The following is a 143,682-nucleotide window of genomic DNA, read 5'->3' on the forward strand; positions in this document are numbered from 1 at the left end:
CGGGGGGGCGCTGCCAGCGGCCGCTGACCGGCACGGCACGATTCCCGCCCCTGCCAAATCCCCGGCACCAGATAATTCAGCAGCCTGTGGGGGCGGGATTAAGCCACCCGCCAGTGATTCTCCGACCCGGCGGGGGGGGTCAGAGAATCCCGCCCGTGGATTTGAAGTTCAGCCTTAAGTTACATTCGGGAACTCTAGAGTTGCCTCCATAAATCCATCTAGCTCTCTCTCCTCCTTAAAGCCTAACACTTTGAGCAAGAATTTAATGAACCATCCTAACCGTCTCCACCTCTGGCAATGCGACCGCATTGCGTCCGGTGAAGTGCTTCCGTTAAAGGTGTTTAATACATGCAAGCTGTTGTTGTTATTATTGAGATGTTCCCCTACTTTGTCGATCATTGCAGGTGTTTGTAAACTTTGCAAAGAAGCAGAGTGACAACCTGGAGCAGCAGGAAACTGTCAGTACGGGGGGTGTACAGTCACCCATCAAGCGCATCCTCACCCTGCTGAGGCCACGAGGCACCACGACAGAACTGCAGGCTCTGACTGTCGAAGAGCCCGAAGAGTTGGAGAGCGACGACGAAGGGCTAATTAGCTTTGAGGAGGAGCGTGTAAGTACTGCATGCAGTTGTGATAAAAGGACTCAACATATTATTCAGCCAAAAGTCCAGCCGAACCATCTATGGTAAAATGGGAACAATACTCCAAAGCTTCTCTTCATCAAACCCTCTTGTTAGGTTCGCTGCCGTCACAAATACATTCTCTATATGTTTGTTCCCATTTCAACCAGATGGTTTATCTCGGATGTTGGCCCTCCGCTCTATTGCAGTCATTTGGCAGTCCTTTCAACTGTAGCTTTGATTCCAATCACTAATTATAAATCCCTTGACCGCCTCCACCCCTATTGCTCAACCCTATATCTATCCAGCAGGAGCCAAGGCATGCACTGGTCTAGTGAAGCTGAAGATGGTTTCCACCATCCTTTAGAAAACTACCTGACAAGGAAGGAACCCTAAAAAAAGGATAAGGACTTGGTGGAGTGTGGATCATGTAGGCCAATATCTCTGCTGAATGTGGGTGCCAAGATTTTGGCTCAGGTACTGGCACTTAGGTTGGAGGAGTGACTCCCGAAGGTGATTGGGGAGAATCAGATGAGGTTTGTAAAGAGGAGGCAGTCGTCGCTGAACATGCGGCGTCTGCTTTCTCTGGCAGCAAGGAGGGAGCCGAAGGTGATAGTGGATGCAGAGGAGGTGTTTGAACAGGTGGAGTGGAGCTGTTTATTTATTTTTCATAAATTTAGAGTACCCAATTAATTTTTTTCCAATTAAGAGGCAATTTAGCGTGGCCAATCCACCAAGCCTGCACATCTTTGGGTTGTGGGGGCGAAACCCACGCAAACACGGGCAGAATGTGCAAACACCCAGTGACCCAGAGCCGGGACCGAACCTGGGACCTCAACACCATGAGGCAACAATGCTAACCACTGTGCCTGTGCTGCCCCTAAGTGGAGCTATTTATTTATTAGAGAGGTTTGGGATTAGGCCCAAGTTTGTGCCATGGGTTAAATTGCTGAATAAGGAATCAAAGGCGAGTATGCGCACAAATGAGATGAATCCCTGGTACTTTCCGTTACACAGGGGAACGAGGTGGGATGGCCTATATACCCCCTCCTGTTTACACTGGCGATAGAGCCCTTGGCCATAATGCTGAGGGGCTCGGATAAATAGAGGGGGATAGTGAGTGGGAGGTGGTGGGGGGGGGGGGGCAATGGTGGGGAGCACCGGGCATCTCTATATGCTGATGTTCTGTTGTTGAATATCGCCAAACTGGGTTCTTCTGTAAGGGCTATAATGGGACTGTTTAGGAGATTTGGGCTTTTACAGGTGATAAATTCAATTTAGAAAAGAGCGAGTGTTTGTGGTGTATTTTCTGGGGGCAGGTGTAGGGTTGGGGGGGTTGCCATTTCGGGTGGCAACTACTCACTTTAGGTACTTGGGAGTGCAGGTGGCTCAAGATTAGGCCCGGCTCCATAAGTTGAATTTTACGAACCTGGTGGGTGGGGTCAAGGTGGATTTATTGAGATGAGACAGTCATCCTCTATCATTGGCAAGCAGGGTGCAGGTGGTTAAGATGAACATTTTGCTGTGGTTTTATTTTTAATTAAGTGTCAGCCTAACTTTTTGCTGAAAGCGTTTTTATGGGACAGGAACAGTTGACTTTGTCATTTGTTTGGGGAGGTACAATAGCAAGGATTAAGAGAACGATGCTTCAGAGAGGGCGTCAGTCAGCGGTGGCCTGGCCCTTCCAAGCCTCATGTATTATTATTGGGCAGCGAATAGCGAGAAAGTATAAGATTTGGGTAGGGAGCTGGAGGCTTTGTGGGCGAGGATGGAGGCAGGCTCATGTAAAGGGTCGGGGTTGAGGACGCTGGCAGTGGCACTGCTCCCATTTGCCCCAGAGAAATATTTGGGGTGTCGGGTGGTGGTGGCCATGTTGAAAATATGGAGGCGATTTTGGCAGCGAAGTTGATGCCAATCCGAGGAAACCATGGGTTTGAGCCAGCGAGGATGGATGCTAGGTTTCGGGAATGAGAGGAGCAAGGGGTAATGGAAATGAGAGACCTATTACAAGTAGGGCGGTTTGTGAGTTTGGAGGAGTTGGGGGAGAGGTTTGGGACGGCGGGGGGGGGGGGGGGGGGGGGGGTTTCGGGTACTTACAGGAGCAGGATTTTGTGAAAAAGTTTCCCCGACTTTTCCAGTGGCACCACCCTCCTCATTGTTGGATCTTTGGGAGGATTTTGACAGAGAAAATGGCAAGTCTGGAGGGGGTTCAGGCCAAGTGGGAAGAGGAGCTGGGAATGGCGCTGGAGGAGGGGTTGTGGCGTGAGGTGGGGGGTGAATGTCTCAACCTCATGTGTGAAGCTGGGCCTGCAGCTAAAGGTAGTACATAGAGCGTACCTGATAAAGTCGAGGATGAGCCGACTGTTTGAGGGGGTGGAGAATACTTGTGACCGGTGAGGGAGGGGCCGGGCCAAACAGATACACATGTTCTGATCCTGCCCGGATTTGGAGAAATTTGAAAGACGTGTACTGTTCTGTTCTATGTTCTTCAGCTCCATGTCTGTGATCTTGCACGTGGATGGGCCCAGTTCCCTAGGGGGCATATTTGGGGTGTCAGACTTGCCTGAGTGCAGACGGGAGCAGGTTGCAGATGTTTTAGCTTTGCTTTGTTGATCGCTCGCAAAAGGTCTTTTGGGTTGGAGGTCAGTTTCTCCTTGTGCCTGGGTCTGGCTGAGGATCTAACGGAGCTTTTCTATTTGGAAAAGGTGAAATTTGCTTTGAGGGGGTAGGGGGGGCGAGTGAAGGGTTCCACAAGAGATGGGGTTTGTTTGTACTACATTTTAAGGAGCTGGTAACTGTCAGCTGTTAAGGGGGAGGTGGTGGTGGGGGGGGGGGGGGGGGGGGGGGGGGGGCGGCAAAGTGGGATGTTTGGTTGAGGTTCCTGAGGGGGGGAAAGATTTGTGTTATTTTCTATTTATCATGTTGTGTGTTTAAAATGTTAAAATATCAAAATATGAATGAAAATATTTTTTTAAAAAGACGAGGAAGGAACCCAAAAGAAGGGACACCCCATGTATAAGCTGATAGCCATCAACCTTTCACTCCAAAGAGGGGTACAAATATCTATTTTTCTATTCTAGTTTCAGGCTAGTATTCTATGCGACGGGACCATTAAAATTGTTGTTTACTTTGGCGAGACTGTAGCCGGACAGGAGAGTCCCGAAAATCCTGGCCCCAGTTTCAGTTGTTGATCATTGTGAGACCGTGGTGATTTTAGTTCTTGGATTGGAACAAAGCTTTTTATTGCTCAGAAGTCTGTGTGGTTGGCGACCCATGGCCAGATTCCTCTAAAATCACCTCCTTTGTTCCAGGTTTGTCTCGGAAAGCACCTTTATTTTTCTCGTGGCAAATCTGAGCCAGGTGACGAAAACATATTTTGCCAATTTGGCTGCTACTTACGGCTCGTGGAAGTTTTAAGTGAAACACCGGTGGTTTCCACAGATTGACGGGCAGAGGTTGCTTAAATCCACTGTCTCAAATTGCGATTGGGAAAAGCAAATCGGAGGTGGCCAAGGAACGTGCCTGTCACCAGCTCAGCTGTTTTCTACCCTCCATCACTGTGACCACAACTAAAGCAGTTTTTTTAACATACATTCCACCTTGTGATATGCCTGCTGCCTGCTTATAGCTGGAGAAAGCGGCCTCAGTTCAATTCCAAACTCTTTTATTCGGCAGGATTGCTGAAGCAAACTGTGCACGTCCAAGCTTGCAACCTTGAAATGTCAGTTTTCCTTTGACATAAGCACCTTCGACGTAGAAAATAGGAGCAGGAGGAGGCCATTCGGCCCTTCGAGCCTGCTGCGTCATTCATTATGATCATGGTTGATCAACCAAATCCTGCTCCCCCCCCCCCCCCCCCCCCCCCAAGGAGGAGGGTATTTTCCAATTAATTGTGGCACTCACTGCATTGAGCAACTCCCTTCAAAAGGGTGCCACACACACGTCAGCTACCTTTCCGTCAGCCCACCTTTCTTGCTGAGGGAACATGTAATGTCATGACCCGATTTTCCCGTCTTGTGAGGAAACCTTCCGACAAGGGTAAAAGTGAGGTAATACTTGCATTTATTGTGTCAGAATGCCTGCGTTTCGCACAATGCCAAATTTTATTTATTTATTTAAAATATTTTTAATTCAACTTTTTTCAGTTTTATACATAACAGCAAAACAGTAACAAACTACCCAGATTCCTTCCCCGCCAAACTAAAAGAACCCACCCCAAACAACTAACGGTGACCAGCTCTTTAAAGTACACAGTAAATGGCTGCCATCTTGGGTGGAACCCTTCAATTTGCCGGTGAGCTATTTTAGGCAGCGACATTTAACGTGACCGTGGTTCTGTACCAATAACTAAGAATTTGCCAGTCAGTGTCTTCTTCCTCGCGTGACTGTTGACTTGCAGTAAATTGTCCAAACTGAAGAGTACATCCATTGATGGGTAATATGGTGTAATGTATAATTAGCCAAATAATTGGGCCCCTTTAAGTGAAAGAGAGGCTTCACAGAATTATACTGTTTGGTACGTTAAGCAGTGGATGCCAGAAGCACATTAGTCATCTTCCCCACCCATCTCTCTCTTGTTGAAAGGCTCTTGTGACGTGGTTAAAGCCTCACAATTCTACTGTTGCCTTGAATTCCTTTAAACCAATGCCCAGAATCACAATTTAACTCTTGACTGAAGGATTCCGGTGTAAAACTTCAAATTTCCAGACAACAAAACCTGTTTGGAAATCTTTCTACCCTCGCCCTTGCCCTGGGCCCGAAGAATTCGACGGCCCCTTGATCTCAGCTTCAGAATGGAAACCCCATTTGCCTCAGATATCAGAAAAAGGGTGCTGTGGTGAGTGGCTCCCTCCACTGAGACAAACACATACTAACCCACCGCCAGACACAAGATACCTGCATTCAGACCTCTTGGTTGACTTCCTTACTGAAACTGTTATTTTGTTGTGAAGTCATTCTCCGAATTGTGAGGAATTCTCGCCCATCCAAACCGACCAATTGCAGCCAGTGTACAATTGATCAAACAAATTCCACCAAACGGGCAAGCAAAAGGCGGAAAGGCAGAAGTGATAACTTGACCGTCTTCCCATTAGCTTTAAAAGACCTGGCATGCCTCCCCCCCCCCTTAGATAAATGAGATGAAGGTCAAAAGGGCTTACAGCTATAAATGCTGGTACACTGACCAGACCACCAAGATATACTGACTGTCAATACCAAATGGTATGTACGGAAAGGAAGAGGCAAGTGTATATCCCAGTGAACTGGATTAGGGGACCACGTGCTGAATCACTGTGTTCTCACAGAGTTATCAGAGCTTGGAGATATGCTGCTGTCCACAGAAAGAAAGCAGTGTCTGGTAATAGTGCTACAGCCATCCTGGTGTGGGACAGACTTGCTGGACCAGCTGGTCTTTGTTTGCCCGTCAAGTTTGTCTGTTTGCATGTATAGTTTTATTACGTGGTTCTTGATGGATGTAATCAGATTTTTGTCGTTCTTCTTTTTCTCTCCTTCAGGCGCAGCTTTCGTTCAACACGGACACACTGTGCTGAGTGTTTGAAATCCGGTCAAGATTTCCAACTCTGAAGACTGTGTACAGGACATTTGAGAACTTTGCATTATCCCAGTGCAAGACTAACGGCAGTGCTCGGAAGGGGGTGAGGTTTGAGGGGGGGGGGGGGGGGGTGGATTGACGGTGGCAGCAGTGGTGGAAATGGCCATCTGTATGGTCAGTAGTTGCTTCGCGGTGAAGCAATTCGGAGGAGGCGTTGAACCCGTTAACTAGCAGCGCACGCTACTTCGATGGTGCGAGCGGTTTTGGTACCCATGCATTGCTTCTGGGTCATTTTGGCAAAGTAGATCTTCAATGAACACGAGTGTTGCATTTTATTTAATGCAGAGCTGTTTTATTTTGATGCATTGTCGGAAACATAGTGTATAATACATGTCTGCTTTGTATTGGAATATTTAAAAATTATTTTTAAGAAAAGTGTAGAAATGAAAAGCAAATAATTAGGATCCTTATTTTCAATTACAAAAGCATTGTAAACACTCAGATATTTAATCTTTGTCATTGCAACAAATGCATGAAACTATTCAATGTATCCTGGGTCTATCAATGGCCGAAAACCTGTACAATGAAATCCAGGTTACAAATTAGGCCTAACCTTGCAAAATCTGAAGTGCCACACCATTTAATGTACACATAACAGTAACTCAAATTTAGCATGCTTCGAGCAAGCTTAAATTGCTATTTGTGTTTGTTGTACAGTAAATTGGGGCATTATAGGGAAGAATCTATAGTTTGTTCAACAATGACAGTCCAGCTTTCAATAAATGTTTGGGTTTACAGTTTCGAATTAGAAGAGACATGATCTTTTGAATTACTATCCAATGTGCAGTGTTCTTGGAATTCAAATTTGCTTGTATTTTTTCAAACGCTATTTCTAGAAAAGTACATACATACGTAAGCACATTCTTACACCTTTGAGCCAACCGCAATGTGACTACTTACAAATAAGACACATAATGAGCATTTCTTTTAACTTACCCACGTGCTATGACTTCGAATTTCCAGACCAAACAAGGGCAAACTAAAATCTTTCACCACCACCCTGGCACTGACATTGTCCTTACTTTTCCTCAACCTGTCGCCTTTCATAGCAACCACAGTGTGTCCTTCAGGTCTCTACTTAACGTATTTGGCCATCCTCTACATTAACACATTATTAAAATCAAATCAACCTGATTTATTCCACCTCGCAATGGTCACTCACACCAAAAGAGCACTGAATAAAAAGGTTCAATTCTGACAGTACAAACTATATGGTACAGGATAATGTATGACGCTAGTTACTATTTTCCGAGGCTGCCTTCGGTTGGCTCACTCTTCTTTGTCCTGAAGCAGCGATTTGCAAAATGGTACTGGCATACTTATATTGATTTTAATTTGTGGTCATTTATTCTTGATCTTGTAAATGTTCCAACGGGTATGTGTTTGCCCATGCACAGTACCTGCTAGGCCGCAGTAAAACGCAGAGGTGTAACAGAAAACTAATAAAGATCCTTTTGGCTATAAAATAAAACCCAATTGAAGTATTTTAAATTTCATTGCCCTCAAATTTCAATGCATCCCTCAGCAGCTAAAATGGATATAAATTTGTTTTTTTAAACGAAACGAAGCCATAACGTCAGGCACAAAATCAAAGGACAGGCTGAGCCAAGTGATCGCACAGCCAAAGGAGAGCCAATCTTTCCAATTAAAGCAATGCTTCCCACCCATGAAGCGTGCATGTTGAAAAATCTGAGTGTTTACAATGCGCTGCAGTACCGGACTGTGACTTCCTTTGATGATGCTTTATTTAAAATAAGCATAGGCAACACAACAAAGGTTGTAATTGTTACCCTGAACTGCTGTTATTAGAGGTGGATAGTCAGTACTTAATGCCCCTGGTTATTACAATTTATCAAAAACAGAAAAGCATCAAGATTTAACTCGCATTTTGAATGGATGCCTCATCACCTTTTTATCCACCCTCATAGTCCCGAAGCATTTCCCATGCCGATCCTAATATCAAAGTGACATTCACGTTGGCCACCAATTCTGATGAAATGCTGAGATGTAGTGACCTGAGGTGAATGTCAGCGTCCGCCTTGGATGCTTGACGGCCTGTCAGCCAGGTGGATGTGACTATATGGCTGAGCCTCCAATACGGTGCTGACCCTCAGGCACTGCCCACACCCAAGTACCTGGAAGACAATTGAAACAGTCCAGAAACCCAAATGAGCCTCAGATTACTGCATCCCAGTCATTCCGTGGAACTGAGGAGTGACTTTTTTCTTTTCAAAGGTTGATTCTTTTCATCAGTCAGAGCTTTGCAACTAAATGATGAAATTGCCGCCTGGGAGGAAAGGCGGCACTTTAAGTTATCTTTCGGTGCATCTCCATGTCAAGCTGTGCAGTGAAAATAAAGAATAATCAGTGAGGGATTTTTTTTTTTGTATTAATAGAACTTAATCTGCATTTTTAATTCTGACCTTAGAAGGCAGACTTTTAAAAGGTTAATTGAAAGTGACCTGAAATTTTGCTTTTCTCTATTCGTTCCTTTTTTTCCTCCAACTCCCGCATTTTCATTTTCATTCGTTTGACAATTTCTTCGTTAAGTGTGAACAAATTCGGGCAGCACGGTGGCCTAGTGGTTAGCGCAACCGCCTCACGGCGCTGAGGTCCCAGGTTCGATCCCGGCTCTGGGTCACTGTCCGTGTGGAGTTTGCACATTCTCCCCGTGTCTGCGTGGGTTTCGCCCCCACAACCCAAAAATGTGCAGAGTAGGTGGATTGGCCACGTTAAATTGCCCCTTAATTGGAAAAAATAATTGGGTAATCTAAATTTAAAAAAAAAAAGTGTGAACAAATTACGTTGCGTTGTTTTATTTTTTTAAAGTTGAACTGCTTGAACTCTGACATTGTATTGTGCCTTGCAGCCTTGTAATGTCAAATCTCATGCCATGCACTTAAACACAAGGGACCTGAATGTTTGGAAGCCTGCAACTTGCCTGAGAAAAAGGTTCTTAAGAAAAACTTGGCAAAAATAAAAACACCAAGTCTGAGGAACATGGATTTCTGTATGGTGCAAAGAAAAGAAAATCCAGTATAAAACGAGGTGAAGAGGGGTGAATATTCCCATCGAGACACTTCGGCAGGAACAAGATCCAATAGTCACCCAAACTGAATTGTTGACCTCCGTGTCCTCACAGTTATCCCTTGTAACATTCCCTTCTTTGTTCCATTGTGAAATATTGATTAACAGGAGATGATGATGCGAGTTATTGAGGGGGACAGGGTAGAATCACTGAACCCAGCAGTGTGATACAGAAGAATTAAATTTATAGCTTGCTAAAGTATCCCGAGGCAGAACTGGCTACTACATTTCCACTGATACTCCAACACACATCCCACTTAAGGAAATAAAGTAGTTCAATTTTAATCTTAGAAATGGGCACAGTGGCATTAATAGACACAACCATGAGGGACAGCTGGACTGTTCACTATAAACCCTTCACACAATTTTTAACTGAACTTTTAAGTTCAGTTGCCAATTGAATGATTTTATTTAACAAAGGAAACTGAAGGATTTCCCTTTTGTTTGTTCTCTATACTTGACCCTTTAACATGGGTCTTCCTGCATCATCTCCAAAGTAGCAAAGCCATATAACTAACAAGCCACTCCAAAATGCGTGCCAATATATTTTTTTAATAAAGGATTGACACCAGTTGGTCTGTTTGGTCCCAGTCAGAAGATGGTGATGATACAAGCCTAGTACCGTGAGCATCGCAAGGTAAAGTAATAATAGCACACAAACAATGCAATGGAATTAACAGTAGCGCTTAATGACTTTAACCCCCCCACATTGCTGGTCTGAGCAAATGCCCAATTCAAACTTTGGTACCATTCATATTGTGTCTCACCCCTCTTAATCTTTCAACAGTGGCAGCCCCCCCCCCCCCCCACCCCCAGGACGTTTCCCGAAATACAGCTCCCAGCTTCCCAAATAAAATTATTTTCAAAAGCTTTTCATCAATTTGGCCCAGTGTCTCCCTCTTCTTCAGAATCTTGTGCATTCTTGTATGTTTTTGCAAAGTTTCCTGTGTCTGGCCTGCTGAGATGCGCTTTCCGACCATCGATTTATTTGTGTGTCAGTGGAATTGTCGACGTGCCTGTTGGTGAGAGCAGTGGACGTGTTAAGTAGTGTCATTTTTGCACATTCCTGTGTGTGTCTCTTGTCTTTTATGGGGTATTTCTGACTGTTGGGCTAGAAGCGCCTGCATTACTGTAATTTCTTCAGTTTGGGGCAATGACAGAATGGCCTGTATATTGCTAGCAAGAACAAAATAAATATTTGTTTTGTTGTATAAAACGTTTTCAGAGAGGCTTTGCCTTTTCATTTGGATTGTGAATATAAATTGGGAATGAGAAAAGGCCGATCACCTCATCAAATTCATGCCATCCATTACACAATAGTGAACTTCCCCGGATATTCGACCAAGCTCTGTTGATCGCACAGTTTAAGGATTCATAAGCTTCTTAAAAACAGCATTGAGCAGTACTGTATCTACCACTGTGCGAAAACCGAAGAACCGATAAGCAGCCCGAACTGGGCATTCATGAGGTTCTGTGCACCATCACCTGAAGCGGTAGAATAATATACTGTCACCATCTGTTATCTCATGGTACAGCACATCCATCACTCCTTGATTACCATCAAACCAAGCCAAGTGTCATTGCACAGAGTGTAGGAGACTTTGCCAGGATCATCATCAATCATACCTTGGTATGGGGTGTGAATCAGTGCATCAATTACATGGAGCTACTGCAACAGCAAAAGCAACTGGCTACAGACTGACCCAAGCTGTCCACAATAAATGGATCAGTACAATGCACTGTGGTCCTACCACAGAGGTCGAGAATGGACAGCGAGGCAATTGATGGAAGAAGAAGTTTCCTTGAACATCCCCCGTCTTCAGCTACGACGGGACTCAGTAGGTGAGTTTCAGAAAAATAGCTGAAGCCCTTTGAAGTATCCAAAGGCAAAACTGCAACTTGGATTAGTGTCTTTCCAAAATTCCCACCATCCTAGATACCAGTACCCTGCTCTTCCTCTTCCTCAGCAGCCTCTCTTTGGTTAGCTCATGCAATGATTGTCCTTTTATTCTTTTTAAAGTATTTTCATTGGTTTTACAATTATTTACAGCAGCATTTGCCATGGATAACACATAATAAACAAGGAAAATAAGAATATACCAGGAAAAAGAAAAAGAGGAAACTGTAAAATGGGTATAAAAGGAAATAATGAAGTACAGGCTGACATTTTCACATTCAAGGCAATGTACAGGTATGGGGGGGGGGGCGGGGGGGTCACTATCCTTGAGCCCCCAGTAGGTTTATGCCGCAGCCGTACTGTTCTAATTATGTTCCTGCTGCTTCCTGGAACTAGAACATAACAGGGGAACGTGGTTGCTGTCGGCCGAACGTTTTTTGGCATTGCTGCTGTGGTCGCACCCATGTGTGCCTTTCCACCTTTATCCTTTCTGACTCTGCTGGCCTGTGTTTCCCTTGTCATCTTCTCCCCTCCTTTCTTTTCTCCCTCCGTTGTCTGATTCAACCCTCCCTCCTTCCTCTCCTCACAGGGCAGCACGGTAGCACAGTGGTTAGCATAGTTGCTTCACAGCTCCAGGGTCCCAGGTTCGATTCCCGGCTTGGGTCACTGTCTGTGTGGAGTCTGCACATCCTCCCAGTGTCTGCGTGGGTTTCCTCCGGGTGCTCCGGTTTCCTCCCACAGTCCAAAGTTGTGCAGGTTAGGTGGATTGGCCATGCTAAATTGCCCTTAGTGTCCAAAAAGGTTAAGTGGGATTACTGGGTTACGGGTGTGGGCTTTAGTGGGGTGCTAATTCCAAGGGCTGGTGCAGACTCGATGGGCCGAATGGCCTGCTTCTGCACTGTAAATTCTATGATATTGGTTGTTGGTCACGAACAGGCCTCAGAACAGGCAGGTGCACTTCCACGTGTTGTGGAAGCCTTCCTCCGATCACGTAATGTTGCATTTTACTTTTTCCAATTTTGGAAACTCTGCCAAGTCGGAGAGCCAATCTGCGGCCTAGGGTGGTGCTGCTAATCACCAGCTGAGCAGAAGTCTTCAGCAGGCAATAAGGAGGCCCATAAAGAGCTCTGGCTGCTCTGATACCCCGAAGAATGTCACTAGTGAGCATGGTTCCACCCTCACCCCCACAACCTTGGACATGGCCTCAACAAACCAATGAGTCTGGGCAAGACCAGAACATGCGAGTGTGGTTGGCTGGACTTCCCTGGAACCATTCACATTTGTCCCCCCCCCCCCCCCCCCCCTCCGGGAAGAACCTGCTCATGCATGTCCTGGTTAAGTGTATCCTGTGCCCCACCATTAGCTGCGTTAGGCAAAGCCCTGCACATGAGGAGGTGGAATTTGCCCTGCGCAATGCGTCGATCCAGAGTTCCCCCCCCCCCCCCCATATCTCTATGGCTAACTCTTCCTCCCACTTCTCCCGCGACTCATCCAGTGGTGACCGTACCACCTCTAACAGTCGTTCGTACATGTCTGCCCAGCTACCGTTCCCTTGCTCGCTCAAGGTCAGAGGTCTGTCCAGTAGGGAGTGTCCTGGTAGCTGGGGGACCATTCCTGTTTCCTTTTAGAAGAAGTTTCTTATTTGCATATACCGTACCTCATTCCCTTTTCAGAAGCTGGAATTTGCTTGTGAGGTCCTCTAGGTTTGCTATTCTGACGTCCACGTATAAGTCCCCTCCGTTAATACCCCTTTGTCTTGTCTCCTTTTAGAGGAGACGTCCATAGTTATGGGGGGGGGGGGGGGGGACATTTTTTTTCAAATGGAGGCATGGTGGACAGTGTGGTCAGACCGAAGTGGTGTCTCAGTTGGTTCCACGTTCTCAGTGTGACCACTACAACGGGCTTCTTGAGTATCTGGCTGGTGGGGATGGGAGTGGGGCTGTTGCCAGTACTCAGAGGGATGTCCCCATGGAGGAACTCACCTCCATTTTAATCCATTCCTCTGCTGGCTCCTTGACCCATCCCCGTACTCTTTCTGCGATAGCTGCCCACTGGTAGAATAGGAGGTTTGGGAGGGCCAGGCCACCCCATGTTGCTCCTCCTTTGCAGTACATTCTTTCTGAACCTTGGGGTGCCCGCCTCCTCCCTACACACAATTAGTTTCAGTAAGTTTGTAACCTGAGAAGGCTCTGAACTCCCTTAGGAATTCCATTATTCCTTCCATGCTGGCTAGGCAGTTTGAGAGATAGAGGAGCAGGTCATCCCTATAGAGTGAGACTCTGTGCTCCCTGTCTCGCCTTTGGATGCCTCTCCACCTCTTCCCTGATCTATGAGCGAAGGCCAGTGGCTCAATTGCCAGGGCATACAACAGCAGGGACAAAGGGCATCCCTGCTTCGTGCCTCTGTGTAGCCAGAAGTATTCAGAGCTGGTGGTGTTCATTTGTACGCTCGCCATGGGAGCACTGTACAGTAGTTTCACCAGAGCGGTAAACCCCCACCCAAACCCAAAACTTTCCTCCATTCAACTCTGTGAAAGACCTTCTCTGTGTCCAGGGAGATGATCACTTCTGGTGTGTCTCTTCTCCCCCGGGTAGGGGGTCATGATTACGTTCAGCAGGCGCCTAATGCTCACAGTTAGTTGTCTGCCTCTGACAAAGCCCATCTGATTCTCTGCGACTATCTCTGGTAGGCAACACTCTGCAGTTGCCTCGCCAGGGCAGGGCTTTGACCTTCATGTTTCAGAGTGAGATTGGGCTGTAGGAGCACAATCTGGCCACCCCAATGTCCTGGTATATTCGGGTTGTATGCTCTTCATCATTTGCATGACTGCGTGTTCCTTGTCCAATTCAGCTCTTTGTCCTGGAATCGATGGAGCTTGCCGTTAATTGCCCGCAATGGTTCTCCTGCCGGAGTGACCTGTGGGCCCTGCCCACCTCTGTGGGATTGGGAGATTTTCTCCCCCAATCAGATTTCCGAGCATCTGTGCCACATAGTCCATTGGGTTCCCAGCCTCTGTGCAGTGTGTCTGGGGGCTGGTTTAGCTCAGTTGACTGGATAGCTTGTTCGTGATGCAGAGCAAGGCCGGCAGCGCTAGTTTTAATCCTCGTACCGGCTGAGGTTATTCCCTGTGTGGGGACTATACGTACTTACCCAAGTCAAGGAGCAGCTGTATGTTCAGGCGCCTTTGAAGTTGATCAAATTTCCTGCTGCACTACTTTCTATAGACTTGGCAACGTTAAGCAGCTATAAAAAGCACCAAACACTTGCAGAATTAAAACAACATCCAGAAGAAATCAACCTGCATCTCGTCTGTCTATAGTTGATGCCTTGAAACAGCACTGGTGGAGAGGTGGCTGCACTTTTATTTTGCTGAGAACATAATCAGATCAAGGGTGGCATGAACTGGAACACTGAGCTCCAAACTGGAGCCAGTGACATCAAATCATCCTCACCTACTGTTGTGATACTGCAGCATGGTTAGCACTGCTGTCTCATAGCGCCAGGAGCCCGGGTTCAATTTCAACCTTGGGTGACTGACTGTGTGGAGTTTGTACTTTCTCCCTGTGCCCGCGTGTGTTTCTTCCAGGTGCTCCAGTTTCCTCTTATAGTCCAATGATGTGCAGGTTAGGAGGATTGGCCAAGCTGAATTGTCCCTTGGTGTTGTAAAGATTAGGTGGGGTTCCTGTGCCTTCAAAAAGTGCTGGTCCTGAGACCTCCCAAAGTGCTGGTCCATCTGGTCTACATTTCTGGGGACCAGCACTGAATAACACGCCCATGTGGTCTCCAAGGTGAAGGGGTTAGGTCCCAGGACCTCCGCTGATCAGGTGCCCACAATGGTGGTATTCAGATCGCGAAGACTCATGAGATCCCATTAAATCTCGTGAGCCATGGCAAGCCGGGTAGATCCTGGGAGAGGGATCTTCCAGCATCTACCGGCCATGTCCCACCCCCATTTGGGCACAACTCAGCCGGTAGAGCACGCCCTCTGTCTCAACAAAGAGATGGTGAAGCACTTGTGCCACTTCCTTGTGGATTTGGCATACTGTGGACATGGAGGATACCCGCTCCTGGTGGCGTGAAGGTCACCGCAGTCTTGAACGTTTATGCATTGAATACACTCTGGGGCTCGAGTGGGGACTTGTGCGGCATTTCACAAGCTACAGTCCACAAGTGAATCCATGATGTCAGGGATGTCCTGTACGCCTGGGCAGCTGACTATCTAAACTTTGAGGTGGACCAAGCCCATCAAGATGCCTGGACAACAGGATTCTCTGTTAACGCCGGGCAGCCCCAGGCCCAGGGGTAATTGATGGCACGCATGTCGCCTTGCACGCACCGGAGGGGTTCCACTCCCTGAATGTTCACCTCGCGTGCGGCCACCATCTCCAGGTCAAGCAGGTGTGTGCACACTTCCCAGGGAGCTTGCATGACAGCTACATCCTGGGACACTCTGAGACCCTCGACGCCTTTGAGGACCACACCAGGATGAAAGGTTGGTTCTTGGGGGATAAGGGGTGCCCGCTGAAGCTCTGGCTGATGACACCAGTACGGAGGCCGGGAACCGAGGTGGAGACCTGTGATAACGAGACTCATGTTGCGATCTGTGAGCGGTGCATTGGACTGATCAGAATGCAGTTCCGATGCCTGGACCGCTCTGGTGGTGCCCTGCAGTATACCCCCACAGAGGGTCTCCTGCTTTGTGGTGATCTGCTGTGCCCTCCAAAACCTGGCACAAAGCAGGCGATGTGTTGGAGGAGGAGGAGGGACAGGTGGCCTTGTCTGAGAAGGAGGAGGAGTGCCGGATCAGGAAGGGATGGTCGATGAGCCTGGGCAGACGCACAGGAGCAGCTGGGGAAAGGAGGACAGGCGGCGGTCCAGGAAGGCCATAATTGTCACCCGCTTCTCATAAGATGGGGCTTTGTCCATCTCACCCCATCCCCCCCCCCCCCCCCTCCCCCGGTACCTCTTTTCCCCACCCCCACCCCCAACCTCCTACCTTGATCCACCCTCCCAGGATCTGTGCAATATCACTGCAGGGTGATCGGCCTTTTTTTTTTAGAATATTAGAACATTACAGCGCAGTACGGGCCCTTCGGCCCTCAAAGTTGCGCCGACCTGTGAAACCATCTAAAGCCTATCTGACCTACACTATTCCATTTTCATCCATATGTCTATCCAGTGACCACTCAAATGCCCTTAAAGTTGGCGAGTCTACTACTGTTGCAGGCAGGGCGTTCCACACCCCTACTACTCTCTGAGTAAAGAAACTGCCTCTGACATCTGTCCTATATCTACCACCCCTCAATTTAAAGCTATGTCCCCTCGATTTGGTCATCACCATCCGAGGAAAGAGACTCTCACTGTCCACCCTATCTAACCCTCTGACTATCTTATATGTCTCTATTAAGTCACCTCTCAGCCTTCTCCTCTCTAATGAAAACAACCTCAAGTCCCTGAGCCTTTCCTCGTAAGACCTTCCCTCCATACCAGGCAACATCCTAGTAAATCTCCTCTGAACCCTTTCCAAAGCTTCCACATCCTTCTTATAATGTGGTGACCAGAACTGCACGCAGTACTCCAGGAGTGGCCGCACCAGAGTTATGTACAGCTGCAGCATGACCTTGTGGCTCCGAAACTCAATCCCCCTACTGATAAAGGCTAGCACACCATATGCCTTCTTAACAGCCCGATTAACCTGGGTGGCAACTTTCAGGGATTTATGTACCTGGATGCCGAGATCTCTCTGTTCATCTACACTACCAAGAATCTTGCCATTAGCCCAGTACTCTGCATTCCTGTTACTCCTTCCAAAGTGAACCACCTCACACTTTTCCGCATTGAACTCCATCTGCCACCTCCCAGCCCAGCTCTGCAGCTTATCTATGTCCCTCTGTATCCTATAACATCCTTCAGCACTATCCACAACTCCACCGAGCTTCGTGTCATCTACAAATTTACTAACCCATCCTTCTACACCCTCTTCCAGGTCATTTATAAAAATGACAAACAGCAGTGCCCCCAAAACAGATCCTTGCGGTACACCACTAGTAACTGAACTCCAGGATGAACATTTGCCATCAACCACCACCCTCTGTCTTCTTTCAGCTAGCCAATTACTGATCCAAACCGCTAAATCACCTTCAATCCCATACTTCCTTATTTTCTGCAATAGCCTATCGCGGGGAACCTTATCAAACGCCTTACTGAAATCCATCTACACCACATCAACCGCTTTACCCTTATCCACCTGTTTGGTCACCTTCTCAAAAAACTCAATAAGGTTTGTGAGGCATGACCTACCCTTCACAAAACCGTGTTGACTATCGCTAATAAACTTGTTCTTTTCAAGATGATTATAAACCCTATCTCTTATAACCTTTTCCAACATTTTACCCACAACCGAAGTAAGGCTCATAGGTCTATAATTACTAGGGTTGTCTCTACTCCCCTTCTTGAACAAGGGGACAACATTTGCTATCCTACAGTCTTCCGGCACTATTCCTGTCGACAAAGACGACATAAAGATCAAGGACAAAGGCTCTGCAATCTCCTCCCTGGCTTCCCAGAGAATCCTAGGATAAATCCCATTGGCCCAGGGGACTTATCTATTTTTACACTTTCCAAAATTGCTAACACCTCCTCCTTGTGAACCTCAATTCCATCTAGCCTGGTCGACTGAACCTGAGTATTCTCCTCGACAACATTGTCTTTCTCCAGTGTAAACACTGACCAAAAATATCCATTTAACGCTTCCCCTATCTCCTCTGATTCCACACACAACTTTCCACTACTATCCTTGATTGGCCCTAATCTTATTCTAGTCATTCTTTTGTTCCTGATATACCTATAGAAAACCTTAGGGTTTTCCTTGATCCTATCCGCCAACGACTTTTTGTGTCCACTCCTCGCTCTTCTTAACTCTCCCTTTGGGTCCTTCCTGGCTAACTTGTAACTCTCAAGTGCCCTAACTGAGCCTTCATGTCTCATCCTAACATAAGCCTTCTTCTTCCTCTTGACAAGTGCTTCAACTTCCTTAGTAAACCACGGTTCCCTTGCTCGACAACTTCCTCCCTGCCTGACAGGTACATACTTATCAAGGACACGCAGTAGCTGTTCCTTGAAAAAGCTCCACATTTCAATTGTACCCATCCCCTGCAGGTTCCTTCCCCATCCTATACATCCTAAATCTTGCCGAATAGCATCATAATTGCCTTTCCCCCAGCTATAATTCTTGCCTTGCGGTATATACCTATCCCTGCCATTGCTAAAGTAAACATAACCAAATTGTGATCACTATCACCAAAGTGCCCACCTACATCTAAATCTAACACCTGGCCGGGTTCATTACCCAGTACCAAATTCAATGTGGCCTCGTCCCTTGTTGGCCTGTCTACATACTGTGTCAGAAAACCCTCCTGCACGCACTGCACAAAAACTGATCCATCTATAGTACTCGTACTATAGTATTTCCAGTCAATATTTGGAAAGTTAAAGTCCCCCATAACAACTACCCTGTTACTCTCGCTCCTGTCGAGAATCATCTTTGCAATCCTTTCCTCTACATCTCTGGAACTATTCGGAGGTCTATAGACAACTGCCAACAGGGTGACCTCTCCTCTCCTGTTCCTAACCTCGGCCCATACTACCTCAGTAGATGAGTCCTCAAACGTCCTTTCTACCGCCATAATACTTCCCTTGTTTAATAATGCCACACACCCCCCCCCCCCCCCCCCCACCTCTTTTACCATCGTCTCTGTTCTTACAGAAACATCTAAATCCTGGAACCTGCAACAACCATTCCTGTCCCTGCTCTACCCATGTCTCCGAAATCGCCACAACATCGAGATCCCAGGTACCAACCCATGCTGCAAGCTCACCCACCTTATTCCGTATGCTCCTAGCGTTGAAGTAGACACACTTCAAACCAGCGTCTTGCTTGCCGGTGCCCTCTTTCGAGCTTTTAACCCTATCCCTGACCTCACTACTCTCAACATCCTGTACACTGGGACTACAATTTAGGTTCCCATCCCCCTTCTGAATTAGTTTAAACCCCCCCCCCCCCCGAAGAGCACTAGCAAATCTCCCCCCCAGGATGTTGGTACCCCTCTGGTTTAGGTGAAGACCATCCTGTTTGTAGAGGTCCCACCTACCCCAGAATGAGCCCCAATTATCCAGGAAACCAAAACCCTCCCTCCTGCACCATCCCTGTAGCCACGTGTTCAACTCCTCTCTTTCCTTATTTCTCACTTCGCTAGCACGTGGCACGGGTAACAACCCAGAGATAACAACTCTGTTTGTTCTAGCTCTCAGCTTCCACCCTAGATCCCTGAATTTCTGTCTCAAATCCCCATCTCTCTTCCTACCTATGTCGTTGGTACCTATGTGGACCACGACTTGGGGCTGCTCCCTCTCCCCCTTAAGGATCCCAAAAACATGATCAGAGACATCATGAACCCTGGCACCTGGGAGGCAGCACACAGTCTGCCACGTTGACATCTCAAAGGCACAGCTAACTGAAGCAATATCTCATCTAAATGATTATATGTTCCTATCTGGAAAGCATTTTGAACTTCCAGCCTTCTAACTCCGAGGCAAAGGTGCTCTCAATGGTGACACTGGAATCACACCGGTACACCATGACATTTTCTATTTGTGTCGATTAAACCTCTCCCTGAAAGACCACTCAGCTGCGCAGCCAAACTAGAATGTTTCTATTTTGAAGGTATTGGGCCCGATTGACCAAATGAAGACAGTGCATTGCTGAGCAATCCAGGTGTCATCTGTGTAAGCAACTGGAAGGCATGTTGGCAGTTAGTGCAATAGGATTGGAGCACATGAATAAAGAAGTCTTGCTGTAGTTGTACAGGGTTTTGCTGACACCGCACCTGGAGTACTGTGTACAGTTTTGCACTGCACATTTAAGAAAGGATTTACTTGCATTGGAGGTGGTACAGCAAAGGTTCACTTAATTGGCCCCTGGCATGAGACGGGTTGTCCTATGGTGAGAGGCTGAGTAAATTGCGCTTGTATTCTCTGGAGTTTAAACAAATTTATGTAATAATAATCTTTATTGTCACAAGTAGGCTTACATTAACACTGCAATGAAGTTACTGTGAAAAGCCTCGAGTCGCCACATTCTGGCGCCTGTTTGGGTACACAGAGGGAGAATTCAGAATGTCCAAATTACCTAACAGCACGTCTTTAGGGATTTGGTGGGAGGAAAACGGAGCATCCGGAATAAACCCACGCAGACACAGGAAGAATGTGCAGACTCCATACAGACAGTGACCCAAGCCAGGACTCGAACCTGGGACCCTGGCGCTGTGAAGCAACAATGCTAACCACTTTGCTACCGTGCCCTGGGGTAATCACATTGAAACCTATAGAATTCTGAAGCAACTTGATAGGGAAGATGCTGAGAGATTGTTTCCATTGGTCGGAGAATCTAAAGCATGGTGGCACAGTTTCAGGAGATGGTGCTGATCATGTAGAACTGAGATGAGGAGAAATTATTTCACTCAAAGGCTTGTGAATTCTCTCCCCCAGATGTGGATTTTCCATTGCTGACTATATTTAAGAGCGGGATAGAGAGGTTGTCAGGGAATGAAGGGATATGGGGGTTTGCTGGGAAAGTGGAGCTAAAGCCCAAGATCGGCCATGATCATATTGAATGTAAGAGGAGGCTCAATGGACCCTCTAGTCTAATCCAGCTGCTATTTCTTATGTTCTTAGCAGCATTACTGTACTTTTGAAATATAGTCATGGTCGGAGTATAGGGATGCAGAAGCCAATTTGAACAAAGTAAGGACCTACAAACAGCAGTGTGACAAGATTGTTCCGAGATGAGCCTTTTATCTGTGGGCTGTAGACATAGCTATCTACTATCTACTGGCTGTAGCAGACAGAGTGCAGTCATACTCTGCTATCTGCTTATTAGTATTAAACCTAAACAGTTACATATCACTGTAAAAGACATGATGATCCTACCTCTCTCGATAAAGACAGAGTCTAACACATGACTGACCTACATCAGTGATACATCATCATCTATGTCATACATTAGCATATCCCATTTGTTAATCGTTTATAGCACACAAGTGGTTTGATTTTAGATGTTGTTTGAGGGATAGATATTGACCAGGAAAAATAGAGCTATGGAACCTTTCATATCTACCTGTCGCAGTCAATGGGGCAACTTTTTAAAATCTCATCCCTGAGACCAGCTGCAACAGTGAAAAACCAAGGGCGTAATCTCTGGCCCCCCAGCCATGTGTGTCTCGACAGGGCCAGGGCGCCGTTCGCTGATGGCGGGATTCTCTGTTCCCGCAGCTGTCAATAGGAATTCCCATTGAAGCCACACCACACCGCCCGGAAACCCACGGGCGGGGGATGCGCTGCAACAGGACCAGAGAATCCCACCGCAGGGAACGGAAAGAGAATTCCGGTCTATGTTGCTATTTTTCCTTCACTTTTCTAAAGCTCTGATGCTTCCTTCTGTTCTCTGTTAAACAAGATGGAGCTAAAATAACTCAATATGTTAGACCAGAAGAGTGGTTAGCAGTGCTGCCTCATGGCGCCGAGGTCAAAGGTTCGATCCCGGCTCTGGCTCACTGTCCGTGTGGAGTTTGAGCATTTTCCCTGTGGATTTTGCCCCCACAACCTAAAGATGTGCAGGGTAGGTAGATTGTCCATGCTAAAATTGCCCCTTAATTGGAAAAAATTAATTGGGCACTCTAAATTTTTTTTTTTTTTTTAAATGTTACACCAGAAGGAGGAACAGGGTAAATAAATGAGGTGACAGTTGGCAATAATCTATGGGCAATTGTGAAATTCAGGATATCAGATCCGTAGCATCATAGGTTTCAACACAGGAGGAGGCCCTTGACCCATGAGTGTCGATGCTGGCTCTCACTCCCTTGCCTTTCCTTACAACCCTACAAAATATTTACTCTTCTGATAATTATCCAAATCTTTCTTGCGAATTTCAATAGCACCTGCCTCCACCACACTCGCAGACAATGCATTCCAGATCCAAGCCACTCACTGCATTAAAAACTTTTTCCTCACGTCACCCGTGCTTCTTTTGCCAATCACTTTAAGTCCGTTCCTTCTTGTTCTCTATATTTCTGCAGATGGAAATAGTTTCCAACTATTATATCCAGACCCCTCAAGATTTTGAACTTCTCCATCTAACCTCTTAATCTTCCCTTCTCCAAGGAGAACAACACTGTTCCTGCAAAGCATCCATGAAGTTCCTCATCCCTGTAACCTTTCTGCACCCTCTCCTATGCCTTCACATCCTTCATAAAGTGCAGTGTCCAGCAATTGGATACAATACCCCCATTGAGGCTGAGACAGAGTTTTATATGGATTTAACGTAACTCCGGGCTTTTGCAATATATATATTTTTTAATTCATTTACAGGATGTGGGCGTCGCTGGTTAGGCCAGCATTTATTGCCACTCTCTAATTGCCCTCAGAAGGCGCTGGTGAGTTGCCTTCTTGAACCGCTGCAGTCCTTCAGTTGTAGGTACACCCACTGTGCTGTTAGGGAGGGAGTTCCAGGATGTTGCCCCAGCGACAGTAAAGGAGCAGCGATATATTTCCAAGTCAGGGTGGTGAGTGACTTGGAGGGAAACCTCCAGGTGGCAGGTTTCCCAGGTATCTTGTCCTTCTAGATGGTTACGGTTGTGGGTTCAGAAGGTGTTGTATAAGGAACCTTGGTGAGTTACTGCAGTTCATCTTGTAGATGGTACACACTGCTGCCACTGTTTGCCGGTGATGGAGAGTTTGAATGTTTGTGGAAGGAGGAGCAATCAAGCGGGCTGCTTTGTCCTAGATGGTGTCAAGCTTCTTGAGTGTTGTTGGAGCTGCACTCATTCAGGCAAGTGAAGAGTATTCTATGACACTCCTGACTTGTGCCTTGTAGATGGCTTTGCGGGGTCAGGAGGTGAGTTACTCACCATGGGATTCCTAATCTTTGAAATATGGGTCAACATATTTCTGCCATTTCTGACCGGGTTTTTGGAACTCAATATTTCGATGGGCACCCTTAGCTCTCAACAGCTGGTCATGTATCATGAAAAGTGATGACAACTTTGGTGGGGGAGTGTGGAATGGGACTGAGGACAAAGAAGAGCTTCGTTATCATCCTCAGTATTGGGAAATGGTCATTATTTTCATGTAGTGATGGGCATGCGGCTCATCTGGATTCTGAGTGTGGCCCATGAGACATTTTGTTGATCATTGCCCACTTTCTGCTGATTTCCATCTGTGTCGATTTTTCTCGACTGGTATACGCACGTAAAGTTAAGGACAAGTGAAGTGAAATGCGTGTTGATTCCTCACAACATTGACTGTGAGACCAATGCACTCCCTCTGCATCCAAAGTGTAAATATTTCTTTTGTTTTACCATTTGAAGTTGATGACAGTCCGATAAGTATATAAATGATGAAGCATTTTCTATAACTCGTTATGAAATATTCAGTGCGTATAAAATTCCACACAGTCACCCGAGGCCGGAATTGAACCTGGGACCCTGGAGCTGTGAGGCAACAGCACTAACCACTGTGCCACCGTGCCGCCTTTGTCTCTGTACTTCCAGGAGTAAAACTGAGCTCTTTGGGACTCTGAAAATCATTCCACTGGGACAGGGCGCAATCACCTTATTCTCAAATGTCTTTATTTGGGCGAAAGTCTTTTGAAGAAGTTCAATATATATCTCACCAGCCAATGAAATGACAGATTCATTTCCACATGCACACACATCATTGTGACAATATGAATAGGCGTATTTATATAGGAGCTGTAGTGGCTGAGTGGGTCAGACCCCAACATCTGTGCCATTGGGATCAAATCCCACTCCAGCACTTGTTGACCGCCGAAGGAGCCCTCCTGACTTGGTTTAACATCATCCGGCTAATCCTTCCAACACTTCCCAAAAGGGAAAAAGATGTGTGCTGCAATGTAAAACAGACAAACAAGCCCATTTGTTTTAAGTTTATTTGTTGGTTCTCTCATACCAGAGTAATTGCATGTTAAAAGATGACTATTATGCAAATTACAGGCAACTATTTTTAAATTAGAACTTACACGACATAGAATGCTCTGCACATCAAGTGCAAGCTGGTGTTTACGTTCCACTTGCTTCTCCTCCCCTCCGACATCTCGTCCCACCTTTCGATGCCTCATAACTGGCTCCCTCTTAATTTACAGACTGCTTAATGCACACTTATAAGAATATCAATGCAGATGATTATTGTGTATCATGATCCAGTGGGGGCTCAGAAAAAAAATTGCTCTTTGGAAGCAAACCTTCTTTATTTAAATATACCCAATGTATACTGTTGCAAAATTAGGATGTGTCAATCCTCGCGCTGCTGATGAATTCCTGATTGGGACAAACTGGTTCCTCTACATTGCTTGCAGCTTAGAAGAATGCCTGAAGTGGAATTGTCTGCTCTCCTCCCTCATTTGTTTCTTCTGGCTTTGGCATGGCTTCACACTGACTGAGAGGGTTCTGCCTGTCTCAGGAGGATTAATGCATGGGGCACAGGTCCCTTGAGCAGGGAGAGAACTGGCTGTTATATTTTTGGATGGGTAAAAGCAAGATAGACTTCCCTCATTCAGCAACCTCTCTTGATCCTGTTTCGGAAGTCTTCCCTTCCTGCTACAATCAGTAGAAAAAGGGAGACCATTCAGCCCATCTAGCCTGCTGCCAGCTCTTTGAAAGAGCTCTCTCAATCACTCTCAACTCCCTGCTATTCCCATATAGCTCTGTAACTTTCATGCTTCCAGAACAGGTCAATTCCCTTTTGGAAGTTACTGTACAATCTGTTTCCATCACTCTCTAGATCATCATAACACACTGTGTAAACGTGATTTCTTCCCATCTCACCTCCAGTTCTTTTGTCAAGTACCTGTGACAGGATTCTCCGTCCAGTGTCACCGGAATCATGCAGCTCGATTGGGTCGAGTCTCGAGCGCCAGCCAAAACTCGAGGCCAGCGCCATATGGAATGTCAGGCTCCGATGCCTCAACAGCGGTGTGAATGCGTTCCAAGTCAATTGTACAGTAAATACCATTGGCATATCATTAACGGGCCCGGCCCAGCATTCTCCAGGCTTCCTGCGATTCTCCACCAGGAGGAATAACCGGTGGTGAGGTTCACTTGTGGTATTTATAATGGGACTGTACGTGCCGTGGCTGATGAGGAAGAGAGAGGAGGTAAAACATGTTCCCAAAGACGCAACTGTGGGCTGCCCATAGTGACGCTGGCCGGGGGGGGGGGGGGCACCGCCAGGGCCGGGGAGAGTAGCGGGGAGCAGTCTGGGTGACTCCCAGGACTGGGGTGTCCAGGCAAGGACCGTCATTTCCACGGACTGCAAGGCAGTCATCTCGCACCATACCCCACTGACCACCCACCATGGTCCGTAGTAGCGCAGAGCGCCACCAGCGTATGAGTGCTCCCCTTTGAAGGCCACCCCACCCTAAGAGCCAACAGACCCCCACCCCACCCCATAATCAGGCACCACAATGCTGGCGGGGCACCATGTGGCCCACCGGAAGAGGGTGCCCACAGTGGATCCCACGGGAGGGCACATGACGAAGGCCACAGAGTGGAGCATTGGCATGGATAGTGCCAGCCACGGGTACCCCTGGCGGCAGGGATGGGTGCTGGGGTCAGAGGACCTCCCCCCTCCGACGGGGCCAGTGGTGCAGTGTGTCTGGTGCAGTGTGCTTTCATCCTGGTGCACTCAACGGTTCCCGACACATTCGAGGCGCACTGCCGGGTGAGGGTATGGCTCCTGGGCGACTGGGGTTATCCATTGCCATTGTGGCTGATGACACCTAATCGGGGGCCACAGACCAATGTGGAGAACTGCTACAATGACTCCCATGCTGTGACCAGGAGTGTAATCGAGCGTTACATAGAATTTACAATGCAGAAGGAGGCCATTCGGCCCATCGAGTCTGCACCGACTCTTGGAAAGAGCACCCTACCTAAGTCCACACCACACCCTATCCCCATAACCCAGTAACCCCACCCAATACTAAGGCAATTTTGAACACTAAGGGTAATTTAGCATGGCCAATCCACCTAACCCACACATCTTTGAACTGTGGGAGGAAACCGGAGCACCCGGAGGAAACCCACGCGCACACGGGGAGAACGTGCAGACTCCGCAGAGACAGTGACCCAAGCCGGGAATCAAAGCTGGGACCCTGGAGCTGTGAAGGAATTGTGCTAACCACTACGCTACATCGGGATCCTGAAGAAGCAATTCCAGGGCCCTCCAGTATAGTGCTATGAGGGTCTCCAAAATCATGCTGATGGCCTGCTGCATCCTTGAAAATATTGCGCAGAAAAGGAGTGATGTGCTGGAGGCACCCACCTCCCACTGGCACCTGCAGCCCCTGATGAGACCATCAATTCACGCGATACGTGGTTAGAAGTGAACAGTGGTTTTAATCGTCTTTCAACAGAGCCTCCCTGTGACACGATGAACTCCAGATGAACTGGCAGGCAGGCTCTCAGCATCAAGATTTATACTTCTGGTTAGGGGGAGGAGTCGTGGGTGGAACCCAGTACAAACTCCCGTACACTCCCAGTGCATCTCCCCCTAGTGGCAGAGCAGCGCAACTGCTCGTGTGCCGAGCTTACAGAGACATAGTGCAACATGCGTAATACAGTGTGAATTACGCTACTGTGATTCACCACATTCACCCCCTGTAAAAAATCAGGTCGGGCAGGGGTGGCTTACACATTGAGTCTGTCCGGTGGCCGAGTTGTCCGCTGTGATCGGCGGAGCACCAGGGTTGCAGCCCCTTCTGGTGGCTGGATGAGCACCGTCGGTTGGGGTATAACCGTCGGTTGTGGGTGGAGCCAAGGGTGGAGCCCAGTACAAACTCCCGTACACTCCCAGTGCATCTCCCCCTAGTGGCAGAGCAGCGCAACTGCTCGTGTGCCGAGCTTACAGAGACATAGTACAACATGTGTAATACAGTGTGAATTAAGCTACTGTAATTCACCACAGCCCCCTCCATGATTCCTGCCTGCCTCACTGCTGGGTGTGGGTCCTGGGTTGGCAGTATCAGTGCGCCTGGTCCATGGGATGGACGATGATGACGACCCGCTCCGCGATGAGCCCTGATGCTCCACATTGTTGGACATAGTCTCACTCGTGCCCTTGGTAGCACTCTCCACCGTTCACACAGATGATCCCTGCATGCGTGCAACCAGTCCATCTCATAGTCCAATCGAAACCCTGGGGAGGCAGAGATGGGATCTGGGGAGGGTGGGGATGGGGGTTGTGGAAGGGGGGGCTGGGCCAGGTAATAGGGTGGTATGCGGTTGCCTCCCTGGGGGCTTCGGTTCGTGCCCACCTCTAACGCCCGTGCCCCACACCAGCGGACTCAGCACCCCCCCCCCCCAACCCGGCACACCCTCTGCTCCCAGCCCATCCCTCACACCCTTCTGACAGAGCACAGAGGCAGATAGAATATTGGTGATCAGATGTTTATTGTGCTCTTTACAGGCATTGTGCCCAGGCGTGGTTCAGGTCAGCCGATGCCAGGCCAATACCGTTGTTGCCTGCAGCCATGGCCAATTGTGACTCGGCCAAACTCTGGAGTGTTGCAGCTATGTCCAGGCGGCCCTGTTACAAGGCTGTCTGTGACAGAGCTGACCCGTCCTAGGCCTCGGCCACCACCCGCACAGAGTGCTCCAGGCCGAGAACATCTTTTAAAAAAAATGTTTTAAAGTGTCCAATTCTTTTTCTTCCAATTAAGGGGCAATTTAGCGTGGCCAATCCACCTGCACATCTTTAGGGTTGTGGGGGTGAGACCCACGCAGACACGGGGAGAATGTGCAAACACCACACGGATAGTGACCTGGGGCCTGGATTAAACGCAGTACCTCGGCGCCGTAAGATAACAATGCTAACCACTGAGCCACTGTGCCGCCCTGCCTTGTACATCTTGACCCATGGCTGATACCATCACACCCAAGGCCTCCACCGCGGATGTCAACCCTGCCGTGTTGGCCTAGGTGGCACGTATTCCTTCCCCTGCAGGCAGCTGAACTCCCACTGCACCTACAGGCACTGGATGTTCCCGACACCCGTTGTGTAGTCCCTGGCTCTGAGACTGCATCTCCAACATTGATGGGACTGCCCTTTCCCGAATCCCGTGACCCGTCTGGATGGCAGCTAGTCCCTGGGGTCAGGCTGCCCTCTAACCATCGTCCCCCCTCGGAGTTCCGATCTCCACCTGATGTACCGGAGCATGTGTGTGGTGTGCAGCAGATAGTGCCCCAGGAGCCTCTTTACTAACTTGCCCAACCGAGGTGAGTGTATCTGGGGTGGTGGAGGGTGCCGATGACAGCAGTGCCGTGAAGTCGGTGACGTCTCTGGGGTATTGCGGGGTTGTGGCTGAGGGGTCGCGTTGCCAGTAGGTCCCGCCTCATCACCAGATGCGTCTTGAGGTGCAACCGGGAGCGGGGGGTTGCCAGATGGCACTGCCTTGTCGCCGGATGTTCGTGCAAGACAAAGACAAAGTCCACGGTTAGGTTGAAGGTGGGGGTGTGGGGTGATGGTGGTATTGGGGGGTGGTGGTGTGACATGTGCCATAGGGTCAGCGCAATCCATCGGGGGCTCACCTGCTTCCCCGATGCTGAGCTCCGCCTCGCCCACTGCCTGCTCTCTGGGCCCGCTGACCAGATCCACTGCCCTCTTGCCTGTGAGGGGCCATAGGTCTCGCAGGCCCCCTTCAGTCTTCTTCTCTCCCTGCAGTGGGCTGCCTTCTCCTGGAGGGAGGACAGAAAATGTACAGTGTGAGACTCTCGGGCGCGGGCAGCACTGGTGGCCTGCAGCTGGTGGCCTGTGTGTGCAGGCCATCCGGCCATGGCGGGCGAAATGGGTGTTGGCATGTGGTGCAGGGTGGGGTGCATGTGGATGGCCAATGAGTTCGATCATTCTAGGGGGGAGGGTGGGGGCCCAACAGGTGTGTGTGATGGGGCTTAATATTGGTTCTTGATTCCTCTGGTTTGTTTTCCAGTCCTCACAGTGCCCAGCAGGATGCCACTTGGCCCCTCACACAGTTTCCTTAACTTTAATCAGCTTGGACATTCTGAATTCTCCCTCAGTGTACCGGAACAGGTGCCGGAGTGTGGCGACTAGGGGCTTTTCACAATAACTTCATTGCAGTGTTGATGTAAGCCTACTTGTGACAATAATAAAGATTATTATTATTATTATAAATAGGCGGCCCTCAAACAACAATTCTACCCATGGCCCTTTTAACAAGAGGTAACTTTTCAGGGTTTGCTGGTGAACCCTGTGAAGGAGCCAGGGCACACTGGCAGCGACTCCTGTACATCCATGCTTAACCGCGTGTGCGTGGAAACCAGTCACTGCTGTCAGCCTCACCGTTGTGATGATGGCGAACGCTGACAGTTCCATCATCAGTACAATCGCACAATCCTTACCTGTTTTTGATAACGCAAGGAGTTGAAATGTTTTCAAGTTTGGAAACTGTGGCTGGGATTTTCCAATGCCGGTTGTTTCTCCCACAGCGGAGGCAGTTCGCCATTGGCCCCCGCTGGGAATTTCCGGTCCCGTCGACGTATATAGCACCTGCTGCTGGAGAAGTCGTCGCGGAGGGGGGGGGGGGGGGGGGGGCATTTCCTCAAAGATCCCACCAGCGAGAAAGGGCCGGCGCAAAACAAAATAGTCAGAATTTAACCTGGTTCCGAGCGTGTAATGAAGAGATAAATGGTAATAGAAATGCAGAAGCACCAATATTTTCTTTCTTGTAATTGTAACCCAAAAGTACAAACACACAAATGCTGAGAACTTTGCTGAGTTCTGTCTCCCTCTTCCCCATTTTCTGCCTTGCTTATTTTAATCTTCATTTGATTCAAACTTTCTTTCCTATTTGAATTGATTAAAAACATTTTCTTTTCCAATTAAGGGGCAATTATGCATGGTCAATCCACCTACCCTGCACATCTTTGGGTTGTGGAGGTTGATGTGTTGGGTGCTCTGGATCTGTGGAGACTGCGCTTACCTTAGCAGTAACACATACAGGCTACCAAGGCTTGAAATAGTACAACACTATTTTATTAGGCTAGGAAATGTTGAACATACTTTCACTGTGGGTCGACACTATGTTAGATTAAACTGAAGACCTATGCCTATCCTGACCAGTCTAGACTATCAGTACATGGTAAAGATCTGTGCTACAAGCTGTGAGTTCTGTCCTTCTCAGAGGCTGCATCCCGAATGAGCGGGAAAACTAGTGCCCTCTGTCTTTATAGTGAGCGAGCTCTGACTGGTGATTGGCTGCTGTGTTGTGTGTGTTCATTGGTCTTGCAGTGTGTCAGTCAGTGTGTGTCTGCATCATTACATACTGATGTGTATATTATGGCAGGGGTGAGACTCGTGCAGACACAGGAAGAATGTGCAAACTCCACACGGACAGTGACCCGGGACCGGGATCGAAACTGGGTCCTCGGCGCCGTGAGGCAGCAGTGCTAACCACCGCGCCACCCTGCCTTGGTCATCTTGACCCATGACTGCAATCGAACCCTGGTGCCACCCTGAACTGATTTTCAATCATATTCTTTACTTACTCTCACATTGTGGCAAATCACCCTGTGCGCAAGAAAGGGAATATCAGAACACTCGTAGTAAGGGTCGTCTCAGACACTTTTCTGTCCCGCTGCACGCACTTGTACAGCCCTCAGGTTCAACCCCACAGACAGCAGCTAGGGAATTTAAATTCCATGACTCATAAAGATGATGACATATAAGTCGGCCTCTGAAGCCTCAAACAATGCCTCCAAAAACGGGGGCCAAATTATACGTCAAGCATACAAGTGAACTGCTTGATGTGGCTGGTCACCATTTTGAAATGCCATCAACATTTGATGCATCTCTAGCGCAACCCCGCAACATAGACCGCACCACCTTCTTGATCTCTTGTGTACAGATATAAGTAAAGATATTGCGCCTGGTAGTTAAAAAATGCATCCGTGAAGTGAAAAATTGAGGTTCACTACTAATGTGAGTACAACACGTCATGGCTGAAAAGGAGGAGGTGGGAGTCGACCTATAGGCCGGGTATATGCAACGTATAACTTTTGGGGTGGGAAAATTGGAATGACTTATATGCTGCGATATTTGATAATAAATGAATCTTCAATTACAAGCTGGTGTCAGTAATGATGACCATGACCGGATGTTGTGAAAGCCCATCCAGTGCGTGACTGCCCTTCAGAGAAGGAAATTTGTTGTCCTTACTTGGTCTGGCCTATATGTGACTCCAGACCCATAGCAATGTGCCCGACTCTTAACTGCACTCTGCAATGGTTCATCAAGTTATATTGATATATCGACTTCCGGTGGCAGTTATGCAGCAATAAGCCACACGGGAGCTCCCGTTTTAAAGAGATTTTTCGGCTCTTTTGAGAGCCCAAAACGGAAATGTTTCGACGTCTCCCGGTGGGGGAAGGTGTGCTGAACGACTTTCCCTGCAGTCCATGACTCGAACTCGGAGTGGAAAGGTGGAAAAACAGCAGCAGCTCCTCAGAAAAAACGGGGGAAGGGATCCAAGATGGCCACCGACAAAGCTCCAGGGGAGTGGAGACTCTGGACCCAGAAACAACAAACTGATCTCCTGCGCTGCTTTAAAGAATTCAAGGATGAAGTACTGAGCTCTCTGCAGGAAACAAACAGAAGGCTGTCAGAGATTCAGTCCACCCAGGGTGCTGCCATCAAGAAGTTGCAGACGCAGGCCATTGAACGAGAGGAGGAGGCCGTGGTCCTCGTGAGTAAGGTGGAGGGGCACGAAGCACTCCACAAGAAGTGGCAGGAATGCTTCGAGGAGCTGGATCACCGCATGAGGCGGAAAAACCTGCGGATCTTGGGCCTTGCGGAGGGGCTGGAGGGATCGGACCTGACAGCCTATGTGGCTGTAATGCTGGGTTCGCTAGTGGGGGCCAGGTCTCTCCATCTGCCCCTGGAGCTGGAGGGAGCACACAGAGTACTGGCCAGGAGGCCTAAGGAGAATGAACCCCCGCGTGCGGTGCTGCTGAGGTTCCACCGGTTCAGTGATCGGGACTGCGTGCTGCGCTGGGCCAAGAAGGTGAAGAGCAGTAATTGGGAGAATGGGGTAGTGCGGATCTACCAGGACTGGAGTGCGGAGGTGGCTAAGCGGCGGTCCGGATTTAATCGGACGAAAGAGGTGCTTTATAGAAAAAAGATAAAGTTCGGAATGTTGCCGCCCACGCGCCTGTGGGTAACTTATTCGGACCGGAACCATTATTTCGATTCCCCGGAGGAGGCGTGGGCCTTCGTGCGGACGGAGAAACTGGACTTGAACTAGGGGTTGGGGGTTGCGAGGTCGGCTGTAAGATATTAGTGCTGGATTCGGCTGTTGCTGTGTTCTCTTTTTCTTCTGTTTTTTTCTTCTTGTTTTAGTACTTTTGCAATTTTGATATGGTTATTTACGGGGGGGTTGTTCTGCTATGTTTTTGTTTTTGTGCTTGGGGCATTGTTTGGGCTGTGTATCTTGCGGGGAGGGTCGGGGGGGTATGTTGTATTCTATGTCGGAGTGGGGGTATGGAGGGGGGCTGATATTTGGGAGCTGCGTCAGAAGGGTGTGGTGGGGCAGGGCAAAAACGCGGGCTTTCCTCTGGTTTCCCGCGCTGCGGGGCTGGGGGGGCGGAGATGGTGACGGGGGAGGTGGGGCCTTAACTGGTTCTTCCCCACGCTGGAGCGGTGCCAGGAGGAGGGATAGATTGGGGGATGATCCCACTTCGGGAGGGGTCGGGCTATTGGCGGGAGTTTCCGGGGTCAGCAGAAGTTAGCTGACCCACGGAAGTACAATGGAGGACGGTTCGCGGCTGGGAGGGTTCCTAGCCTGGGGGGGAAGGGAGGGGGGGAAAGGGGAATACCGGGTTGCTGCTGGTAGGGTCAAGAAGGAGCTGGTGGGGGCTGGGGGGACAGAGGTGAGGGGTTGTCGCTATGGGGACGGGGTCGAGCAGGGGACGCTGCCCTGTGGCGGGCAGTCGACGGGCTATGGCTAGCCGACGGGGGGGGGGGGGGGCGGGACGCCCTCTGATCCGGTTGGTCACCTGGAATGTGAGAGGGTTGAATGGGCCGGTGAAGCGGTCAAGGGTACTGGCTCACCTGAAGGGGCTAAAGGCGGATGTGGCAATGCTTCAGGAGACCCACCTGAGGGTGGCGGACCAGGTCCGCCTGAGGAAGGGATGGGTGGGGCAGGTATTCCACTCGGGGTTGGATGTGAGGAACCGGGGAGTGGCGATTCTGGTGGGGAAAAATGTGTTGTTTGAGGCATCGGAGGTGGTGGCGGATAAGGGAGGTAGGTATGTGATGGTTAGGGGCAGGCTACAAGGAGAGAAGGTGGTACTGGCTAGTGTGTATGCCCCAAATTGGGACGATGCGGGCTTTATGAGGCGTATGTTGGGACGGATCCCGGATCTGGAGGCGGGAGGTCTGATCATAGGGGGGGACTTTAATACGGTGTTGGATCCTTCACTGGATCGGTCCAGCTCTAGGACGGGTAGGAGGCCGGCGGCGGCCAAGGGACTGAGAGGGTTTATGGATCAGATGGGTGGAGTGGATCCATGGAGGTTTGTGAGGCCGAGGGCACGTGAGTACTCTTTCTTCTCCCACGTACATAGGGTCTACTCTCGGATAGATTTCTTCGTGGTGAGTAGGGGACTGATTCCGAGAGTGGAGGAGGCCGAGTATTCGGCCATTGCAATCTCTGACCACGCTCCGCATTGGATAGAGTTGGAAATGGGGGAGGTGCGAGACCAACGTCCGTTGTGGCGGTTGGATGTGGGGTTGTTGGCGGAGGAGGAGGTGTGTAGGAGGGTCCGGGCAAGTATTGAGGGGTACCTTGAGGTGAATAATACGGGGGAGGTTCAGGTGGGGATGGTCTGGGAAGCCCTGAAGGCAGTCATTCGTGGGGAGCTGATATCCATCCGGGCACACAGGGAGAGGAGCGAGAGGAGTGAGAGGGATAGACTGGTGGGAAAGATGCTGGAGGTGGACAGGAGGTATGCAGAGGCACCAGAGGAGGGACTGTTGGGGGAGAGGCGCAGCCTGCAGGCTAAATTTGATTTGCTGACCACTAGAAAGGCTGAGGCACAGTGGAGGAAGGCACAAGGGGCAGTGTACGAACATGGTGAAAAGGCGAGTAGGATGCTGGCTCATCAGCTCCGTAAGCGGGATGCGGCTAAGGAGATTGCTGGAGTGAGAGACAAGAGTGGGAATGTGGTGCGGAAGGGGGTAGAGGTGAATGAGGTCTTCAAGGACTTTTACGGGGAACTGTACCAGTCGGAGCCAACGGGGGAGAGGAGGGGAATGGAGAGGTTCCTTGACAGGCTTTCTTTCCCGAAGGTGCAGGAGGAGAAGGTGGAGGGGCTGGGTGCGCCGATTGAGCTGGAGGAGCTAGTTAAGGGGATCGGGCAGATGCAGTCAGGGAAGGCACCGGGGCCGGATGGGTTCCCGGTGGAATTTTATAAAAAGTTCGTGGACCTAGTGGGCCCCTTGCTGGTGCGGACACTCAACGAAGCGTGGGAAGGGGGGACTTTGCCCCCGACGATGTCACGGGCGCTGATCTCGTTAATTTTAAAGAAGGACAAGGACCCCCAGCAGTGTGGTTCATACAGGCCCATATCTCTCCTCAACGTGGATGCTAAGGTGCTGGCAAAAATCCTGGCCACCAGGATAGAGGACTGTGTGCCAGGGGTTGTACATGAGGACCAGACAGGTTTTGTGAAGGGAAGGCAGCTGAACACGAATGTGTGGAGATTGCTGAATGTCATTATAATGCCGGCGATTGAGGGGGAGGCAGAGATAGTGGTGGCGCTGGATGCGGAGAAGGCCTTCGATAGAGTGGAGTGGGGGTACCTATGGGAGGTGTTGGGGAGGTTTGAATTTGGTGAAGGGTTCATTAGATGGGTAAGGCTGCTATATGAGGCCCCGATGGCGTGCGTGGCCACAAATAGGAGGAGGTCGGAGTACTTCCGGCTTTACCGAGGGACCAGGCAGGTTTGTCCCTTGTCCCCCTTGTTGTTTGCACTGGCAATCGAGCCGCTGGCGATGGCATTGAGAGATTCAGAGAGGTGGAGAGGCTTGGTGCGAGGTGGAGAGGAACATAGGGTGTCGTTGTATGCCGACGACCTGTTACTGTATGTGGCGGACCCGGTGGGAGGGATGCCGGGAGTGATGGAGTTACTAGCCGAGTTTGGGACCTTCTCAGGTTATAAATTAAACTTAGGCAAGAGCGAGGTGTTTGTGGTGCACCCTGGAGACCAGGAGGAAGGAATTGGTAGGCTCCCACTTAGGTGGGCAGGGGAGAGCTTTAGGTACCTGTGGGTGCAAGTGGCCAGGGACTGGGGGACTCTCCACAAGCATAACTTTACCAGACTGGTAGATCAGATGGAGGAGGAGTTCAGGAGGTGGGACATGCTGCCATTGTCGTTGGCGGGGAGGGTGCAGTCCGTCAAAATGACAGTGCTTCCGAGGTTCTTGTTCCATTTTCAGTGCCTGCCCATATTTATCCCCAGGGCCTTCTTTAGGAGAGTGACCGGCAGTATTCTGAGCTTTGTGTGGGCACATGGGACTCCGAGAGTGAGGAGGGTATTCCTGGAGCGAGGAAGGGATAGAGGCGGGCTGGCGCTGCCCAACCTTCTGGGGTACTATTGGGCAGCCAATGTGTCAATGGTGCGTAAATGGGTGATGGAGGGGGGAGGGGCGGCGTGGAAAAGAATGGAGATGGCGTCATGTAGAGGTACAAGCCTGGGTGCCATGGTAACGGCACCGTTGCCGCTCTCCCCCAAGAGGGTTACCACGAGCCCGGTGGTGGCGGCGACCCTAAGAATCTAGGGACAGTGGAGACGGCATCGGGGGGAAACAGGGGGCTCGATGGAGGCTCCACTGGGTGGCAACCATCGGTTCATCCCGGGGAACACGGATGGGGGATTCAGGGGATGGAAAAGGGCGGGCATCAGCAAATTGAGGGACCTGTTTATTGGCGGGAGGTTTGCGGGCCTGGGGGAACTGGAAGATAAATTTGGCCTTCCCCAGGGGAACATGTTCAGATACCTGCAGGTAAAGGCGTTTGCTAGGCGACAGGTAGAGGGATTCCCTTTGCTGCCCTCGCAGGGGACGATGGACAGAGTGCTTTCGGGGGTGTGGGTAGGAGAGGGGAAGGTGTCTGACATCTATAAGGTAATGCAGGAGGTGGAGGAGTCGTCAGTGGAGGAGCTGAAGGCTAAATGGGAGGAGGAACTCGGGGAGCAGATAGAGGACGGGACTTGGGCGGAGGCCTTGGAGAGAGTCAACTCCTCCTCCTCATGTGCGAGGCTTAGTCTCATCCAATTTAAGGTGCTGCACCGGGCCCTTATGTCCGGGACTAGGATGAGTAGGTTCTTCGGGGGTGAGGACAGGTGCACCAGATGTTCGGGGAGTCCTGCAAACCACGCCCATATGTTCTGGGCATGCCCAGCACTGGAAGAATTCTGGAAGGGGGTGGCGGGGACGGTGTCGAGGGTGGTTGGATCCAGGGTCAAACCAGGGTGGGGACTCGCGATTTTTTGGGGTTGGGGTGGAGCCGGGAGTGCAGGAGGCGAAAGAGGCCGGTGTCCTGGCCTTTGCGTCCCTAGTAGCCCGTCGAAGGATTCTGTTACAATGGAAGGATGCAAGGCCCCCAAGCGTGGAGACCTGGATCAGTGACATGGCGGGATTTATAAAATTGGAAAAGGTCAAATTTGCCCTGAGAGGATCAATACAAGGGTTCTATAAACGATGGCAGCCTTTTCTGGACTTCCTGGCTCAGAGATAGGTAACTGGGTCAATAGCAGCAGCAACCCGGGGAAGGGGGGGGGGGGGTGCATTATTGTAGTGTTTATTCTGTAACTCTATAGTGTGTTAATTTGCGTTGTTGTTAAAATGCTGGGTTGTTCATGGGGATGGGGCGAATGTATATGATTGTTAATATTATTGTTATTTTCGGTATTTTACTAAGGTGCGTTATTGTTGTATAAAATCAAAATTTCTCAATAAAAATTATTTTAAAAAAAAAGTTATATTGATATATCGAAGACACTATCTTTGTGTTGCGGACATAGGGGTGAGCAATAAATGCTGAACTTCCAGTGACTCCCACACCCCATTAATGAATAAAGAAAACATAATTGGCCAGATTGATTTTACCTCAAACTTGTAAGTCTATGTAAAAACATTAAAAATGCATGATATATAATAGTCATTTGGTAATATCGAACTTGAGTACTGTTGAAAGCAATCAGCACTCTCTTCCCACACAGTGTAAAGTTCCCCCAACATTGGAACTCTTACCTAGGGCAGCACGGTGGAGCAGCTGTTAGCACTGCTGCCTCGCGGCTCTGAGGACCTGGATTGGATCCCAGCCCTGGGTCACTGTCTGTGTGAAGTTTGCACATTCTCCCCTGTCTGCCAAAGATGTGCAGATTGGCCACAATAAATTGCTCCTTTAATTGGAATTTTGTTTTTAAAGTTGCCATTCTTGTCTGTTGAGTGCAAGAGTAGAAGCTTTGACGAAATGTCTTTGGCAGCAACAACATATACTGCATGTAAATATGACACAATTGTTGGAGGTAAAATTTCCTCTGTAATATACGGTCAACCTGGTTTGCATTAAACATCATTGTAAGTATGCATATTTCAGTGTGGTATGCATTAAATATTTGATCAGATTACACCCTCTTCAAGAATCCAAAATCTTACCATTTCCACAGTCCTAGAATTTAGCTCTGACAAGTCATTCAGTGTGTACGGTATGAAATCAACACTACCTGGGAGGAGAGAAACTAACAGATAATCCCTCCCACACTCCCAGTTTCTGGGTGGCAGGCTGCATACACTGTACACTAGGCAACCCAGAGCAAAATTAGTGCATTTGATCATAGAGCGCAGGAGATCACCTTTGAGTCTGCACGTTAATGCCAAGACAGAGAGAGAAAATTCTCCTGATCCAATAGGTGGAGAGGGAACTTGCTTCCTGGAGTGTGGTTAACTTCTGTCAAAAGGCTCCCAGTCTTTCTTTAAACTTGTTGGGTGTGGCCTTAGGTAAGTGTTTAAGAAGCCAGCCAGCAAAGCTCAGGATTTACTGTCACGATCAGCTGGTGAACTGCAGTGAACTAGTTAGGGAATACTGAGAGGTGAGGATGGCCGAGGACCCCAAGATTGAGCTGTTCATTAAGGTAAGGTCTGAGCTGAAAATATTGAAGTCTTGCGTCAAATTTTTTTTGAATGTTTTTTTTAGTGTTAAATAATTTCTTTTAATTTCCTCCTTTGTTTTAACTTAAAATGTGAGCCTCTGCTGTAACAATTATGTGTCGGAATACATAAAGCAGCTTTGAACGAATTGCGACTTTCCTTTGGTCTATGTCTAGTCTAAAGAATTAATTTTCGCGCCCTCTGTCAATAATTGTTTTACACTCAGATCTGAATTTCGAAAACGCGAGAACAACATAGGCTGTTCCTGCCCATCAGAGCTCTAGTGCCTTGTCCCTCCTATTAGATATCAAGGAGTTTATGTTGCTGCAAGTTTGTACTCCTAAGAATGTTTCAACCAAGGGCAGCACGGTGGCGCAGTGGTTAGCATTGCTGCCTACGACGCTGAGGAACCGGGTACGAATCCCGGCACTGTGGGTGTGGAGTTTGTATATTCTGTCCGTGTGGAGTTTGTACATTCTCCCCGTGTCTGCATGGGTTTCACCCCCACAACCCAAAGAAATGAAATGAATGAAAATCGCTTATTGTCACGAGTAGGCTTCAATGAAGTTACTGTGAAAAGCCCCTAGTCGCCACATTCCGGCGCCTGTCCTGGGAGGCTGGTACAGGAATCGAACCGTGCTGCTGGCCTGCTTGGTCTGCTTTAAAAGCCAGCGATTTAGCCTTGTGAGATAAACCAGCCCCTATGTGCAGGATAGGTGGATTGATCATGCTAAATTGCCCCTTAATTAAAAAAAAATATTGGGTACTCTAAATTTATTTAAAAAAGAATGTTTCAACCTCACGTATATTTTTTCAACTTGCTTTCCACATATTTACATATATGTTTTCTGGTCCCACCTTGTTTTAATTTGAAGCAATTCTCCCAGTTAATTAATCTATGCCATTTGGTATTCAACTTTGAGGTTCTGCCCTTATCTGCATTCCTTATAAACAACACACAATGAGTTTGTTTCATTTTTCTTTTTTGCCTTTCTTTTAAGTTCCTCATTAATTCCGTCGCTGCCCTCTACATTTTGCACATATTTGTGTCGTTCTGTTTGTTTTTCTCCACCACATAGTCCAAATATTGAACAACATGCGCACAGCACTGTTCCAAGTCAATTTAAATTCGTTTTGGAGGACATTTAAACTTTATCGTGTTTAATTTGCCGTGTTTCTGCTCATAGCCAGTCTAATACAAACCCTTTCCTACATCTTCCATCGCTGCTTGTCCCGTGTGTTAATGGTTTTGCCAAATTGAGTTTGTGTCTGGCCTTGATAGTAATGCTAACATCTTGGCGGACTGATGACATACATAGTTACATGTCAGAACCATCTTGAGGGCTGCAGATGATTTTTGTATTCGGGATGATTCATCTCAGGAACTAAATTACAGCCAGGACTTTGATTAGAATTTAGATATCATAGATCTGGCATCATGGATATAAGATGTGAGTTACATGCTGATGTCAACTCAGTTAACTCAGTTGGCTGGTTTGTGATGCAGAACGAGGCCAGCAGCGCAGGTTCAATTTCCGTAACAGCTGAGGTTATTCGTGAAGGCCTCTCCTCGCCTTCTTAACCTTGCTCATCGCCTGAGGTATGGCGACTCTCACCACCAGGCTGCTCACTCTCGAAAGGGGAGAGCAGCCTATGGCTCTTTCACAGGCTGACATCGATCAAAGGGTTCATTGAAGTGTGAAAGGGAAGCTTACATGGTTTTAGGATTAGGTTTCTTCCAAGATTTTTATCATTGCCTGCAGAATTCATTATATGAGTGATGTGTGATGCCAGCACCATCTATCTTTTGCATATAATATCTAATATTATAAACCCTGAAAAATTAATCTTGGGCGTGTCATGTAAGCTGATGGAGAAATAAATATTGATTCATGAGGAAATTTTGCAGACACTGGGCGAGATTCTCCAATGGCGAGTCAGAGAGTCCACGACGTCGGCAGCATCGATTCAGGCCCCGAAAAGGGGCCAGCAGCGGGGCTGCGAGAAACCCGGTGGGCATGGTCATCGCGCAACGCCCGGATGACATCGCGTCATTTTATGTTTGTGATCCGCGCACAGACCCCGACACAGAGAGATGGCTGCGCCCCGGCGTACCACACCCAGGTTCCGGGACCATGACCTGCAGACACTGCTGGACGCAGTGGAAGAGCGGAGGGCGATCCTGTGCCCAAGGCATGGCCACCGGCACCTGGCCAGCACAGTCAGGTGCAGCTGGCGTGATGTGGGCATCGCCGTTAGCGCTGTGGGGCACACCCCACGCTCAGGAGAGCAGTGCCGCAAGAAGCTCCGCAACCTCACGAGGGCAGCCAGGGTAAGTACCCCGAGAGTTCCCCGGGCCACACCCCACCCCTCCCTCCCCACCCCACCATCGTTAGACATGCGGAGTCGGGTGTGAGGGGGTGGTGGGGGCAGTGTGAGGGGGTGGAGTGTGAGGGGGGGATAGGGGGTGGCGGGGGCAGTGTGAGGGGGTGGAGTGTGAGGGGGGTTAGGGAGTGGAGGGGGCAGTGTGAGGGGGTAGAGTGTGAGGGGGGATAGGGGGTGGCGGGGCAGTGTGAGGGAGTGGAGTGTGAGGGGGTTAGGGGGTGGAGGGGGCAGTGTGAGGGGGTGGAGTGTGAGGGGGGTTAGGGGGTGGAGGGGGCAGTGTGAGGGGTGGAGTGTGAGGGGGGGTTAGGGAGTGGAGGGGGCAGTGTGAGGGGGTGGAGTGTGAGGGGGTTAGGGGGTGGAGGGGGCAGTGTGAGGGGGTGGAGTGTGAGGGGGGTTAGGGGGTGGAGGGGGCAGTGTGAGGGGTGGAGTGTGAGGGGGGGTTAGGGAGTGGAGGGGGCAGTGTGAGGGGGTAGAGTGTGAGGGGGATAGGGGGTAGCGGGGCAGTGTGAGGGAGTGGAGTGTGAGGGGGTTAGGGGGTGGAGGGGGCAGTGTGAGGGGGTAGAGTGTGAGGGGGGATAGGGGGTGGAGGAGGCAGTGTGAGGGGGGGCACCACGTACCACACGATGCACAGGGGGACCACAACGGCCTTGCGAGCTGCCATGGCATGGTGCCCAGTGCCCACCTCCTTCATAATGTTTCCAACATCTGCACGTCTTGCTGCTGACCGCCTAACTCTGATGCTTCCCTCCTCTCCCCCCCGCCCTGCAGGATAAGACAGCCCACAACCATCGTGAGCGTGCAAGAACCAGAGGGGGATCACCTGTTCTGCACCTCCTCACCGTCTATGAGCGGAGGACTCTGGACCTCGCTGGGGAGCTGCCACCCGGGAGGTAGCGCCATGCCAGATCGGAGGCGCAGTGTGAGGGGGGGGGGGGGGCACTACCACCACCACCACCACCACGTACCACACACCACACGACGCACATGGGGACCACAACGGCCTTGCGAGCTGCCATGGCATGGTGCCCAGTGCCCAAGTGAGACTCCCTTGTCTGGCTATACTCCCTCAGACCCTCACCTCCACCCCCCCTCATACTGCACCCCCTCACACTGCCCCCTCCACCCCCAACCCCCCCTCACACTCCACCCCCTCACACTGCCCCGCCACCCCCTACCCCCCTCACACTGCCCCTGCCACCCCCTAACCCCCCTCACACTCCACCCCCTCACACTGCCCCCTCCACCCCCGAACCCCCCCCTCACACTCCACTCGCTCACACTGCCCCCGCCACCCCCTAACCCACCCCCTCACACTCCACCCCCTCACACTGCTCCCGCCACCCCCTAACCCCCCCTCACACTCCACCCCCTCACACTGCCCCCGCCACCCCTTCACACCCGACTCCGCGTGTCTAACGATACATGCTGTATTGTGTATTCCAGGGCCAACCACCCATCGTCCCGGAATGTCTCAGTCAAGCCACCACCATCCAGGTCCACGTCCATCCGCCCACAGGGACACACGCCAGGGAGGGGAAGGAACTCGGACAGGAAGCCGGGCCACAGGAGACGGACGCACAGAGGACTGACGCAAACGACAGTGACAAACACAGGATGGACAGTCAGGACACTGACAGCCATGAGACGGACGAAGAGAGGACGGGGACTCTAGACAGTGACGGACAGAGGACGGGGACTCTGGACAGTGACGCACAGAGGAAGGTCAAACTGAAAATGGACAAACCAGACACGGCACCTCACATGGGCCATCGGTCCAAGGCTCGACCCAGGAGACCCCCGACCTGGGGTCCGATTAGGACATGGACCTTGCGTCACTTCTGTCACACACACCCTCCACCACCGCAGATAATCTCACCTCGGTTGGGCACATTAGTGATGAGGCTTCTGGGACACTGACTGGTGCGCAACACACAGCCGAACCGGTACAGCAGGTGGAGGTAGGAGCAGCCGAGGGGCTGGATGGTTGAAGGACAGCCCAGCCCCAGCACCCAGCTGCCGCTAAGATGGTTCCCGGGTTCCTGGACTTACCAGATCCACCGACAGATCCGATGTGTTTGGAAACCCAGGGAGTTGACAACAGGATGAGGCCGCCTTCCAGCATCTGCAGACGCAGTTGAAGGAGTCCATCCACGTCCAGGAGCAGGGAGTGGTGCCGGTCATGGTTGCCACCCAGGCCGACACCGCACGGGTGGCGTCTGCGGTGGAGGCAATGGGGGCAACGGTTTGAGCCATGGGTCAGGTTCTGCAAGGCTTCATGTGCACATGTCATCCATGGCCCAGGACAGGGCTGCCCTCTCACAGGCAGCCATGTCCCTGAGCCAGCTGGACATTGTCGCTGCGCTCCGGCGTCTGGCCCAGTCTCAGCAGGCCATGGCCCAGTCTCAGCAGGCCATGGCCCAGTCTCAGCAGGCCATGGCCCAGTCTCAGCAGGCCATTGCTGAGAGCATCAACAGCCTTGCGCACGTGCTGGATGGCGTCGCACAAGCCCAGAGGGAGGTTGACAGTCCCTGACAGGGATGGCGCACCCTGGTCGATGCCACAGCGGTTCTCCTGGACCGGTGTCGGTGGTGCCACGCCGCTTGGCTCCGCTTGCGCCACCATCCCATAGTGAGGCCCAGGGGCCACCGGGCTCCCCGAGGGAGAAGGAGGTTCTGGGGCCCGTCCCGGTGACTCCAGCAAGGGAGGTCCCGGAACATTCGGACTCCCCCCGTTCCGTCCCTGGTGCATCTGGTGGGCAGCGGGCAGAACAGGGTGGCACCACGCCATCCAGCACGCCTACTGAGCAGCCTGGCCCAACCAAGCCGGGCCGCCCTAGGAAACGCACGCTAACGGGGTGCCACGTCGCAGGGCAGGAGTCTCAGCAGTCCGCCTCCACTCCTGCTGTACTGTCTCGGGAAACACCAAGGCGTAGTGGTAGGGCCCATAAGCAAAGAAGTTCGACACATAGTAAGTTGGCACGGGTGCAGGGCACGGCTTAGTTATAGGGGCTAAGGCACTTGTATGTGAATGTCATGATTAAAGTCCCTGTTACACCAAACCTAGATGCCTCTGTGCTATGGTGCCTGAGGGGTCGTGAAGGGGACCGAGTGGCGCTGGGGTCGAAGTTCGGTACAATGGTGAGGCCGGGTGTGTGTTTCCCCCCGCCAAACCCCGCCGTCCGCAGAACACCGACGCCAGCTACCCCACATGGCCATGTGATGGAGTGTCCGTGACGCATACAGGGACCACCCGGGTGGAGGGTGTAGCTGTGGCCATGAGTCAGACATTGTCTAACGATCCGAAGCTCATACCTCACCGCAGAGTGGGTTGTCATCATTCAACATGGCACTGATCACACCCGCTTACACAAGCAATTGTTGAGACCATCCTGTTGTGGCGTAGGTGTAAGGTGGTGTGAAAGTGGTGGTGTGGGAGCTAGGGTTGTCGAATGGTGCAGGACGTGTGGGGTGCTGAGTGGTGCGTTTGGGCGGAATGGTGGTGCAGCCTTGCTCAGTGATGCCCTCCCCCAGTTGGTGAAGCGTGCGGCGATCAATGCCTCCCGTGCTTGCTGTCTAAGCTGGTGGCGCCGTGCAGCCTCCCGGCCATATCTAGCCCACATGTCGCATCTGTGCCCCCCCTTCCCATCCTCCTCCTCCTCCTCATGTACAGATGCGTTGCCCTCATCGGGCTCCCCCTGTGCCCCCTCCTCCAAGTCATCGCCCCTCTGCTGGGCTATGTTGTGCAGGATACAGCAGACAACGGCCGTGATTCTCCGCAACCACGATGTGTGGGAGAATAGCAGGAGGTCCGTTCCCGCACCTCCCGCTATTCTACCACCCCCCCCCCTACAAAATGGCGTGTCCGGTTTTCCGACACGCCGCTCGGAGAAACGCGGGCCGCCGTTTTTCACGGCGGTCCGCGATTCTCCGACCCGGATGGGCCGAGCGGCCTGCCGTTCCCGACCTGTTCACGATGGCGGCAACCACACCTGGTCGTTGCCGTCGTGAACATGGTGCGCCAGGTAAGTGTGGGCCTGGGGGGGGGGGGGGGGGGGGGCGGATTGGGGATCGAGCACCACGACCGTGCACGGGAGGGGCCTGGCCCGTGATCGGTGCCCACCAATCGTCGGGTCGGCGTCTCAAGGGGACGCACTCTTTCCCCTCCGCCGCCCCGCAAGATCAATCCGCCACGTCTTGCGGGTCGGCTGAGGGGAAAGACGGCAACCGCGCATGCATGGGTTTGAGCTGTCCAACCTGCGCATGTGCGGCTGACGTCATTAGGCTCCGCCGCGGAGTAATTCTTGGCGCGCCAGGCCTTGAAGCCAGGGACAAGGCCCGGCCGCCGAGTTTCCCGGTACGGCCCTCCTATCCCCCAGGGTAGGGGAGAATAGGGGGCCGGGAGAGGCTTCCAACGCCGTCGTGAACCTCTCCAGGTTTCACGACGGCGTCGGGCCTTGCAGAGAATTCCGCCCAACAACTATGCGGCCGACCCTCTCTGAATGGTACTGGAGGGCCCCTCCAGAGCAGTCCAGGCACCTGAAGGGCATCTTCAAGAGGCCAAAGCACCTCTCGACAACACCCCTGGTTGCTGCTTGGGCCTCATTGTAGCGGGTCGCCGTGTTGGTCTGTGGCCTCCGTATAGGCGTCATCAGCCACGACTGCAACGGGTACCCTGTGCCGCCCAGCAACCAGCCCCTCAGCCGGAGGGGGGGGGGGGGGGGGGGGTGACCCTTGAACATGGTGGTGAAGAAGGATTACGCCAGTACAAAGGCATCATGCACACTGCCTGGGTACTGGGCGCACACGTGAATGATCTTCACCTGAATGTTCATGGAGTAGGTCCCCTTTCTGTTCATGAACACGTCCCTGCTCTCTGATGGTGCACGTATAAGAACATAAGAACATAAGAACTAGGAGCAGGAGTAGGCCATCTGGCCCCTCGAGCCTGCTCCGCCATTCAATGAGATCATGGCTGATCTTTTGTGGACTCAGCTCCACTTTCCGGCCCGAACACCATAACCCTTAATCCCTTTATTCTTCAAAAAACTATCTATCTTTACCTTAAAAACATGTAATGAAGGAGCCTCAACTGCTTCACTGGGCAAGGAATTCCATAGATTCACAACCCTTTGGGTGAAGAAGTTCCTCCTAAACTCAGTTCTAAATCTACTTCCCCTTATTTGAGGCTATGCCCCCTAGTTCTGCTGTCACCCGCCAGTGGAAACAACCTGCCCGCATCTATCCTATCTATTCCCTTCATAATTTTAAATGTTTCTATAAGATCCCCCTCATCCTTCTAAATTCCAACGAGTACAGTCCCAGTCTACTCAACCTCTCCTCATAATCCAACCCCTTCAGCTCTGGGATTAACCTAGTGAATCTCCTCTGCACACCCTCCAGCGCCAGTACGTCCTTTCTCAAGTAAGGAGACCAAAACTGAACACAATACTCCAGGTGTGGCCGCACTAACACCTTATACAATTGCAACATAACCTCCCTAGTCTTAAACTCCATCCCTCCAGCAATGAAGGACAAAATTCCATTTGCCTTCTTAATCACCTGTTGCACTTGTAAACCAACCTTCTGTGACTCATGCACTAGCACACCCAAGTCTCTCTGAACAGCGGCATGCTTTAATATTTTATCGTTTAAATAATAATCCCGTTTACTGTTATTCCTACCAAAATGGATAACCTCACATTTGTCAACATTGTATTCCATCTGCCAGACCCGAGCCCATTCACTTAACCTATCCAAATCCCTCTGCAGACTTCCAGTATCCTCTGCACTTTTCGCTTTACCACTCATCTTAGTGTCATCTGCAAACTTGGACACATTGCCCTTGGTCCCCAACTCCAAATCATCAATGTAAATTGTGAACAATTGTGGGCCCAACACGGATCCCTGAGGGACACCACTAGCTACTGATTGCCAACCAGAGAAACACCCATTTATCCCAACTCTTTGCTTTCTATTAATTAACCAATCCTCTATCCATGCTACTACTTTACCCTTAATGCCATGCATCTTTATCTTATGCAGCAACCTTTTGTGTGGCACCTTGTCAAAGGCTTTCTGGAAATCCAGATATACCACATCCATCGGCTCCCCGTTATCTACTGCACTGGTAATGTCCTCAAAAAATTCCACTAAATTAGTTAGGCACGACCTGCCTTTTACGAACCCATGCTGCGTCTGCCCAATGGGACAATTTCTATCCAGATGCCTTGCAATTTCTTCCTTGATGATAGATTCCAGCATCTTCCCTATTACCGAAGTTAAACTCACTGGCCTATAATTTCCTGCTTTCTGCCTACCTCCTTTTTTAAACAGTGGCGTCACGTTTGCTAATTTCCAATCCACCGGGACCACCTCAGAGTCTAGTGAATTTCGGTAAATTATCACTAGTGCATCTGCAATTTCCCTAGCCATCTCTTTTAGCACTCTGGGATGCATTCCATCAGGGCCAGGGCATTGTCTACCTTTAGCCCCATTAGCTTGCCCATCACTCCCTCCTTAGTGATAACAATCGTCTCAAGGTCCTCACCTGTCATAGCCTCATTTCTATCAGTCACTGGCATGTTATTTGTGTCTTCCACTGTGAAGACCGACCCAAAAAACCTGTTCAGTTCCTCAGCCATTTCCTCATTTCCCATTATTAAAACTCCCTTCTCATCCTCTAAAGGACCAATATTTACCTTAGCCACTCTTTTTTGTCTTATATATTTGTAAAAACTTTTACTGTCTGTTTTTATATTCTGAGCAAGTTTACTCTCATACTCTATCTTACTCTTCTTTATAGCTTTTTTAGTAGCTTTCTGTTGCCCCCTAAAGATTTCCCAGTCCTCTAATCTCCCAGCAATCTTTGCCACTTTATATGCTTTTTCCTTCAATTTGATACTCTCCCTTATTTCCTTAGATATCCACGGTCGATTTTCCCTCTTTCTTCCGTCCTTCCTTTTTGTTGGTATAAACCTTTGCTGAGCACTGTGAAAAATCGCTTGGAAGGTTCTCCACTGTTCCTCAACTGTTCCACCATAAAGTCTTAGCTCCCAGTCTACCTTAGCTAGTTCTTCTCTCATCCCCTTGTAATCTCCTTTGTTTAAACACAAAACACTAGTATTTGATTTTACTTTCTCACCCTCCATCTGTATTTTAAATTCCACCATATTGTGATCGCTCCTTCCGAGAGGATCCCTAACTATGAGATCATGAATCAATCCTGTCTCATTACACAGGACAAGATCTAGGACCGCATGTTCCCTCGTAGGTTCCATTACATACTGTTCTAGGAAACTATTGCGGATACATTCTATAAACTCCTCCTCATGGTTGCCTTGACCGACCTGGTTAAACCAATCGACATGTAGATTAAAATCCCCCATGATAACTGCTGTACCATTTCTACATGCATCAGTTATTTCTTTGTTTATTGCCTGCCCCACCATCTCGTTACTATTTGGTGGCCGATAGACTACTCCTATCAGTGACTTTTTCGCCTTACTATTCCTGATTTCCACCCAAATGGATTCAACCTTATCCTCCATAGCACCGATGTCATCCCTTACTATTGCCCGGATGTCATCCTTAAATAACAGAGCAACACCACCTCCCTTACCATCCACTCTGTCCTTCCGAATAGTTTGATACCCTTGGATATTTAACTCCCAGTCGTGACCATCCTTTAACCATGTTTCAGTAATGGCCACTAAATCATAGTCCTTCACGATGATTTGTGCCACCAACTCATTTACTTTATTCCGAATACTACGAGCATTCAGGTAAAGTACACTTATGTTGGTTTTTTTACCTCTGTTTTGAATCTTAACATCTCCAGTTTTATTCCTTTTGTTATTACTGGGCCTATTCACTGTGCTCCCCTCAGTCACTGTACCTTGTACTGTCGCCCTTATGGATTTCTGACTATGTCTTCTCTGCCTTGCACTTTTCCCCTTACTTCCTTTTGTTTCTGTCCCTGTTTTACTACCTTCCAACTTCCAGCATTGGTTCCCATCCCCCTGCCACATTAGTTTAAACCCTCCCCAACAGCTCTAGAAAACACCCCCCCTAGGACATCGGTTCCAGTCCTGCCCAAGTGCAGACCGTCCGGTTTGTACTGGTCCCACCTCCCCCAGAACCGGTCCCAATGCCCCAGGAATTTGAATCCCTCCCTCTTGCACCATCTCTCGAGCCACGCATTCATCCTATCTATCCTGACATTCCTACTCTGACTAGCTCGTGGCACTGGTAGCAATCCTGAGATTATTACCTTTGAGGTCCTACTTTTTAGTTTAACTCCTAACTCCCTGAATTCCGCTTGCAGGACCTCATCCCGTTTTTTACCTATATCGTTGGTGCCTATGTGCACCACGACAGCTGGCTGTTCACCCTCCCCCCCTAGAATGTCCTGCAGCCGCACCGAGACATCCTTGACCCTTGCACCAGGGAGGCAACATACCATCCTGGAGTCTCGATTGCGTCCACAGAACCGCCTGTCTATTCCCCTTACGATCGAGTCCCCTATCACTATAGCCCTGCCATTTTTCTTCCTGCCCTGCTGTGCAGCAGAGCCAGCCACGGTGCCATGAACCTGGCTGCTGCTGCCTTCCCCTGGTGAGCCATCTCCCTCAACAGTATCCAAAGCGGTATATCTGTTTTGCAGGGAGATGACCGCAGGGGACACCTGCACTGCCTTCCTACTCTTGCTCTTTCTTTTGGTCACCCATTTTCTATCTCCCTCAGTAACCTTCACCTGCGGTGTGACCAACTCGCTAAACGTGCTATCCACGACCTCCTCAGCATCGCAGATGCTCCAAAGTGAGTCCATCCGCAGCTCCAGAGCCGTCAAGCGGTCTAACAAAAGCTGCAACTGAACACACTTCTTGCACGTGAAGGAGCCAGGGACAGTGGACGTGTCCCTGAGCTCCCACATCGCACATGAGGAGCATGACACGGGTCTGGGATCTCCTGCCATGTCTTAAACCCTTGGTAAACTTAAACAACTACAATTTCAAAATAAAAATAAGTAAATTAGGCAATGAAAAGAAAAAGAGAGACTACTTACCAGTCACTTACCAGGGTTAAAGAGCACCTCCTCACACTCTGCACCGAATTACCTCACTGCACCAAATTACCAAATTTCAATCCTCCACTCTGTACGAGTCTCACTCCGGATGAGTCTCCTGGAAAGTGCTTGCGACGTGCACCTCATCAATCACCCTCTGGACCATCGGTATCCTGGCCACGGAGGCGAATCCTGTTGCCCGGGCATCCTTGTGTGCGCGGTCCTCTGGAAACTTGATGTACCGGTCGGTGATGGCATACAGGGCATCGGTGACTGCTCGGATGCACCAGTGCACCGATGCCTGGGAGATACCGACAGGTCCCAGCTCGACACCTGGAACGACCCCGTCGCGTAGAAGTTGAGGGCAACCGTCACTTTGACAGCCACCAAGTGTAGCATTTCCTCCCCCCGTTCCACATGGTGCCAGGTGTGCCATGAGGTGGCATATATGTGCGACGGTCTCCCTACTCATCCGGAGTCTCCTCCTGCATGCCCTGTCCAGCAAGTCCTCGAAGGACATGCGGTGACGGTACGCTCGAGACCTCATGGGACGCCTCCGGCGCCTTGGCACTACCACCTGCTCCTCCTCCTCCCCCTGCGCCCCATCAGGATCAGAATCCTCGTCCTGTGCATTCCCGGCAATGTTGTGGTCATCGCCCCCCTCCGCCACCTCCTGCACCTGTTGGGCAGGCGGGCCTGCAGCCTGAGTGGGTGGCACAGGGCCCTCTGCAGCCAGTCCCTCTGCTGCAGCCGCCGCAATCGCAGCTGCTCTGAGCCGCCTGCGCCGACGCTGCCAAAGGGCCACCTGCAGGGTAGCAGCTCCCACCACAGCGGCAAACATCACTGGCTGGTGCCCAAACATTACGATCTGCAGGAGGGGGATGGGGGAGGAGATACAACATGTTTAACGATGGCGCATTGACACCTCGACAGCCAGGTGCTATGGGATACATGTGTGCTCTGGTTGGCTGGTGTCGCTACAGACACGCAAGCATCTTGACCCCTGCTCACAGTATCCGTCCACCGCCCAGTTTTGCCAATCCCTTCTCATTGCGCCACTGTGGGCTGGCCCTGCCCTCATGGGGGTTGGCATGGGTGTCGCCTTGACCCTTCCCAGAGATGGTCTCCATCAGCTGGGTGCGGCGGCACCTGTGTGGGGGGTGGGGGGCTGGGCGCACCCAAGGTCAAGGCGTGTGGCTGCGCGGGATGGTGACGCCTGTGGCCTTTGCCCATCAACATGACCTCAACTTGCAGGCGCGGCTGCGCCACCGTCCTGCCATGGTAGGCTGGCTGGCATGTTGCTCCTGCGGAAAACCCTCCCCACCCCCCTCCCCGGAACATGGAGGCCCCATGCCCTGAACCCCTCCACCCCCACCCGAGCATGACTGCACCCTCCACTCCTCCTGTTTCCCCCTCCTCTTCCCCCCTCCTCCCCCTCCCCCCTCCTCCTTCCCTCCCTCCCCTCTCCTCCACCTTCCCCCCCTTTTCCTTCCCCCCTCCCCCTCCTTCCACCCCACTCCTCCTCCTCCCCCTCCTCCTACCCCCCTCCCCCCCCCCCCTCTTCCTTCCCCCCCTTCTTCTTACCCCCTCCACCTTCTCCCCCCTCCTGAGCATGGCGGCACCCTTCCCCGTCTTAGCACCTCGGGTGATTCTCCGGTTGGCGCGGCGCCGACCCTGATGGCGCCGTTCTCGTCGGCTGGGAGAATGGCAGAATGGCAGAACGGCGTCGCACTGGCGTCGCGTGTAAATCCAGCGCGCCAACAGCGATTCTCCCAAACGGCACGGCATGGGAGAATCCTGCCCCATATTTCAAATTGGACATTACGCTCTTCAGGGAGTCAAGACAACAATGGAATACAGCAAAGAGCAGTAAACCTTCTAGTTTTGGGTTAAAATGACAAAGACAATTATTCAGAAATAAAGCAACGGATGTGATCAGAATTATCTTAGAAAGAGTGAACGCAGGATGAGGCCTGTGATTTAAAAGTTGCAAAAAGCACAGTCTGTCAAGGTCGAAATGATGACAGCAGATTAGAATGGAAAAAGTGTGTACTCCCCTTCGTAACTGCAGCTCCTGTCACACCAGCATTGATCGTTAATGGAATACAGTATCATTCTCGGCATTTTGGCTAAGATCAAGCATCAGATAGCGCCCAAGCGCAATTCCTTCTCTTGTCAGCTTGAACCTTGTATGTCTCTCTTGTGAAGACCATGAATTGGGATCAATTTGAATTGGCTTTTGGAGAAAGCCGTAAGATGGATCAAGGATTTCCCTGTCCACTCTGCTCATTGGCTTTGTAACTGTAAGGATGGGATACAAAAATTATAAATAAGTAAATGTAATTCTTAATAATTGTTATTTTGGGTTCCCACCATGGCTTCTGCATCTCTTTCCTGGTTTCTACTTTCCTTATCCTTCCAATTTTCTCACTCCCTGATCGCTTTTGATCTCTTAACTCTGTACTTAGAAGCATAGAATTCCTAAAGTGCAGAAGGAGGCCATTCAGCCCATCGAGTCTGCACCGACCCTGTGAAGGAGCACCCAACCTAGGCCCACTCCCCCGCCCTAACCTCATAACAAGTGGCAGCATTGTGGATAGCACAATCGCTTCACAGCTCCAGGGTCCCAGGTTCGATTCCGGCTTGGGTCGCTGTCTGTGTGGAGTCTGCACATCCTCCCCGTGTGTGCGTGGGTTTCCTCCGGGTGCTCCGGTTTCCTCCCACAGTCCAAAGATGTGCAGGTCAGGTGGATTGGTCATGATAAATTGCCCTCAGTGACCAAAATTGCCCTTAGTGTTGGGTGGGGTACTGGGTTATGGGGATAGGGTGGAGGTGTTGACCTTGGGTACGGTGCTCTTTCCAAGAGCCGGTGCAGACTCGATGGGCCGAATGGCCTCCTTCTGCACTGTAAATTCTATGTAAAAAAAAACCCATAACCCCACCTAACCTGCATATCTTGGGGCAATTTTAGCATTGTCAATCCACCTAACCAGTACATTGTTGGACTTTGGGAGGAAACTGGAGCACCTGGAGGAAGCCCACACATACAAGGGAAGAATGTGCAAACTCTACATGGTAACCCAAGGCCGGAATTGAACCATGGCACAGAGTCAGCAGTGCTAACCACTATGCCACCGTACCACCTGCTTCTGCCAAACATCCTTGATGGTGCTTTCTTTGACTTTGGCTTCACGAACCATGGGTGCTTTTCTTCATTGCTTATATTGTGTAAGATATTGATCCCTACTGACTTCAGACACTGTGATTACAGTGCCCAATCATGTATGAGTCCCTTCAGCCCTCTTTTATGTGAGAATGTTCCAGGTAGATTTATCACTTGACATCCTCCAATTGGGTATGTTCCGGTTGCTGTCAAAGCCAACATCTGACCTGATTTGATGGCAACGCAACACATCACTGGTATTGTTTAAAGAGGCCTTAATGAGAATACCCTTTTTAATGTATTACGATGGTATAATTAATTTGGTGACACCCTCGCGGAAAATAATTAGATGCACAATTCTAATTTTACTTTTGCCTTCTCTATCCTGCTGTGTGAAATTAGTCAGATATTGTTCATTTTACAGAGAGTTTACCTAGAACATACAGTGCAGAAGGAGGCCATTCGGCCCATCCAGTCTGCACCGACCTACTTAAATCCTCACTTCCACACTATCCCCGTAACTCCTCCTGACCTTTTTTTGGTCACTAAGGGCAATTTATCATGGCCAATCCACCTAACCCGCACATCTTTGGACTGTGGGAGGAAACCGGAGCACCCGGAGGAAACCCACGCAGGCACGGGGAGAACGTGCAGACTTTTTTTCAAAGGTTTTAGAAAAGAAGGTTCCTGAAGAACTTGTGGAGAGATTCAAAATATAAACAACAACTGGACTTAAAAGCAGCACGGTAGCATAGTGGTTAGGAAAGAGAAAATGCTGTAAAATCTCAGCAAGTCCGGCAGCACCTGTAGGGAGAGTAAAGAGCGAACGTTTCGAGTCCGATGACTCTTTGTCAAAGCGGCTTTGACAGCAAGCTTTTGACAAAGAGTCATCGGACTCGAAACATTAGCTCTTTTCTCTCCCTACCGATGCTGCCAGACTTGCTGAAATTTTCCAGCAGTTTCTCTTTCATTTCAGATTCCAGCATCCGCAGTAATTTGTATTTCTTTAGCATAGTGGTTACGATGGCTTCACAGCACCAGGGTCCCAGGTTCGATTCCCAGCTTGGGCCACTGTCTGTGCAGAGTCTGTACATCCTCCCCGTGTCTGCGCAGGTTTCCTTCGGGTGCTCCGATTTTTTTTCCCACAGTCCAAAGATATGCAGGGTTAGGTGGATTGGCCATGATAAATTGTCCTTAGTGTCCAAAAAAGGTTAGGTGGGGTTACAGGAATGGGGTGGAGGTGTGGACTTGGGTAGGGTGCTCGTTCCAAGAGCTGGTGCAGATTCGATGGGCTGAATGGCCTCCTTCTGCCCTGTAAATTCTATGAAAGCCAGTGGTTTCCAATGTCTTCCACGTTTCATGAAAAATTAAAGTGAAAATTAAAGGTGCAGCTGACAATAGACAACATTTATTGCTCATAGTTTCTGTCACCCTACATCCTTCAATTTGCAAAATTGCTGAAACATCTTTCAGGCTATATTAGTTTGATGAGCCAGGAGCCTTTCAAAGGAAAAGAGAGGGCCTTTGAGGACAAACTGACTCAGCTGGAGAGAAGTAGCAGTCAGAGCAGTAGGGAAATCTTCTAAAGGGTATTAGTGAACCAGATGGGTTTTCACAGCAATCAATAGTAGATTCATGGTCGCCATTACTGAGACTTAGTTTTCAATTCCAGATTTATTGATTTAATCCAAATTATGTTAGCTGTTGTGGCAGGATTTGAACCCACATTCCCTGGGATTACTGGTCCAGTTAAATTACCACTTGGCCACCATTTCCCCTGAATTATAGTTCAAGTTGCAAGTAACCAATCAATTAGAGGTAGTCTTTTCAATTTTACCGGAACAGGAGGCCAAATATCACAATGACAACTGACATCTTGATTTAATAATTAATACAGTAGCACTGTAACAGAAATATAGAAAATAGAAGCAGGAGGAGGCCATTTGGCCCTTCGAACCAGCTCCATCATTCATTATGATCATGGCTGATCATCCACCTCAATAGCCTAATCCAGCTTTTCTCGCCCCATATCCTTTGATCCCATTCTCCCCAAGCACTATATCGAACTGCTTCATGTTTTGGCCTCAACTACTTCCTGTGTTAACGCGTTTCTTCAGCATCAGGACCTCTATACTGTGCAAATCCAGTAATAGTTGTCATAATATCCACTGATGTATATCACGAGATGCAGACAGGCAGTGATTGACACACAGGATAACCAATGAACACACACGACATAGAACAACCAATCACCAGACAGGACACCACCACTATAAAGCCCACAGGGCATTAAGGCTCTCTTTCTCACAGGACACGGCTAGGGAGATAGTCGCAGTGCACAGGCCAAAGAACATCATCACCATGTGATAGAGAGCTAGTCTGGTCAAGCCAGTAGGAGGTTATCAGTTAGGTTAATAGAGTGTCAACCCACAGCAGATTATGTACAGCAATCAACAGGTTCAATAAAACAGTGTTGCACCATCTCCTGTGTCGGAAGCCTGTTTCTCATTTTACTGCATCCAGTTGCAGTCGATGTTAGACCAGCACAGATAAGAAATCAATAGTGTGCGGGAGTTTTGTGGTTGGTAGGATCTGCAGCCCCACCACCAAAAGGCCCCTGATCTGGCTGGCTGCCCTGGAGCCATTTAGTACATGGAGGGGCAGTAAGTGACTCATGGCAAGCTGTGAAGGCCGGGGGTTTGCTCCACATTGGCACCCAGACCCACCCGCAATCTTTCGCTCTCAGAATCATAGAATTTAGAGTGCAGAAGGAGGCCATTTGGCCCATTGAGTCTACACCAGCCCTTGAAAGAGCACCCTACTTAAGCCCACAACTCCACCGTATCCCCGTTACCCAGCAACCCCAACCAATCTTTGGACACTAAGGGGAAATTTAGCCAATCCACCTAACCTGTACATCTTTGGACTGTGGGTGGAAACCGGAGCACCCGGAGGAAACCCACGCATCAGGAGGAGAATGTGCAAACTCCACATAGCCAGTCACCCGAGGCTGGAATTGAACCCGGTCCCTGGAACTGTGAGGCAGCAGTGCTGTACACTGTGCCACTGTGCCGCCCTCATTAGATACTTAGTCCTAATAGATCTCTGCCCACAAAATAAGCCACACCATCTTAGCTGTCAGTCAAAGTTGCAACCAGATGGACTTCCGGTGGCTGTGATGGAGTAGGAAGCCACACATTTGGCAGCTCCCGTTTTAAAGAGACTTTTCGGCTCTTTTGAGAGCCCAAAACGGAAATTTTTCGACATCTCCCGGTGGGGGAAGGTGTGCTGAACAACTTTCCCCGCAGTCCATGCCTCGAACTCGGAGTGGAAAGGGGGAAAAAACGGCAGCAGCTCCTCAGAAAAAACGGGGGAAGGAATCCAAGATGGCCACCGGAGGCGCCCCAGAGGATTGGAGGCTGTGGGCGCAGGAGCAACAAACTGATCTCCTGCGCTGCTTTAAAGAATTCAAGGATGAGGTGCTGAGCTCTCTGCAGGAAACGAACAGAAGGCTGTCAGAGATTCAGTCCACCCAGGGTGCTGCCATCAAGGAGTTGCAGACGCAGGCCACTGAACAAGAGGAGGAGGCCATGGTCCTCGTGAGTAAGGTGGAGGGGCACGAGGCACTCCACAAGAAGTGGCAGGAACGCTTCGAGGATCTTGATTACCGCATGAGGCGGAAAAACCTGCGGATCCTGGGCCTTGCGGAGGGGCTAGAGGGGTCGGACCTGACAGCCTACGTGGCTGTAATGCTGAACTCGCTAGTGGGGGCCGGGTCTTTCCATCTGCCCTTGGAGCTGGAGGGAGCGCACAGGGTGCTGGCCAGGAGGCCTAAGGAAGATGAAACCCCGCGTGCGGTGCTGGTGAGGTTCCACCGGTTCAGTGATCGGGAGTGCATGCTGCGCTGGGCCAAGAAGGTGAAGAGCAGCAAGTGGGAGAATGGGGTAGTACGGATCTACCAGGATTGGAGTGCGGAGGTGGCTAAGCGGCGGTCCGGATTTAATCAGACGAAAGAGGTGCTTTATAGAAAAAAGATAAAGTTCGGAATGTTGCAGCCCGCGAGCCTGTGGGTAACTTATTCAGACCGGCACCATTATTTCGATTCCCCGGGGGAGGCGTGGGCCTTCGTGCGGACGGAGAAACTGGACTTGAACTAGGGGTTGGGAGTTGCGAGGTCGGCTGTAATATATTAGTGCTGGATTCTGCTGTTGCTGTGTTCTCTTTTTCTTCTGTTTTTCTCTTCTTGTCTTAGTACTTTTGCAATTTTGATATGGTTATTTACGGAGGGGTTGTTCTGCTATGTTCTTGTTCTTGTGCTGTGGGGCATTGTTTGGGCTGTGTATCTTGTGGGGAGGGTTGGGGGGGTCTGTTGTATTCTATGTCGGAGTGGGGCTGATATTTGGGAGCTGTGTCAGAAGGGTGTGGTGGGGCAGTGCGAAAGCGCGGGCTTTCCTCTGGTTTCCCGCGCTGCGGGGCTGGGGGGGTGGAGACGGTGACGGGGGAGGCGGGGCCTTAACTGGTTCTTCTCCGCGCTGGAGCGGTGCCTGGAGGAGGGATAGATTGGGGGATGATCCCACTTCGGGAGGGGTCGGGCTATTGGCGGGAGTTTCCGGGGTCAGCAGAAGTTAGCTGACCCACGGAAGTACAATGGAGGACGGTTCACGGCTGGGAGGGTTCCTAGCCTGGGGGGGAAGGGAGGGGAGAAAGGGGAATACCGGGTTGCTGCTGGTAGGGTCAAGAAGGAGCTGGGGGGCTGGGGGGGACAGAGGTGAGGTGTTGTCGCTATGGGGACTGGGTCGGGCAGGGGGTGCTGGCCTGGGGCGGGCAGTCGACGGGCTATGGCTAGTCGACGGGGGAGGGGGGCGGGACGCCCTCTGATCCGGTTGGTCACTTGGAATGCGAGAGGGTTGAATGGGCCGGTGAAGCGGTCGAGGGTACTGGCTCACCTGAAGGGGCTAAAGGCAGATGTGGCAATGCTTCAGGAGACCCACCTGAGGGTGGCGGACCAGGTCCGCCTGAGGAAGGGATGGGTGGGGCAGGTTTTCCACTCTGGGTTGGATGTGAAGAACCGGGGAGTGGCGATTCTGGTGAGGAAAAATGTGTTGTTTGAGGCATCGGAGGTGGTGGCGGATAAGGGGGGTAGGTATGTTATGGTTAGGGGCAGGCTACAAGGAGAGAAGGTGGTACTGGCTAGTGTGTATGCCCCAAATTGGGACGATGCGGGCTTTATGAGGCGTATGTTGGGACGGATCCCGGATCTGGAGGCGGGAGGTCTGATCATAGTGGGGGACTTTAATACGGTGTTGGGTCCTTCACTGGATTGGTCCAACTCTAGGACGGGTAGGAGGCCGGCGGCGGCCAAGGTACTGAGAGGGTTTATGGATCCATGGAGGTTTGTGAGGCCGAGGGCATGCGAGTACTCTTTCTTCTCCCACGTACATAGGGTCTACTCTCGGATAGACTTCTTCGTGGTGAGTAGGGGACTGATTCCAAGAGTAGAGGAGGCCGAGTATTCGGCCATTGCAATCTCCGACCACGCTCCGCATTGGATAGACTTGGAGATGGGAGAGGTGTGGGACCAACGTCCGTTGTGGCGGTTGGATGTGGGTTGTTGGCGGAGGAGGAGGTGTGTAGGAGGGTCCGGGCAAGTATTGAGGGGTACCTTGAGGTGAATGATACGGGGGAGGTTCAGGTGGGGATGGTCTGGGAAGCCCTGAAGGCAGTAATTCGTGAGGAGCTGATATCCATCCGAGCACACAGGGAGAGGAGCGCGAGGAGTGAGAGGGATAGACTGGTGGGAAAGATGCTGGAGGTGGACAGGAGGTATGCAGAGGCACCAGAGGAGGGACTGTTGGGAGAGAGGCGCAGCTTGCAGGCTAAATTTGATTTGCTGACCACTAGAAAGGCGGAGGCACAGTGGAGGAAGGCACAAGGGGCAGTGTATGAACATGGTGAAAAGGCGAGTAGGATGCTGGCTCATCAGCTCCGCAAGCGGGATGCGGCTAAGGAGATTGCTGGAGTGAGAGACAAGAGTGGGAATGTGGTGCGGAAGGGGGTAGAGGTGAATGAGGTCTTCAAGGACGTTTACGGGGAACTGTACCGGTCGGAGCCAACGGGGGAGAGGGGGGAATGGAGAGGTTCCTTGACAGGCTTTCTTTCCCGAAGGTGCAGGAGGAGAAGGTGGAGGGGCTGGGTGGGCCGATTAAGCTGGAGGAGCTAGTTAAGGGGATCGGGCAGATGCAGTCAGGGAAGGCACCGGGGCCGGATGGGTTCCCGGTGGAATTTTATAAAAACGTTTGTGGACCTAGTGGGCACCTTGCTGGTGCGGACACTCAATGAAGCGTGGGAAGGGGGGACTTTGCCCCCGACGATGTTGCGGGCGCTGATCTCGTTAATTTTAAAGAAGGACAAGGACCCCCAGCAGTGTGGTTCATACAGGCCCATATCTCTCCTCAACGTGGATGCTAAGGTGCTGGCAAAAATCCTGGCCGCCAGGATAGAGGACTGTATGCCAGGGGTTGTGCACGAGGACCAGACAGGTTTTGTGAAGGGAAGGCAGCTGAACACGAATGTGCGGAGATTGCTGAATGTCATCATGATGCCGGTGATTGAGGGGGAGGCAGAGATAGTGGTGGCGCTGGATGCGGAGAAGGCCTTCGATAGAGTGGAGTGGGGGTACCTATGGGAGGTGTTGGGGAGGTTTGGATTTGGTGAAGGGTTCATTAGATGGGTAAGGCAGCTATATGAGGCCCCGATGGCGTGCGTGGCCACAAATAGGAGGAGGTTGGAGTACTTCCGGCTTTACCGAGGGACCAGGCAGGGTTGCCCCCTGTCCCCCTTGTTGTTTGCACTGGCAATCGAGCCGCTGGCGATGGCGTTGAGAGATTCAGAGAGGTGGAGAGGCTTGGTGCGAGGTGGAGAGGAACATAGGGTGTCGTTGTATGCCGACGACCTGTTACTGTATGTGGCGGACCCGGTGGGAGGGATGCCGGGAATGATGGAGTTGCTAGCTGAGTTTGTGACCTTTTCAGGTTATAAATTAAATTTAGGCAAGAGCGAGGTGTTTATGGTGCACCCTGGAGACCAGGAGGAAGGAATTGGTAGGCTCCCGCTTAGGTGGGCAGGGGAGAGCTTTAGGTACCTGGGGGTGCAGGTGGCCAGGGACTGGGGGACTCTTCACAAGCATAATTTCACCAGACTTGTAGATCAGATGGAGGAGGAGTTCAAGAGGTGAGACATGCTGCCATTGTCATTGGCGGGGAGGGTACAGTCCGTCAAAATGACGGTGCTTCCGAGGTTCGTGTTCCTCTTTCAGTGCCTGCCCATATTTATCCCCAGGGCCTTCTTTAGGAGAGTGACTAGCAGTATTTTGAGCTTTGTGTGGGCACATGGGACTCCGAGAGTGAAGAGGGTGTTCCTGGAGCGAGGAAGGGATAGAGGCGGGCTGGCGCTGCCCAACCTTCTGGGGTACTATTGGGCAGCCAATGTGTCAATGGTGCGTAAATGGGTGATGGAGGGGGGAGGGGCGGTGTGGAAAAGAATGGAGATGGCGTCATGTAGAGGTACGAGCCTGGGTGCCATGGCAACGGCACCGTTGCCGCTCTCCCCTAAGAGGTTTACCACGTGCCCGGTGGTGGCGGCGACCCTAAGAATCTGGGGACAGTGGAGACGGCATCGGGGGGAAACAGGGGGCTCGATGGAGGCTCCACTGGGTGGCAACCATCGGTTCATCCCGGGGAACACGGATGGGGGATTTAGGGGGTGGCAAAGAGCGGGCATCAGCAAATTGAGGGACCTGTTTATCGGCGGGAGGTTTACGGGCCTGGGGGAACTGGAAGATAAATTTGGCCTTCCCCAAGGAAACATGTTCAGATACCTGCAGGTAAGGGCGTTTGCTAGGCAACAGGTAGAGGGATTCCCTATGCTGCCCTCGCAGGGGACGATGGACAGAGTGCTTTCGGGGGTGTGGGTCGGAGAGGGGAAGGTGTCTGACATCTATAAGGTAATGCAGGAGGTGGAGGAGTCGTCAGTGGAGGAGCTGAAGGCTAAATGGGAGGAGGAACTCGGGGAGCAGATAGAGGACGGGACTTGGGCGGATGCCTTGGAGAGAGTTAACTCTTCCTCCTCATGTGTGAGGCTTAGTCTCATCCAATTTAAGGTGCTGCACCGGGCCCACATGTCCGGGACCAGGATGAGTAAGTTCTTTGGGGGTGAGGATAGGTGCACCAGATGTTCAGGGAGTCCAGCGAACCACGCCCATATGTTCTGGGCATGCCCAGCACTGGAAGAATTCTGGAAGGGGGTGGCGGAGACGGTGTCGAGGGTGGTTGGATCCAGGGTCAAACCAGAGTGGGGACTCGTGATCTTTGGAGTTGCGGTAGAGCCGGGAGTGCAGGAGGCGAAAGAGGCCGGTGTCCTGGCCTTTGCATCCCTAGTAGCCCGCCGAAGGATTCTGTTACAGTGGAAGGATGCAAGGCCCCCAAGCGTGGAGACCTGGATCAGTGACATGGCGGGATTTATAAAATTGGAAAAGGTCAAATTTGCCCTGAGAGGATCAATACAAGGGTTCTATAAACAATGGCAGCCTTTTCTGGACTTCCTGGCTCAGAGATAGGTAACTTGGTCAATAGCAGCAGCAACCCGGGGGGGGGGGGGGGGGGGGGGGGTGCACTATTGTAGTGTCTATTCTGTAACTTTATAGTGTGTTAATTTGTGTTGTTGTTAAAATGCTGTGTTGTTCATGGAGGTGGGGCGAATGTATATGATTGTTAATATTATTGTTATTTTCGGTATTTTACTAAGGTGTGTCAATGTTGTATAAAATCAAAATTTTTCAATAAAATTTATTTCAAAAAAAAAGTTGCAACCAGATTTTAAGATGCAGTGGGAAACAGAGTTGTTCCTCATGCTGAATGATGTAGGGAGTTCCATCTTACTTCCTTTAAGTGGAGGCAGCAATGGCACCACGCCCAGGCATTCAGTACTACCATTTTCTTTTTAAAAATTCATCTTCACACGCACACTGTTTTTCCATTCTCGGAAAGTCGGGAAGTGGTGGAAGGATTCCTGAGCTGATTGTCAACGGAACTGGGTTATGAACACTCCTCCGGTAGCCAACTAATCCTGGCGTTGGATTTGAACCCGGACGCTCTTGCCAAGAGAGAGGGGCTCTACCTCTGCGCCAAAGACCTCCTCCTAGTGCTGCCACAGCAGAGTTATAATTCATTGGCTGTCCTGATAGAGAGGGAGTACTTTTCTGAATTTCCTTCATGTTCAAAAGAGCTGAATTATTTTTAAAACATATGAACGGGGCCAGATAAACGTTGAAAAATACAAATATGACCTGATTTTAAAATGTGGCTGCTCGAGATGAGGGACGTCAGTGCTGGAACACTTGAAGACCGAGTGTTATCAAGTCCTTCAGTTCAGATGTGACAGCCTCAGCCATGGACCTTCAACCTTCCAAACACACGATTTGGAAGTTCTGTGGTGCATGTGTTTCAATATTCAGCATTGATGTATCTCTCCTTAAGGATTATGAACTTATCCATGTCCCACACCAGCATGCCTTTGTCCCCTGACTTGGCAAGACTGCCAACCATTATTTTAGAAACTTGTAGACATGACCCCAACAACTATGGGTTGGCTCAATTTGATTTCATTTCCGTTTCGCATCGCCAACAGAAGGTTGAGGAGAGGTTTATCGCATTTGTCTGAGTGGGATTCAAGTCCAGATTCCACACTTGAAAGTATCAACAGCCATCATATGGCCCTGGAATCAGCTTCCCAGTCAATCATATTTCTCAGGCAACAAAAGTATATCCAAAGGCTTACAAAACAAGTATTCATCTCTCGCAGAAAACTAATCAATGTACGCCAATTTGATTTTAGTTGATTTCCTGCTGCATTTAAAGTTGTGCGTGCAGGGACGTCTCTTAGCAAGGAATGAACTAATCTTGGATCAGTGGCTAAAGATCTTTATCTGGTGCAGGTTAGAAGATTAGATTGAACAAATTAAGCATGGCATGAGTGTGGAGCATATCAATGTAGGGCGAGGTAGCACAGGGGAATCTGTATTTATGCGGTCACCGAGTATTGTATATAGGATGTGTAACAGTGAGATCATATCAAGGAACATATCAAGGACCAGGACCATATGCCGAGGGATGCACTATAAATCTTGGTGTAGGGGGAGACGGTGACTTAGTGGTATTGTCACTGGACAATAAGCTAGAGACCCAGGATAATGATCTGGGGACCCGGGTTCGAATTCCACCATGGAGGTGGTGGAATTTTTAAAAAGCCTCAATAAAATATCTGGAATTAAAAGTATAATATTGACCGTGAAACTATTGTTGATTGTTGTGAAAAATCCATTTGGTTCACTAATGTCCTTTCGGGAAGGAAATCTGCCGTCCTTACCTGGTCTGACCTACATGTGACTCCAGACACATAGCAATGTGGTTGACACTTAAATGTCCTCTGAAATGGCCTAGCAAGTTGTATTCAACTGCTACGATAACACACAATAAAGAAATCAAACTGGACGGACTATCCGGCATTGCACCTGGCACCGGAAATGATAGCTAGCCCTGTTGACCCTGCAATGACTTCCTTTCTAACATCTGGCGGCTTGTGCCAAAGTTGGGAGAGTTGTCTCACAGACTAGTTAAGCAACAGCTGAACATAGTTATACTCACAGAATCATACCTTACAGACAATATCCCAGACAGCACTGTCACAATTCCTGGGTATGCCCTGTCTCACCGGCAGGACCGACCATGCAGAGGCAGAGGAACAGTGGTATACAGTTGGGAGGGAGTTACCCTAGAAGCCCTCAACATCAACTCTGGACCCCATGAAGTCTCATGACTTCAGGTTAAATATGGGCAAGGAAACCTCCAGCTGATTACCACATACGGGCCATCGTCAACTGATGAATCAGTACTCCTCCATGTTGAACACAACTTGGAGTTACCATGAGATTATTATATCAAGGATAGGAAGATGATATGGTGAGATCATTGCAGTGCCTACAGCAAAATGGTATAATTGTAGTGTGGGAGGGCCAGAATTTCCTGATGATGGAAAGGGTTTCTATGGCAGAAGTTGACGGAATTTGGACCAGTGCTTGGTTCTGCCCTCTCACAATTGTCAGCCGGGAGAGTGCTTTGGACACAAAGAGTGCTTTGTTCGAAATGATGCATTTTAGGAAGTTCCTTCAAAAGTGGAGAAAGAGATGGATTTCCACAGAGCTGGGTCAAGATAGGTGAGGTTATCTGTCCCCTTTGAGATTTTCCAATTTCAGTTTCAGGTAGGTCTCTCAATATGAGCTCGAGGTGAACACAGGTTCTTCAGAGTGAATGGCTGGCCTCAAGCTCACTGCAGCCTTTCCCACCTACCCTAACTCTCTTCTCAATGTGATCTATCTGTATATTTGCCCAGTGCATTGACGAGTTGCCCCGGAATACGCGATATATTGTTTCTACTGAATTGAATAGCGTCTGTTCATGGGCCTGACACCGTGTTTACTTGATCATTCAACCATTTTCTTGGGGATAAACACAAGCAAAATGCTGCGGTTTCGGGAAATCTGAAACGAAACAGGAATTGCTGGAAATACTCAGTGGACCAGGCAGCGTTTATGGTGAGAGAGACAAGGTTACCGTTTCAAATCAAGAACCTTTTTTTCACGAGCTGGGATTTTCCGCCGCCCCTCTCCCTCATGGCGTGTTTCCTGGTGGTGGAGGTTGTTCGCTATTGGCCACAGGTGGGATCCTCTGGTCCCGCCAATGTCCAATTGCGTTGTTCATCTACTGCCGCGCGGGATGTGAGGGGTGGGTGGTGTCTCGAGCGGGACTGGAAAATCATGCCAGCACGAAGGGCGCACAATCTCTGCCTAAGGTTTCTGTTTCTCTCTCCTCAGATGCTGACTAACTGAGAATTTCCACTGCTTTCTGTTTTCTTCGGAATCAAGTTGTGTCACTACAGGGATTTCTATAATCCTGCAGTGCCCAAAGCGTTAAAACGACACAGATTCATCAAATGTCACACTGCAAATTCATTAAGCACTGAATCATACTGGGCACATCACCTTTATCACATGTACGATGCCTGTAAAGTGCTTTGGGTTATCCCGGGGATGTGAAAGGTCCAAAAGAAATGTGCATACTTTCTTTCAGGAAACTAGACACAAACTCACTCCTGATTCTCTGCAAAATGTTTCCTGATAATTGTCTTTGTGTTATATTCTTTTCGATACAGGCAGATATTCTGGCCACAGGCAGTGCATTGTGTGGTGGTTTCCAACACAACAGCATTTTTATTTGGTTGTGCAACTTCCCCTTGCACAGCACAGGTGCTGCTTCATTCCTCTGACATATGAGCTTGGTATTCTTATCCGACTTAACATCGTGTTTTGACAGATGGACATTCTTAAAGGGCCAGTGCCTTTCATCGCCAGGAGCCAAAACAGCTGGTTGATCTTGTCGGAATAGCGCCACAATCAGGGTTTAGCCGCAAGTCAGCCTCTTTGCCGGGCATTGTTTACCCGCCCGCCTCCTAGACCATCCATAAACATTAAGGCTTCGGCCACTGTATCACGAAATAACGATTCCTTAATTGCTCCATTCTCTGTGCACCTCTTCTCCTTCTTTAAAGCCTTTTAGTGCAGTCCATACTGATGAAATATTGCCAGGTAGTTGTGAAACAGAACTGTGCAAGAGTTGCGCATTATGAAGAAAAACATTTTTTACAAATTGCCAGTATTTTAATTGCTCTGACTAACTGAACAAAAAGGAGTCCTAACCTTTGAACGTATTCTCTGTGTGCAGGCCAGTGATGATGGTGAGAGCATTGGGAACTGCCCATTCTCCCAACGTTTGTTTATGATCCTGTGGTTAAAGAAAGTTGCTTTCACCATTAACACAGTGGACATGAAGAGGTGAGTGCTGGCTGAGCTGAACTGAATGTTGACTCGGGAGACAATAAAGAGATGTGACAATAAGCCACTTTGTTGCTGAATACCATGAATGCTTCAAAGTCGACTCTGAAAGACCCGTGATATATCCGTAACTTTCACATCTTTCAATCACTCCTCCGCCCCGCCTCTCTCCTATTTCATTCCCCTTCTAAGTTCCCTTGCACTGTTCAACAGAGCCACATCCACATTCCTGGCCAGTTATCCACTCATTAATTTCACGTTTTTTCCCCGTTTAATTATTTAAGGATATGGATGTTCTCCGCCCATGAAAATCAGTTTCTGCAACAACTAAAATCGTCTGAGATTGTAAAATTTAATTCAAAGTTGTTTGTACTGAAAATTATTATGAGGGCCTTTTTGATGGTGAATTTTCAGCATTTGGTATTTGTGTTCCTGTAATGCTGATCATTCATGTTATGCCTCTTCATCCAGTGGCCCATGACACAAATGATCCCTTTCAAATAAGCAGTGCTTTCTTTGAATCTGGAGGTGTCACTGCTTCCTCTGCTACACTGTATGAAGCCCCTCAAAATGTGGATTTGCTTTTTCCAAAGTTCTCTCTGTCTCCTGCTCCTAAATCGCCCTTATCACAAACAGGATCCGAAGAGAACTGAAACCCTTTGGACTCTTTTGCGATGCTGATGCTCCATGCAGATGGTGTTCTTGTGCAGACTAATTCTTGGAATTTCAAAGGACCTGGTATCAGGGGCTAGTTTTCGCCATGTGATGAAAAATGTCAGTGCATTCCATTTTCCACATAATGGTTTGGAGTCAAGGTGATTGATCTCCTTTGCACACCTTATTGTCCGTAATCATTGTGGTTTTTAAAGAGGGGAAGATGTGTACATTTCTTAGCCCCTGGAATGTGTCATAAATTTAAATAATAGGAGCAAGTTTTTGTGGGTTTAAATAAAGATTTTTTTATTCGCAAATTCATCTTCTTAAGTCTAAATGGTATGTCCACACACACATGAATAATACAGTTCAAGAGAACAGTGCACCTTTACAGGTTAGTTCATGGGGGCGATTCTCCGCTCTGCAGACCAAGTGCCTGCGCTCTCGTGAACGCCATTGCGTTTCACGACGGTGTGAACAGGGACCGGGCACGACCTATTCTGGCCCCCACAGTGGGCCAGCATGGCACTGGAGCGGTTCACGCCACTCCAGCGTCCTTACAGCGCCATGCCAACACGCGCATGCGCAGTTGGGGCCACTCAATCCAGCGCATGCATGTTGGGCCACGTCATCCTGCGCATACGCGTGGAACTTCTTATGCGCGCCGGCCCCAAAGCAATATGGCGTGGGTGTTCAGGGGTCGGCCGCGGCGGAATGTAGGCCCGGGGGTGGGGAGAGGCCAGCCCAGCGAAAGGTGGGCCCCGATCGCGGGCCAGACCCCATCGGAGACTCCCCCCCCCCGGTGAAGGAGCCCCCCTCACCCCCCCCCCCCGAGGGTTCCCACAGAGTTCCGGCCGGCAGCGACCAGGGTGGACGGCGCCAGCGGGACCCTGTCGTGTCAGAGCGGCCGCTTGGCCCATCTGGCCAGAGATTCGCCGCTCGCCGCTTGCGCCGATTCTCCCAGCGGCCCGGCGCGATTTGCACAGCGCTGGTTTCGGGGGGTGGGAGAATCACGTGCGGGGGTCAGGGCTGCGTGGCGCGATTCGCCCAGCACCCCGGCTATTCTCCCACCCGGCAGGAGTGGGGGAGAATACCGCCACATGTGTTTTGTTCATTGTAGGAAAATCTGTCATTGCAGGCATGGTGAAGGCAGCATTTTCACATTGAAAGGGTACTTTAGGTGGTTTCAATAACTGTAGTCATATGCTAGGGATTATTTGAGGATTGTCTCAAAGATATGGATATTCAGCTGGCAACTGACTTACTTGTACTAGGAGATCAAGTTTCTTCACAGGTGAGTTTGGAATAGTAATCAGGCTTGAAGACATCTTTAGAAGAACGGTCTCCAGATTTAAAAGGATGTGGGCCTACTGCCTTTTGCTGCTGCTGATGTTCCCTGCAGATGGTGTTCTTGTGAAGACTAACTGCGTTTCACTCTGGTTCTTGGAATAATAAAGAACCTGGTATCAGAAGCTAGTTTCAGTCACATGATGGCAAGTTTCAGTAACTTCCATTTTTCACATAATGGGTTGGAGCCAGGGTGATTGATATACATTGGGAGAATGATTGTAATGTATCAACAGCTGCAATTAACCCACTTCATTTGATGTTCTATATCATGGCTCTGGCAGTCAATTTTTATTGAGCTAGTAAGGATGGTCTCTTTGCACCTGAGCAACTCAATTGCATTTGAGAACATTCCAGAGGCATATCCAGGTAGAAGCCAATCTTTTACCTATGCAGAAATTGTAAAAGGCACAAGAAAGACCCTTGGAAGCCATTTTAACAATTTTATGAGTGTCCCTTTTTAAAAAAAAATGAAAGACAATTCTGAACACTGTATACTGAGTGCAGCCAGATTCAAAGTTACGAATAGGACATATCTTCACTGGGCATGGCACCCCATTCATCATGTATGAACTTAAATGACTAGTGTTTTCAGCTGTTTCTTCAAGGGAAGTATCAAAACTAACTCTATCTTCGCTGCACTGCTGTGGTCAGTTTATTAATAAGTAGGTGGAAATTTAGGGGAATTAGAAGGAAATAAGAAGGCTATGTTGATTGGGTACAGAAGGGGCCGTTCATTCCATTGTGCTCATGCCATGATGGGCTGAATGGCCCCCTTCTGTACCAAATCACCTCCCTGCAAGAGAAACTCAACTACTCGCACTGCTTTGCCCTTTTCCCATAACCGTGCACATCTTTCCTCTTCAGACAATTATCCAGTGCCCTTTATAAAACCACCCCTTACGCAGAGCGACCCAAATCATAACTATTTGTTGCGTAAAATGTTTCTGTTCATGTCACCTCTGGTTCCTTTGCTAATCACTTCAAATTAGCATCCTCTCATTCTTGGGTCTCCCCTCAATGGGAGCAGATCCTTCCTATTTACTCTGTGCAGGTTCATCATGATTTTGATGATGTAGGGTTTGAGGCAGTTCATGTAAAGCATAAATTGGGCTGGACCACTTGAGCCAAACGCTTTGTTTCTAAACTTAAGTGTCTAATCTGACACTTCATGGTCCAGTCTACCGAGCCTAGGCTCAACGTTCTGAGCCAGACATTGCAGTGCAACTTCTTTGAATTATTGCATGCTTCAGCTTCTATTACCATTGTAAGGGTCCTTCTTGTTTATTCCCTTATTTCCCCTTTCTTTCATTTTGCTCATATTATTCTTTTTTTTAAATCAAACTATTTTATTGAGGTATTTTTCGGCATTGTAAACAGTTACAGATAATAACAAGAAAAAACAAAAAAGTCAAAAATGTGCAAACATCAACGTAAAATCAATACATCAAGCGAACCATACTGCACAAGCCCCTAGAAAGAGAGATGGGACTCAGTTCGATTGATTGGCTGGTGGAAAATGAATTGGTCCAAACGACCGTACTCTGCCCGGTAACAGTGGTGACCAGATCCTAGCCCAGCAGAATGATTTTCAGAGTCCCAAGGAATTTCAGTTTTCATCCTGGCAGAACAGAGATAAGGTCCTGCTGTTCTCTCTCTCCTCCGTGTTTTCACCAGCTGTGAGTGCTGTATTTTTGAAGTTGCAGAAAACGGAATTAATGAATCTACAGAGAAGGCCATTACAGGCTGCCAACAGAAGCTTTAAGCCACAGGTTTGCTGTGAAAGAAGGTGTGCTAAAGACAACCATTTGAAACAAAGACTCTTTTTCCTTTCACTTATTATTTATTACCCCTTTCCACCCTCTGTGTTTGTCTGTCTTGTGTGTGTGTAGAGGGTTGGAGGCAAATTAAAGTGGGGAATTAGGAAGTAGATGATTGTTAACCAGTTGTATTTGCTACATATTTCATTATAGTTCTTGTTATAAATAAACAATAATCGTGTTTCATTTACAAACCTGGTGACTGTAATTATTGAGCAGCCAATGGCTAAAGACTTCAGGTATATTTCTAAGAATTATTGGTTAATTCACTTGTGCTTCAGATATTTTCCCTTCTCCCCCTAACTCCCCACTCCTCACCCACTCCCCTTTTCCTTTCTGGTGTCTCCCAGTAGCCCCTATTCCCTTCCCTCCCTACTTCAACTCTACCCTGGCCAGATTCCACTCTGAGACCTGTTGGTCCCATTATTAATCCCAATTCATGTGTTTGCTTTGCGTCACACTCTGGCCACTGCTGCTCCCAACTGTGGCCCTGGATCCTGCCAGCCCGACCCTCCACACCATTCCAGCCTAGCCAATTGGGATGTACCTGGAGTCTTTAAGAATTGAAGATCAATCTCCAGGACACTGCTGTGTGTGCTCCTGGTGAAAAACCATTGGGATATTAAAGGAGATAGTTTTTTAAAAAAAAAATACTTCTTTGAACATTTTTCTTCTCTGGATGCAAAAATATTGAAAATGTGAGAGAGAGAATGGCTGTTTGGCTGATGGTCAAGCATCGAATCTTGTTGCTTTCCAATTGGTGTCGGGGCACTGGACATCAGTAGGTTGGACATGTTGGCTGAGGAATGATTGCTGTTAGGGGCTCAAGTCATGTCATCAAACCTCCAGCAATATTTAATCACAGTTGGCAATAGAGGTGCCACGCACAGAGTGCTGACTCCATTTCCCTGCCTTTGTTTGACATATACGGTGCAAGTGCAAAACTGGTCGTTTAAACCCTCTGATTAAGTCACACTGGATGTGTTGAGGAGTAAGTATGACATTTAGAAATGGCTGCAGACATACAAGGATAAATCTAATTTTTTCATGAATAATCAATAGCACAAACCTGGAAAAAAAAGCACAATTATACTGAGGGCAAAAGTAAGGATTGCAAGCCAATGATGAAAGGAAAAACATCGGACGGCACGGTGGTGCGGTGGTTAACACTGCTGCCTCACGGCGCCGAGGACCCGGGTTCGATCGTGGCCTCAGGTCACTGTCTGTGTGGAGTTTTCATATTCTCACTGTGTCTCCGTGAGCCTCATCCCCATAACCCAAAAAGAGGTGCAGGGTAGGTCAATTGACCGCACTAAATTACCCCTTAATTGGAAATTATTAAGTGGGTTCTCTAAATGTATTCTAAAAAAATGAAAAGACAAACACTTTTAAAATATATTGTAATGAAGAACAGAAATTAAGGATAGCAGAGTACTGGGGGGACAGGGGGATGGGGACGGGGGAAGGGAAACCTGCTATCACAGAGTCTGAGGGATACGCCCGCACTTGGCCGAGTTAAATTGGCCCCAGTCAGACTTAAATTTGTTAGTGGGAATACACAAGATGACCCAGATCCATTTTCCTTTGGGACACTCCTGACTGACCAGCCGTTGGCCCATTACAGAGTTTGATGGCCTCTTAGTCAGGCAATGGGAGGTTAGTTGTATATCAGTAGCATGGCTCTTTTCTTTTTATGAAGGGGAGTGGGCCATCTAACAGCCGAGATAATGTTGATAGGTTCAAGTCTGGAAACCCCAGAGAACCTTTGTTTGAGTGGTAGAGCAGAACTTAGAGAGAGAGAGAGAGATAATCCTGTTTTGAACAGGTACAGTAGAAGGCTTTGAGAAATCGACCAAGAAAGATCATGAAAGTTTCCACAGAGGCAAACTTGAGAAAAGGGTTCTGAATGTACCTACCAGAAGAAAAATGGTTCATAAATGCAAGTATTGCCTTTGACTATCTGTGTAAGTGGCATGAGAGCTGTATGTTCTGATAAAGTGATGTTTAATGGGAACTAGAGTGTGAAGGCTAAGAAACTACATGTGATCTGTTACTGTTAGAGTTGAAGTTTAAATATTGTTTCCTTTTCTTGTCTTTATTAAATAACCAAGCCTTATTTCTTTTATTATCATTCTTGGAAAGTATCGATCTTTCTGCACCACCTTCAAACTTAAAAAAGTTATGGCTCTGGTCGAGTCTCTTAGCAACTGTTGGGAGGTGACCAGGCGGAGTAACAATTGGAAAAATGCTAATGTCACACCCTCATTCAAATAGGGATGGAGGCAGAATGTAAGAAACTATAGACTCTCTGTCATTGGGAGATTATTAGAAAACATTAGTAAGGAAGTTAATAACAGGACATTTGGAAAGTCAAAATGAAATCCATTAGAGTCAGCATGGTTTTATGAAGGGTAAATCATGTTTGAATAATTTGCTAGAGTTCTTTTGAGATATACGAAGCCAAGTGGATAATGAGAATTCTGCAGTTGTGGTATATCTGGACTTCCAGAAGGCATTTGATAAGGAGCCGCACAAATACTTATTAAACAAGGTCAGATCACATGAGGTTAGGGATAGAGCTTGGATAAAAGACTGGCTAACCAACAGAAGGCAGAGAGTAGGTTTGTTTTCTGGTAGGCAAGATGTAACTCGTGGGGTGTCATAGGGTTTGGTCGTCAGGCCTCAACTATTTACAATATTTATTAATGACTTGGATGCAGGGATAGAAGATACTGTAGCTAAATTTGTAGATGACACTAAAATAGGTGGGAAAGTGATAATATTAATAATCTTTTATTGTCACATGTAGGCTTACATTAACACTGCAATGAAGTTACTGTGAAAAGCCCTAGTCGCCACATTTTGGCACCTGTTCAGGTACACGGAGGGAGAATTCAGAATTCTCAGCAGGTACAGGAATTGAACCCGCACTGCTGGCCTTGTTCTGCTATGCAAACCAGCTGTCTAGCCTACTGAGCTAAACCAGCCCCGTAAGAAATTTACAAATGGAGAGAGTTAGGCTAGGTGAGTGGGCCAGAATTTGGCAGAAGGAGTTCATCATGGATAAGTGTGAGGTTATATATTTTGGTTAGAAAAATGGAAAAGCAACTTATTATCTAATTGGAGAGAAACATCAGGGCACTTTGGCGCAGAGGGATCTGGATGTCCTTGTGCATGAATTGCAGAAAACTAGCATGCAGGTACGGCAGGTAAGAAGGAAGGCAAATCGAATTTTGGCCTTTATAGCTAAAGAAATAGAGTATGAAAGTAGGTAAATGTTGCTGCAACTGTACTTGGAATTGATGAGACCTCGCCTGGAGTACTGTATGCAGTTTTGGTCCCTTATTTTTTGAGGGATGTAGTTTCATTAGAGGCAGTTCAGATGAGGTTCACCAGATTGATTCCAGAGATGAGGGGTTTGTCTTATGAAGAGTGTTGTTGAAAACTCACCACTATTCTTAGAAGTCCCCCGATACCAAAAAGGGCTGACATTCTAAATGGTGAACAAGGATTCTCACTCCTTGACTCCTATGCAGACTTCGGTGGGTGCTATTCAGGTCAAACTATATTTTCAAGTTAACCCCCGGTATAACCCATATCTTCATGGAAGATTTCATCTACTTACCACTTAATAGCATCGATCCTGGGTCCCGCATTGCTAAGTAAGTAAAGTAGACTTTGGAATAACCAGTTTCAGGTTAAACTTTTAAGTTATTTTATTATTATATTTTTTTCTTTTAAAAGCTGCAATCACTTTCTTTACAGAAAGGTAAAAAGAACTTGCTTCTGGATCCTTCTGGTTGGTTGAAGGGACCTTCAGGCCCAAGTTGACAATTAATCTTTTTAAAATTTGGTCTTCTTTAGATGTATTTGCTGGTGAGCTTGGTTGCTGTGTCCTATCTTTCCCATGTACCGAGCTGTGAGAGCTGACTCTGCTGGCTTTCTCTGAGCTGACTCTGCCTCCTCTTTAAATTCTAGTCTTCCTTAGATGTATTAGCTGTTTTAGCTCGGCTGCTATGTCTTATCTTTCTCATGACCGAGCTGGCTGTAAGCTGACTCTGCTTGATTCTCTTGTTCCTTCTCTGCTTCTCTCCTCTCTCTGAGTTCTGGTAGTTCCTGCCCTGGTCTCTGGGTTTATATTCTCTTTCTGACAGTTATTAAGCTTTTATGACTTTATTGTAAAGTAATATTTCACTTTGATTGTAAAAGGTACCTTTAATCTAAATTTTTCTAACATGACTAAGTATTCATTTTGACATGACCTCACCTCTCACGTCTCTGATTACATTGTTTCCTTTGTGATGTTCAAAGTTCCTTTGTAATATTCAAAAATGCTTTGGTTTCAAGAGGTGTTACTTTTAATTCCTGTCATTTCTATAGTTTTATTTTCCAATTGTGTCCCAGCTCATAATAATTTTGACTTTGATGTTGGCTTTAAATTATGTTTCTCGTAGACTGATAGTCTCCAGTTTTCTTTAATTTACCTGGTAGCAGAATTTCACACCTATAATTGTCACCAAATTCAACTGAACCTCATCCTTTCCTTTCCAGCTGCTTACTAAGATAGTTAATTTCAATGAAGGTGTGAAACATTGCTTTTAGCGTAATGCTAAAAATCCACTTGGTTATAACTTGAAAGGTTTACATTTATCACTTAACTCAACTGAAACCCTCATCCATGCTTTTCCAGATGCTTACTAAGATAGTTAATTTAAATGAAGGTGTGAACCATTGTTTTTAGCTTCATACAAAAATCCTGTTTGGGAGACGGAATCTGCATTTTATAATCCTGCTCTTTGCAGCTGCTGTTAACCCTTCATGGGATCTTTCCCTACATTCTCTCATGTTTCTCAAATCAGTTATTACCAGACTTCCATGTTTCAAATGACACATCTTTCCATATTATCAATTACAAGAGAGATTGAGCAGTTTAAGCCTATACTCTCTCAAGTTTAGAATAACGAGGGGAGAACTAATTGAGGTTTATAAGATGATAGAGAGTTTTGACAACGTAAATGTAGAGTGGATGCTTCCTCTTGTGGGGCATTCTAAAACAAGAGGTTGTAATCTTAGGATAAGAGGTGACAAATTTAAAACGGAGTTGAGGAGAAACTACTTCTCCCAAAGGGTTGTGAATCTGTGGAATTCACTATCCTAGAGTGCAGTGGATGCTGGGACAGTGAGTAAAGTTAAGGAAGAGATAGACAGATTTTTAATTAGTAATGGGTTTTGAAGGGTTATGATAACAGGCAAAAAGTGGAGTTGAGGCCAAAATTAGAACGATGGTATTGTGCAGCAGAGGAGGCTTGTGGGGCTGAATTGTCTGCTCCTGCTCCTAGTTCTTATGTTCTTAATTCAGTTCTTCCTGGCAAAAGGACAACAATAAACAATAGTCAGTGAAAATCAGAGTTGAGCTATTAATCTCTGAGAGATTACGATGACATATTGTGTGCCATGACAAGTCACATGTCACACTAATGTTATCACAAGTGTTGGGTTAATGCAAGTGATTGAAATGATGGAGGATTTTACTCTACATCGGCGGTACTTCCTGGCATAAGTTGAAAAATATTCCCTTTCCCACTTTACAGGTAAACAAGATTAGGAGTTACCTTTTTTGGCCATGCCTCAAATGTTGCTTTTCCTTTTCATGTTTGTTTCCCGACCCCACCTTCGATGGTTTGAGACTCTAATTCAGAGTTTTCTTTTTGAACATTATTAGTTAAACATGACAGCGCTGTGCATTAACTATAGGTCTATTGTTGGTCTACCCAAGTGTTTGGCTATGGGTGGAGGTTATGCAATATGGGTGGGGTAGAAACTCACATAATTCATGTCAGTCTGTGGTAAGGCAGTTGGTTTCCCTTGAGGCATATGTTGAAGAGTAAACAATGATAGCGGGGAGCCTGATGCTAAAGGAAACTCAGACTGTGTAGAGAAAACAAAATTCTCAAAATAAAATGGGGTAGTAAAGAAAGAAACGGCACTTTTATTTTAATGAGCTCAAAGTGTTGATCAGGCGGCTGAGTCTTTCTGAAGACTCTCCACTGTCAAAATATAGGAATAGGTCTCAAAATAGTATCGGAAGAAACAGCAAATGATAGGAGAGATGCATTTCAATTGGGAATGTCTGAACAGCCCGGGTGCTTTTCTCAACAATAATGGAAGTCTGAGGAGTAATCCTTCAGATTATGAAGGATTTTGTTAGACGGAGAGATGTTTCCATTTTGGGACGACAAAAGTTAGTTAAGTATAAGGGGCGGAATTCTCCGCTCCCGCGGAAAATCGCGAATGCTGTTGTGAAATCGGCCGACTTTCACGGCGGCCCGATACGCCCCGCTCAAGAGCTATTCACGCCCCGGAAATGGGCTAGGACCAGGGCCGCGAACCTCACATGAAAAATTACGCCATAACCCTGCGACGCCCGAATGACGACCTGACAACGCCCACGTGACGCCGCTCTGCACCTTCAAAAGGCGCGAGCGAGCACAGCAACGGGAGGAGAAAGATGTCGGAGCCACGGAGGGCCGCCCTGAGGTTTGGAGAGGCAGATATCGAAGCGCTCCTGGATGAGGTAGAGCAGAGGAGGAGCATCATCTGCCCTAGAAGAGAGCACCGCCACCCTGCCAGCGTAGTGCGACGGGCCTGGCGCGAGGTGGGCACTGACGTGAGTGCAGGGGGGGCAGACCCCTCGGTCTGGGGAGCAATGCAGGAAAAAGCTCCACGACCTCATCAGGGCTGCCAGGGTAAGTGCCAAGAGGGTGCCCCCGGGTCACAACAATCCTTCCCCCCCCCCATGTACTTAATCACCCACCTCCCCGCCTGGCACGAGGGAGAGTGGGAGGGGCAGAGTGAGTGGAGGGTGGTTTACCAAGTAGTCACAGACCCACATGAATGCTGCGAACCCCTGGAGAGATGCAATGGTTTAGTTACAACTTGACCCCCCCCAACCTTCTCCAATATGTGAACGCCCTGATGATACCTGCCAAATTGATGATCTATCTATGCCGCCCCAACAGGACAAGACCGCTCACATTACCCGGGAGCGCAACAGGACCGGAGGGGGTCCCCCTGACCACGTTTGAGCAGAGGGCACTGGACCTTGCTGGGGGATCTGCCACCCGGCAGGTCGCGCAATGCGAGGTTGGAGGGGCTGAACCAAGTGAGACAACCCTGCATGACAACCCCCCCCCTCCCCCCATCCTCTGTCCCTTCACACTCTGCCACTGGACACCCCCCCTTCCTCTGTCTCTTCACACTCTGCCCACTGGACCGTCCAACGCCCGGCAGAGCGTTTCTAAATAACCCCGTTTCATTCTCTTCCCAGGGACGTGCTGCCGAACAACCAGGGCCGTCTGCGTCCAGGCAAAGACGAGCACCTGCCACCACCACCACCACCGCACCCAGGGCGGCACGCAGAGGGTGCCGGGAGCACAGTTAGGGGTGCCATCCTCCCAAACAGATATTCTGTGGAGCAGGAGGCGCAGCGGACGGTGACAGAGGGAGAGGGAGAAATGGGCCGCGAACGCCCTGCGGCCACTCATCAGTGGGCCGATGACCCTGACGACATTTGTACGGACGAGGACCTCGAGCTTGCGGCACTGCTATCTCCCACACCATCCACCATCCCAGAGACACTCACCTTGGTAGGGCAATTCAGTGATGAGGCTCCCGGGTCACACAACACAGCTGAGCAGGTACAGCAGGTGGAGGTCGGAGCAGCCGAGGGCGTGGACTGGCGGAGGGCAGGCCAGGCCCAGCATCCAGTGGCTCCCAGTCGTTTCCTGGGTTCCTGGATTTACTTGATCCACCCGCACAGCCGATGCACCTCGAAACACAGGGACACAATGACGGGATGGGGGCCGTCTTCCAGCGTTGGGCTTCATTTGCACACGTCATCCTCGGCCCTGGACAGGGCTGCCCTCTCACAGGCAGCAATGCGCCAGAGCCAACATGACATTGCCGGCGCGCTGCGGGCCTTGGCCGAGTCCCACCAGGCCATGGCCCAGTCACAGCACGCCATAGCATAGTCCCAGCAGGAAATGGCACAGTCCCACCAATCAGTTGCGGAGAGCATTAACCGCCTGACACACGTGCTGGATGGCGTCGCGCACACACAGGTTGAGGTCGCACAGTCCCTGGCGGGAATGACTCACTCCGTCTCTGCGAACCTTCGGACCCTCCAGGACTGGCAGCGCCAGGTGTTGTGGGGCGACGGGGCACCTCCCCGCTCGCACCTCCGTCTAAAAGTGAGGCCCGGGGGCCACCTGGCTCCCCGAGGGAGGAGGAGGTTTCGATGCCCGTCCCATTAACTCCATCACGGGACGTCCTGGGACGTTCGGCCTCCCCCGTCCCATCCCTGGTGCATCGGGTGGGCAGCGGGCATAGCAGGGTGGCACCACCTCATCTGAAATGCCCGCAGAGCAACCTGGCCCATCAAGGCGGGGCCGCCCCAGGAAAGGAATGCCGACAGGGAGACATGTTGAAGGGGGCTATTCGCAGCAGTCCTCCTCCACTCCTGCTGTATCATCTGGTTAATCACTTAGACGTAGTGTTACCCGTAAGGTAACAAAGAGAGACACTGAGTAAGTTGGCACGGGTGAAGGGCACAGATCAGTTGTAGGGGCTAGGGCATCTGTAAACTATGTTAACCATTAAACTCACTGTTGCATCTAATTTGTAAGACTGTGTGATTTTTCCGTTGCCACAGGAATCGTGGTGGTGACCGAGTGTCGCTGGGGTTGACGAGCGGTGAAACTTCGGTGCCGGGTGTGCAGTCCCTTCCCCCCCCCCCCCCCCCCCCCCCACCCCCTCCCACAGCTACCTCACGCGGGCACGTGATGGAGTGTCCCTGACGAACCCAGCAGCCACCGAGGTGGATGGTTCAGCTATTGCCATGAGTCAGACTTTGTCTAGCAATTCTGAGTTCTCAGCTCATCGCAGAGCGGGCCGTCATCATTCAACATGGCACTGTTGACACAACCATCAATGTCGTGCCATACCATTGTGCCGCAGTGGTAAGGGTGATGTAGAACTGGAGCAGAGTACGGGGGTGCCGGGGGGGGGGGGGGTGGGCGGTGGTGGTGGTGGTGTGCTGACCATCTGCGCGACTGGCGATGCAGGTGTTAATGTTGGTGTTCAGCGGGGTCATCGCGCGCGACGCGTGAATGTGGCTGCCACCAAGGCGTTGCATGCCCGCCGTCCTCGCCGGGTCTGTCGTGCAGCCTCCTGGGCATTACCAGCAGCCGGGTCCTGTCTGCATGCTGCGCCCGCCACATCACCAACATCCTCCTCCTCCTCCTCCTCTGTGCTGGCACCACTGCCACTGACTTCTCCCTCCGCCTCCTCCAGCAGGGCATCTCCCCTCTGCATCGCGATGTTGTGCAGCGCACAGCAGACCACAACAATGCGAGCGACCCTGTCGGGCTGGTACTGCAGGGACCCTCTGGAGCGGTCCAGGCACCTGAATCTCATCTTCAGGAGCCCAAGGCAGCGCTCCACCACACCCCTGGTTGCTGCATGGGCCTCGTTGTATCGGGTTTCCGCATTGGTCTGAGGCCTCTGTATAGGCGTCATCAGCTAAGACCCCAGTGGATAACCCCTGTCGCCCAGCAACCAGCCCCTCAGCCGGGGGGGGGGGGGGGGGGGGGGGGGGGGGGGGGGGGGGGGGGGGGGGGCATCCCTCAAACATTGCAGGGATGTACGACTGCGTCAGAATGTAGGCGTCATGCACACTCCCTGGGAGCCTTGCGCAGACGTTCATGGTCCTCATGTGGGGGTCACATACCACCTGAATATTCATGGAGTATGACCCCCTCCTGTTTGTGAAGACCACCCTGTCCCCTGCAGGCGGGCGCATGGGGGCGTGAACACAATCAATTACACCCTGCACCATCAGTATCCCGGCCACGCTGGCAAATCCACGAGCTCGTGAATCTTGACTTGCTCGGTGATGTAGCGGTCCGCGATGGCATAGAGGGCGTTGGTCACATCCCAGATGCACCTGTGCACTGATGACTGGGAAATCCCGGAGAGGTCCCCGCTCGGAGACTGGAAGGAGCCGGTCGCGTAGAAGAGCGACCGTCACCTTGACAGCAACCGGGATCACATGTCCTCCTCACGTTCCACGTGGCGCGAGGTGCACCACGAGGTGACAGATATGTGTTACCGTCTCTCTACTCAACCGGAGTCTCCTCTTGCAGGTGATGTCCAGCATTGTCTGGAAAGAGATCCGGCCACGGTACACCCTCGGTCGTCGCCTCTGGCGCCCTGGCTGCACCCTCACCCCCCCCCCCCCCCCCCATGCTGCTCAACGACTGGCAACTCCTCGGCCATTCCCTCTGCTGCTGTAGCTGGCCCTGCATCCACTGCGGGTTGTGGCTGTGGATGCTGCTCCATCTCCAACTGCAGTGCAGCGGCCCCAACCACTGCGCTGAAAATAGCCGTTCTGTTCGCATACATTCTGCTAACCTAGAGAACGGTGGTGGGGGCAGAGAAACAACATGTTAGATGGAGGTTATTGGACACCTCGGCAGCCGCGTGCCACGGGATGCCTGTGTGTCCCGGTGGCCTGGTTGCGCTGCTGATACGCGGCCAGCCTAACCCCTGGTCGCTTTCTGCATCCAACGGGCAGTTAACTACATCCTCCTCACCGGTGCGTCAGTGTCCTGTGGCCGTAAGCCACAGGGCAACCAGCGGCCGTGTCCTCGTGACCTCGGAAACCCGATACAACGAGGCCCATGCAGCAACCAGGGGTGTGGTGGAGCGCTGCCTTGGGCTCCTGAAGATGAGATTCAGGTGCCTGGACCGCTCCAGAGGGTCCCTGCAGTACCAGCGGCCGACATTTTGTAACCAGGGGTGTGCGAGTCACTCCCTCCCTCTCTCTCTCTCCCTCCCCCCTCATCCCCCTCCCCCTCTCCCCCTCCCCCTTCCCTCCCTCCCTCCCCTCTCCCCCTCCCCCCTCTCTCCCTCTCCCTCCCTCCCCCTCCCTCTCTCCCTCCCCCTTCCCTCTCTCCCTCCCCTCTCTCCCTCCCCCTCCTCCTCACCCTCCCTCTCTCTGTCCCTCTCCCTCCCTCTCTCCCTGTCCCTCTCCGTCTCTCCCCCCTCCCCAACTCTCTCCCTCCCCCTCCTCACCCTCCCTCTCTCCCTCTCCCTCCCTCAATCCCTCCCCTCTCTCCCTCCCCCTCCCTCCCTCTCCCCTCCCCCTCCCCCTCTCCCTCTCTCCCTCCCCCTCTCTCCCTCTCCCTCTCTCCCTCTCTCTCCCTCTTCCCCCCCCCCCCACTGTTCGCTGCGTTCTCGGGGATGCCTTCCCCGGTCTGCCCAGACTCCGGGGGCGCGATTCTCCGGACTCACGACGGTTCGGAGAATAGCGGGCGTCAGAAATTTTTACGGCGACGCTGTTCCGACGCCCTCCCGCTATTCTCCGAACCCCGCAAATTGTCGGAGTCGCGTTTCCCGACAGACGCCTCCTTCCCGCCCCTGACACGACCAGAATCGCCACTGAGAGCCCCCCCGCTATTCACCGGCCCGGATGGGCCGAAGTCCCGACGTCATGGCGCCCTGTTTGCACGTCGTGAAACACACCTGCTTTTTAAATTCGTCAACCAGTCGGCCTGGCTGACGACTGCTTGGAGGAGGTCAGGGCACCACTCTGCGCACCACTCTGCGCACCGCTCAGCGCACCGCTCAGCGCACCGCTCGAGTCTGGCCACAACGGGGAAGGCATCCCTGAGAACGGGAGGGGGTCCAGAACGGGGGCAGTGGGGGGGAGACGGGGGGGGCAGTGGGGGAGACGGGGGGGGCAGTGGGGGAGATGGGGGAGGCAGTGGGGGAGACGGGGGAGGCAGTGGGGGAGACGGAGGGGGCAGTGGGGGGCGACGGAGGGGGGGGGGGGGTGTTAGGTGGAGAGTGAGCCGTCCAAGCCCGTAACAAAATGTCTGCCACCATGCCATGGTGTGCAGGTGACGAGGACACGGCCGCTGGTTCCCCTGTGGTTTCCGGACACAGGCCACTGACGCACCCGTGAGGAGGCCATAGTTTACTGGCCGTTGGATGCAGAAAGTGACCAGGGGTTAGGCTGACCGCGTGTCAGCAGCGCGACCAGGCCACCGGGACACACAGGTATCCCATGGCTGGCGGCTGCCGAGGTGTCGACTAACGTCCGTCTAACATGTCCCGTTTCTCTGCCTCCCGCCACCCTTCTGTAGGTTAGCACAATGCATGGGAACAGAACGGCTATGTTCTGCGCAGTGGTTGGGGCCGCTCTACTGGATTTCGAGATGCAGCAGCATCCACACCCACAACCCGCAGTGGCTGCAGGGCCAGCTGCAGCAGCAGAGGGAAGGGCCGAGGAGTTGCCAGTCGTCGAGCAGCATGGGGGGGGGGGGGGGGGGGGGGGAGGGGGAGGAGGAGGAGGAGGAGGAGGAAGAGGAAGAGGAGAGAGTGAGGGTGCAGCCACGGCGTCAGAGGCGACGACCAAAGCCGAGGGTGTACCGTGTCCGGGTCTCTTTCCTAACAATGCCGGACATCATCTGCAGGAGGAGACTCCGGCTGAGTAGGCAGACGGTGATACATATCTGCGAACTCCTGTCGCACCTCGCCCCACGTGGAACGGGGGGAGGACACGCGATCCCGGTAGCCATCAAGGTGACGGTCGCTCTGAACTTCTATGCTACCGGCTCCTTCCAGTCTCCGAGAGGGGACGTCTCTGTGATCTCCCAGTCATCGGTGCACAGGTGCATCCGGGATGTGACCGACGCCCTCTATGCCATCGCCGATCGCTACATCACCTTTCCCGAGGACCGAGCAAGTCAAGACTCACGAGCCCGTGGATTTGCCAGTGTGGCCGGGATACCGAGGGTTCAGGGGTCAATCGACTGTGTTCACGTCCCCATGCGCCCGCCTGCTGTGGACAAGGAAGTGTTCACAAACAGGAGGGGGACATACTCCATTAATGTCCAGGTGGTATGCGACCCCCACATGAGGTTCATGAACGTCTGTGCAAGGTTCCCAGGGAGTGTGCATGACTCCTACATACTAGCGCAGTCGTTCATCCCTGCGATGTTTGAGGGACGTCCCCCCCGGCTGAGGGGCTGGTTGCTAGGTGACAGGGGTTATCCGCTGAGGTCTTGGCTGATGACGCCTATACGGAGGCCTCAGACCAATGCGGAAACACGATACAACGAGGCCCATGCAGCAACCAGGGGTGTGGTGGAGCGCTGCCTTGGCCTCCTGAAGATGAGATTTAGGTGCCTGGACCGCTCCGGAGGGGCCCTGCAGTACCAGGCCGACAGGGTCGCTCGCATTGTAGTGGTCTGCTGTGCGCTGCACAACATCGCGATGCAGAGGGGAGATGACCTGTTGCAGGAGGCAGAGGGAGAAGCTAGTGGCAGTGGTGCCAGCACAGAGGAGGAGGAGGAGGAGGAGGAGGAGGAGGAGGAGGAGGAGGAGGAGGAGGAGGACGCTGGCGGAGTGGCGGGCGCAGCACGCAGACACGACCCAGGTGCTGGTGATGTCCAGGAGGCAGCACGACGGACCCGGCAAGGACGGCGGGCACGCGACGCCATGGTGGCAGCACGGTTCACGCATCGCATGTGACGTCCCCGATGAACACCAAACCACCACCTGCATCGCTAGTCATGCAGAGGGTCACCACACAACTGCCACCACCACAACCCCCCCCCCCCCCCCCCCCCCATCAGTGTACACTGCTCCACTTCGACATGACGCTTATCACTGGGTACAGACGGAATGGCACAACATTGATGGCTGTGTCAGCGGGTGTGATCAGTGCCATGTGGAATGATGACAGCCCGCTCTGCGAAGAGCTGTGAGCTCAGAATCGTTAGAGAGAGTCTGACCCATGGCAATAGCTGAACCATCCACCTTGGTGGCCGCTGAGTTCGTCACTGACACTCCATCACGTGCCCGCGTGGGCTAGCTGTGGGAGGGGGTAGGGGCAGGGACTGCACACCCGGCAACGAGGTTTCACCACCCGTCACCCCCAGCGACACTCGGTCACCATCACGATTCCTGTGGCTGTGGAACAATCACACGGTATTACAAGTAAGGTGGAACAGTGCGTTTAATATTAACAATTATTTACAGGTGCCCTAGCCCCTACAACTAAACTGTGCCCTTCACCCGTGCCAACTTACTCAGTGTCTATCTTAGTTGCCTTACGGGCCCTACCACTACGTCTAAGTGAATCCCCAGATGATACAGCAGGAGTGGAGGAGGATTGCTGCGAATCGCCCCCCTCGACTCGTTTCTCCTTGGCCAAGCGTTTCCTGGGGCGACCCGGCCTTGATGGGCCAGGCTGCTCTGCGGGCATCTCGGGTGACATTGTGCCACCCTGCTCTGCCTGCTGCCCACCCGATGCACCAGGGATGGGACGGGGGGAGGCCGAGAATTCCGGGACGTCCCGTGATGGAGTTAATGGGACGGGCCCCGAAACCTCCTCCTCCCTCGGGGAGCCCGGTGGCCCCCGGGCCTCACTTTGGGACAGAGGTGCGAGCGGGGAGGTTCCCCGTCGCACCACCGACACCTGGCGCTGCCAGTCCTGGAGGCCTGCAACGGTGTCCACCAGGATCCGAAGGTTTGCAGAGACGGAGTCCAGGGAGTTAGACATTCCCGCCAGGGACTGTGCGATCTCAACCTGTGTGTGCACGACGCCATCCAGCACATGTGTCAGGCGGTTGATGGTCTCCACGACTGACAGCTGGGACTGTGCCAGCGACTGCTGGGTCTGTGCCATGGCGTGCTGCGACTGGGCCATGGCGTGCTGGGACTGTGCCATGGCGTGCTGCGACTGGCCAATGACCTGCTGAGACTCGGCCATGGCCCGCAGGGCGCCGGCAATGTCGGTTTGGCTCTGGCACATTGCTGCCTGTGAGAGGGCAACCCTGTCCAGGGCCGAGGATGACGCGTGCACATTAACCCCAACGTCTTGCATAACCTGACCCATTGCCTCCACCGCGGATGCCACCCGTGCGGTGTCGGCCTGGGTCTCTGCCATGAGCGGCACCACTCCCTGCTCTTGGACGCGGTTCGACTCCTCTAACAGCGTCTGCAGAGTCTGGAAGGAAGCCCTCATCCCGTCATTGTTTCCCTGGGTTTCCTGAGGCATCGGCTGTGCGGGTGGGTTGATAAACTCCAGAAACTCTGAAAACGTCTGGGAGCCAGCTGCATCCTGGGCCTGGTCTGGCCTCCGCGAGTCCGGGCCCTCTGTTGCTCCGACCTCCACCTGCTGTACCTGCTCATCTGTGATGTGCCAACCAGACTGTGCCCCAGGAGACTCATCACTAAATAGGCCCGCCGGGGTGTGTATCTCTGGGATGATGGATGTGGTGGGAGAAAGCAGTGCCGCAAGCCCGACGCTCTCAATGCTTAGGTCCTCGTCCATGGTGTGGGGCTGCTCAGCGACAGGAGGGTTGTCCCTGGCCATTTCTGGTGGTGGTGGTGGACCTCGAACCCTCTGTGCGTCCTGGTCCGCAGATTGGGTTGGGGCGGATAGGGCTGCCCGCTGATCGGGCACCCTCTGTTGTGAGGCCCCGTGTGAGGTGGCGGCAGATTCCTGTCTCCGTCTGCAGCCAGACGGCCCTGGTCGTTCGGCATCACGTCCTAGGGAAGAGAATGAGACGGGTTATTTCGATTTGCTCGGCAGGCCGCTGGACGGTCCCAGTGGGCAGGGTGTGTGAAGGGACAGAGGATGGGGGAGGTGTCCCAGTGGGCAGGGTGTGTGAAGGGACAGAGGATGGGGGAGGTGTCCCAGTGGGCAGGGTGTGTGAAGGGACAGAGGATGGGGGAGGTGTCCCAGTGGGCAGGGTGTGTGAAGGGACAGAGGATGGTGGAGGTGTCCCAGTGGGCAGGGTGTGTGAAGGGACAGAGGATGGGGGAGGTGTCCCAGTGGGCAGGGTGTGTGAAGGGACAGAGGATGGGGGAGGTGTCCCAGTGGGCAGGGTTTGTGAAGGGACAGAGGATGGGGGGGGGAGGGTGTTTGTCAGGGAGGGTTGTCTCACTTGCTGCAGTTCCGCCAACCTCGCATTGCGTGATATCGCGGCTGGCAGACCCCCCAACAAGGTCCAGTGCCCTCTGTTCAAAGGTGCTGAGGGGGTGCATGTTGGGCGAACCCCCTCCAGTCTTGTGCCGCTCACGGTGGTTATGACCGGCCTTGGCCTGTTGGGGGAGGGAACATAGGTAGATCATTACAAAATGGTAGGTATCAGCAGTCCGTTCAGATACTGGCACAGTTTGGGGGGGCAAGTTGTCATCAGATGATTGCATCTCTCCTCGGGGCCAGAGCGCTGGGTCTGTGACAACTTTGTGAACCACCCTCAAATAACTCTGCCCCAATCCCTCTCCCCCCCCCCCCCCCCGGGCAGTTAAGGGGGAGGGATGGTTGTGACTAGGGGGCACCCTCATGGCACTTACCCTGGCAGACCTGGTGAGGTCGTGTAGCTTCTTTCGGCACTGCTCTGCTGAGCGAGGGGTCTGCCCCACAGCACTGACGGCAGCAGCCACGTCACGCCAGGCCTGGCGTACCGTGCTGGCAGGTTGGCGATGCCCTCTCCGCGGGCGGATGATGCCCCTCCTCTGCTCCACGGCATCGAGCAGCGCCTCGACGTCTGCATCTATAAAGCGAGGAGCAGCTCGCCTAGGCTCCGACATCCTGCCCGACAGATTCTGTGGTCGCCCGCGCCTTTTTACGGCGTCGGGCGGCGTCACATGGGCGGGTTCGTGTCGTCGTCGCGTTCCGTCGTCATCACGCACGTAATTGACGCGGCCGCGCTGCTAGCCCATTTCCAGGAAGTGAATCGGTCGGGAAATGAAGCCTTCGCGACCGTCGTAAAACGGTCCCGATTTTTACGACCGTTTGCCGACTTTCCGCGGGTGCGGAGAATTTCGCCCCGGCTGTCCGCTCACCTCCTCGCTCCTCTCGTCAGCCAGCACGACTGGCTGACGAATTTAAAAAGCAGGGCCGGAGAATAACGGGGAGACGGATAGTCGGCTGTTTGGCCGTTTGGGGCGTTTGACGAGGTTATCCGCGGGAAAACCGATCTAAAAATTTTTCTTGTTTGGGAGAATAGCGGGAGCGCGTTGAACCGGTGTCACGTGAAAAACCGGCGCGGCCCGCTATTCTCCGAACCGGCATGAGGTCGGAGAACCGCGCCCAAGATAAACAGGAATAGAACTAACAGGAAATTCAGGAGAAACGTCCTTCTCCAGAATGGAGCCACAAAGATTACATTGAGGCAAAAAGCAAGGATGCATTTAAGGAGAAACGAGATGAACATGTCATATTGTCAGCCGTAGGTAGAGAAAGATCTGCAAAAAGACAGCATGGATTACTAGCGCAGTCATTTAACAAAAAAATCTCTGGAGTTATACAATAGTCTCCTCTGATCCTGAGAAGATACGACCAGAAATGAAGCTTGTGATGCAATGAAATAATAGTGTTTATAAATTCAGAACCACATATTACTAACTAGTCAAAGGAACCGGAATTTATACTTGAGTACAAGTAATTCCTGAGACTGCTGTGGCTGACTGCATAAGCTTGTTCCAGGAGAGATGCACCAGGTCACGTTATTGAGCATGAGTCCAACTACCTACAGAAAGACTGACCTGCTGTAAGGTTGCGTTTTTTCAGATTGACGCAAGAGGACCTGGAGAGCTGTCACGTTATAGGAGGGACGTGATCGCACTAGAAAGGGCCCAGAGGAGATTTAGAAGGATGTTGTCAGGACTGGGGATTTTTAATTACTTGGAATGATTGAATTTGCTGAGATAGTTTTCTTTGGAACAGAAGGGAAATTAAATTGAAGGGTGTAGAATTATGAGGCGGCTAGATAGAATGGATCGTAAGGAACTATCATTCGGAGGTCAATGACTAGGAGTCATAGATTTAAAGTAATTGGTAGATGGATTATATGGCCTAGGGATAAACAGACCAGGACAGGACGGTGGCGCAGTGGTTAGCACTGCTGCCTCACGGCGCCGAGGTCCCAGGTTCAATCCCGGCTCTGGGTCACTGTCTGTGTGGAGTTTGCACAGTCTCTCTGTGTTTGCGTGGGTTTCAACCCCACAACCCAAAGATGTGCAGGGTAGGTAGATTAGCCACGCTAAATGGCCCCTTAATTGGAAAAAATTAATTGGATCCTCTAAATTAAAAAAAAAAAGAAAATCAGACTGGATTCCTCCTCCTGACTGCCCCCAGAGCCCCACTATGGAAGACCACATACGAGGGCGCTGGACAATGATACACACAGTGGTCTGTCACTTTAGATCTTGTGCTCAAATATATGGTAACCAGCCTCATTTACATGAATAATTAATAGCCATTTGGATGAAGTATTGGAGGGTACTGGAATCATTTTTGTTTGGTGTTTTATGTTTCATTTGTGATTTGTCTTTATTCAAGGCTCCCTTTAAGAGCTCCCTTTTAATTTGTCCCTCAGTTTATTTAATTTAGTTTGTTTGATTTCCATCAAAATAGTTGGAATCCCATGGAATTATAACCCAGTAAGGGTAGAAGAATGGGAGCTTGACAATGGATCTTGAAATTGGGGCTTATAGAGATGAGTGGCAAATATTGCTGAAAATCAGGTGGATTGTATTGTGAAGCAGGTTTGCCTGATCTACTTCTGCTCCTGTTTCTCATGTTCTTAAGATGGCCAGGAACGAGTCTAAACAGCCCTTGTTATTTATTAAAGCTTTCTTCGTGTCAGGAAGGCCCAGAGGAAATGAAGAATTCCTTGTTCTCTGGACATCAATAACATTGGAGGCCTGTGTGTATCCACTACAGAAATATTCTTCCCTGATCGCCTAAAGCTAACATGGCAAAATAGGCCCATAGAATATTTAAACACAGCACTACCGAAAAAGCAAATTATGTCAAAATCTATTATGCTTTGATTGCTGAGGGCAGTATTCCTATCACATTTTTGGTTTGTTTGCTGGGTACAGGCCCCACAAGTGCTAATCGGCCCCTGAGCTGCACATAAGAACATAAGAACTAGGAGCAGGAGTAGGCCATCTGGCCCCTCGAGCCTGCTCCGCCATTCAATGAGATCATGGCTGATCTTTTGTGGACTCAGCTCCACTTTCCGGCCCGAACACCATAACCCTTAATCCCTTTATTCTTCAAAAAACTATCTATCTTTACCTTAAAAACATGTAATGAAGGAGCCTCAACTGCTTCACTGGGCAAGGAATTCCATAGATTCACAACCCTTTGGGTGAAGAAGTTCCTCCTAAACTCAGTCCTAAATCTACTTCCCCTTATTTTGAGGCTATGTCCCCTAGTTCTGCTTTCACCTACCAGTGGAGACAACTTGCCCGCATCTATCCTATCTATTCCCTTCATAATTTTAAATGTTTCTATAAGATCCCCCCTCATCCTTCTAAATTCCAACGAGTACAGTCCCAGTCTACTCAACCTCTCCTCATAATCCAACCCCTTCAGCTCTGGGATTAACCTAGTGAATCTCCTCTGCACACCCTCCAGTGCCAGTACGTCCTTTCTCAAGTAAGGAGACCAAAACTGAACACAATACTCCAGGTGTGGCCTCACTAACACCTTATACAATTGCAACATAACCTCCCTAGTCTTAAACTCCATCCCTCTAGCAATGAAGGACAAAATTCCATTTGCCTTCTTCATCACCTGTTGCACCTGTAAACCAACCTTCTGTGACTCATGCACTAGCACACCCAAGTCTCTGCACAGCGGCATGCTTTAATATTTTATCGTTCAACTTGCCGCATGCATCGCTTGATTTCTTTTACCAATTTGTTTTTTGCCACTGAATTACTTGAGCCCCGGGCTGCACTTCGGCCTTGTACAGTCGAGTCTTTAAACATAATGAATGCCCATTTCCATTGCAGGAACCCAGATATGCTGAAGGATATTGCGCCAGGCTGTCAGCCGCCTTTCCTCATTTACAACGGCGAAGTCAAGACCGATACTAACAAAATTGAAGAATTCCTGGAGGAAGTTCTTGCTCCTCCCAAGTAAGTCGACGATACCCTCTTCAGCAAATTTGCCGATTGACTAAGGTTTAAAATGAGGTCTGATGTGATATTCCGCTGCTTTTCAGAGATGAGAAGAGGTCAGGGGAGGTTCAGTGCAGATCCAGTAGCTAATGAAATTTTCCTTTGTTACCCTGGGCAAATGTGACAGAAATGTATACAGGTATCGCAGCCGATGGGGGTCAGACAGGACTACGAATCACTTATAAGAAAATACAGAAAGACCCAAGAGGAGAGCTAATAACTCAATAACCTGGAAAGATTAGAGTCGTACAACAGATGAGGCCATTTGTCCCATCGTTGTTGTGCCAGCTTTTTAAAACAAAACATGGGGGAGATTTTCCCCTCTTGCTGAAGTCAATGGACGTTTGAATGGCTTGCTGCATTTTCCAGCCCACCCCTTTTGTGACAGGGCCATAAAATTCAGCCCTATAGTTAGGATTTTCCAGACCCACTTGTGGCTTGACTGCCACATCTCCAACGACGGGTCATGCCACGGTAGGAGTGGAAAGCCCCAGCCCATAGCTAATCAGTCATACAACATAGAATTCTTACAGTGCAGAAGAAGGCCATTTGGCCCATCGAATCAGCACCGACCCTCTAAAAGAGCACCCTACCTAGGCCCACTCCTCCCGCCCTACCCCCCCCCCCCCCCCCCCCCCCCCATAATCCCACCTCACCTGCACATCCCTGGACACTAAAGGACAATTTAGCATGGCCAATTCACCTAACCTGCACATCTTTGGACTGTGGGAGAATATCGGAGGCAACCCACGCAGACACAAGGAGAAAGTGCAAACTCCACAGTCACCTAATCCCGGAATTGAACCCTGGTCCCTGGCTCTGTGAGGCAGCAGTGCTAACCAGTGTGCGGCCGTGCTGCTCTATCCCCTGCTCTATCGCTGTAGATTGTTGCTGTTTAACTGTATATCCATTTTGAAAGCTGTCTATTGAAACCGCATCCTTCCCTTCCAAATCCCTGTCTTTCTTATCAGCTACCTTAATTCGGTGTCTTTTATTTTAGCAATTTTTTCCCCCCATTTTCTGTATCAAAACCCTAAATAATTCTGAGCATCCTGAATTCCTTTGTTCTCGGAGAGCATACTTTGCTTCCCCTATTCTTTCTCCTGTGAGAACCTGTTAGAAAAGACGGTGTGTCTCCTCTTGTGGTTGAACAAGTTGCAGAGCCCGAGGCAAAATTGCTGTGTTGCAGTTGGGAACTGTGTGTGCTTTCATTGCTGAAATGGTGCTTCATAGCTTTGAGAGCTCTTGTTTCATCTGACAACTGGAGCACTTGTTGAAAGTCAGGTGCTGGTATCAATGAAACATTGTTCAAAACGCTGCAAGTGAACTGCAATTTCCACCCTACAAAAACAAACCACGTCTGTGTTTTTAAAATTTATTTTGTCCAGGAGTCATGTAGATAAGTGTTCTTCAAGCTTTTTTTCCGGGGACCCATTTTTACCAACCGGCCAACCTTCGTGACCCACGCCGGCCGACCTTCGTGACCCACGCCGGCCGACCTTCGTGACCCACACCGGCCGACCTTCGCGACCCACGCTGGCCGACCTTCGCGACCCACGCCGGCTGACCTGCGCGACCCACCATTTTCACTTATCTTGTTTGTTGCTGACAAAAATGGAGGAAATGGTTTTGGGTCCCTTTGGCCCTCGTACATGCTCCTCCAATGGAACCTGTTGGATGAAGGTGAAGCCTTTCCGGTGTCGGAAAGTATGGAGTCTCCATCTGTCGAAAGTTCTGAATTTTTTTCCTGTAAAATTTTATCAAATAAACCTGCCCCCCCCCCCGAACTTGTAAAAAAATAAAAAATAAAATGAATAAAATAAATGAAAAAAATGAATAAACCCCCCTCCGAACTTGTAAAAAAAATAAAATGAAAATAAATGAAAAAAATAAAAATTAAATGAATAAAATAAATGAATAAAAACCACTACAGAACTTGTAAAACAAAAAGCTGCAACCGTTTAAAAAAATTTGGCCGCATTGCGCATGCATGCCCAATGATCGGCGCACATGCGCAATGCGGCCTAATTTATTTTTAACATGTTCACGGCCCCTTGCAGCCAGCGTTATGAAAAGCCGGCTGCTGCGCGGGGATTTGCGCGTTCGGGTGCACCGCAGACAACGGCTCCGCGATCCTCCTGACACCCACCCACGACCCACCCGCTGGTCGCGCCCCCGACTTTGAAGAACACTGATGTAGATGTTAACCTGCCTGTGACACAGGGGTAGCTTGTACAGTTGAAATTAAAAGATTAAAAAGGTTCCTCTAAAAGTTTTGCTCCAGCAAAGCAACTTTCTTTCATAGTCGATTCTCAGAGTACATTCAAGGATTCCTTGCTGCCTTCGTCCCTCTGGATCTCAACAGTCTCTTGCAATCCCACAATCCTTTGAGGTCTCTGTCGATTTTGCCCTCTTCGGGATTGCTGACTTCCTTCTCTTCACCATTGTCTCTCTGATGGTTGCTCCTGTAAAGACAGGGCTGGTTTAGCTCAGTGGGATGGACAACTGGTTTGTGATGCAGAACTAAGGCCAGCAGCGCTGGTTCACTTCCTGTACCAGCATTCACAAATAGGCGCCGGAATGTGGCGACTTGGGGCTTTTCACAGTAACTTCATATTTGAGACAATAAAAGATTATTATTATTAAAGCCTCTTGGGATATTTTGCCAAGTTAAAGGCGCTACATCAATGAATTTGCTGACAAAGGTTCAAGGACATCACAATAAACGAGAAGTTAATTTGAAGTCTCGAATGCAGCATCCTCTCTCTAAGTTATTGCTAACTTCAGTAAAACATCAACATATCCATAAAGATCACACAAATTCTTGCTCCCATATAGTCCAAGGTCATACAGATTGTTGGGTGTGGATGAAAGATGCATTATTCCAGACAGTGACAGGTTTGTCAATCTGTTAAAGGGGAGAACTCAAACATTTGCTGCTGTGAAATATATATTTGTATAGTCTTAATTATTTTGTGAAATGTGATAATTGCTGGCAAGGGCAATATTTGTTGCCTATCCCTGGTTTTCCTCAAGAAGGTGGTGGTGAGCCGCCTTCTTGAACTATGTCAGTACACTCACGGTGCCATTTGGGAGGGAGGTCCTACATTTTGACCCAGTGACAGTGAAGGAGCAGTGATATAGTTCCAAGTAAGGATGGTGTGTGGCTTGGAGGAAAACTTACAGATTGTGTCTTTCCCATGGATCTAATGCTCTTGTTCTTCTGATCTAGATGGTCATGTTTGCAGGTTTGGAAGGTGCGGCCAAAGGAACTTTGGCAAATTTCTGCTTGTGATGGTAGACACTGCTGGCACCGTGCTTCAGTGCCAGAGGGAGTGAATGTTGAACGTGGTGAATAGGGTGCCAATCCTGCTTTAGAATATTGTTGAGCTTCTTGAGTGTTGTTGGAGCTGTAGTCATCCATGCAAGTGGGGAATATTCCATCACACTCTTGACTTGTGCCTTGTCAATAGTGGACAAGCTTTGGGGAACCAGGAGGCGAGTTATTCCCAGCTGCTGACCAGCTCTTGTAGCCGCAGTGTTTATATGGCTGGTATAGTTAAGTTTCTAGTCAGTGATAAACCTCAAAGATTTTGATAGTGGATTCAGAGATAGCAATGCTGTTGGTAGATGGTTAGATTGTTGAAGATGGGTTACTTGTACCACATAAATGTTGTGTGCCAATTATTAGTCCAACTCTGAAAGTTGGCCACAGATTGAACACAGACTGCTTTAAGTCTTGAATGGTTCAAAACACTATGCAATCACCACAACCATCCCCAGTTCTGATCTTATGTCGATGGGAAGGTCAGTGATGAAGCAGCTGAAGAGGATTAGACCTAGGAAACAACCTGAGGAACATCTGCAGCCATATCCTGGAGCCAAAGGGTATTGACCTCCAATAGCCACAGCTCTCGTCCTTTATGCTGGTTTCGACTCCAACCAGTGGAGAGTTTGCCCGATTCTCATTGACTCCAGTTTTAGCTGGGGCTCCTTGATGCCACACTTGGTCAAGTGCTGCCCTGATGTCAAGGACAGTCACTCTCACCTCATCTCTGCGATTCAGCTCAATTGCCCAGGTTTGGACCAATTCTGCAATCAGGTCAGGAGTTGAGTGGTCCTTCCTGACAGAGAAGCTCAGAAGCACAAATGAAGTTGAATAATTGCCTTGAATTGGAAAAATTGTCTTTCTTTGAATTGTAGAATGGTAGCACAAAAGAGGCCATTCAGTCCATCGCATTTGTGCTGGTTCTTTTGAAAAGCAACCCAGTTAGTCTCTTTCTCCACATTCCTGCAATTTTTTCTCCTTTAAATATTTATCCAATTGTCTTTCTGAAGCTTTGCCCTACCAGGCAATGCATTCCAGATCACCGCAACCCACAGTGTAAATACATTTTCCTTACATTGCCTCTGCTTTTTATAAATCTGTGTCCTTTGGTTATTGGCCGTTCAGCCAATGGAAGCCATTTCTCTCCATTTACTCCAACTAAAACCTTTTAAGCTTCTCTATTAAATCTCCACTATATCTTATCTCCTCCATGGAAACCAGTCATTGCTTCTCCAATCCTCCAACGCAATCCTTCACTTCTGGAACTATTCTGGAAAATCTCTGTACCTTCTCCCAATCCTTCCTCATGTCTGGATTTGAACCCTAGTTGAACATATAATTGTGCTGAATTATTCCAGTGGCAGGTAATTACAGAAAGATAATTACAGAAAATGCCTTAGTGTTTTTAATTTAAGATTGTAGTCGCGGTTGGAATGTGGGAAATACAGCAGCCAATTTGCGAGCTGGCCAAATACTAATAAGAGAGTTGATTTAAACTCCCAATAATAGGCCAGCACAGAGTAACATTTGAATGAAGCCAGCACAGCTAATGAAGGCAATCACATATTTGGTTGTATTCTTTCATGGGATGAGGGCGTTGCCGGCTGGGACAGCGTTTGTTACCCATCCCTGACTGCCCTTGAACTGAGTGGCTTTCCCAGGCCATTTCAGAGGGTTAGTTAAGAGTCAGCCACATCGCTGTGGGCCTGGAGTCACATGTAGGCCAGACCAGGCAAGGACAGATTTCTTTCCCATTAGTGAACAATTGATAAGCAAGTGATTGATTCAATGCCACCTGCCATGGTGGGATTCGAACCCTGGTCTCTGAATTATTAGCCAGTGGCAATGCCACCATGCTAATGCCTTCCATGCAAAATACATTTCCAGCGAGGGATTATATAATCAGATCGGCAATGTTGCCGTCACGCCCACTTTCCTACTCCCAGAGGAGGGAGCCTGACCCGTGAAGGATAGAATGACTAACTCAATGAGCCAAGCTATTGTTTCTCCTCCCTCCCCTTTCCCGACCGGTAAATTCCTTGTGCCCTGGGGCCAGAGTCTCTTCAGAGTACCTCACCTAAAATTTAGAAGTGGGCTCTAAGGTCCTTACAGCCAGGAACTTGTATAATTGTTTTCTTGGATACGGTCATGGTTTGCGAGGCTGGCACTTATTGCCCATCCTCATAGATTCCTCGAGAAGACGGAGTTGGGCCGCCTTCATGAACTGCTGCAGTGGAAGTTTGGTATGGGCGAGCAGTTCGCTGGCTTCAGCAGTAATTAGTGTAAACCTGACAGAGTAATGACGGCAGGATTGGACTGCCCTGGGGTGTAACACCACTTGTTGATCGTTCTAGGATTTTAATATGTCCTTCTTTGTACTTGACAGGTTACACACTCTCCCACTCAGTTTGTTTGCTGATGCCCAACAGGGACATCTTAGTGAAAGGACTGACCGGCGCATAAAAATTGGCTTTTAATAAGGCTGCATTAGCTCCCCCAAGTCATTCAGAAACACTGAAACAATGCAGCTATTTCACATATTAGCCTTCATTGACCATGAAGAGTTAGGTTTGTTTCATTCTTTCCCCAGGTACCCTAGGCTGAGTGTCAGATGCAAGGAATCCATGACTGCAGGTTATAAGGTCTTCCAGAAATTCTCAGCATACGTTAAGAATCCACTTCCTGAAAAGAACGAGCGTAAGTTCTCACTTGAAGCGCTGATGTTGCAAAGATGATAAACCAATTAAAACCCGCTTCTTTGAATTGGTACCTTTATGTTTGGCTTGCTTCCAGTGAATGCAAGAGGCATCATTGAGGCCCAGATGGGGGAAATATCCCCCATTGCCTTTGTTGAACCAATGTTTGGCAGTGTCTGGACCAAGGCTCGGCCAAGTGTAGATGTTCAACGGCCCTTGCTGTAGAAAATGGCTGTTCTGACTGGCAACACTTCCTTCCATTGTGCTAATAACTGTCTGTGTTTAGCTTTGGAGACGTCATTCCTGAAAGCACTGCTGGAGCTGGAACAATACCTGAACACGCCGCTGGCACACGAAGATGGGACCTCTCCATCAAAGAGGTTATTCCTGGATGGGAATGAGCTGACGTTGGCTGACTGCAACCTCCTTCCTAAGCTCCATGTGGTTAAGGTGAGTGAGATTTTAAAGTCTTATCCTGATCAACGGGTCCTCTCTATTTCTGGAGAAGAGGTGCTCATCATTCAACCTCCTCCACGAACCGGGGGTGGTGGTGGGGGATGGGGCGCAGGGTCATTCTGGACCAAGGGGCCACTGCAACTCCTCTATAATGAATGCTACCTGAACCATCAATGTGCAGGGATAAGGACAAGCAAACACAATTTTGCTGTGGGATGAAACTGAGGAGAAAGTGATCTTTAACACTTACTACCTGGAGAACTTCCATGATCTTTAACGCATGATACTTGTAGCACTTTCATTGATACAATCCTCTTCTCTATTCCGATACTTAATACTGCACGTGCTTACGGTCTGTTTCCATAGCTAGCTTCTCCTGAATCAGGTCGCCAGACTGTCACCAGAGGATATAGGGCGGCACCGTGGCACTGTGATTAGCACTGTTGCTTCACAGCGCCAGGATCCCGGGTTCCATTCCCGGCTTGGGTCACTGTCTGTGCGGAGTCAGCACATTCTCCCAGTGTCTGCGTGGGTTTCCTCCAGGTGCTCCGAGTTCTCCCCAAAAGTCCCGAAAGTTGTGCTGTTAGGTAATTTGGACATTCTGAATTCTCCCTCTGTGTACCCGAACAGGCGCCGGAATGTGGCGACTAGGGGCTTTTCACAGTAACTTCATTGCAGTATTAATGTAAGCCTACTTGTGACAATAAAAATTATTATCAAAGGAGTGCCTCTCTGCGTCAAACATGCCTGACCAGGGGAGCCTATGCTATTCCATGCTACGAGTGTAGCTTCTGTGGCTATCATGCGCTGGAGTGGGACTCGAACCCAGAGCTTCTGGTATAGAGATAGTGACACTACCCACTGCGTGACAAGACCTCCTTCCATGATACAATAAGCATTAGCTAATAGGCATCGCTAGGCATGAACAGCACAGACTGGGCTGATTGATCACACAGGATTATGGGGCGATCCAACTGAGATGATTAAAGATTTGATAGGTTGGTAGAGTAGAAACTATTCCCTCTGGTGTTGGACTGCCGAACAAGGGGACTTGATCTTAAAACAATTCCAGGGTGATGTCAGGAATTCTTATTCACACAAAAATTAGTGGAAATCTAAAACTGCCCCCTCCAAAGAACAACCAATGCTGGAGGTCAAGTGAAAATATCAGAACAGAGACTGATAGATTTTTTTGTCAGATTAGGATATTAAAGGCATGAAACTAAGCTGGATAATGAAGATTTGTAGCTACCTGCGTGAGGAACAGAATCAAAGGGCTGTGTGGCCTAACCCCATGTACTTATTATCAAGATCCTGCAGCAGAGGCCTGTTTTACGATATTTTGTCACCTACATTTTTAACAATGTATGATCCAGTAGTCAGTTTGTGAGCAACCAAATGGCTTCTGAATTGAATCCGTTTCATTCCAGAAAGTAGTACTTGTACTGCTACCATAAGAGTAGTACTTATGGTACTTCCTACATAAGAGTGTCTGCGGTGTCACGTGTTAGAGATTGCTTCCCTCCAGTTTATTCTCACAGCGATTTTTGTTTGCTTGTCTTTTTCTCTATATGCCGGCTGCTTGAAGCAGAATGCGTTAAGAAAGGGTAGTTGACCAGTCCCCTGTTTATTTGACCCTGTTGCAGTGGCCTTTCTTCTAACTTTTGACCTGACCCGTATGGTGGGAGGAGAGGGAAGGGGAAGAGACAGTGACCACATCAAAGAAAATCATTGCCCACACCCCCCTTGCCCAGGTCCTCCTTATGCCCTCTCAGCTCCTTCCATAGAAACATACATGGAAAATAGGAACAGGGAGAGGCCATTCGACCCTTCACATGAGAAGTGATTATGGCTCATCATCAAGTTCAATACCCTGATCTCGCCTTTCCCCTAAGAGCTTGATCTAATTCCTTCTTGAAATTACACATTTTGGACTCAACTACTTTCTATGGGAATGAATTCCACAGATTCACCGTTCTCTGGGTGAAGAAATTTCTCCTCACCTCAGTCTTAAAAGTTGTACCCCTTATCCTCAATCTATGATCCCTAGTTCTGGACTCCCCTACTATTGGGAACATTCTTTCTGAATCTACCCTGTCTAATCCTGTTGGAATTTTATAAGTTTCTATTAGAAGTCAGTCGATCTGTAAAGTGTCACCATTTGCATGTGCTGTTCAGAGAAACCTTTCTGGACATGTTTTGCTTTGCAGACTTCCAGGTGATCAGTTTAGATACATGTTCTCTGAGTGCAGAGTTAACCTTGGGTCTTACTCTGTGCACCATATGAAGATCCCTTCCCCATTTACCATTTGTTGCTGTGTCCACATGGCTTGTTCTGCAAAAACTTTCATGCTGGGCCTTGACTGGTTCCTAAGTTGAGAGATAGTTGAGGAAGGTTAGAAGAGGCTGATGTGAAGAATAAACCTGTGGGGCCACATCATCAGTTCCTGGGCTGTTGCATCTATGCAATTTTACCTAAACTAAAAACAGAAAATGCTGGATAAGTTCAGCAGGTCTGGCAGCATCTGTAGAGAGAAACAGAGTTAATGTTTGGGATCTAAATGACCCTTCATTTCTCTCCACAGATGCTGCCAGACCTCCTGAGTTTATCCAGCATTCTCTGCTCTTATTTCAGATTTCCAGCACTCGCAGTATTTTGCTTTTATGCAACCGTACCATTGTGTCTCTTCATCTCTCCTGTGATTAGACAAATGTTGAAAGAGTGGAAGGATTGAAGGTTCCTGTCATGTGATGCAGTCAGCAACACCAGTCCGACATAGATTGGGAGGTAGATGATGATCATAACCAGCTGCAGGGACTAACTTAAGCATTCCTATGGTTTGTTGCCTGCATGACTGAGAGTTATCTGATTTGTTAACAGGTTGTGTGCAAACATTATCGGAACTTTATGATCCCAAAGCAACTCACAGGCCTGTGCAGATACCTGGACAATGCTGAGAAACGTGAAGAGTTCATGAATACCTGCCCCAATGAAGAGGAGATCAAGTTGGCATATCGAAATGTTGCTAAGACATTAAGATAGATTGAGCACTGACTTGGAGATCAGCTCCACTCATGGGTATATTTACACTGGAGATTAAACTAACAAGCTTTAACCCAATGCCACATTCTTGCATATACGTTGACCATCTAGTGCTGGATATTGTGTTTATTTGAAGCTTCCATTCTTAAAGGGGAACAGTGGTTCACTGAGAAACTGCGTACAAGAAATCTGCCATTGTGACTCAGATCTTGTAGGTCTCTCATGATGTCATCTCATGAATTGGGGGATTGGAGGACAAGGTCAGCATTTGTATTCTAAGATATAATTCCCTCAAAACCACAACTCCACCTGGTAACGATTTTACAGAACTTACAGTGATTTGATATTTAGACCCTTTAGACTGCTTTTAAGATGAAGATTCAACTGATCCGAAACTAGCTCTGTACAAAAGACATCCTCACAAAACTTGACTGAATTCTCTCCAACTGAATCTCTAGCAGTGCACCTCGCAAAAGAAGTGCATGTTTAATTTAAAGCCACACAAAAAAATTTGGAGATGCTTTTCGAAAATAAATCCATATTTAACGTGAGGGTTAGAGGTGGCTGGCAAAGTCGTTTCTTTTTGCGCAGGTGTGGCCCAGCAGAGTGGAAACGCCTCATTAGATGGGCACCAAGGTTTTGTGGAAATAACAATGTACATTTTCTCAGAGAAATGTCATTTTTGCTTTAGAAGTCCAAAAACAGAGTTGGTCACGTGACGGGCGTCAGAGATAAAATTGAAGCCAATTGAACAAATTAAGAAACGAGAGAGCAAGGTTATAAGAGGCCATAACCTCAATTTAAGGAAATATTTTCCCTCTGTTCGATGAACTCCCAATTGTCTTTGTTGGCCAGAAATTATACAGAAAACGTGGACACCTAATACAGGTCGAGTATCCTTTATCCAAAACATTTGGGGCTGACTGCATTTTCGATTTCAGATAATTTTGGTTTTCAGAAACCGCATATGAGACTAGGCCCGCTTACATAGCCGAAGCCTAGGCTAGCTATAGTTAAAATAAATAAAATGGCTAGGAAAGTAAGCTGTACCACTGAATAATAAATACAGGGTACCTATGTGGGTGGCACAGTAGCACAGTGGTTAGCACTGTTGCTTCACAGTGCCAGGTACCCGGGTTCCATTCCCGGCTTGGGTTGCTGTCTGTACGGAGGCATGTTCTCCCCGTGTCTGCGTGGATTTCCTCCTAGGGGATTTTCACAGTAACTTCATTGCAGTGTTAATGTAAGCCTACTTGTGACACCAATAAATATTATACTTATATGTTCCCACCCGTGGTGCCATATACAACTCTGGTTGTAGGAGAGGTTTTGCAAGGTTAAACAGTGCAGACAAACAACTAGGCTTCTCGCGCTAAAGGTCGATGAGATTCAAAGAAGGTGCGGTTTTTGAAGTTACAGATAAATCATACTCGACCCGTACCAAAATAAACATAGCCTTTCTTTGGCCCTATGAATAAGAGTGCTGATCAAGGAGACGAGTGTGATTTGCTAAAGAGTGAATATATATCATTGCCCATTTCGCGTCAGATTTCAGCCATTTTGTGAGTGTGTCTGCTAAACATTAAGGTACATTATTAATTATCAATCAACATGTCACAGTATAGCACAGTTGCAATTAATCACTTGCGTAGTTGCATTAGCTTTCTGATTCACTTTTGTAAAGTTACAGATTATGCTTTGGATGCGGTTTAATTCTCTTTCCTGTTGAGTTTTATTAATTCTGGGATAGCTATCTCAATGTTTTTTTTCCAATGAAAGATGCATTCCATGTTCTGTTGACCTGCCTCAAACTAGCAGAATTAATTTTACACCCAGGAGAAATGTCAACCTTGATGACATAAGTCCCTAATATAAATTATTCTTTTGATATCAAGCGAGCAGTAAAGAGGATATCTGGGGATAATTGAAAGATCTGCATCTCTATAGCACCTTTCATGAACTCAGGACATCACAAAGCAGTTCTCAACCAATAAAGGCCCCCTATTGTCATCTTCCAAGGATTGATGGTTCCTGTCATGTGATGCAGAAAGCAAAACCAATCCCGAGCTTTTGCTGTGTCCTTGGTTCCTGTCTTGACTGTAACAATGTACATTTTCTTATCGAGAAATGTCGTTTTTGACAGGGTGTCTGTAATATGTTCCCACCCATGGCGTCACATGTGATTCTGCTGGTAGGAGAGGTTTCATAAGGTTAAACAGTGCAGGCCAACGACTTCTCGCGCTAAAGGTCGATGAGATACAAAAAAAATGCGGTTTTCGGACTTGCAGGTAAATGATACTTGACCTGTGCAGTTGTACTGAAGAAAACCAAGCCTTACTTGGCCCAATGGAGAAGAGGGCTGATCAAGGCACTGTCCATCCAAAGCTGTGGGTGGGAGCTTATTTGGGTAGACGGAGTTCTGAAAGCTTTGTGGTAATATCTCCTATTAGCTACCAGGGATAATGATAACCATAATTTATTTTATGTTAACCTATGTGAAATGGTTCTGTCAGTGCTGCTCTCAAAATGTGGTGGGTTGACATCTTTTCTAATACTTAACTTAAGCAGTTTACTGCCATGTTTTGCCTGTGTCTCTCTTGGACAGGTGGTGTTGATTTTATGGGCATTGTGTTTTGAATTCTTGAAGTTCAGTCCGGTTGGAGGTTGCCACCCCTCGTATCCCTGAAGAAATGACCTCCGGCCTCTATCAGTCCCGCATGGTCAAAAACCATCTGGTCTCATTCATAACATTCCCGTGACTGATAATGAGAAGCCTTCAAAAAATGTGATAGGTGCACATTCTGTTAATGCCCCAATGGTTTTTCTCTCAGTTGTGTCCGAATTCTGTGCCTGGGAGATTAATCTTCAAATTCTGTTGTGACCTGTGCGAAAACCCCACTTTTCTGAAATATTTCTGGGTCTGGATATTTAACTTGCACCCTGGTCAGCCTGTTGAATCTTTATCTTGTACAGAATATTAATATAAACTAGATTAATTGGCTGCAGTATTGGTCTGAGTTTGAGACACTAATTTGTAGAAGATTGCCTACTTATAGATTGCCATATAATGTTGAGGACTCACTGCGTAAGGAGATAAAATTTCTAAGCAAAATTAATGTTTTGAGATTCCTACTCTCTGAACTTTGTATGTTGTTAGTGGATTTGCCAAGAATAAGCTATCTTCATTGTTTTTTTTTTTTTTTTTTTAAATTTAGATTATCCAATTTTTTTTCCAATTAAGGGGCAATTTAGCGTGGCCAATCCACCTACTCTGCACATTTTTGGGTTGTGGGGGCGAAACCCACGCAGACACGGGGAGAATGTGCAAACTCCACACGGACAGTGACCCAGAGCCGGGATCGAACCTGGGACCTCAGCGCCGTGAGGCGGTTGTGCTAACCACTAGGCCACCGTGTTGCCCAGCTATCTTCATTGTTGCCGTGGATTCAGTGCTCAATGGAAAATGCTGCCTTCGGTATCATGAAGTTGAAGGATTTTAGACAAGTTTTTGTTACAATCCCCACCGCATGGAGAATTTCCTTCCATATTTATTGAGAATTGCTATGGTTCCCTGTGTCTGAGTTATAAATTCACTTTAAAATTTGGAATGGAACTTAACTCCCGAAGACCGTTGTACCTGGCACGGTCACTGATCAGTCTTGTAGGAACCAATCGCAGCCATGGAAGTGTTGGGAATTCTGCAGTTGGTCTCAGAGTTTCAAGTTTAGAGAGGAACAAAAAAGCACACCAGGATAAATACACCATTCATTCCTGCTCCAAAATGCCGATGAGTGGATATTGGATGAGGGCAGGATCTGGTATCTCACCGTAATGAGATTTGCTAGGTTCTAAACAGCACCTCACACACCCACGAGCTCCACTGCCCAAATGGACAGCAGATGCAAAGGAAAACTAATTTCCAAGCTACCTCCACCCCCCCCCCCCCCCCCCCCACACCCTCAGTCAAGCACCATCCTAATTTGGACAACCATCACTGTTCCTTCATCATTGCTAGGTCCACAGTGGTTAGCACTGTCATCTCACAGCGACAGGGATCCGGGTTCAATTCTGTCCTAGGCTGACTGCGTGAAGTTTGTACTTTCTTCCCGTGTCTGCATGATTTCCTCCAGATGCTCCGGTTTCCTCCCACAGTCTAAACATGTGCAAGTTAGATGAGGTCATGTGATTGCGAGGATAATGCAGGGGGAGTGGGCCGAGATAGAGTGCTCTTTCGGTGGGCTAGTACAAGCTCAGTGGGCCGATAGTCCTCATTCTACTCTGTAGAGATTCAATGGACAACCTTAAACTCCCCATTAAGCTGCACTGCAGAGGAGCTGGAAGCGAAGTATGGGCTGGAGCAGGGGGAAACGTTTAGATACATGCAGGCTCGAGATTTTGCCAGAAAGGAGATACAGAGCTTCCCGGTGGAGACGGCCTCCACATTGCTGGAGGAGGTGGAGACGACAGGGGGACTGGAGAAGGGTGCAGTGTCAGCGGTTTACGGAGCTATTTTGGAAGAAAAGACATCCCATTTGATCATTGGAAGGGATCAAAGCAAAGTGGGAGGAAGAGTTGGGAGAGGATGTGGAGGATTCTGGTGTGAGGTGCACCGGAGAGTGAATGCCTCCACCTCGAGCGCAAGGTTGAGGCTGATACAGCTGAAGGTGGTATACAGAGCACACCTCACGAGGGCGAGGATGAGCCGATTCTTTGAAGGAGTAGAAGATGTGTGTGAACGTTGCCCGGGGGGGGGGGGGGGGGGGGGGGGGGAGGGGATAATCACGTTCATATGTTTTGTTCCTGTCCAAAGCTAGAGGATTACTAGAAGGAGGTTTTTAGGGTAATTTCTAAAGTGGTGCACGTGAAACTGGACCCGGGCCCCCGGGAGGTCATATTCGGGGTGTCGGACCAGCCAGGGTTGGAAACGGGTGCGGAGGCAGATGTTGTAGCCTTCGCCTCGTTGATCGCCCAAAGGCGGATCCTGATGGGTTGGAGAACAACCTCTCCACCCTGTGCCCTGGCGTGGCGGGGGACTTGTTGGAATTCTTGACTCTTGAGAAGGTTAAGTTTGAACTGAGGGGTTCTACAATTCATGTGCATTATTCATTATGCACTTTCAAGAACTGGATAACATTAGTTGGGGCGTGTGGGTGGGAGGGTTGGGGAGAGGGGGGCTGTGTGTGTTAATAGCGACTATGGGTGATTCCTGATTCCTTCTTGTCATTTGTTTGTGTGAACATGTGGGCTAATATTTGGGGTTTGGTGAGAGGATGGGATCGTTGTTAGTGATGTGGGGATTGACATATTTGTTACTGATTATTGTTTATTGTCAGTGGGTGTAAATTTTGGAGAAAATGTGAAAAAGGCGGAGAATAAAAATATTTATTTAAAAAAAATAAACAGCACCGCAGGATAATGTTCCCCCGAATTTCTTCTTTGGACTGTACAACCCCTTTAATTGTTTTGGTGCGACCACACGCTAATGGTGACTTGGAGGTATCAACTTATGCACAGACTGCCTGGGGACTTTGGAGTTGCAGCCAATGGGAAGCATTGCTGTGGGAGCATCTCCATCACCTGCACTGCAGCACTCAGGAAAGTGGCTCTCTACTGCTTCCTCCAGGGCAGCTGGGGATAGGCAACAAATGCCAGAGCAGAGACACACGTAACAAAAGTGGTCATTTCGGGAGAGACTGTTGGTGCCAGTTTGAGACAAAGCCCTCAGTAGAGAGGAGAAGAAATTTGGAGAGAGGTGGGACAAACGGTTTGAAAACTAAATAGGGTCACAGGTGCACCACAAAACATCCCTCCCCTTGAATCTTACATTATACCCATAATACTTTATATCCGTGGATATTTGTGTCCCAATCTGATCTACAGTGTATATTTAGGAGGACTTGTACCGTGTTTAATGGATTAACTGATTGTGAAATTAGTAGTTATGTAGTTGGATTGTTTACTTGTGAATAATTATATCTTGAATAAAACCCTGAATGGATTCCATCTCTTGCTCCTGGATTTGTTTCTGTTTATTTGCCATGTGTCGGTAATTTATACGCAAGTTGTTTTGGAGTTAACTGAAGGTCTTTCTCTCGCTGTGTGACACCGAGGCGCAGATTCTTGCCTCTGTCATGGAGACAATGGCAGACAAGTCCGGAGAACTCTCAGTCCCACCCCTGAGAAAGACACTGCCGATGTTCGCCAAGGTTTACAGAGGCAACTGGCCACTTAAATCACCAATCGCCTCCGTTCAAGTGGAGGTTTGGTGGTATGATAATCCAAAATGTGCAGATTGGAACAGGTAAGAGAATGTCTGAACTTGGTGAATTTATTTGGATAGCCAGAGTAACCCTTTGGAGAGGTATGGTACCCCTTTGGATCTATAATGCACCATTTGTGTTGGTTAAAATTTAACACGATTGTACATAAAAATGCATAAACTCACTGGAACTGTGAAAACTGTCAAGGAAATGTCAAAGGATACAGAATGTACAGGCGTGGACACCGTGTTGGCTGTGGGCCTATAAAGGACCATGTGGATGTGAGGGAATGAGGAGCCACGGGGTGGGTAGAGGGGTATGAAATGGCATAGGTTAGCATGAATGATGTGTAGGGTATGTGTGGAGGGAGAGGGTGAGCTGTTTCGTTCTTTAATCTTTCTAAAACTTAATTTTCCAAAATGCCAGAGCACAATGACAGGCCAGCCGCTCAGTCTGCCTCCCCACCCCGCAGCCTCTGCACTCACTCCGGGGATGATGAGCCTGCCTGCTGCCCCACACAGATGACCATTTTCATAGGTCAGGTTCACAGAGCTGGGAATCTTCCTGTGTCTGTGCACCTGATCCGGTCCAAATGGGCCCAAATGTTTACGTTTTCCAAGTAAATGCTGGTTAAATTTGTGATATTGTTCCATATAAAATCCAGCTGAAATTCTTTATTTGTGATTCCGGATGGTAGCCATCATTCAAAATGTGGAATAGTCACGGTCACATGAATACGCGGTTGGATCTGCTGAATTGTGGGCACCTCGTTCACAGCCTCGCCACTTACTGCTTTCAAAATCCAGGCTGACACTCCCGTGCAGTACTGAGGGAGCACTGTACAGAAGACCATTCAGCCCATCAAGTCTGCATTGACACTCTGAAAAAGAGTACCCTACCAACCCACCCTATCCCGTAACCCCAATTAACCTTTGGAACATTGAGGGGAAATTTAGCGTGGCCAATCCATTTAAACCGGCACATCTTTGGGCTGTGGGAGGAAACCGGATCAACCGGAGGAAACCCACGCAGACACGGGGAGAAAGTGCACACTCCACACAGACACCCGAGGTCAGAATCGAACCAGGGTCCCTGGCACTGTGAGGCTGCAGTGCTAACCACTAGGCCACTGTGCCGCCCTCAAGACAGGACCGTGTCCCTCTTGAGTTCAATTCCTGATATGAGTCGAGGATACGGGCAAGGTATCCAAGAAATTTAAAGCCAGGGCAATTTGCTGTGGCACCGAGCAGGGAGGGGGTGTCAGGCAGAGCCACAATCTGAGGGAGCATGAGTTGACACAGAGCGTCAGTACAGGAAATCTGAGACCCCGGCCCATGTTGAAAAACGTAACTGTAGGCGGCCAAGAGCAGAACCCAGTGCAGTTGGCTAGACAGCTGATTTGTGATGAAGAGCGACGTCAGCAGTGTGGGCTCAATTCCCATACCGGCTGAGGATCATGAAGGCCTCGCCTTCTCAACCTTGCGCCTCACCCGAGGTATGGTGAACTGCAGGTTAAATCACCAACAGTCAGCTCTGTTCCCTCAAAGGGGAAAGCAGCCGATGGTCATCTGGAACTATGGCGACTTTACCTTTACATGTGGGTCTTTCCAGTGCCAGCACTAATTTTTTTTCAGAAATGTTGCAATGGCGCTAATGTTGTTGCTAAATTTCGCCATAATTGACCATGCTTAGAAACTATTTTAATTCTGCAACCTTTCCTGGTGCAGGAACTTCTACTTATCGCCGTAGGGGTATAGGCTCATCGCAGGGGTATAGGCCTTTGGCATCAACTTTAAACCCCAAATATGTAACTTTACTGACCTGAAAGTTGCATTTTTCCTTTTTCAGTCTTACACCTGCATCTCTAAACCTCTTAAGGACTTCCTCCATGTTGACCAGATGTTCTTCCTCTGAAGTCCCCATCACCAGGACATTGTTCACGTACACCACGACTTTTGGAATTCCTTGTAGCAAGTTCTCCATAATCCAAGGAGAAACTTCACATGCAGACCATATGCCAAAAGGCAACATTGTAGAACATAGAACATAGAACAGTACAGCACAGAACAGGCCCTTCGGCCCTCAATGTTGTGCCGAGCCATGATCACCCTACTCAAACCCACGTATCCACCCTATACCCGTAACCCAACACCCCCCCCCCCCTTAACCTTACTTTTATTAGGACACTACGGGCAATTTAGCATGGCCAATCCACCTAACCCGCACATCTTTGGACTGTATACTGGAAAAGCCCATTGTGTTTATTGATTGTTGCATATTTCCTGGAGACTTCATTTAGCTTAACTTGCAGGTAAACATGGCACAATCAAGCTTTGGAAATGTGAGCACATCCCCCCCCCCCCCCCCCCCCCCCCCCCCCCCCCACTCCCCTGCCAGCTTTGCATAAAGATCTTCTACCCTTGGGATAGGATACGTCGAGTTGGGCCACTTGGTTTATAGTTAGTTTCTAATCACCACAGATCCTGACGGTGCGGTCAGGCTTCACCACAGGAATGATAGGGGCTGCCCATTTGGACAACTGGCCTTATGATTCTTAATTCCTCCCACTTTGTCAATTCGGCCTCAACTTTCTGATATAGAGCGTATGGGATGGGTCGAGCTCTGAAGAATTTTGATGTGCATTAGGGGTTCATGTAGATTTTGGCCTTGACCCCTTGTATCCAGCCCAGCTCAATTTGACAAACATCTTTGTACTTGCACAGAATCTCTTGAAAAGCACCATCAGTAATTTAAACAATTTCCAGGGGTCTTCCAGTGGCAACATCTAGGTGGCGGTTGCACGTTAGGTGGCTCCCACCTCAGAGGTCCTTTTCACCTCGTTTTTAGGGGGAATTTATGGGTAAACCCATCCTAATAGAAGATATGGTAACCCCCAAAGAAAGAATACAGGGAGAAAGTGATCGAGAGCTAGTCTGCCGGCAGAGTCGATAACGGTGAGGAGTGCGGTTGGAGGAAAGATAGCGGACGCAAGCTCGCTGGGTGGGGCTGTGGTCATTACGCTGGCTGAGGTGATGGCGGTGGAGTTTGAGCGGCAAAGGAGGGAGATGATGGGACACTCTTAAGAAATTGGTGGAAGAGTGGCTGGTCCCAATCAAGCAGGCCCTTGGAAAGATGTTGGAGACAGTGCGGGAGCCTGGTGAGGTGCTGAAGGGGGTGGGAAAGCACTGTTGCGACACAGTAACCAGCCCGCCTTGCTGGAAGCAGAGTTGCTGAGGGTGGAGGACAGAAATAAGGGCCTGAGGGCCAAGATTGAGGGCATTGGGAACAGGTCGTGAGTGCAGAACCACAGAATTGTGGGGCTGCCTAAGGGTGTGGAGGGCCCCAGGCCAACGGAATATTTTGCAATGTTGGAGATGGAGGAGGCGGTTTATCCCGTTTCGAGTTGGATAGGGCCCACCGATTGCTTCAGCCGAAGCCGCGGACGAATGCGCCACTAAGAGCTGTGATCGTCTGCTTTCAGAGTTACCAGAGGAAGGAGCAGGTATTGAGGTGGGCCAAGAAGAATGGGGAGCTGAGACGGGAAAGCAGCGGTATTCGTATATACCAGGATGTTACGGTGTAGCTGGCGAGAAGGCATGCGACCTTTAACAGGGCGAAGGCAGGGAGTGCGCTTCGGGGTGGTCTACCCAGAAAGGCTGAGGGTCACACATAACTCCAGAGAACATTATTTTGAGATAACGGAGCAGACTGAGGTGTTCATGAAGGCGGAGGGATTGGGACTGATCCCGTCATTTGTTTGGACGGGCAGGGTGTGGCGCAGGGTCACCCTCATGCGTGGAGAGGGGCGGGGTGTACTCATGCTCATTTTTATTAATGGGGAGGGTGTTGTTGGGCCTTGGAGGTCGAGGGCTGGGGCTGTTGTCGAAGTCTGCGGGAAGTTGCATTGTCCCTTGTTTGTTTGAATAAATCACTTTGTGAGACAGGCGCTTCGACCGGAGTGGTGGGTGAACAAACCTACAAGTATCTACGAGGAGGAGTTCAACCTGAGATTAAGCAGTACAGCTGCTGATTTAGCAACCTATACATGAGAAAGTGTAAAGATATTCTCCGTCGGATTCTCCGTCCGAAGGATTCTCCGTCGGCGGTGTCTTCCCCAACGCCGGCTGTGCACTCACGGCCACGGGTTTCCCGACGACGTAGGATGGGCACAACGGGAAACCGCATGGATCTCGTTCCCAATGCCCTCAATCTTGGCCGGGGTGCACCGGAAAACGGGGCTGGCGGGACAGAGATCTCTGCCCATTAGGTAACACAACTGCATTAGTGTCCGTTCAATAACCCTCAACCTCACCCTGAGATTGGAGCACCCTGAGATCGGGGCACCACCCTTTCTCGGAGGAGTCGGTCTGGCCGTAGAGTTTAGTTCCCCACTGCAGAAAAAAATTCAAGTGTAGGATTGACGGATGAGAAACTCCCCAAGCCCCGAAAATATGACTAAGTGAATACTGGTCTGGGTCGCATCCCAAACCGTTAGCGGGAAACACCGCCAAACCCGCCCAAAACGACACTTGGTCTCGCCAAGACCTTCATAGGTCTCGCCTGCCCGGCGGCCGGGAATTCCCGCCCGAGGTCAATGGAAATGGTCCGCGTTCCGTCCGTGACGATCTTGCGACGGGCGCGGCCGAAGAATCCAGCCCTTAAGTCATTTTGTGGGTGCATTGTGCCCCCCCCTCCCCCGTGTGTGAGCTTTACAGAATACACAACATACTGTCAAACAAGTTACTTTTTAAACTTTACGATCTTTAATTTAGAAGGCCACATAAAATGTCCCATAATTGTTTCTTAAACAAACCGAGACAGCATTTCATTAAAAAAAAATTGACATCCATCTTTTTAAGCAAGATGTTAAATTATGGTAAAATACACTTCATTATAAATATCCCAAGCAAATCCATTTCGCGCCCAATCAGATGCTTCACTCATCGCTCTCAAGGGTGTTGTCCTCAAAACTCACTCCAGTGGGAGCCATTGTTCTGGGTGGAGGAGGAAAGTGTCAGTTTGTATCTGGTGTCACAGGGAATACAACTTTCATGTGTACAAAGCACCATTGCAACAGTGACCAAACTCCAATAGTACTGGCTGTAAAGTACTTTGGGACATCTGGTGTCACAAAGGATGTCATATAAATGCCAGGGCAGGATATTTAGGCCCCTGTTGGTGGAAGGCCAGGTGGACACCATGCTGCCCTGGAGGCGGGATGATGGGGATGAGGACGTACCCACAAATTGGGGGCCAACTGATCCAGTTGAAGGCCTCCAAGTCCCCTGAGGTAAGGAGGGGGCTAGGTAACCTGGCAGAAATAGCCTCCTGATGACAGACCAGTTAAGTGATAAATGTAAACCTTTCAAGTTATAACCAAGTGGATTTTTACGCTAAAAGCAATGTTTCACACCTTCATTGAAATTAACTATCTTAGTAAACAGCTGGAAAGGAAAGGATGAGGTTCAGTTGAATTTGGTGACAATTCTAGGTGTGAAATTCTGCTAACACCAGGTAAATTAAAGAAAACTGGAGACTATCAGTCTACGACAAACGTAATTTAAAGCCAAAATCAAAGTCAAAATTTTGAACTGGGACACAATTGGAAAATAAAACTATAGAAATGACAGGAATTAAAAGTAACACCTCTTAAAACCAAAGCATTTTTGAATATCACAAAGGAAACAATGTAATCAGAGACCTGAGAGGTGAGGTCATGTCAAAATGAGTACTTAGTCGTGTTAGAAAAATTTAGATTAAAGGTACCTTTTACAATCAAAGTGAAATAAAAGTTACTTTACAATAAAGTCATAAAAGCGTAATAACTGTTAAAAAGAGAATATAAACCCAGAGACCAGGGCAAGGACTACCAGAACTCAGAGAGAGAAGAGAAGCAGAGAAGGAACGAGAGAAGCAAGCAGAGTCAGCTTATAGTCAGCTCGGTCTTGGGAAAGATAAGACATAGCAGCCGAGCTAAAACAGCTAATACATCTAAGGAAGACTAGAATTTAAAGTGGAGGCAGAGTCAGCTCAGAGATAGCCAGCAGAGCCATCTCTCACAGCTCGGTACATGGGAAAGATAGGACATAGCAACCGAACTCACCAGCGAATACAGCTCAAGAAGAACAGACTTTAAAGAAGATTGATTGTCAACTTGGGCCTGAAGGTCCCTTCAACCAACCAGAAGGAGCCAGAAGCAAGATCTTTTTACCTTTCTGTAAAGAAAGTGATTGCAGCTATTAAAAGAAAAAAAACAGGCCACCCGGTGGAAGGGGTCCCACTCGAGAATGGCGGTCCGGCAGCTGATGACATATTTAACTTCAAAGTTATAAAAGTTGGAGAGTGCGTGCCAAGTGCTTTCTCTCTCTCTCTGTCTGTCTTGCACCAGAATTGCAGACGGCTGCTTCTGCGTTGGAAAGTCTCCTATTAGTCCTCCAGCTCGGTAAGAACCCTTTGTGGAAATGCCTTTTTCCATTTACTAATGGAATGAGGCCTACACCACAAGTTGGCACTCATCATATTCGCCAAAGCCTATCAGAATATGGTAGCTTCATGGTTAACATACTGGACCAGCAACCCTGAGGCTGTGTTTCAGTCCCTCCCAGGCAAATTGTGAAACTGAATCCAAAATGAAGCCAGAAAACGGTGAGGAAAAACCCAACAAATTCAACTAATGCCCAACATAGAGAATGACACGCCACCTCTGTCCCACGCGATTCCAGGTCCACACCACGCAGTTGACTCTAAGTGCTCCCAGGGCAGCTAGCAATTGCCAATCAATACTGTTGTTGCCAGTGCTGTCTACGTAAGAACAAATACCTAATGCCCCTCAATGCTAGCCTAAAGATGCTCATGTCCTCAGCTGCCCAGGCACTAAGCCCTGGACTTTCCTCCTAAACTTCTCCATCTCTCCACAGCTCTCTCCTCCTGCACAACACCGTCTCTTTCACCAAGTTCACCCTAATTGGTATCTCTTTCATGCATGTTGGGGCTGACCTTTAATTACTAACACTCCTGCGCAGGAGATGTTGCATGTTTTAAAAGGTGCTGTATAAATGAAAGTTATTGTTGTATAATGCAGGGTTGCGGTCTGGACTGGAAAGGTGTCTTATTTTTGCATCAAACTGTACTATACCTTGGTGGGCACAAACATCTGCGTAAGGTCAGTAAGAAATGAAGTGTATGCCACCGGGACTTGACCTTGTCCACTTCAGTGTTTGGCCCATAGGCAGTACCAGCAAAGCCTGCCAGGCCATAAAGTATTGAAGGAAGCAGATTACCTCTTACTCCCTGGATTTATCAGGGACTCGCCAGCAGGTCTCTTCTTGGCCACTAGTGAAGATTCAGGTCCATTTCCCTTCCTCTTGGAATCATAGTCTACAACGAAAGGAATCACAGGATGTTTAAGTGGGAGGCCATTTTGCCTTTCATTCCTCTTTGACAGAGTTATCCACTGCTCTTCCCCATTGCCCTGCAATGGTTTCCTTCTGAAGTATTGATCCCATCCCATTTGAAAGGTTACCATCAAATCTTCTTCCATCTGCGCCCTCTCCGATAGCGCATGCTCATTATGCAAGCTTGGCGAGGAGCCCAAACCGCTTTACATACTCCGACACTGGCGACTCTAGCTCCCCACCCTGACCTGTGGAAACTGGTGTCAAACGAACTGAGAAAAACACCGCGTTTGATTCTCTTCCTGGGCTGGGTTGCTCGATCTCAGCTTGGACAACAACAAAGATCCTAATATCTAGTCCACTGGAGGTTAGCTGCAGGCTTTTATTTTTTAGTCACAATTAATTTATGAGGTATGGGCGTTACTGCCAAGGCCAGCTTGAATTGCCCATCCCTCAAATTGTGCTCAAGAAGGTGGCAGCGTGCCACTTTTGTGAACCGTGCAAAGGAACCACATTGCTGTGGGTCTGGAGTCGCATGTAGGCCAGACCTGGTAAGGATGGCAGATTTCCTTTCACTTTGACAAACCAGATTCCGCAACAGTCCAGTAGTTTTGTGGAAGCCATTACTGACACTAGAAACTGGGGCGCATGGTCTTAGAAAGTAGGGCTAGACCGTTCAGGAGAGATGTTAGGAAACATTTCTTCACTCAAAGGGTGGTAGACGTTTGGAACTCTCTCCACAAACAGCAGTTGGAACCCTAACCGTTATTAATTTTAAATCTGAGATAGTAAAACAGATTTGATTTGACTAAGTTCTGCTCGTAACTGAACCCCTGTAATCCAGGTTTCATTTTTGTAAACCTACGTTGCACTCCCTCCAAGGCCAAAATAACCTTCCAAAGTTGTGGTGCCCAGAACTGCTCACAGTGACTCCAATTGAGGTCTAAGCAGGGTTTGTACAGCTGCAGCATAACCCCTGTGTCTTTATGCTCCAATCCTCCAGATATAAAGGCTAACATTCAGTTAGCCTTTTTGATTATTTTCTGCACTTGTTCCTGGCATTTTAAAGGACCTATTCACTTGAACCCCCAAGTCTGTTTGGACATCCATTGTACCAAATATCTTTCCATATAGAAAGTACTCTGCTCTATTCTTTTTTGGGTCCAAAATGGATTACCTCACACTTGCTTAACTGAATTCCACCCGCCCATTCACCTAGTCTGCCAATACCCCCTTGCAATTTTATGCTATCATCTAGGCTGTCCACAATGCCGCCTAACTTTGTATCATCTGCAAGTTTGGATATATGTCAGTGATGCAGTATCAATTACCACAAAGAAGAGGAGATGCCGGCGTTGGACTGGGGTGAGCACAGTAAGAAGTCTTACAACACCAGGTTAAAGTCCAACAGGTTTGTTTCAAACACGAGCTTTCGGAGCACGGCTCCTTCTTCAGGTGAAGAAGGAGCCGTGCTCCGAAAGCTCGTGTTTGAAACAAACCTGTTGGACTTTAACCTGGTGTTGTAAGACTTCTTACAAAGAAGAGAGTAGTGGAATAATTGAGGCTTTATTGAGCAAAGATGTTGTGCCTCCTGTAGCTGCTACCAGATTGGCTGCAGCACCGGCGAGCACACACAGTTATACGCCGCCTAATGGGCGGAGCCAGCAGGCAGGGATTTACCCATGTACCTCTAGTATACAAGTCTTACCGTAATACATATAATACTGCTAGTGGTGACTACCACAGTCAGCACATTTGGATATTTAGTTGGACAACTAGTCTTACCTGCTAGAAACATTCTTTGTGTTCTCTGCATCGTCTTTTCAAGGTTTAAGGCGTTGCTTTCTTCAGCCGCTGCAGGGTGGGGGTGAAGATGTAGCACGGAGTTACGAGTTTAATTCTTCATCAGGGCACTGCTTCACAGTAACAAACATCCTTCACTATTCACACAACATGCCTCAGTTCTGATTACAAATCAGTCAGAGATGGGCTGGTAACAGAGTTAAAGGAGCTAGCTCATTATGGTGAAAGGTTAACACACCTGGTACTGCTCTGCCTTCCATCAGGGGTTAGCTGCGATTCGGCGGGGTAGCACTTTCGCCTCAGAGTTAGAAGGTCATGGACTCAAGGCCCCACCCAGAGACTGGAGCATGAAATCTTGGCCAACACTCCAATGTAGTGGAGGAACATAAGAAATAGAAGCAGGAGTAGACCATTCAGCCCCTCGAGCCTGCTCGGCCTCCGATTGATCATGGTTGATCTTCTGCCTCAACTTCACTTTGCCGCCCGCTCCTCATATCACACGATTCCCCGAGAGAGCAAAAAGCTAGCTGTCCAAGCCTTGATAATACTCTACCATGTAGCAGCAGCGTCTGTGGTGGCGAATTCCCCAGATTCACAAATCTCCGATTGAGGAAATTTCTCCTCATCTCAGTCCTAAATGATACAGATCCAGAATCTACAGAAACATCACTCCCCGAGGTGATTGGCATCATCTAGTTCATGGCACCGTCGCTAGGTTGAAAATGCAAGCAAGCTTTTTTATTTAAAAAAAAAAAGGTTCTAAAGATTTAAGACTTTGCTACTGACCAAACAAAACATCTCTCAACGCCCCCTCCCTCAAGCAAAACATCCCTGCAACACCCCCCCCAAGCAAAACATCCCTGCAACGCCCCCTCCCTCAAGCAAAACATCCCTGCAACACCCCCTCCCTCTAGCAAAACATCCCTGCAACACCCCCTCCCTCAAGCAAAACATCCCTGCAACTCCCCCTCCCCAGACCGCTCGCCTACATACCTTTCAGCTGGTTTTCTAAGTGATGTATTTGATCCACCAGGTGAAACATAACTGACTGGATCTCTGTCTTAGCTTCTGGAATGGGCAGTTTGTAGAGGTCAAAGGTTAGCCCCAGGTCATCTTGGCTGAATTTCAGTAGTGTTATGTTGTCCAGGACTGTGAGGCTCACAGCGGCCTTCTGGAAAGCAACTCTGTGGGGACAGCAGAGAGAGTGTGAGCAGCAATGTCGCTCTATCATAGCAAGTGCTCCATGTTCATTTTTCTCACCGACGTGTCTGACCCACTGCCCTCATCTTTCTTTTCCCGCATTGCATTCACTCCCTGGTTGACGAGATCTCCCAAATAAAATAGTGAGGCCAGAATGCTACAGCCACCTTGTATTGACTTTTCTCAGAACAGAAGGGATTTTTTTTTTAGCTCGTTACTCACTGATTAGATCGTAGATGAATAATTTAACCCCATTCACCAATTAGCTCATTTTAGTTCCGATTATGGTGACTCAAGTCAGTAGCTGAGTGACACAGATGTGCGGAACATAAGAACTGGAGTAGACCAGACGGTTCCCACAAACCTGCTCCGCCATTCAAAATGGCGGGCTTCAACTCCACCTTCCTACCCACTCCTCATATCCTTGGATTCCCAAGAGAAGCCAAACATCCGCTTACCTCAGCCTTGAATGTCATCAATGGCGGTACATACACAACCCTCTGGGTTAGAGAATTCTATAGATTCGCAACCACACGTAAAAAAAATTCTCCCAAACTCAGTCCCCCACCCCACCCGACGTCTATCCTCAGGTTGTGCCCCCTTGCTCTAGATTCCCCAGCCAGGGGGGAAACAATCACTCAGTGGCTCCCTTGTCAATACCTATCCGAATCCTTCAGTTAGATCACCGCTCATTCTTCTAAACTCCAGAGGATATAGACACAATTCACTCAGGTTGCGCAACTCTTTTATCTTGAGGAGCAGTCGAGAAGGAACCTTCGTTATATTATATTATATGTTAAGATCCTGGACCAGACCGAACATTTGTTAGGAAACCAGACAGGAACCCCAAACACTTTTGTTTTTAAATGTGTAAATCTGTGAGGAAACGATACTTTGCTCCAGGAGCAGTTCAGCTGGCAAACAAACAGACAAATGAAACAAACATAGGATTAAATTCACTAAGGTCACAGAAAATAGCTTTTCAATTAACAGTTAAATAATTCTTAACAGAAAACTACTAATTTATACCTTCTCTATCTCCAATTAAGCAAAGCCCATTACCAGGCAAAAGCCACTTATAAATAAAGTGAGCAAACACAGGGTTACTTGCTGTACTCTTTTTTTTTCATAGAATTTACAGTGCAGAGGGAGGCCATTCGGCCCATCGAGTCTGCACCGGCTCTTGGAAATAGCACCCTACCCAAGCCCATACCTCCACCCTATCCCCATAACCCAGTAACCCCACCTAAGACTAAGGGCAATTTGGACCCTAAGGGCAGTTTATCACGGCCAATCCACATAACCTGCACATCTTTGGATTGTGGGAGGAAACCGGAGCACCCGGAGGAAACCCACGGACACATGGGGAGAACGTGCAGACTCCACACAGACAGTGACCTAAGCCGGGATTCGAACCTGGGACCCTGGAGCTGTGAAGCATTTGTGCTATCCACAATGCTACCGTGCTGCCCTTGTTTGTGTGAATTTTGCCCCCTTGTATCGAGATTTCTTGGAAAGACTGCTTGGAGCGAGAGAAAGACCCTTGGGGGACTGCCTACAGATCCTTCTGTCAGATTCCTGCTTAACCGGACAGCATTTGGCAAAAACTGCTGCTCAGCTTAAAAACTCCTAGCAGACTGCCAAACCAAGATCAAACTGCAAAACTATAGACAGACCTGGCGGCAGGAAAAGTACATTGCAACAATCGGACAATTCCAGCCCTTAATCTTTTGTATTAATCTCAGCGTAGCACCCTATCAATCTCAGCGTAGCACCCTATCAAAGGTCTTTTAGAAATCCTAGTATACTACATCTACTTGCTCCCCTTTATCTACCCTACTAATTACCAAATTTGTCAAACAAGGTTTCCTTTTTGTAAAACCATGTTTTTTTTTTAAATTTAGAGTACCCCAATTAACTTTTTCCAATTAAGGGGCAATTTAGCGTGGCCAATCCACCTACCCTGCTCATCTTTGGGTTGTTGGGGCAAAATTAATGCAAACAAGGGCAGCACGGTAGCATAGTGGTTAGCACTGTTGCTTCACAGCGCCAGGGTCCCAGGTTCGATTCCCGGCTTGGGTCACTGTCTGCGCGGAGTCTGCACTTTCTCCCTGTGTCTGCGTGGGTTTCCTCCGGTTTCCTCCCATAGTCCAAAGATGTGCAGGGTTAGGTGGATTGGCCATGCTAAATTGCCCTTAGGTTAGGTGGGGTTACTGGGATAGGGTGGAGGTATGGGCTTAAGTAAGGGCCACTTTTCAAGAGCCGGTGCAGACTCGATGAGCTAAATGGCCTCCTTGTGCACTGTAAATTCAATAATTCTATGACTCCGCATGGAAAGTGACCCAGAGTGGAGATCGAACCTGGGACCTTGGTGCCTTGATGCAACAGTGCTAACCACTGCGCCACCGTGTTGCCCTGTAAATCTATGTTGACCTGCTCTAATCATACGATGCTTTTCCAAGTGCATTAAGGCTCGTTTAATATTAGTTCCCAGTACTTCCCGATAATTGCTGTGAGAAAGCATGATTTTGGTTAAATGCTCTGACAGCTGAGCCAATGGAGAGAATGATTGGCACGCGACTGTCGATCCCAGCTTCCCACAGAAATACAGCTTGATTTGCACACCTGGAATTGTGTGTGTTTATAGGGCAGAATTGGGCTTTGGCTGCTAAGACCTTCCTGTTAACTAGTTTGCCAGAACTCACTGAGCTACCTCAGGGAGATTAGCTGCCTCTATGAGGTGTTGCATATTATGATCCCAGACCAGGCCCCAAACAGTCGCTAGGATACTGGACCAAAACCCCAATATTTTAAGTTATTCATAAGACTGTGCGGAGAGGATGATCTTGCTCCAGGAGTGATTGCATGAAGAAATAGGTCATTGGTTTTAAAACAAACCTTTATCACGCCGACAATATTAAACTTTTAACTTCACACCCGAAAATAACAGATTACAATACACCTTAAGCATTACTACTCAATTTCCCATTAAACAACAAGAAACATGCATCTCTCAATCTATCTCACTGTGAGAGAATGATGGACTCAGCGTCAGGCAGATCAGAATTCAACTCCTCTCCCCAAAGTTTGTCCAAAGATCTGCCCCACTAAAGCTTTTTAAAATATCTCCTCTGCGTTCCTTGGTACCAACCAGCAATGGCCTCATCTCCCCAAGCTAAAAACAAATAATCTCTGCCGGCTGCAAACCACACGAACACCCCAGTGACTTTCCCAATCAAACCACAGTCCATTAGTTCAGACTGAAAACCACGGGCGGGATTCTCCGACCCCCCCCCCCCCCCCCCCCGGCCGGGTGGGAGAATTGCCGCAACGCCGGGACGCAATTCTCCCACCACTGTGAAAACGGCGGCGTCGCCGCAAAGGGCAGTAGTGGCGATTCTCCGGTGGGGCGGCGATTCTCCAGGCCGGATGGGCCGAAGTCCCGCCGGTGCGACCGGATGTCACGCTGGCGCCGTTCCAACATGCTATAAAACAGCGTCAGCCAGTCGCCAGGGGGAGGTGGGGGTGGGGGTGGCCCCACTCATCCGCTGCTGGGGGTGGGGGGACGTGGGGGTGGCGGTGGGGGGCGCAGAAGGCTGCGGGGGCCATGGCCTGCCATGACGGCAGACACGTGGACGTCCACCCAGCCCATCCCCCGCCGAGGCCCAGCCATCCTGACGTGTGTCAGCCCCCCCCACCCAAACCAGACCGGCAGCACCCATTGGCGGGTGGCTCCAGGGCAGCATACACGGCAGCCCCCCCATGAGGGCACTGGCAGGGGGCGCGGCCGACAGGTGCCAGGGCACCAAGGGTGTGGGGGTGGGGCGCCGGCTGGCAACCGGGCCTGCCATGCTGCCCATGGAGGGGGTATACCCTGTCTACTCCCATCCCCCACAGATCGTACAATGTTCAGCCATCTTCCAGCGTTGTTGGCTGCCGTGGCGGGGGCTGCTGCCCTGCATGAGGCCCAGTGGGAGCTGGAGCAAGGGCATGAGAGGGAGGTGGTGGAGCCAGCAGTACAGCAGCAGGCTGCAGTGGGGCACGTGCAAGGCGCCCAGGCCACAGTGCGTGGGGATGCCCAGGGGATCGAGGAGGAGGAGGAAGAGGGTATGCCATGGCCACAGAGGCGTCCGATGCAACACCGTGTGTACCGGCCCCGCATGTCCTTCGAGGACCTCCTGGACAGGACTTGCAGGAGGAGACTGTGGATGAGCCGCGGGACCGTCGCACACATCTGCCACCTGATGGCACACCTGGCATCATGCGGGACCGAGTGTGGACATGCCCTCCCGGTGGCCGTCAAAGTGACGGTCGCCCTCAACGTCTTTGCGACGGGGTTGTTCCAGTCGTCGAGTGGGGGCATCTCCCAGCCATCGGTGCACACGTGCATCCGGGCCATCACCGACGCCCTGTACTACATCGCAGACCGATACATACAGTTCCCTGTGGGCGGATCCAGCAGCTGGGGCACCGGCATCACCTGGCGCTGCCAGTCCTGGAGGCCCATGCTGGTATTGATCAGGGTCTGGACGCTCATGGCTATGGAGCTCAGGGAGTGCGCCATCCGTGTCTGGCTCTGTACAACGCCATCCATCACCCGGCCAATGGCGCTGACGCTGTCAGCGATTGTCTGCAGAGACTGGACCATGGCCTGCTGGGACTGGGCCATGGCCTGCTGGGACTGGGCCTTGGCCTGCTGGGACTGGGCCAGGTTGTTGAGCACCTCTGCGATGTTCAGCTGGCTCTGGCCCATGGCTTACTGTGCGACGGTAGCCCTGTCCCGGGACGCGGAGGCCGCGTGCCCGGATAGTCCCAGGCCTTACAGGCTCAGACCGATGCCAGATACTGTCGCCACCATTGTCTCCACCGCTGACGCCACTTGTGCGGTGTTGGCCTGTGTGGTACTCATGACCGGCACCATTTCCTGCTCCTGGACATGGATGCATTCCTGCAGTATCGTCTGTAGGTGCTGGAAACTGGCCGTCACCTTCTCACGCCCCTGGGTCCCCGACTGCATCGGGTCTACGGGTGGGCGGGGGGAACTCCAGGAACCCGGGACCCGTCCGGGCGACAGGTGTTTGACGGGGCTGGGCTGCCCTCCCACCGTCCGGCCCCTCGGCTGCTCCTACTTCCACCTGCTGTACCAGAGCGGCTGTGTGGTGCGCACCAGTTAGTGTCCCAGAAGCCTCATCACTAATGTGCCCAACCGAGGCGAGAGTCTTTACGGTGGCGGAGGTTGTAGGGGACAGCTGTGACGCAACCTGCCCTCCCCGTCGCTGCTAGAGTTCCTGTGGGCTGGCCGTCCAGGTGCTGGACGGTGTCCGCCGGGTGCTCCAGGTAGGTCACCGGGTGGCTCTTTGACACACAATACACCATCCTGGTTAGGCAGCTGCAGGGAAGGTGTGGCTCGTAGTGAGGGGGGGGGGGAGGACTAAGGAGGGTGGGGGGGGGAGGGGGAGGGCTAAGGGGAAGGGGGCCAGGCCGGGGGGGATCTCACTTGGTGGCGCCCCCGGTCCTCGTGTGCACCGTCTACGTCCAGTGCCCTCTGCTCGTGCACGGTCAGCTGGCGCAGGTCAGGTTCACCCCCTCCGGTTTGGGCTCGCTCCCATTGGTTATGGGCGCTCTTTTCCTTGGTGGGGGGGGGAGGGGGGGAATAACAGCATTGTTAGGCGGTCCACTGCATGCAGTTGGGTCTGTGTTGGCATGGGTGCACAGGGCACAGGGCCAGCGCGGCTTGTATGGGTGGCTGCAGCCATGTGCCTCACGGCTGTGGTTGTCCCATCCCCCTGGGGAGGGGGTGGGTGTTACACATGTGGGGGGTAGGAGGGTTGGTGCCATGGGCACATTGCTGGGTACTCATCCTGGCTGCCCTCAGTAGGTCTTTGAGCTTTTTGCGGCACTGCTCGCCAGTCCTGGGTGTCACCGCGGTGGCACTCACGACCGCGCCCACCTCCCTCCACACACGCTGGCCACGTTGGCTAGCACCCTCCGGCCAGGTCCGGGGTACAGATGCCCCCTCCTCTCCTCGAGGGCGTCCAGCAGCGTCTCCAGGTCGTGGTGTGTGAACAAGGGCGCTGCTCGGCATGGCGCCATGGTCCGCCGTCGGCGGCCTGTGCGGTCGTGCCACCTGTTGTTCGCCGCGGCGCCATATAAGTGGCGCCAGGTCTCCGACGCCGTGCCTTCACGCTTTCCGCCACGCCCCTGCTATCCCCCTTGTAGCCGGAGAATGCCGTCTCTGAACGTGTGCCGGCAGCGAGGTAAACCACGCCCGTTTTACCACCGGCGCCCGCACTCTGTTGCCGGAGCGGAGAATCGCGGCCCACATTCCTTCGTCAATTTCACCTTCTGGTAGCTAAAAACACCCAGATCCTGCAAAACAGAATGCCTTTTAAAAAAAAAGTGACAAACACACTCATCCCAGGCTTTTAACCTTTACATCCTCAAGTCTTCCGGTCTGCACATGCATTGTGTTTGGGACAATGGAACTGCACCTCATTTGTAAATTTTTCGAAGATTGGGGGAGACAAGGGAATAGAGAAAATCAGCAAAGAGGTGATTATGGGTCAGTGGCTTAACAGGTCGGATTACATTTCATTTTTCACCGAAATAACTTGCTGTGGGATTTGCTATATATTGTAAGAAGTTATCGACTATATGACAGTGTGTTGAAGTAGATGTTGCAGCCACCAATTTGATTCCCGCTTGATGGTTCTGTCAGAAAAAGATCTCAATGTCACAATAACCCCTCCTGCGTTTTTTTGGCTTTTCTGTTTGTCTCATCTGCTTTGCTTCGCTTTATTTTGATCTGACGCTGGCTCCTTTTCCTTGGCTTAGACACTTTCTACACTCAAGCGCCATCAGAGCTACGGTTGATTTGTGGTTAACCATGTGGCTGGAAGCAGCAGAAAAGCTTCGTGGAACAGCACAATGGCGCAGTTGTTAGCACTGCTGCCTCACAGCACGTTTTGATCCCGGCACCCGGTCATTGCCCATGTGGGTTTGCCCATTCTCCCCGTGTCTGCATGGCTCTTCCCCCCCCCCCCCCCCCCCCCCCCCCCCCCCCACAACTAAAGATGTGCAGGGTAGGTGGATTGGTCGCCCCAAATTGCTCCTTAATTGACAAAGAAATGAATTGGGTATTCTAAATGTATTTTGAAAAACTCCCGTGGGCCGCATTCTCATCTCGGAATTGAAGGGCTGCAGGTTTAAGGGTCTTCCCCAGGGGCATGAGCGCATTATCTAAGCGGACACTCCAGTGCCATACAGAGGGAGTGCTACACTGTCAGTGGTGAAATCTTTCAAATGAGGCGTCATATCAAATCTGCCCTCTCGGGTGGATGTAAAAGATCCCACTGCAGTATTCCGAGGAGCAGGGGAAGTCGTCCCCCGGTGTCCCGGCAAATATCTACCCCTCCATCAACATCACTGAAGCAGATTATCCGGTCATTATTGTTATGGTATGCAAACAGAGAACAGGACATGACCAATGAGCAGGCAGGACACTCGGGGTGGTATCTGACTATAAATGGCACGAGTCACTCACACGCCGCCTCTTTCCACTGATGAACATCTACAGAGTGAGTCAGGGTGTATGTACAGTATCACACCTCCAGCACGTGGCTAAGAGCTAGTCTGGTTCAGTCAGACAGAGTAACCACACTTAGGTTAGCAGAGGGTCGAACTCATAGAGAACTGTGCTAACTGGTTCAATAAATCAGATTGAACTAACTTCAAGGTCTGGAGTATCTTTAGGTTAAAGCTGCATCCAGTTGAAGCCTGTGTTATCCCATAGTACATAACAAATCAATTATCACATTTCTGTTTGTGCACAAATCTGCTGCTAAATTTCCTGTATTACAACAGGGACTAAACTTCAAAAAGTACTTAATTGGCTCGGAGGCATTTTGGGGTCATGTGAGGTAATGAAAGATGCCATATAAATACAAGTCTATTTTTTTTTTTCACTCTCCCCCTTGCGACCTTGGCCCAGCATCTCCAGGCACAGCACGGTTCAGAGACGGGATCCTTGTCACTGCTTCCTACTACCCGGGGTGCACTGACCCCGAATTCTCTGTGCTCACTTTTATAGCTAGAAATGGCTCTAACCACGAATCCGATTTGTGCCAGCTCCATAGCATCATGCTGCTGCTGCATATTCTCACTTGGTCAAGAATTGGCCCGGACAGTTTCCCTGGCAACTCTCAGGGCTCCAGTGCAGGCCACCACGTGCAAGATTCAGGAGAAGCCAGGGTGAAAGTCGGTGGTCTGTTCGAGGTGTCCAAAACGTGAAGAGGAAGGCTGCAGAGACATGGGGGCGCTGGGAAATTAAGAATGAACAAGCAGAATCGTAAAATTAGAGTTATCCATTCAGGATTGAAATCATGAGTGGTTCTTCATCGAGTGGTCGAGCGAGGGAACCGTGGTTTACTAAAGTAGTTGAAACACTTGTCAAGAGGAAGAAGGAGGCTTATGCAAAGATGAGACGTGAAGGTTCAGTTAGGGCACGCGAGTTACAAGTTAGCTAGGAAGGACCTAAAGAGAGAGTTAAGAAGAGCCAGGAGGGGACATGAGAAGTCTTTGGCAGGTAGGATCATGGACATGTCAGGAATAAAAGAATGACTAGGGTAAGAGTAGGGCCAGTCAAGGACAGTAGTAGGAAGTTGTGCGTGGAGTCTGAGGAGATAGGAGAGGTGCTAAATGAATATTTTTCATCAGTATTCACAGGAAAAAGACAATGTTGTCGAGGAGAATACAGAGATACAGGCTACTAGACTAGAAGGTTCATAAGGAGGAGGTGTTAGCAATTCTGGAAAGAGTGAAAATAGATAAGTCCCCTGAATCAGATGGGATTTATCCTAGGATTCTCTGGGAACTAGGGAGGAGATTGCTGAGCCTTTGACTTTGATCTTTAAGTCATCTTTGTCTACAGGAATAGTGGCAGACGACTGGAGGATAGAAAATGTTGTCCCCTTGTTCACGAAGGGGAGTAGAGACAACCCTGTTAACTATAGACCAGTGAGCCTTACTTCTGTTGTGGGCAAAGTCTTGGAAAGGTTTATAAGAGATAGGATGTATAATCATCTGGAAAGGAATAATTTGATTAGAGATAATCAACACAGTTTTGTGAAGGTTAGGTCGTGCCTCACAAACCTTATTGAGTTCTTTGAGAAGGTGACCAAACAGGTGGATGAGGGTAAAGCAGTTGATGTGGTGTATATGGATTTCAGTAAAGCATTTGATAAGGTTCCACACAGTAGGCTATTGCAGAAAATATGGAGGCATGGGATTCAGGGTGATTTAGCAGTTTGGATCAGAAATTGGCTAGCTGGAAGAAGACAAAGGGTGGTGGTTGATGGGAAATGTTCAGACTGGAGTCTAGTTACTAGTGGTGTATCACAAGGATCTGTTTTGGGGCCACTGCTGTTTGCCATTTTTATAAATGACCTGGAGGAGGGCGTAGAAGGATGGGTGAGTAAATTTGCAGATGACACTAAAGTCGGTGGAGTTATGGACAGTGCGGAAGGATGTTACAAGTTACAGAGGGACATAGATAAGCTGCAGAGCTGGGCTGAAAGGTGGCAAATGGAGTTTAATGCAGAAAAGTGTGAGGTGATTCATTTTGGAAGGAATAACAGGAAGACAGAGTACTGGGCTAATGGTAAGATTCTTGGTAGTGTGGATGAGCAGAGAGATCTCAGTGTCCATGTACATAGATCTCTGAAAGTTGCCAGCCAGGTTGAGAGGGTTGTTAAGAAGGCGTACGGTGTGTTAGCTTTTATTGGTAGAGGGATTGAGTTTCGGAGCCATGAGGTCATGTTGTAGCTGTACAAAACTCTGGTGCGGCCGCATTTGGAGTATTGCGTGCAATTCTGGTCGCCGCATTATAGGAAGGATGTGGAAGCATTGGAAAGGGTGCAGAGGAGATTTACCAGAATGTTGCCTGGTATGGAGGGAAGATCTTATGAGGGAAGGCTGAGGGACTTGAGGCAGTTTTCGTTAGAGAGAAGAAAGTTAAGAGGTGACTTAATTGAGGCATACAAGATGATCAGAGGATTAGATAGGATGGACAGTGAGATCCTTTTTCCTCGGATGGTGATGTCTAGCACGAGGGGACAGAGCTTTAAATTTAGGGGAGATAGATATAGGACAGATGTCAGAGGTAGGTTCTTTACTCAGTGAGTAGTAAAGGTATGGAATGCCCTGCCTGCAACAGTAGTGGACTCGCCAACACTAAGGGCATTCAAATAGTCATTGGATAGACATATGGATGATAAAGGAATAGTGTAGATGGGCTTTAAAGTGGTTTCACAGGTCGGCGCAACATCGAGGGCCGAAGGGCCTGTACTGCATTGTAACGTTCTATGTTCGCAAACTCAGAAATCTGGACCTCTCTCCCTCAAAAGGCTTCCGTAACTTTCAACACTGAGAAGGATCGATTTTTGTTGGTTAAGGGTATCGAGGGAATATGGAGTTGAGGAAAGGATGTGGAATTGACGTACAGTTCAGCCATAATCCAACTGAATATCACAGCGTGGCCAAAAGCAGCCAGTCCTGATCCTGTGTTCCTCAATCATCAGTAACTCTCCTGCGCCACACCACCCCCCCCTCCCCGCCCCCACGACCCAGGGAGTGGCAGATACACACCTGGTTCTAGAGTGGTATTCTTCAGCGGTTTTCACCCCATGTGCGGATTTCTGTCAAAGGAAAGTAAATATTGTTGCCTTAAGAAGCGCAGCGTTGGGCTTAATGACAGTACAGCAAAATGCCGATGAAATATGCTACTGGAGAGGGAGCCAGATTAAATTGTATGGAACAAATGTGGAAAAGCACTCACACAACCCTTAAACATCACCTGTATATAGAGGCTGGTTTAGCACAGTGGGCTAAATAGCTGGCTTGCAATGCCGAACAATGCCAGCAGCGCGGGTTCAATTCCCATACCAGCCTCCCCGAACAGGCGCCGGAATGTGGCGACTAGGGGCTTTTCACAGTAACTTCATTGAAGCCTACTTGTGACAATAAGCGAATATTATTATTATATATCAGGGGCATGGCAGGGATCATGGGGTCAGGATTGGCACCCTGTAACCCCATCTCATCTGGGCCAAGGGAAACAGCAGTAGACGGAACTGGGCAAAACTAATAGGATAATTTAACAGGAAAAAACAAGGTGCCAGCGGTCCTCTTTGTTGATCCGCATATTAAATTTTCACAGGGTTCTCAGGCTGTGCCACACTGCCGCACGGAGGCAGGGTGCAGAGGACAGGCTCGGAAACAGGAACAGGGACAGTCAGAAGAAGGGTCACATCGGGCCTCACACACCAACAATCTATGTCGACCCACCAGGCTCTATCTTAGGGTCACAAATAGCGATGTAATCATTGTTAAGCCAATGTGCTGCTGAATTTGACGATGACGTGAAACTGCAATTTAAACACATCTCTTGTCCTTCAACTAAATACCAAACGGCATCGATCATGGGCTGGGGTGGCACAGTGGTTAGCACTGCTGCCTCACAGCGCCAGGGTCCCGGGTTTGATTCTGGCCTCGGGTGACTGTGCGGAGTTTGCACATTCTCCCCGTGTCTGCGCGGGTTTCCTCCGGGTGCTCCATTTTCCTCCCACTGTCCAAAGATGTGTAGGTTAGGTGGATTCATGGAGTTTTGAGGGAGTGGGCCTATTTAGGGTGATCTTTCCGAGGGTCTGTGCAGACTCGATGGGCAAATGGCCTCCTTCTGTAGTGTAGGGATTCTATGGCGAGTTGCTGTTTTATAACAATCGGGGTGTTATCAGCAAAACATGATGAGTGCAGTGTGCCAAGGAAAGTGTCCTCAGAAGCAACTGGGACAATGACTGGAAACACAGGAGTTTGTGGAGCGACTCCGGAAACCTGCCTGATGGGGCCATCTGGTGGTCAGCGCCTGGAGCTACACTGACAATTTACACAGCCCCGGTTAATAAGGAAACAGTGGCGCAAAAGAACGAGCAAAAATCTCGTCAACAGAAACTAAGGTTTGTGGATAGGAACTGCACACTTTGTGCAAGGTTTTAGGTAGCATATAATTATAAAAAAAGAGATGACCAATTGGCAGCAACAGAGTAGAGCACCTGTGCAATGATTCTGTCAAAGTCCTCCAACTTAACGAAACTGAGCTCTGCAACTCACATGTTCCTCCAGCTTTTGTGCACTAAAACCCGTACTCCAAACATCCACAACATTTGTAACACTGCAAAGGAAAGGGAGATAGCAGCTGTCAGGACTTCATTTTCAAAATCAAATATGCAAGAATGAAATGGGAAGCTAAACTTGGAGGCATAATGTAGCATAACAGGGTTTTTTCAACTCAGGCTTCAGCTCAGGGGCTACTGGGCTAAAAGCCCAAAACAGCTGTGAAGGTTCAAAGAGCGTGTGCCTGAGCTGAGTTAATGCCGCGTGGCTCAGTTGGGAGCACAGTTGCTTCTGAGTTAGAACCTGGAGCTGAGATGCAAACACGTAACCCAGGTTGGCAACCCGCTGCGATACTGAGAAGGTGTTGCTAGATAGAGATGCCAATTTTGAAAGTGATTATCCCCCGCCCATCCTCCCCCCCCCCCCCCCATCCTCCCCCCCCCCCCCCCCATCCTCCCCCCCCCCCCCCCCCCCATCCTCCCCCCCCCCCCCCCCCATCCTCTCCCTCCCCCCCCCATCCTCTCCCTCCCCCCCCCATCCTCTCCCTCCCCCCCCCCATCCCTCCCCCCCCCCCATCCTCTCCCTCCCCCCCCCCCATCCTCTCCCTCCCCCCCCCCATCCTCTCCCTCCCCCCCCCCCATCCTCTCCCCCCCCCCCCCATTAGCCTCTTCCATCATAGGGAAAATAAAGCAGAGCACCTGGATCAGTTCAAGGTAATCAGGGAGAGTTAACATGAGAGTTAACATGGGGGCAGCACGGTAGCATGGTGGTTAGCATAAATGCATCACAGCTCCAGGGTCCCAGGTTCGATTCCCGGCTGGGTCACTGTCTGTGCGGAGTCTGCACGTCCTCCCCGTGTGTGCGTGGGTTTCCTCCGGGTGCTCCGGTTTCCTCCCACAGTCCAAAGATGTGCGGGTTAGGTGGATTGGCCATGCTAAATTGCCCGTAGTGTCCTAAAAAGTAAGGTTATGGGGGGGTTGTTGGGTGACGGGTATAGGGTGGATACGTGGGTTTGAGTAGGGTGATCATGGCTCGGCAAAACATCGAGGGCCGAAGGGCCTGTTCTGTGCTGTCCTGTTCTATGTTGTATGGTTTTGTAAAAGGTAAATCACGTTTAACCAAATTATCTTTGAGAAAATACCATGTGCTGGCAATAAAATACCATACTTAGATTTCCAGAAGATATTTGATAAGGTGCCACATGAAAGGTTATTACGGAAAATAATAGCTCATGGTGTAGGGGGTAACATTTTGGCATCAATAGACAATTGGCTGGATAACGGAAAGCAGAGAGTAGGTATAAATGTTTTATTTTCAGGTTGGCAGAATGTAACGAATGGTGTGCCACAGGGATCAGTGTCGGGACCTCAGCTTGTGATAATTTATATAAATGACTTAGTTGAAGGGATTGAAGGGCTGGTTTTCAAATTTGCTGATGTGTAGGTAGGAAAGTAAGTTGTGAAGAGGGCATAAGGAGGCAACAACAATATATAGATAGGTTAAGCAAGGGGGCAAAGATCTGGCAAATGGCATATAGGGAAATGTGAAATTGTCCGTTTTGGCAGGGACGATTAAACAAGGCATATTACCTAAATGCTGAGATATTGCACAGCTCGGAGGTACGGAGGGGATTGGTGTTTTCATTCATGATTTACCTAAGGCGAGAATGCAGGTGCAGCAAGTAATTTGGAACACTGATAGAATGTTCTTGTTTCTGGCGAGGGGAATTGAATACAAAAAGTAGGGAGGTTATGCTCCAGTTTTGCAGGGCAATAAGTGAGGCCACATTTGGAGTACTGTGTACAGTGCTGGTCACCTTATACAAGAATGTAAATGCTTTGGAAGCAGTTCCGAGGTTTACCAGGCTAATACCTGGGATAGGCAGGTTGCCTCATGAGGAAAGGTTGGACAGGCTAGATTTGTATCAACTGGAGTTTAGAAGAGTAAGAGGCGACTTGATTGCAAACAACATCCTGAGGGGCCTTGACTGGGTGGTTGTGGAGAGGATGGTTGCTCTCATGGGAGAATCTAGAACTAGGGGTCGCTGTCTAAAAATAAGGGGTCGCCCATTTAAAACAGAGATGAGGTGAAATCTGATGGGAGTCTTTGGGACTCCCATCCTGAAAAAGTGGTGAGAGCAGAATCTTGGCAGAGAGCCCTGAAAAAGCTTACAGGGGGTGGGGTTTGAAAGTCTGTCAACCTCTATGGGGGGGGGGGGGGCTTCTTAAAATGGAAAAGTCTTTGTAAGAATGCCAAGTTGATAGGGGCCCGGTGAGCACTGCATTAATCTTCTTAGGTAGTCCTCGCGAATGTGCCTATGTTTGCACAGCACTCGGAATGTACGCCCAATCTTTGCAGGTGGCTCATGCATAAATACTTAGACCTGCCTCCCACACAGAACATGAGAATCATTGGTGTTCTCCTGCAGCTGACCCCCCCGCCTCCCCCTAGCATGCAGCTAATAATCAAAATGCTGAATTGCCTTGTCTAGAAAATATCCCAAGCCTACATGTTTCTTCAGACCTGAGAATGTTACAGGAGCGCCCTTGTGAAAACTGCGCGTGATGCGGCAACTCCCGACATATAACAATTTCACTTAAACCAGAAACTTTGACGCAAATCATTTTGAGCATTGCTGCTACATAATTCTTTGTAGTTAGTAATCTCAAAACCAATAATAACAATACCACCTGTCCAGACTTAGATGGGGTAATCTGATTTTCCAGTGATGAAGTCCAAAGGTTTCTACAATGATAACTGGACACCAGAGAGTTCAATTTGTACATGAATCCATTTCTGGGTCACTTTTCTTTTGTACATTCGTTATTGGTGAGCTACTGAGGTTGCTGGCTATTATCATGGAACTGTACTACAGGAGGTGGCCATTTTGCCCAATAAGTTTTTACCAGCTCTCTTTTGCGAGAGCTATTCAGTTACTCCCACTCCTGCACTTTCCCCATAGCCTTGCAAATATTTCCTGTTGATGTTTTTATCTAATGTCCTTTTGAAAGTTATTATTGAACCTGCTTCCACCACCCTTTCTAACATTGCATGGTAACTGGCTGTACTAAAAATATTTTCTCATCTCGTTCTGCTTTTTCTGTCAATTACCTTAAATCTGTGTCTTGAAATGAAATGAAAAAGAAAATTGCTTAGTGTCATAAGTAGGCTTCAAATGAAATTACTGTGAAAAGCCCCTAGCCGCCACATTCCGGCGCCTGGTCGGGGAGGCTGGTACGGGTCTTCCAGTTGTTGCCACTGGAAACAGTTTTCTCCTTGTTTATTCAACAGAAACCGTTCATAATTTTGAACAATTCTCCCCTTAGTCTGCTCTGCTCCAAAGAGTTTCTCTGGTCATTTTTTGTAACTGCAATCTTTCAACCCTGGTAACATAATAAATCTCCTCTGCACCGTCTCAGAGGCCTTGACATCCTTGCTAAAGATGTCCTGGCCAGGATTGACCACAATACTCCAGCCCGGGCCGGGATTGACCGCAGGACACCAGCCGGGGCAGGAGCAGTGTTTCAGAAGGGCGCAGCATAGGTTCCTTGCTGTTGTAGTCCATACCACTATTGATGAAGCCAAGCCTGTTTAGCAGTCTCTACATGCTCTGCCACCGTCAAAGACGTACGGAAGTACACCCAGGGGTCTTTGTTCCTGAGATGCTTTCGCACAGTGCCATTTATTTTAAATGGCTTCTCCTCATCCTTTCTGCCAAAATGAATCACTTCACGGTTTAAATTTCATTTGCCATGCGCCTGCCCATTTCACCAGTTCATCAATATCCTCCTGAAGTTTGTCCCTATCCTCTTCACTGATAATGACATTTTTGTATCGAAGTTTTGGGTTAATCAGGCTGCTGAGTAAAGTTTTGAAATCATTAAAGAATGATTCAATTCATTAAAGAAAACACTCCCGGAGCAAACAATTTTTTTCTTTAAGCATCTGGCTTTACGTTATAGCCGAGTTGTACCAGGCATGGCGTCAAACTCAAGCTGTGTTTGGCGGCTTCACCAGAGGGTCCATCCTTCTGTACTCGGAGCAGGATCTGGCCCCAGAATTCTACTGTACCTTCCCACCGATCGCCAGCATAATAGGACATGCAAATGTCTCCATAACTAGGCCCTAGAATCCACCAGTAGCCGCCTAATTCTTTGTCTGAAATTGTTGTCCTCTCTCCCTCATGGCTTACCACAGATTGAAGCTCCGAGTCCCAGGATGGGTGTAGCAAAGGTACCTCTGATGGCTTTCAGGAAGGGTGTGGATGTGCAGAGACCCGATGGAGGGCAGTCGATGCTCTGCTTCCATCTTCCAGAGCGGTTATTTCTTGTGGGAAAAAAAATGCACATTTGCTAAAACACTTACAGCATCGTCACATACAAACACAGAGTTGGCACTGTAAAGTACAATACCAAAGCAATGCAGATCATAACAATTCTTACTACATGAAATGAAATGAAAATCGCTTATTGTCATGAGTAAGCTTCAATGAAGTTACTGTGAAAAGCCCCTAGTCGCCACATTCTGGCGCCTGTTCGGGGAGGCTGATACGGGAATTGAACCGTGTTGCTGGCCTGCCTTAAAAGCCAGCGATTTAGCCCAGTGTGCTAAATCAGCCCCTAATAATAATCACTTATTGTCACAAGTAGGTTTCAATGAAGTTACTGTGAAAAGCTCCTAGTCGCCACATTCCGGCACCTGTTCGGGGAGGCCAGTACAGGAATTGAACCCGCGCTGCTGGCATTGTTCTGCATTACAAGCCAGCTGTTTAGCCCACTGTGCTAAACCAGCACATGGTGCAACAATAAATCTAAAGTAGATAATATTATGTACTAAAAGACCAAACATGTATCATGAATACTAACATGATACATCCCGTGGTGCACAATATATATTAAAATGCATGACGTATTGTGATTGCATTAAGGACAAATAATACCAAAGACAACATTAATTCTCACGTGGTGAATTTGGGTTAATGAGGGGCAGATAGCGTGGATTTGTTAGCAGCAAATCATGACTGACTAGCTTGATTGAATTCTTCGATGAAGTGGCAGACAGAGAGGATTGACAAAGGTAAATATGGATCTTGAAAAGGCATTTGTTAATGCAAAACCTGGCAATGCAGTAAATAAAAGTAAAGTCTCCATAGTCCCAGGTGACCATAGGCTGCTTTCCCCTTGGAGAAGGGGGAGCTGACTGGTGGTGATTTAACCTGAGGATCACTCACACCTCAGGCGAGGGGCGGGGTTTAGAAGGCAGGGCCTTCATGAACACCTCAGTCAGTTTGGAAATTGAACCCACGCTGCTGGCCTCAGCTCTGCATCACGAACCAGCTGTCCAGCCGAACGGACAGCAACAGACTACAGGGGGACAGAAGACAGACTGGGGAAACGGGCAGACATGCGACGTTTGCATTTTAACGCGGGTAAATGTGAAAGACGCACATCGGGAGGAACAACATGGGAGGGGCAGTACAACCTCAATAATACTATCTTAAAAAGTGGAGCAAAACAGAGGGATGTGGAGACTGATGTTCACAAATCCTCGGAAGTGGCAGGACCATCCAGTTAAGAAACCATATGCCACACTCGGCTTTGTAACCAGGGGCACCAAGTGCAAAAGTCATGCTAAATATTTACAAATCACTGGGGTATTATGTGCAATTCAGGGTACCATGTTTCAGGAAGCAAGTCAAGGCTTTGAAACGGGTACAAGGGAGATTTACCAGGATGATCGCAGGGAGAAGCAAATTTAGTTATTGAAGAGAGATTGGAGAAGCTGGGATTGTTCTCCATCGAGTGAAGGAGGTGAGTGGTGCCAAACTATGAAGAGCGTTGAGGAAGAATGTTGGGGGAAACTCTTTCCTCTGGAAAGTGGTTGGTAATCAGAGGCCACGGGATTGATAATAAAATGCCAAAGGAACTACAGGGGAAGCCAAAGGGTTGTCACACTGCAGACGGAGGCCATTTGGCCCATCTTGCACCAACACTCTGCATGAGAAACTCACCAAGTACCATTTTCCCCGCTTTCGCCCATAACCCTGCCCACTCTCCCTTTTCAGATAACAGTCTAATTCCCTTTTGAAAGCTTCAATTGGACCTGCCTCCATCATGTTCTCAGGCGGTGCATTCCAAACCCGAACTACACGATGCGTGAAAAACATTTCCCTCACATCGCTTTTGCTTCTTTTGCCAATTACTTTCAATCTGTGCCCCCCTCATTCTCAATCCTTTCTCAAACGGGAACAGCTTCTCCCCATCTACTCTGTCTAAACCCCTCATGATTTTGAACATCTCCATCAAATCTCCTCCGGCCTTCTTGTCTCCAGGGAAAACTGTCCCAACTTATCGAATTTACCTGCCTCGCAGAAGTCTCCTGCCACTGGAGCCATTCTCGTGAATCATTCCTCCTCTCTCTCCAATGCCTTCACATCCTTCCTAAAGTGCGGTCCCCTGAAACGGACACAGTTCCCCAGCTGACGCCAAACTAGTGCCTCAAACAAGTTCAACACAACCACCCTGCTCTTGTACACTGTGCCTCTGTTAATAAATATTAAAACAAGGAGAATTTTTTTTCCACAGAGTGTTGTTGAGATCTGGAACACGCTAACCGCGAGGGTGGTGTAGGTAGACTCCACAGTAACTTTCAAAGAGAAAACAGACATAAATTGAAGAGGACTAATTCTGGGGAGTCGGATTAATTGGATAGGTTCTTTCAAAGAGCCAGCACAGAGAAAATAGGCTGAATGGCCTCTATCCTTACTTCAGTATTCTATATGCACGGTCGAATCCATAGAATTCATACAGTGCAGGAGGAGGTCATTCGGCCCATCGAGTCTGCACCGACCCTCTGAAAGAGCCCTCTACCGAGGCCCGCTCCCCTGCCTATCCACCTAAACTGCACATCTTTGGACACAAAGGGGCAATTCAGCATAGTCAATTCCCCTAACCTGCACACCTTTGGACTGTGGGAGGAAACCGGAGCACCCGGCGAAACCCACGCAGCCACGGGGAGAACGTGCAAACTCCATCCAGTCTCCCGAGGCTGGAATTGAACCCGTATCCCTGGCACTCTGAGGCAGCAGTGCTAACCACTGTGCCACCATGCTGCCCTACCTTTTGCTTGGGTCCAGGCCAGACTCTATGGAGCTGGTACCCAACCTAACATTTGGAACATGAGGGGCAATTTGGCATGGCCAACCCACCTAACCTGCACACCTCTTGACTGTAGGAGGAAACCAGAGCACCGGGAGGAAACCCCCTCAGACACAGGGAGAGCAAATAAACTCCACAGTCACCCAAGGCTGGAATCGAACCCAGGTCTCTGGCACCGCGAGGCAGCAGTGCTAACCACTGTGCCGCCCCAGTATTGTATACTTAGACCAACTGAGCATAAGCAGTATAACGAAATACTATAACATATCAATCAGATCACCATAAACAGCATATTAAACAGTAAATACTGAAACATAAATACTGTAATGGAAGTACTGATGGTTAACACTGGTAAATATTGACAGCACATCTAGGAGAGCAAAATGCTGCAATACTGTGCAATTAAATATAACACACAGTTAACAACTTAACACGCCACGAATACAGGAAACATTGCAACACTTAATACTATATTGCAATATAAACAATACTGTATAAACACTACAGCATTCTGTAAACACCAAGAAACGCTGTTTGACTAAACACTGTAATGCAGTTAATATTGCAAGATAGATAGATCACCATTTTAACATAGTGAAAAAAATAAATGACTGGGTCTGCTCGTTCCCTGGACAATGACTGATGTTGAGATATTTTGGGTTTCGCGCGATGGTTAATAATCGGGTGTGTTTCACAATTGGAGAATGATTGTCCCCCTCCCCCAGTAACCTGGTTAACAGTGTGTGTGCCACAGGCACTGGGTTAGGGTAGCAGAGTGCGCTGGACACCAGCGCTTCCCCCTAACCTTACTGACACCGACCTCCTGTTGTGTGTACAAGGAGAGGGCTGGGCACCTCTCTGTCTCCCACACACCAACAAAACTGCACAAGAAAAACTCTCCCAGAAAAATTCGAGCATTTTTCTTGACAGCACCATCTAGTGTTGCAGGAGTACTGCGGGTGGGTGAATCTTCACCGTCGGTATTGTCAAGAGGATCGGGTACATTGTTGGAGAGCACAGGGACTGGAGCATCTAATCACATTCTCCTGCAGCCTGAGGGACCTTTTCCTCTGTTATAGTCATTCTCTGCAGGGGTGCAAATTGCTGTCGTTTCATATTCCTCTTTTTTTCAAGCAACCTTTTAAATTAGGCTAATTTAAAGAGTGCAGTGGGTCACTAATGTTTGCATTTTCATGGGGCTTTAACTCCTAATTTTGCTCTCAAAACACTTCAGATAGGGAGAATTGCAGTAAATATTTGTATATTTCGCTTCAACAGATGCAGGATGAACGGTTAAGCCATTTTAAGCCAGTCGCCAGAGGAGGGAAACTTAGAAGCTCATGAGCTTTAGAATCGGTGAATAGAATCATAAAATCCCTACAGTGCAGAATGAGGCCATTCGGCCCATTGAGTCTTCACTGACCAATTGAAAGATCACCCTACGCAGATCCCATCCTCGCCCTATCCCTTTGGGGAAATTATGCATAGCCAATCCGTCTAACCTGCACATCTTTGGACTGTGGGAGGACACTGGAGCACCTGGAGGAAACGCACACAGATACCGAGAGAATGTGCAAACTCCACGCAGAGAGTCACCTGAGGTCGGAATCGAACCCGGGGCCCTGGAGTTGTGAGGCAGCGGTGCTAACCACTCTATTGGAGTGCTGAGGACTGAAAACGTAAATGTGGGAGTGGGAACCAGTGGCACCCACGTGATGATGTAAAAGGAGTCACATGATTAGCAGTCTGAAGGGAGGTAGCCCATGCTACCTCTAGGGGTCGGTTTAGCTCAGTTGGCTCCAATGGCGTGGGGTCAATTCCTGTACCGGCTGAGGTTATTCATGAAGGCCCCGCATTCTCAACCTTACCCCTTGTCTGAGGTGTGGTGATCCTCAGGTTAAATCACCACCAGTCAGCTCTCCCCCTCAAAGGGGAAAGCAGCTTATGGCCATCTGGGACTATGGTGACTTAGCCCATGCTGTACAACTGTACAGTAGATAGTAACTGTTCAGACTATATGGCCGGATTCTCCGGCTGTTTGCAGGAGGCGGGACTCTCTGGTCCTGCCCACAGCTCACTCCTGCCTGTGAGTTTCCCAGTGGCATGAGGTGACATTAATGAGAAATCCCGTTGACAGGAAGAATCCTGACACCAGCGAATGGCATGCCATCTCCCGCCATCGGGAAACACACAGCTGGGAAGCCGGATGTCTCTGAACTCCTTCCTTAGACAACCCCAACAATGTATAACATTGACCAGAGCACGCAGAGATCGGATGAAAGAGACAGAGGTGCGATAATGAGGATTTATTTTTCATACACAGTGAATTGTGATGAGCTGGAATGCACTGCCTGATTGGGCGATGGAAGCAGATTCAATGCAAACCCTCACAGCATCACGAAACATTAGAGCACATGAGAAGATCATTTAGCCCATCACACCTGTGTTGGCCCTTACAGCAATTGTGCGTCATCCCACCCCCCTCAAGCATTTTGTTCATAAATGTGTAAGTTCCTCATTCTCAAGAATCTTTCCAACGCTCCTTTTAAAGTTATTTCTGGAATGATGTCGGGTGCTGTTTGAGAGGGTCAGTGCAGTTTCGATGGGCCGAATGGCCTCCTGTACTGTAGAGATTCTATGGAAAACCTCCCAACATCTTAAAAGCCAGCTATTAGGTCACTTCTTACCTTTTCCTGTTTGTAGGAGAACAGTCCTATCTTTTCCAACTTCTCATAAGTGGACAAGGTAGTCAAGAAAGCGTATGGAATGCTTGCCTTCATTGGACAGGGCACCGAGTATAAAAACTGGCAAGACATGCTGCAGTTGTATAGAAGTTTGGTAAGGCTTCACTTGGAATATTGCGCACAATTCTGGACACACTATCAGAAGGATGTGGAGGCTTTGGAGAGGGTGCAGAGAAGGTTTACCAGGATGTTTCCTGGTCTGGAGGGTGTTAGCCATGTGGAGAGGCTGAATAGACTTGGACTGTTTTCATTAGAACGACGGAGGTTGAGGGGCGACCTGATAGAAGTCTACAAGATTATGACGGGCATGGATAGAATGGATGGGTAGGCACTCTTTCCCATAGTGGAGGGGTTAGTCACTTGGGGTCATAGGTTTAATGTCTGTGGGGCAAAGTTTAGAGGAGATGTGCAAGGCAGTTTTTTTACACAGAGGGTGCTGAGTGCCTACAAACGCGCTGCCAGAGGATGTTGTGGAAGCAGATACATTAACGGCGTTCAAAAGGCATCTCGACAAATCCATGGATAGGATGGGTATAGAGGGATACGTCACGAGGAAGTGCTGAGGGTTTTGCCCAAGGGTGGTATCATGACTGGTACAGGCTTGGAGGGCCGAAGGGCCTGTTCCTGTACTGTATTGTTCTTTGTTCTCCTCTTAACTCGTCACTCATCCCTAATACCCTGTCAACCATCTCTGTACCCTTCCTAAGCCACTTACATCTCTCTTAAAGTGCATCACCCTGTATTATGCACTGTTATGGGTCGAGGTGGTTTGGTGAAAATAGCCCTGATTTCTCTTCTCATCACCCATTCATCAACAGAAACGGGTTTTTCGCTTTTGCTTTTCCATCTTTTTAAGCATAAGTGGCATATTTCCCTACCCGTCAGTTTTGGTGTGGTCCAATTTCCATTATTAACCCTATAGAAAATGCGAGATATGGTGAACTAAAGGGGTTAGTTTATTTTACTCAGCGACGGGTATCGCTACGTAGCCCCAGTACAATCACACAATAAAAGAGTGATAAGGGAAAGAAAGGGGTATCGGGCAAAAACCACAGACCAAGTAAGAATTACTATTTCACATGTGTCCAGAGTCCAGAATCAAAAGTCAATTGGTGCATTCATTCAGAGAGGCTAGCAGACTGAAGCAGATGCGGGATTATCCACTTTTCCAGTCGCACTGATTTCTAAATTAGGAGAAGCAGATAGTGTAAAGATCCTTCCTGATGATTCCCTTATTTCCTCTTTCTTTATTTTTTTTACCGTTATCATTTTGAATGTTTAATGAACATGCATCTTTAAGTCAAGCAGCAGAGAGAATGAGGAATTCCAATCGTTGCAGTATAGTATATTGGGCAATGGTTTCAAGCAGCAGAACTCAGACTTTGTGGCACCCGAGAGATCGGGTGGGACCCGGTTCGACTGGTTGGCTGGTGCCCAATGAATTGGCCACACGGCCATATTCTGCCCGGTAACAGGTGGTGACTGGTTCCTACCTAAGTGGGATGATTTTCAGAGATTTAGGGAAAGCAGAGTTGGGTCCTGGATGCTCAAGGAAGAAAAAGCTATGAGTGCCTGCTCTTCCTCTCCACTCTCTCTCCTGAAATGCTGTGGGCTGGATTCTCCGATTGTGAGGCTATGTCCTGACGCCGGCGTGGGAACGGTGGCATTTTGTGCTGGAAAATCCGGTGCAAAACGGCCACCAATTCTCTGTGTAGCTGGGGGCTAGCATGCCGGCAGCATAGAGCACCTGGCTCTAGCTGCCGATACGGCCTGGAGAATTGCTGGGTCCATGGCCGTGCATGTGCACGGCGGCAGCCTGCAGCAGCCACACTGTGCAACATGGCACCAGCTGCTCGCGGACCCGGCTCGCAAAATAGTCCCCCCCCCCACTTTGGTCGGCTCACGAGCTCTGGACCATCCCCCAATAGTGCTCCCAACACCTGATACAGTCCCCCCTGCCCACGGATCGGCCCTTCCCCTGACTATGGCCATGCTGGACTGAGTCCGCAGCCGCTACGCCGATTTCCCGATGGGTGGGGCCATGAGAGACCCACGCCATTGGGAACTCGGTCGGTTGGAGGCGGAGCACCGGGGGTGGGCCTCAGGCAACGTCCTGAGGCCGTCGATACGTCGCGCGGCGTACTCTCTGAGTACGCTTCTTTGGAGGGGGTGGCGCATCGTGAAAGGGGCACCGCCCCCGATTTGGTCGGGAACTTCGATTCTCTGGCTGATTGTCGAACGTGAATTCGCCGTCGGCGACCGGAGAATCCAGCCCAGTGAACTGTTGTACTTCTGAACCTACAGAGAACCTGAATCATTGAATCTGCAGTGAAAACCATTACAGACTGAAAACAGAGACCGCGACCTGAAAGCCTAGTTTGAAGGAAAGCGAGCTTAAAAATAATCATCTTAAACAAAGACTCTTTACCTTTTTACTTCTTATTTTTACCCCTCTCTTCCCCTCTGTGTTTCTTCGCCTGGGTGGAAAGTAAAGTGGGGAATTAGGAATTAGATAATAGTTAACCAGTTGTATTTGCTGCATATTTCATTACAGTTCTTATTATAAATAAAAGTAATTATATTAAAATTTGCAAACCTGGCGACTGTAATTATTGAGCAGCTAAAAGCCAAAGCATCTGGGTATTTTTCTAAGAATTATTGGTTCATTCAATTGTGTTGCAACACCGGTTCAATAGGGGTCTGGAATTGACTGCGCTCTAGCCCAGAGTGTCATAACAGTGGACATGAATTATTCAGACATTCCAATAGAAACAGTGATGATCAGGGCCAGGCAATTTAAACCCAGTCAGGGCTTTGCCTCTGCTGTTGTTTTGATGATGGGAGGTGGAAGACTGCCTCTTTTCACTTCACAAGGCAATATTACAGGTTCTAGCAGCTTGGGGGAGGGGGTTGGCCTGACATAACCGCCACTCCTTGCTCTTGGTTTGGACAAGGATGTATATTGCTGGTCTGTGTCCTTGAGATGGTTAATATTTTGAGAAATTCAAGCAATAATAAATTTATCAGAAGTTTCAGGATCCTTTATCCTTGCAGATGGGCCATTTCAGTTGACCAAATCCTACCTTCGAAACTGAAAGTGCCTTTGCACAATCCCTTTGGTCCAGGCTAAAACAGGGTTGTTAGCACATCTTCAGGAATTACGAGATTGTAGCTGCTCTGAACGCCACGAAGTTCCTAGTACGTGAGTCATAGTCAGCAACAGCTTCCATCATTGTCAAGCCTTTGTCCAGTTTTAAAGATTGATCAATTAGCCATGCCAACATATATATTATATATGTGTAAAATTTATTTTATAAAAATATTGGACTGGATTCTCTGCTGGCGGAATTCTCCGTTGCGCCGGCAGCGCATCCATGCCTGCAGATTTCCCAACAACTTGGGCTGCCCACAATGGGAAACCCTATTGGCCAGCTGGCGGGACGGAGAATCCCATTGCCGGGGGCGCGCCGCACCAGAAAACTGGTGTGGCGGGGTGGAGAATCCTGCCCATTGATTGAGGTTTAGCTTCAAGACACCACAATAATCCAGCTGTTGCCTAACTAGTGATTTATGAAGTTCTAATACGATTGCTTTGCTTCTATATTTTACTCTTATTTTATCAACCCAAATGCTTTCTTAACTGCCTTATCAAATTACCCTGCCACTTTTAATAAAGTTTGTGTATGGAGGCCAAAGTCTCCTGGTTCAGCTACAATTTTTAATATGATGCCAATTATATTTCCATATTATCCCATTTCTAATTATAGTATACTGTCTTTCTATATTATCCCAATTATTCTAATTATAGTATACTGTCTTTCTATATTAGCTCAATTATTCTAATTATATAGACTGTCTTTCCATATTAGCCCTCCCAAAGGACTTTACACTTCTCCACATTGAAATCCACCCGTGATGCTTCTGCCCATTTTTTTGATATGTACTTGATTAAAAAATCCAATCAGGGCTAGGGTTTGGAATGCATTGCCTTAAAGGTTGGTGGAAGCAACTTTTAAAAGGTAATTGGATATAAACTTGAAAAGGAGTAATGTGCAAGGTAGAGCGGAGAAAAGATGTCTGAAGGTCCAGATGGCCCCCTTCTATATTGTCAGATTCTATGAGCTTTAATGCCTGAAGGAACCATCAATTTACTAGACACGTGCTTTAAGATATGAACAGTGGTTTTAATCTACTTACTACAGAGCCAGCCTGTTACCAGTTGAACTCTCGATGAACTGCAGGCTGGCTCTGGACAAGGGTATTTATACAGTAGTCCAGGGGGAGGAGTTGTGGGCGGAGCCAAGGGTGGAGCCCTGTACAAACTCCTGAGCATTCCCAGAGCTACTCCCCCTAATGGTCGGATAACACTGCTGCGCTTACAATGGTATTGGTAAATACAGTGTGAATTACTAAGTTACATTCACCACATTGCCTACCTGCGTGCAGCAACACACTTTAACATGTCAATTACAGGTCAGCATTTCCAACCATGTGCAACTCACTATTTTAGTGTCATGGCAGTTCTTGTGCACAAGATCACTTGTAGAGTTTGAACCAAGGGTGAGCATACTATCGTGTCAATGAAACTCCATAGCTTAGGTACAGTGAGGATAATTCCTGGTTTGTTTGAGACAGTCAGGTTGTAGCATTTGGTGTGCCATAATCTGTTTGTGTAACTACTAATATCAAAAAGCAAAAACATCAGATTCATTGGTAATCTTGATGATGATGAGACTAGATTAAAAATTTAATGAAACACTTTGGACATATTCATGCTGACCCAAATGGAAAGCAATCAACATTTTAATCTTGGACTGAGGTCAGGATGCATCCATTTTACATGCATTAGGGCCTTTGCAAATGGGGATGGTGTCTGTTTCAGACTGATTCATTTGCAGATGACTGCAGCAAGTACTGTGCAATCTTATATCTGTTTTGATACCAAATTAATGAAGCTATTTTTCTGACCACCGAGATGAGGATTTTGGACAGTGTTGCAATGGAGGAGAAACGGGCTTAGATACTGAACTCAGGGTGGATGGAATAAGATGCCATCATCTGGTTCAGCCCAAGACAGTGGATAAGGAGGGAGTTGGATTTGATGGCAAAGAGTATCGGGTTTGTGTCAGGGGCCAAACATGATAAATACAACTTCCCTAATATTTAGCTGGGGAAATATACAAATCACCCATGCTTGGATATCAAATAAACACGGACAACACACCGTTGAGGGGTGCAGACATGATGGTGGGGATGAAATGAAATGAAATGAAAATCGCTTATTGTCACGAGTAGGCTTCAATGAAGTTACTGTGAAAAGCCCCTAGTCACCACATTCTGGCACCTGTCCGGGGAGGCTGGTACGGGAATCGAACCGTGCTGCTGGCCTGCTTGGTCTGCTTTAAAAGCCAGCGATTTAGCCCAGTGTCAGCGGCAGCGCCGGCCCTAGGGTTGCTGGCGCCCCGGGCAAGCTGAACTTCGGCGCCCTTGG

At 49.2% G+C, this 143,682-nt stretch overlaps 3 protein-coding genes across 9 annotated transcripts in view; 2 read left to right on the forward strand and 1 right to left on the reverse strand.

Annotated features, from left to right (window-relative positions):
- abca2 (ATP-binding cassette, sub-family A (ABC1), member 2) overlaps nt 1-8,606 on the forward strand; it is a 577,021-nt gene extending 568,415 nt beyond the window's left edge. For all 3 annotated transcript variants that reach the window (XM_038782183.1, XM_038782184.1, XM_038782185.1), the window contains 2 exons: nt 405-611; nt 6,134-8,606. In XM_038782183.1, the coding sequence (XP_038638111.1) occupies nt 405-611; nt 6,134-6,169 (243 nt within the window). In that variant the 3' untranslated portion in view covers nt 6,170-8,606. The remainder of the gene's footprint in view (nt 1-404; nt 612-6,133) is intronic.
- Nucleotides 8,607-38,170: 29,564 nt separating this feature from the next.
- On the forward strand, nt 38,171-101,992 carry LOC119955748 (chloride intracellular channel protein 4-like). Of its 2 annotated transcripts, none has more exons than XM_038782275.1 (6): nt 38,171-38,496; nt 65,957-66,066; nt 89,775-89,900; nt 95,861-95,967; nt 96,253-96,416; nt 99,304-101,992. In XM_038782275.1, exons 1-6 carry the CDS (start codon nt 38,461-38,463, stop codon nt 99,463-99,465), a joined length of 705 nt encoding a protein of 234 aa, XP_038638203.1. In that variant the 5' UTR covers nt 38,171-38,460; the 3' UTR covers nt 99,466-101,992. The 2 variants fall into 2 exon arrangements, with proteins under 2 accessions (XP_038638203.1, XP_038638204.1); XM_038782276.1 differs by lacking the exon at nt 38,171-38,496 and adding an exon at nt 65,791-65,820.
- An 8,473-nt stretch (nt 101,993-110,465) lies between these two features.
- paxx (PAXX non-homologous end joining factor) lies at nt 110,466-136,343 on the reverse strand. Of its 4 annotated transcripts, none has more exons than XM_038782145.1 (8): nt 136,268-136,343; nt 132,483-132,616; nt 128,288-128,348; nt 126,767-126,816; nt 115,916-116,106; nt 114,905-114,973; nt 113,006-113,102; nt 110,466-110,719 (listed from the first exon to the last, which is right to left on the reverse strand). In XM_038782145.1, exons 2-8 carry the CDS (start codon nt 132,596-132,598, stop codon nt 110,662-110,664), a joined length of 642 nt encoding a protein of 213 aa, XP_038638073.1. In that variant the 5' UTR covers nt 132,599-132,616; nt 136,268-136,343; the 3' UTR covers nt 110,466-110,661. The 4 variants fall into 4 exon arrangements, with proteins under 4 accessions (XP_038638073.1, XP_038638074.1, XP_038638075.1 ...); XM_038782146.1 differs by having other exon boundaries at nt 136,253-136,340; XM_038782147.1 differs by lacking the exon at nt 136,268-136,343 and adding an exon at nt 136,046-136,246 and having other exon boundaries at nt 132,483-132,622.
- Nucleotides 136,344-143,682: the final 7,339 nt, after the last annotated feature.

Source organism: Scyliorhinus canicula, chromosome 21 (genome assembly GCF_902713615.1).
Source record: "Scyliorhinus canicula chromosome 21, sScyCan1.1, whole genome shotgun sequence".
Classification (NCBI taxonomy): Eukaryota; Metazoa; Chordata; class Chondrichthyes; order Carcharhiniformes; family Scyliorhinidae; genus Scyliorhinus; species Scyliorhinus canicula.

Coding starts and splice junctions, on each gene's coding strand:
- paxx (XM_038782145.1), bottom strand. CDS start 132,598: ATGGAAGCAGAGCATCGACTGCCCTCCATCGGGTCTCTGCACATCCAC. Junction 126,817..128,287: donor CACAAAAGCTGGAGGAACAT/GTGAGTTGCAGA, acceptor TTCCTTTGACAG/AAATCCGCACATGGGGTGAA. Junction 113,103..114,904: donor ACAAAGAATGTTTCTAGCAG/GTAAGACTAGTT, acceptor CTTTCGTTGTAG/ACTATGATTCCAAGAGGAAG.
- LOC119955748 (XM_038782275.1), top strand. CDS start 38,461: ATGGCCGAGGACCCCAAGATTGAGCTGTTCATTAAG. Junction 38,497..65,956: donor AGATTGAGCTGTTCATTAAG/GTAAGGTCTGAG, acceptor CTCTGTGTGCAG/GCCAGTGATGATGGTGAGAG. Junction 96,417..99,303: donor CTAAGCTCCATGTGGTTAAG/GTGAGTGAGATT, acceptor ATTTGTTAACAG/GTTGTGTGCAAACATTATCG.